The 103,919-nt window shown below is 43.7% G+C and overlaps 1 protein-coding gene and 1 pseudogene across 1 annotated transcript; both read right to left on the bottom strand.

The window, feature by feature from the left end:
- Positions 1-1,657: 1,657 nt before the first annotated feature.
- LOC124024508 lies at positions 1,658-14,675 on the bottom strand (annotated as a pseudogene).
- Positions 14,676-38,821: 24,146 nt separating this feature from the next.
- LOC124024507 (aminopeptidase N-like) lies at positions 38,822-99,145 on the bottom strand (the record flags this gene model as incomplete). Its single annotated transcript, XM_046338425.1, is given in 21 exon segments — positions 38,822-39,304; positions 40,536-40,617; positions 43,496-43,636; positions 45,752-45,919; positions 46,168-46,278; positions 46,678-46,769; positions 49,658-49,763; positions 49,878-49,919; positions 50,023-50,078; positions 50,174-50,307; positions 51,366-51,442; positions 57,396-57,571; positions 65,661-65,726; positions 68,271-68,336; positions 73,947-74,090; positions 76,490-76,603; positions 79,502-79,656; positions 80,695-80,821; positions 94,599-94,741; positions 96,284-96,426; positions 98,411-99,145. Coding segments are annotated over 21 exon segments (2,907 nt in total). The 3' UTR covers positions 38,822-39,151.
- Positions 99,146-103,919: the final 4,774 nt, after the last annotated feature.

Genomic DNA, 103,919 nt, shown 5'->3' with positions numbered 1-103,919 from the left:
CATATTCCTTATCCCATTACACTGTGTATAAGACAGTAGTTTTGGAATTGTTAGTTAGATTACTTGTTGGTTATCACTGCATTGTCGGAACTAGAAGCACAAGCATTTCGCTACACTTGCATTAACATCTGCTAACCATGTGTATGTGACAAATAAAATTTGATTTGATTTGATTTGAACTGTAGGGGGAAAGAAATGGTCTGACCTTAAACTGTAGGGGAGATAAATGGTCTGACCTTAAACTGTAGGGGAGATAAATGGTCTGACCTTAAACTGTGGTGGAGATAAATGGTCTGACTTTAAACTGAAAGGGAAAGAAATGGTCTGACCTTAAACTGTAGGGGAAAGAAATGGTCTGACCTTAAACTGAAAGGGAAAGAAATGGTCTGACCTTAAACTGAAAGGGAAATAAATGGTCTGACCTTAAACTGAAAGGGAAAGAAATGGTCTGACCTTAAACTGAAAGGGAAAGAAATGGTCTGACCTTAAACTGTAGGGGAAAGAAATGGTCTGACCTTAAACTGTAGGGGAAAGAAATGGTCTGACCTTAAACTGTAGGGGAAAGAAATGGTCTGACCTTAAACTGAAAGGGAAAGAAATGGTCTGACCTTAAACTGTTTGGGAAAGAAATGGTCTGACCTTAAACTGTAGGGGAAAGAAATGGTCTGACCTTAAACTGTAGGGGAAAGAAATGGTCTGACCTTAAACTGTAGGGGAAAGAAATGGTCTGACCTTAAACTGAAAGGGAAATAAATGGTCTGACCTTAAACTGAAAGGGAAAGAAATGGTCTGACCTTAAACTGTAGGGGAAAGAAATGGTCTGACCTTAAACTGTAGGGGAAAGAAATGGTCTGACCTTAAACTGAAAGGAAAGAAATGGTCTGACCTTAAACTGTAGGAGAAAGAAATGGTCTGACCTTAAACTGTAGGGGAAGGAAATGGTCTGACCTTAAACTGTAGGAGAAAGAAATGGTCTGACCTTAAACTGAAGGGGAAGGAAATGGTCTGACCTTAAACTGTAGGAGAAAGAATAGCCACGCACAACCAGCAGGACAATCACTGACCATTTCAACGTCAAGTCTCGACTCTGAGTAGAGATATGACCATTTCAACCCCAAAGTAAGGTTTTATAATAACTACTTATATGTGGTTTTCTGAGTCAGTCATACCTAAGATCAGAATTGATCCGGTCCGTTTTATAAATGAGGCCCCTGATCTTTACTATCTGTACTGACCTGTAGAGACCGACAGAGGGCATCACAGAGAAACAAACCAATAATGTCTCCCTCATCCTGGAGTCAGAGTATACTGAAGTTGCCCCTAGAGACGCTGATCTGGGATCAGTTTGGCAATGAGGCCCTTTATCTACTTTCCAAGGTCCCCCTGGAGATGCTGACCTGGGATCAGTTTGACAATGAGGCCCTTAATCTACTTTCCAAGAGCAGTATCCCTTTAAGGTTAGGATTTGGGTAATCTCTCGTGAACAGACTACATAGACACCTGACCAAATTATGCAACATTTTAGTTCTGGGATAACTGAAGTAAGGTTTGGGGAGGGAAACTGATCATAGATCTGTACCTAGGGGAAACTTAATCCCAGAGCAGCTAACGCAGACAAATAAGAACAAGAGCAGATTAATAAAATAAAAATATGTACCAAAACTTTTTCCCCTTCTGGTGACTGGATGAAACCGAACTCACTGACGACAAAGGCGAGTAGGTAGGTTGACATGAGGGGTGTGGGTTGGAAGCTGGTCCGAGTAACAGCCTGGCCGTTGACAGTGACATTGACTGAGGCTACAGGTGCAGAGAGTGATACAGGTTAGTGAGCGTAGCAGAGACAACACATTGGTTTCCCCAGCAACAGGAGTTCAGATCCCTACCGTGACAACACATTGGTTTCCCCAGCAACAGGAGTTCAGATCCCTACCGTGACAACATGTTGGTTTCCCCAGCAACAGGAGTTCAGATCCCTACCGTGACAACATATTGGTTTCCCCAGCAACAGGAGTTCAGATCCCTACCGTGAAAACATATTGGTTTCCCCAGCAACAGGAGATCAGATCCCTACCGTGACAACACGTTGGTTTCCCCAGCAACAGGAGTTCAGACCCCTACCGTGACAACATATTGGTTTCCCCAGCAACAGGAGTTCAGACACCTACCGTGACAACACGTTGGTTTCCCCAGCAACAGGAGTTCAGATCCCTACCGTGACAACACGTTGGTTTCCCCAGCAACAGGAGTTCAGATCCCTACCGTGACAACATGTTGGTTTCCCCAGCAACAGGAGTTCAGATCCCTACCGTGACAACACGTTGGTTTCCCCAGCAACAGGAGTTCAGACACCTACCGTGAAAACACGTTGGTTTCCCCAGCAACAGGAGTTCAGATCCCTACCGTGACAACATGATAGTTTCCCCAGCAACAGGAGTTCAGATTCCTACCGTGACAACACGTTGGTTTCCCCAGCAACAGGAGTTCAGACACCTACTGTGAAAACACGTTGGTTTCCCCAGCAACAGGGGTTCAGATCCGTACCGTGACAACATGTTAGTTTCCCCAGCAACAGGAGTTCAGATTCCTACCGTGACAACACGTTGGTTTCCCCAGCAACAGGAGTTCAGATCCCTACCGTGACAACACGTTGGTTTCCCCAGCAACAGGAGTTCAGATCCCTACCGTGAAAACACGTTGGTTTCCCCAGCAACAGGAGTTCAGATCCCTACCGTGACAACACGTTGGTTTCCCCAGCAACAGGAGTTCAGATCCCTACCGTGACAACACGTTGGTTTCCCCAGCAACAGGAGTTCAGATCCCTACCGTGACAACACGTTGGTTTCCCCAGCAACAGGAGTTCAGATCCCTACCGTGACAACACGTTGGTTTCCCCAGCAACAGGAGTTCAGATCCCTACCGTGACAACATCAACACTCTGAGGTTCTACCATAGACTTATATAAGGTTGCAGAAGTTGGTATATAATCAATCGAGTACAGCAATGGATACGGCTATAAAGGAGATTTGTATGATTTATCTCATATCAGAGTGTAGCAGCTTACTCTGAAAATGTTCCCCCAAAAAATTAAATGCTAGTTTTTTCTTCACAGTTCTTGAGAGTTTGGCAGAACTTGTTCTCTCAGGCGCGCGAGAGGTCAATTTAAGCAGATTGTAGCATTAAACTCTCTAACTATAATTTAGGAAACAGATCACAGATCACAGATCCCATCCCCCTTGGACTTAGAAGCAGCCGTCAACACACATACATAGATTCATACCATTGGCCAGAGATCAGGGTTCCATGTTTACCTAGATTCATACCATTGGCCAGAGATCAGGGTACCATGCTTACCTAGATTCATACCATTGGCCAGAGATCAGGGTACCATGTTTACCTAGATTCATACCATTGGCCAGAGATCAGGGTACCATGCTTACCTAGATTCATACCATTGGCCAGAGATCAGGGTACCATGCTTACCTAGATGCATACCATTGGCCAGAGATCAGGGTACCATGCTTACCTAGATTCATACCATTGGCCAGAGATCAGGGTACCATGTTTACCTAGATTCATACCATTGGCCAGAGATCAGGGTACCATGCTTACCTAGATTCATGCCATTGGCCAGAATCAGGATTCCATGCTTACCTAGATTCATACCATTGGCCAGAATCAGGATTCCATGCTTACCTAGATTCATGCCATTGGCCAGAGATCAGGGTACCATGCTTACCTAGATTCATGCCATTGGCCAGAATCAGGATTCCATGCTTACCTAGATTCATGCCATGGCCAGAATGATTCCATGCTTACCTAGATGCAGATTCAGGGTACCATGTTTATTGGCCAGAATCAGATTCCATTCTAGATGCCATTGGCCAGAGATCAGGATTCCATGTTTACCTAGATAATGCCATTGGCCAGAAATCAGGGTTCCATGCTTACCTAGATTCATGCCATTGGCCAGGGTTCCATGCTTACCTAGATTCATGCCATTGGCCAGAGATCAGGGTTCCATGCTTACCTAGATTCATGCCATTGGCCAGAGATCAGGGTTCCATGCTTACCTAGATTCATGCCATTGGCCAGAGCCAGGGTTCCATGCTTACCTAGATTAATGCCATTGGACAGAGATCAGGGTTCCATGCTTACCTAGATTAATGCCATTGGCCAGAGATCAGGGTTCCATGCTTACCTAGATTCATGCCATTGGCCAGAGCCAGGGTTCCATGCTTACCTAGATTCATGCCATTGGACAGAGATCAGGGTACCATGTTTACCTAGATTCATGCCATTGGCCAGAGCCAGGGTTCCATGCTTACCTAGATGCATGCAATTGGCCAGAGCCAGGGTTCCATGCTTACCTAGATGCATGCCATTGGCCAGAGATCAGGGTTCCACGCTTACCTAGATTCATGCCATTGGCCAGAAATCAGGGTTCCATGCTTACCTAGATTCATGCCATTGGCCAGGGTTCCATGTTTACCTAGATTCATGCCATTGGCCAGAGATCAGGGTTCCACGCTTACCTAGATTCATGCCCTCTTTCTCTCCTTGCTGTATCCTCCCACTAGCTCTCCCTCTTTCTGTCTTTGCTGTTTCCTCCCACGAGCTCTCCCTCTTTCTGTATTTGCTCCTACCAGGTGACGTGGCGAGAATCTGTCTCCTCACCACGCGCTCTCACTACTGGTGTCCCCCAGGGCTCTGTTCTAGGCCCTCTCCTATTCTCGCTATACACCAAGTCACTTGGCTCTGTCATAACCTCACATGGTCTCTCCTATCATTGCTATGCAGACGACACACAATTAATCTTCTCCTTTCCCCCTTCTGATGACCAGGTGGCGAATCGCATCTCTGCATGTCTGGCAGACATATCAGTGTGGATGACGGATCACCACCTCAAGCTGAACTTCGGCAAGACGGAGCTGCTCTTCCTCCCGGGAAGGACTGCCCGTTCCATGATCTCGCCATCACGGTTGACAACTCCATTGTGTCCTCCTCCCAGAGTGCTAAGAACCTTGGCGTGATCCTGGACAACACCCTGTCGTTCTCAACTAACATCAAGGCGGTGGCCCGTTCCTGTAGGTTCATGCTCTACAACATCCGCAGAGTACGACCCTGCCTCACACAGGAAGCGGCGCAGGTCCTAATCCAGGCACTTGTCATCTCCCGTCTGGATTACTGCAACTCGCTGTTGGCTGGGCTCCCTGCCTGTGCCATTAAACCCTACAACTCATCCAGAACGCCGCAGCCCGTCTAGTGTTCAACCTTCCCAAGTTCTCTCACATCACCCCGCTCCTCCGCTCTCTCCACTGGCTTCCAGTTGAAGCTCGCATCCGCTACAAGACCATGGTGCTTGCCTACGGAGCTGTGAGGGGAACGGCACCTCAGTACCTCCAGGCTCTGATCAGGCCCTACACCCAAATAAGGGCACTACGTTCATCCACCTCTGGCCTGCTCGCCTCCCTACCACTGAGGAAGTACAGTTCCCGCTCAGCCCAGTCAAAACTGTTCGCTGCTCTGGCTCCCCAATGGTGGAACAAACTCCCTCACGACGCCAGGACAGCGGAGTCAATCACCACCTTCCGGAGACACCTGAAACCCCACCTCTTTAAGGAATACCTAGGATAGGATAAAGTAATCCTTCTCACCCCCCTTAAAATATTTAGATGCACTATTGTAAAGTGGCTGTTCCACTGGATGTCATAAGGTGAATGCACCAATTTGTAAATCGCTCTGGATAAGAGCGTCTGCTAAATGACGTAAATGTAAATGTAAAATGTAAATGCCATTGGCCAGAAATCAGGGTTCCATGCTTACCTAGATTCATGCCATTGGCCAGGGTTCCATGCTTACCGAGATTCATGCCATTGGCCAGAGATCAGGGTTCCACGCTTACCTAGATTCATGCCATTGGCCAGAGATCAGGGTTCCATGCTTACCTAGATTCATGCCATTGGCCAGAGCCAGGGTTCCATGCTTACCTAGATTAATGCCATTGGACAGAGATCAGGGTTCCATGCTTACCTAGATTAATGCCATTGGCCAGAGATCAGGGTTCCATGCTTACATAGATTCATGCCATTGGCCAGAGCCAGGGTTCCATGCTTACCTAGATTCATGCCATTGGACAGAGATCAGGGTACCATGTTTACCTAGATTCATGCCATTGGCCAGAGCCAGGGTTCCATGCTTACCTAGATGCATGCAATTGGCCAGAGCCAGGGTTCCATGCTTACCTAGATGCATGCCATTGGCCAGAGATCAGGGTTCCATGTTTACCTAGATTCATGCCATTGGCCAGAGCCACTGTTCCGTGTGCGTGGAGGAGGGTCATGTGGAACACGGCCTTCATGGCAGGTTCATCAAAGCAGGGGAAGGCTTTCCTGGCGTCCACAGGCTGCATCTGAGTGGTTGCTACAACTCTACCAACACACACAGCAACTGGTATTACTATAGTACTGAAGACTAAACTGTTACAGTTTAAACATGGTGACTGTAGGTGACACACAATCATACTGCATATTGTAGCTATTATCTATTATCTATTGTCTTTTATCTATTATCTATTATTGAAATATGTTGTGCTTGTTATTACTGCTGTACCACAAGACTGTTACAGTTAGACATAGTGACTCTGAGAGCAGGGTCAATACATTCATATTGTAGCTGCTGTCAGATAAGACTCTTATCAAATCAACTTTTATTGGTCACATGGTTCAACAGATGTTATTGCGAGTTTAGCGAAATGCTTGTGCAATTTTATTAGCAATTGAAGCGGTTTGAAGTTCACATTGAAAGGTACAGATACCGTGTGTCTTAGTTCAAGGACTATAAGTCTAAAGCTCTGACATATTGAACAGCTCCCATTGTATACAACAGGAGGCTGCTGAGAGGGGATGGCTCATCATAATGTCCGAACGGAGCAAATGGAATGGCATCACACACCTGCTTGATGTATTTGTTACCGTTCCACCTATTCCGTTCCAGTCATTAGAACGAGCCTGTTCTCCCCAGTGAAGGTGCAACCAATGAATCAACACTCTGTATTACAGGGTTCAATTAATCATTGGATCAACGTCAACAAATGACTTCAAGTGATTAAAAGTCATTGACTCAAGTCCCTGTAAAGGCCAAAGTTCAGTTGAGTATGAAATATTACTTCATGTAAATGCACCTATTTCTTCCATCTTGTTCAGAGTTGATGTGTAACCTTGGTTTTTACCTGTCCATTGTGGTACAAGCAGTTCAATCAATTCCTCGACAAATTACACTGGTTCAATAAGATTAAATAACGCACTGGTTCAATAAGATTAAATAACACACTGGTTCAATAACATTAAATAATACACTGGTTCAATAACATTACATAATACACTGGTTCAATAACATTAAATAATACACTGGTTCAATAACATTACATAATACACTGGTTCAATAACATTACATAATACACTGGTTCAATAAGATTAAATAACACACTGGTTCAATAACATTAAATAATACACTGGTTCAATAACATTAAATAAAACACTGGTTCAATAACATTAAATAAAATGGCAGTGTCCAATGTACTGTAACTATTACAGTGAAAGAATACCATGCTATTGTTTGAGAAGAGTGCAGAGTTTTGAACATGAAAAGTTATTAATAAACTAATTAGGCACATTTGAAACAAACGGATCAGTATAAACCTTGCACATACACTGCTGCCATCTAGTGGCCAACATGTAAATTGCACCTGGGATGGAATAATACATTATGGCCTTTCTTTTGCATTTCAAAGATGATGGTACAAAAAATACAAAAGAACGGTTGGTTTTATCTTTGTATTATCTTCTACCAGATCTATTGTGTTATATTCTCCAACATTCCTTCCACATTTCCACAAACTTCAAAGTGTTTCCTTTCAAATGGTACCAATGATATGCTTCAGGGCCTGAGCTAAATGCAGTTACATTTGGGTATGTAATTTTAAGCAAAAATAGCAAGAAAAGGGCGGATCATTTTAAGGGCCTTTCTCAGGGACTACATCGGCAGATTTATCACCTAATCGGCTAAGGGGATTCAAACCATTGTAGCCAAATGGAGACATCTTAACCAGGTTTCTCAGGGACACATCGGCAGATTTATCACCTAATCATATGGGATTCAAACCATTGTAGCCAAATGGAGACATCTTAACAAGGGAAGCCTTAACCAGGTTTCTCAGGGACACATCGGCAGATTTATCACCTAATCGGCTAATGTAGGGATTCAAACCATTGTAGCCAAATGGAGACATAATATAATATAAATAATAATAATAATAATAATAATAAGAGACATCTTAACAAGGGAAGCCTTAACCAGGTTTCTAAGTATCATTACAGATTCAGTGCAGGCAGTGTACAAGAAGCGTTTCACTTGAATGACATCCTGGATGATAGCGGGGTGAACAGGCAGTGGTTCGGGTGGTTGATCTTAACAACTCTGACGGTTGGCAAGGTGCATGATGGGTTGAAAGAAATGTAGAACTTTCAATCAGTTCTAAAAGCACAATGTCACGACTTCTTCCGAAGTCGGTTCCTCTCCTTGTTCGGGCGGTGTTCGGCGGTCGACGTCACCGGTCTTCTAGCCATCGCCGATCCATTTTTCATCTTCCATTTGTTTTGTCTTGTTTTCACACTCACCTGGTTTCAATTCCCTAATAACATGTTGTATATTTTCCCTCATGTCCGTGTCGGGAATGGTTTATTTTGTAAGTACTTGTGCTATGTGTTACGGGTTTTGTACCCATGTGTTATGTGTTACTGGTGCACTACAGGTTTTGTACCCATATGCTATGTGTTACTGGTTTTGTACCCATGTGTTATGTGTTACTGGTTATGTACCCATGTGTTATGTGTTACTGGTTTTGTACCCATGTGTTATGTGTTACTGGTTTTGTACCCATGTGTTATGTGTTACTGGTTATGTACCCATGTGTTATGTGTCATGAACAGCAGTGTTACTGGTTTTGTACCCATGTGTTATGTGTTACTGGTGCGCTACAGGTTTTGTACCCATGTGTTATGTGTAACTGGTTTTGTACCCATGTGTTATGTGTTACTGGTTTTGTACCCATGTGTTATGTGTTACTGGTTTTGTACCCATGTGTTATGTGTTACTGGTGCTACAGGTTTTGTACCCATGTGTTATGTGTTACTGGTTTTGTACCCGTGTGTTATGTGTTACTGGTTTTGTACCCGTGTGTTATGTGTTACTGGTTTTGTACCCATGTGTTATGTGTTACTGGTTTTGTACCCATGTGCTATGTGTTACTGGTTTTGTACCCGTGTGTTATGTGTTACTGGTTTTGTACCCATGTGTTATGTGTTACTGGTTTTGTACCCATGTGTTATGTGTTACTGGTTTTGTACCCGTGTGTTATGTGTTACGGGTTTTGTACCCATGTGTTATGTGTTACTGGTTTTGTACCCATGTGTTATGTGTAACTGGTTTTGTACCCATGTGTTATATGTTACTGGTTTTGTACCCATGTGTTATGTGTTACTGGTTTTGTACCCATGTGTTATGTGTTACTGGTGCTACAGGTTTTGTACCCATGTGTTACTGGTGCTACAGGTTTTGTACCCATGTGTTATGTGTTACTGGTTATGTACCCATGTGTTATGTGTTACTGGTTTTGTACCCATGTGTTATATGTTACTGGTTTTGTACCCATGTGTTATATGTTACTGGTTTTGTACCCATGTGTTATATGTTACTGGTTTTGTACCCATGTGTTATGTGTTACTGGTTATGTACCCATGTGTTATGTGTTACTGGTTTTGTACCCATGTGTTATGTGTTACTGGTTATGTACCCATGTGTTATGTGTTACTGGTTTTGTACCCATGTGTTATGTGTTACTGGTGCTACAGGTTTTGTACCCATGTGTTATGTGTTACTGGTTATGTACCCATGTGTTATGTGTTACTGGTTATGTACCCATGTGTTATGTGTTACTGGTTTTGTACCCATGTGTTATATGTTACTGGTTATGTACCCATGTGTTATATGTTACTGGTTTTGTACCCATGTGTTATGTGTTACTGGTTATGTACCCATGTGTTATGTGTTACTGGTTTTGTACCCATGTGTTATATGTTACTGGTTATGTACCCATGTGTTATATGTTACTGGTTTTGTACCCATGTGTTATGTGTTACTGGTTATGTACCCATGTGTTATGTGTTACTGGTGCACTACAGGTTTTGTACCCATGTGTTTGTTGTTTTATATGCCGTTAGTTGTATATATTAAACTGCTCTGGCTATTCACCAAGTTCTGCTCTCCTGCGTTTGACTTCCCTGCCACCAGTTACGCACCCCTTACACACCAATGATCTCCCAAATTCATTGTTTGACTTCAGACAAATTGAATAGGTTGTTCAAACAACCCAAAGCTTTACCAATCAATAACAGCAGTTCAGATGAACAACAGAAAACATATCAGCAGTGTATTTTATGTATCATTACAGATTATGGCTGTGTCGGAGATTATGTCAATTAATAAGATGAATTGGAATGACATTCATTCTGATGGCTGTGCAAAAATATCAACCTGAAAGCCACGGCCCCAATCAGCCTCCAACTCTTCTAATAACAACCTGAAAGCCACGGCCCCAATCAGCCTCCAACTCTTCTAATAACAACCTGAAAGCCACAGCTCCAATCAGCCTCCAACTCTTCTAATAACAACCTGAAAGCCACGGCCCCAATCAGCCTCCAACTCTTCTAATAACAACCTGAAAGCCACGGCCCCAATCAGCCTCCAACTCTTCTAATAACAACCTGAAAGCCACAGCTCCAATCAGCCTCCAACTCTTCTAATAACAACCTGAAAGCCACAGCCCCAATCAGCCTCCAACTCTTCTAATAACAACCTGAAAGCCACGGCTCCAATCAGCCTCCAACTCTTCTAATAACAACCTGAAATCCACGGCTCCAATCAGCCTCCAACTCTTCTAATAACAACCTGAAAGCCTGGCCCCAATCAGCCTCCAACTCTTCTAATAACAACCTGAAAGCCACGGCCCCAATCAGCCTCCAACTCTTCTAATAACAACCTGAAAGCCACGGCCCCAATCAGCCTCCAACTCTTCTAATAACAACCTGAAAGCCACGGCTCCAATCAGCCTCCAACTCTTCTCTAATAACAACCTGAAAGCCACGGCTCCAATCAGCCTCCAACTCTTCTAATAACAACCTGAAAGCCACGGCCCCAATCAGCCTCCAACTCTTCTAATAACAACCTGAAAGCCACGGCCCCAATCAGCCTCCAACTCTTCTAATAACAACCTGAAAGCCACAGCTCCAATCAGCCTCCAACTCTTCTAATAACAACCTGAAAGCCACGGCCCCAATCAGCCTCCAACTCTTCTAATAACAACCTGAAAGCCACGGCCCCAATCAGCCTCCAACTCTTCTAATAACAACCTGAAAGCCACAGCTCCAATCAGCCTCCAACTCTTCTAATAACAACCTGAAAGCCACAGCCCCAATCAGCCTCCAACTCTTCTAATAACAACCTGAAAGCCACTGATGGCTCCAAATAACAACCTGAAAGCCACGGCTCCAATCAGCCTCCAACTCTTCTAATAACAACCTGAAAGCCACGGCCCCAATCAGCCTCCAACTCTTCTAATAACAACCTGAAAGCCACGGCCCCAATCAGCCTCCAACTCTTCTAATAACAACCTGAAAGCCACGGCTCCAATCAGCCTCCAACTCTTCTCTAATAACAACCTGAAAGCCACGGCTCCAATCAGCCTCCAACTCTTCTAATAACAACCTGAAAGCCACGGCCCCAATCAGCCTCCAACTCTTCTAATAACAACCTGAAAGCCACGGCCCCAATCAGCCTCCAACTCTTCTAATAACAACCTGAAAGCCACGGCCCCAATCAGCCTCCAACTCTTCTAATAACAACCTGAAAGCCACGGCCCCAATCAGCCTCCAACTCTTCTAATAACAACCTGAAAGCCACGGCTCCAATCAGCCTCCAACTCTTCTAATAACAACCTGAAAGCCACGGCCCCAATCAGCCTCCAACTCTTCTAATAACAACCTGAAAGCCACGGCCCCAATCAGCCTCCAACTCTTCTAATAACAACCTGAAAGCCACGGCCCCAATCAGCCTCCAACTCTTCTAATAACAACCTGAAAGCCACGGCTCCAATCAGCCTCCAACTCTTCTCTAATAACAACCTGAAAGCCACGGCTCCAATCAGCCTCCAACTCTTCTAATAACAACCTGAAAGCCACGGCCCCAATCAGCCTCCAACTCTTCTAATAACAACCTGAAAGCCACGGCCCCAATCAGCCTCCAACTCTTCTAATAACAACCTGAAAGCGACAGCTCCAATCAGCCTCCAACTCTTCTAATAACAACCTGAAAGCCACAGCTCCAATCAGCCTCCAACTCTTCTAATAACAACCTGAAAGCCACAGCCCCAATCAGCCTCCAACTCTTCTAATAACAACCTGAAAGCCACGGCTCCAATCAGCCTCCAACTCTTCTAATAACAACCTGAAATCCACGGCTCCAATCAGCCTCCAACTCTTCTAATAACAACCTGAAAGCCACGGCCCCAATCAGCCTCCAACTCTTCTAATAACAACCTGAAAGCCACGGCCCCAATCAGCCTCCAACTCTTCTAATAACAACCTGAAAGCCACGGCTCCAATCAGCCTCCAACTCTTCTCTAATAACAACCTGAAAGCCACGGCTCCAATCAGCCTCCAACTCTTCTAATAACAACCTGAAAGCCACGGCCCCAATCAGCCTCCAACTCTTCTAATAACAACCTGAAAGCCACGGCCCCAATCAGCCTCCAACTCTTCTAATAACAACCTGAAAGCCACGGCCCCAATCAGCCTCCAACTCTTCTAATAACAACCTGAAAGCCACGGCCCCAATCAGCCTCCAACTCTTCTAATAACAACCTGAAAGCCACGGCTCCAATCAGCCTCCAACTCTTCTAATAACAACCTGAAAGCCACGGCCCCAATCAGCCTCCAACTCTTCTAATAACAACCTGAAAGCCACGGCCCCAATCAGCCTCCAACTCTTCTAATAACAACCTGAAAGCCACGGCCCCAATCAGCCTCCAACTCTTCTAATAACAACCTGAAAGCCACGGCTCCAATCAGCCTCCAACTCTTCTCTAATAACAACCTGAAAGCCACGGCTCCAATCAGCCTCCAACTCTTCTAATAACAACCTGAAAGCCACGGCCCCAATCAGCCTCCAACTCTTCTAATAACAACCTGAAAGCCACGGCCCCAATCAGCCTCCAACTCTTCTAATAACAACCTGAAAGCCACGGCCCCAATCAGCCTCCAACTCTTCTAATAACAACCTGAAAGCCACGGCTCCAATCAGCCTCCAACTCTTCTAATAACAACCTGAAAGCCACGGCTCCAATCAGCCTCCAACTCTTCTAATAACAACCTGAAATCCACGGCTCCAATCAGCCTCCAACTCTTCTAATAACAACCTGAAAGCCACGGCCCCAATCAGCCTCCAACTCTTCTAATAACAACCTGAAAGCCACGGCCCCAATCAGCCTCCAACTCTTCTAATAACAACCTGAAAGCCACGGCTCCAATCAGCCTCCAACTCTTCTAATAACAACCTGAAAGCCACGGCCCCAATCAGCCTCCAACTCTTCTAATAATCTGCCGCCACTGCACTACCCTGACACTATTCAATGTGGATACGCATGAGGTGATTAACGCAATTTAGAAGCTTCATTCAGTTAAACAAATGACATTGATCTGTCAAAGATGTTATTTGATTTCAGTCAAATTTAATAGAATAGGTTTATTTATTTTACCTTTATTTAACTTAAGTCAGATTTTTACCTCGGAGATTCGATCTTGCAACCAACTGTACAGTGTTAGGCAACATCTAACACTGTTTTTAAACATGAAAATGATGATTAATGTTTTGCTTACTTTCTCACCGGGGGACTGGTCCCCTCTGTATATTCACTCCTGTAGAAGCCTCCCAGGTCATCAGCCAGTTCTCCTATAAACTCTGTGTACAGCTCATACTGTCTCCCTGCCATCAGATTACTATTCAGCTGGATCACTAAGAACTGAGTAGGAACCTCCAGCCAGTTTTTCTTTATGGTGGGAGCAGTAGCTCCATCCCGGCTAATCAGGCTGAGCAGAGTCAGGTTCAGCTTGTTAGAGTGGATGAGGATCAGATCTGTGTCCTTCTTACACTGGAACACCACAGCTGACTGTCCTGTGAAGATGAAGAGGCCAGTAGAGGCGTTGACAACCAGTCGAGGCCAGAGGGTGATGTTGTAGGAGACAGGAGACAGGGAGTCAGGCAGTCTGTAGTGTTCCCAGGGAGTGGAGGGAGTAGTGGGGGATTCACTGCCTCATGGATCTTGGCCTTCTCCTGGCTATAGACCACTGACAGGGCGATGATGGTGGCCACCACTCCAGTCCCCACGATCACACCAACTATCCCCAAAGTCTTGCTGATGAAGAACCCTTTCCCCATGTCTGTAACAGACTGATATCTGTCTATCTGAGGGTAGTGTAATGACTGACTGACAGATAGACAGAAAGGCAGAAAGAGAGAGGGGGGCCTAGATGGACCCAGAGGGGAATGTGCTTCTTATTTATGCACTCTGAGGAACTCCCACAATACGCCTGGTTAATAGTTGATCCCCCAGCCCGGGACAACCTGAGAGTTCCAATCAGCTGGGTTAATTAATAGTTGATCCCCCAGCCAACCTGAGAGTTCTAATCAATAGTCATAAAGATGTGTGGATAACAGATTGCTGACAAGCTGTTGTACTTTATCCTTCCTTCCTGTTTCTGGATGGAAGATCTTTCCCTGTATAAAGTGTTGAAATCTTTCCCTGTATAAAGTGGAAGGGGAACCGTCTCACCCTCCCTCCCTGGTGTTTCCTACGGGGCTGAAAGGGGAACCGCCCCTCCCTCCCTGGTGTTTCCTACGGGGCTGAAAGGGGAACCGCCCCTCCCTCCCTGGTGTTTCCTACAGGGCAGCAAGGTGAACCGCCCCTCCCTCCCTGGTGTTTCCTACGGGGCTGAAAGGGGAACCGCCCCTCCCTCCCTGGTGTTTCCTACAGGGCAGCAAGGGGAACTGCCCCTCCCTCCCTGGTGTTTCCTACGGGGCAGCAAGGGGAACCGCCCCTCCATCCCTGGTGTTTCCTACGGGGCTGAAAGGGGAACCACCCCTCCCTGGTGTTTCCTACAGGACAGCAAGGGGAACTGCCCCTCCCTCCCTGGTGTTTATAGAATATTCAGGATTTCATTGGATAACTGTCGATAGACGTAATATAAACCAACCATTAGTCTTGAAATCTTTGGTTGTTTAGTACACGACATGTGAATCCTTGAAGAGGTGGGTGGGGCTTAAGAGGGTGGGAACGACGCTGAATGGGTGTAGACCAAGAAGAGCTTTCCAGTAGGTGTACCAAAAATCATTCAAGAGCCATTTCCTCAAAAGTGAGTTTTCAAGTTTATCAACTTTCAAAGCAGAATTACTTTCTCATTGTTCCTCTGTAGTGTATGATATACCAGTAGTTCTGAATCTCTACTTTTATCGGATGTAAAAAACACTATTTGCTTGCTACATCAGTCCAAATCGAGCTGGTCAGTCACAATAACAACTGCAACACGTTCTAAAAAATATATATATAATTGAATGAAAAGGAGTCATTTTCTATTTTGACCGTAGTTACTGAGATATTGTCCTTTTTTTATAGAAATCCAGTGCATCCTTCTGTAAAGAAGGAAACTGTGTCAGATTTCCAATAACCAACTGAAGGTAAAGAGCAGGAACATATTGTGGAGAAACTGAAGGTAAAGAGCAGGAACATATTGGAGAGAAACTGAAGGTAAAGAGCAGGAACACATTGGGGAGAAACTGAAGGTAAAGAGCAGGAACATATTGGGGAGAAACTGAAGGTAAAGAGCAGGAACATATTGTGGAGATTGGAAACTGAAGGTAAAGAGCAGGAACATATTGTGGAGAAACTGAAGGTAAAGAGCAGGAACATATTGTGGAGAAACTGAAGGTAAAGAGCAGGAACATATTGTGGGAGAAACTGAAGGTAAAGAGCAGGAACATATTGTGGGAGAAACTGAAGGTAAAGAGCAGGAACATATTGTGGAGATTGGAAACTGAAGGTAAAGAGCAGGAACATATTGTGGAGAGAAACTGAAGGTAAAGAGCAGGAACATATTGTGGAGATTGGAAACTGAAGGTAAAGAGCAGGAAATATTGAAGGTAAAGAGCAGGAACATATTGTGGAGAGAAACTGAAGGTAAAAGAGCAGGAACATATTGGGAGAAACTGAAGGTAAAGAGCAGGAACATATTGTGGAGAGAAACTGAAGGTAAAGAGAGGAACATATTGGAAACTGAAGGTAAAGAGCAGGAACATATTGTGGAGAAACTGAAGGTAAAGAGCAGGAACATATTGGAGAGAAACTGAAGGTAAAGAGCAGGAACATATTGTGGAGAAACTGAAGGTAAAGAGCAGGAACATATTGTGGAGAAACTGAAGGTAAAGAGCAGGAACATATATTGTGGAGAAACTGAAGGTAAAGAGCAGGAACATATTGTGGAGAGAAACTGAAGGTAAAGAGCAGGAACATATTGGGAGAAACTGAAGGTAAAGAGGCAGGAACATATTGTGGGAGAAACTGAAGGTAAAGAGCAGGAACATATTGTGGAGGAGAAACTGAAGGTAAAGAGCAGGAACATATTGTGGAGATTGGAAACTGAAGGTAAAGAGCAGGAACATATTGTGGAGAGAAACTGAAGGTAAAGAGCAGGAACATATTGTGGAGAAACTGAAGGTAAAGAGCAGGAACATATTGTGGAGATTGGAAACTGAAGGTAAAGAGCAGGAACATATTGTGGAGATTGGAAACTGAAGGTAAAGAGCAGGAACATATTGGGGAGAAACTGAAGGTAAAGAGCAGGAACATATTGTGGAGATTGGAAACTGAAGGTAAAGAGCAGGAACATATTGTGGAGATTGGAAACTGAAGGTAAAGAGCAGGAACATATTGTGGAGATTGGAAACTGAAGGTAAAAGCAGGAACAGGAGGAACATATTGTGGAGATTGGAAACTGAAGGTAAAGAGCAGGAACATATTGTGGAGATTGGAAACTGAAGGTAAAGAGCAGGAACATATTGTGGAGATTGGAAACTGAAGGTAAAGAGCAGGAACATATTGAGATTGGAAACTGAAGGTAAAGAGCAGGAACATAGAGAAACTGAAGGTAAAGAGCAGGAACATATTGTGGGAGAAACTGAAGGTAAAGAGCAGGAACATATTGTGGAGATTGGAAACTGAAAGGTAAAGAGCAGGAACATATTGTGGAGAAACTGAAGGTAAAGAGCAGGAACATATTGTGGGAGAAACTGAAGGTAAAGAGCAGGAAGGTAAAGAGCAGGAACATATTGGGGAGAAACTGCAGGATTGTGGAGAAACTGAAGGTAAAGAGCAGGAACATATTGTGGAGAGAAACTGAAGGTAAAGAGCAGGAACATATTTGGAGAAACTGAAGGTAAAGAGCAGGAACATATATTGTGGAGAAACTGAAGGTAAAGAGCAGGAACATATTGTGGAGATTGGAAACTGAAGGTAAAGAGCAGGAACATATTGTGGGAGAAACTGAAGGTAAAGAGCAGGAACATATTGGGGAGAAACTGAAGGTAAAGAGCAGGAACATATTGTGGAGATTGGAAACTGAAGGTAAAGAGCAGGAACATATTGTGAGAGAAACTGAAGGTAAAGAGCAGGAACATATTGTGGAGAAACTGAAGGTAAAGAGCAGGAACATATTGGGGAGAAACTGAAGGTAAAGAGCAGGAACATATTGTGGAGAAACTGAAGGTAAAGAGCAGGAACACTGAAGGTATTGTAAAGAGAGATTGGAAACTGAAGGTAAAGAGCAGGAACATATTGTGGAGAGAAACTGAAGGTAAAGAGCAGGAACATATTGGGGAGAAACTGAAGGTAAAGAGCAGGAACATATTGTGGAGATTGGAAACTGAAGGTAAAGAGCAGGAACATATTGGGGAGAAACTGAAGGTAAAGAGCAGGAACATATTGAAACTGAAGGAGATTGGAAACTGAAGGTAAAGAGCAGGAACATATTGAAGGTAAAGAGCAGGAACATATTGTGGAGAAACTGAAGGTAAAGAGCAGGAACATATTGTGGAGAAACTGAAGGTAAAGAGCAGGAAACATTGTGGAGAAACTGAAGGTAAAGAGCAGGAACATATTGGAGAGAAACTGAAGGTAAAGAGCAGGAACATATTGTGGAGATTGGAAACTGAAGGTAAAGAGCAGGAACATATTGTGGAGATTGGAAACTGAAGGTAAAGAGCAGGAACATATTGGGGAGAAACTGAAGGTAAAGAGCAGGAACATATTGTGGAGGAAACTGAAGGTAAAGAGCAGGAACATATTGTGGAGAAACTGAAGGTAAAGAGCAGGAACATATTGTGGAGATTGGAAACTGAAGGTAAAGAGCAGGAACATATTGTGGAGAAACTGAAGGTAAAGAGCAGGAACATATTGTGGAGAGAAACTGAAGGTAAAGAGCAGGAACATATTGGGAGAGAAACTGAAGGTAAAGAGCAGGAACATATTGTGGAGAAACTGAAGGTAAAGAGCAGGAACATATTGTGGAGGAGAAACTGAAGGTGGAAAAAGAGCAGGAACATATTGTGGGAGAAACTGAAGGTAAAGAGCAGGAAATATTGTGGAGAAACTGAAGGTAAAGAGCAGGAACATATTGTGGAGAAACTGAAGGTAAAGAGCAGGAACATATTGGAGAAACTGAAGGTAAAGAGCAGGAACATATTGAGATTGGAAACTGAAGGTAAAGAGCAGGAACATATTGTGGAGATTGGAAACTGAAGGTAAAGAGCAGGAACATATTGAAGGTAAAGAGCAGGAACATATTGGAAACTGAAGGTAAAGAGCAGGAACATATTGTGGAGATTGGAAACTGAAGGTAAAGAGCAGGAACATATTGAGAAACTGAAGGTAAAGAGCAGGAACATATTGTGGAGAAACTGAAGGTAAAGAGCAGGAACATATTGTGGAGAAACTGAAGGTAAAGAGCAGGAACATATTGGGGAGATTGGAAACTGAAGGTAAAGAGCAGGAACATATTGTGGAGATTGGAAACTGAAGGTAAAGAGCAGGAACATATTGGGGAGAAACTGAAGGTAAAGAGCAGGAACATATTGGGAGAAACTGAAGGGCAGGAACATATTGAAGGTAAAGACCAGGAACATATTGGGGAGAAACTGAAGGTAAAGAGCAGGAACATATTGTGGGAGAAACTGAAGGTAAAGAGCAGGAACATATTGTGGAGAAACTGAAGGTAAAGAGCAGGAACATATTGTGGGAGAAACTGAAGGTAAAGAGCAGGAACATATTGTGGAAGGTAAAGAGCAGGAACATATTGTGGAGAAAGAAGGTAAAGAGCAGGAACATATTGGGGAGAAACTGAAGGTAAAGAGCAGGAACATATTGTGGAGATTGGAAACTGAAGGTAAAGAGCAGGAACACATTGGGGAGAAACTGAAGGTAAAGAGCAGGAACATATTGTGGGAGAAACTGAAGGTAAAGAGCAGGAACATATTGGGAGAGAAACTGAAGGTAAAGAGCAGGAACATATTGTGGAGATTGGAAACTGAAGGTAAAGAGCAGGAACATATTGAGAAACTGAAGGTAAAGAGCAGGAACATATTGGGAGAAACTGAAGGTAAAACAGGAACATATTGGAGAGAAACTGAAGGTAAAGAGCAGGAACATATTGTGGAGAGAAACTGAAGGTAAAGAGCAGGAACATATTTGAGAAACTGAAGGTAAAGAGCAGGAACATATTGAGAGAAACTGAAGGTAAAGAGCAGGAACATATTGTGGAGAGAAACTGAAGGTAAAGAGCAGGAACATATTGTGGAGAAACTGAAGGTAAAGAGCAGGAACATATTGTGGAGAAACTGAAGGTAAAGAGCAGGAACATATTGTGAGATTGGAAACTGAAGGTAAAGAGCAGGAACATATTTGGAGATTGGAAACTGAAGGTAAAGAGCAGGAACATATTGGGAGAAACTGAAGGTAAAGAGCAGGAACATATTGTGGAGAAACTGAAGGTAAAAGAGAACAGGAACATATTGTGGAGAGAAACTGAAGGTAAAGAGCAGGAACATATTGGGAGATTGGAAACTGAAGGTAAAGAGCAGGAACATATTGGGGAGAAACTGAAGGTAAAGAGCAGGAACATATTGTGGAGAAACTGAAGGTAAAGAGCAGGAACATATTGTGGAGATTGGAAACTGAAGGTAAAGAGCAGGAACATATTGTGGAGAAACTGAAGGTAAAGAGCAGGAACATATTGTGGAGATTGGAAACTGAAGGTAAAGAGCAGGAACATATTGTGGAGAAACTGAAGGTAAAGAGCAGGAACATATTGTGGAGATTGGAAACTGAAGGTAAAGAGCAGGAACACATTGGGGAGAAACTGAAGGTAAAGAGCAGGAACATATTGTGGAGATTGGAAACTGAAGGTAAAGAGCAGGAACACATTGGGGAGAAACTGAAGGTAAAGAGCAGGAACATATTGTGGAGATTGGAAACTGAAGGTAAAGAGCAGGAACATATTGTGGAGATTGGAAACTGAAGGTAACGAGCAGGAACATATTGGAGAGAAACTGAAGGTAAAGAGCAGGAACATATTGTGGAGAAACTGAAGGTAAAGAGCAGGAACATATTGTGGAGAAACTGAAGGTAAAGAGCAGGAACACATTGTGGAGATTGGAAACTGAAGGTAAAGAGCAGGAACATATTGGGAGATTGGAAACTGAAGGTAAAGAGCAGGAACATATTGTGGAGATTGGAAACTGAAGGTAAAGAGCAGGAACACATTGGGGAGAAACTGAAGGTAAAGAGCAGGAACATATTGTGGAGATTGGAAACTGAAGGTAAAGAGCAGGAAGTATTGGAAACTGAAGGTAAAGAGGAACATATTGTGGAGATTGGAAACTGAAGGTAAAGAGCAGGAACATATTGGAGAGAAACTGAAGGTAAAGAGCAGGAACATATTGTGGAGATTGGAAACTGAAGGTAAAGAGCAGGAACATATTGTGGAGAAACTGAAGGTAAAGAGCAGGAACATATTGGAGAGATTGGAAACTGAAGGTAAAGAGCAGGAACACATTGGGGAGAAACTGAAGGTAAAGAGCAGGATCATATTGTGGAGAAACTGAAGGTAAAGAGCAGGAACATATTGGAGAGATTGGAAACTGAAGGTAAAGAGCAGGAACATATTGTGGAGAAACTGAAGGTAAAGAGCAGGAACATATTGTGGAGAAACTGAAGGTAAAGAGCAGGAACATATTGTGGAGAAACTGAAGGTAAAGAGCAGGAACATATTGTGGAGAAACTGAAGGTAAAGAGCAGGAACATATTGGAGAGATTGGAAACTGAAGGTAAAGAGCAGGAACATATTGTGGAGATTGGAAACTGAAGGTAAAGAGCAGGAACGTATTGGAAACTGAAGGTAAAGAGCAGGAACATATTGTGGAGATTGGAAACTAAAAGAGAAGGTGAGAAAAGGTAAAGAGCAGGAACATATTGTGGAGAAACTGAAGGTAAAGAGCAGGAACATATTGTGGAGAAACTGAAGGTAAAGAGCAGGAACACATTGTGGAGATTGGAAACTGAAGGTAAAGAGCAGGAACATATTGGGAGATTGGAAACTGAAGGTAAAGAGCAGGAACATATTGTGGAGATTGGAAACTGAAGGTAAAGAGCAGGAACATATTGTGGAGAGAAACTAAAGAAGGAACATATTAAAAGGTAAAGACCAGGAACATATTGGGGAGAAACTGAAGGTAAAGAGCAGGAACATATTGGAGAGAAACTGAAGGTAAAGAGCAGGAACATATTGTGGAGAAACTGAAGGTAAAGAGCAGGAACATATTGTGGAGATTGGAAACTGAAGGTAAAGAGCAGGAACATATTGTGGAGAAACTGAAGGTAAAGAGCAGGAACATATTGTGGAGAAACTGAAGGTAAAGAGCAGGAACATATTGGAGAGATTGGAAACTGAAGGTAAAGAGCAGGAACATATTGTGGAGATTGGAAACTGAAGGTAAAGAGCAGGAACATATTGGGGAGAAACTGAAGGTAAAGAGCAGGAACATATTGTGGAGAAACTGAAGGTAAAGAGCAGGAACATATTGGGAGATTGGAAACTGAAGGTAAAGAGCAGGAACATATTGTGGAGATTGGAAACTGAAGGTAAAGAGCAGGAACGTATTGGAAACTGAAGGTAAAGGAGGAACATATTGGGGAGAAACTGAAGGTAAAGAGCAGGAACATATTGGAGAGAAACTGAAGGTAAAGAGCAGGAACATATTGGGGAGAAACTGAAGGTAAAGAGCAGGAACATATTGGGGAGAAACTGAAGGTAAAGAGCAGGAACATATTGTGGAGAAACTGAATTAAAGAGCAGGAACATATTGTGGAAGGAAACTGAAGGTAAAGAGCAGGAACATATTGTGGAGAAACTGAAGGTAAAGAGCAGGAACATATTGTGGAGAAACTGAAGGTAAAGAGCAGGAACATATTGAGAGAAACTGAAGGTAAAGAGCAGGAACATATTGGAGATTGGAAACTGAAGGTAAAGAGCAGGAACATATTGGGGAGAAACTGAAGGTAAAGAGCAGGAACATATTGTGGAGAAACTGAAGGTAAAGAGCAGGAACATATTGTGGAGAAACTGAAGGTAAAGAGCAGGAACATATTGTGGAGATTGGAAACTGAAGGTAAAGAGCAGGAACATATTGGAAACTGAAGGTAAAGAGCAGGAACATATTGGGGAGAAACTGAAGGTAAAGAGCAGGAACATATTGTGGAGAAACTGAAGGTAAAGAGCAGGAACATATTGTGGAGATTGGAAACTGAAGGTAAAGAGCAGGAACATATTGTGGAGAAACTGAAGGTAAAGAGCAGGAACATATTGTGGAGAAACTGAAGGTAAAGAGCAGGAACATATTGGAGAGAAACTGAAGGTAAAGAGCAGGAACATATTGTGGAGAAATAAAGAGCAGGAATGGAGAAACTGAAGGTAAAGAGCAGGAACATATTGTGGAGAAACTGAAGGTAAAGAGCAGGAACATATTGTGGAGAGAAACTGAAGGTAAAGAGCAGGAACATATTGGGAGATTGGAAACTGAAGGTAAAGAGCAGGAACATATTGGGAGATTGGAAACTGAAGGTAAAGAGCAGGAAACATTGGGGAGAAACTGAAGGTAAAGAGCAGGAACATATTGTGGAGATTGGAAACTGAAGGTAAAGAGCAGGAACATATTGGAAACTGAAGGTAAAGAGCAGGAACATATTGTGGAGAAACTGAAGGTAAAGAGCAGGAACATATTGTGGAGATTGGAAACTGAAGGTAAAGAGCAGGAACATATTGTGGAGAAACTGAAGGTAAAGAGCAGGAACATATTGTGGAGATTGGAAACTGAAGGTAAAGAGCAGGAACACATTGGGGAGAAACTGAAGGTAAAGAGCAGGAACATATTGTGGAGATTGGAAACTGAAGGTAAAGAGCAGGAACATATTGGGGAGAAACTGAAGGTAAAGAGCAGGAACATATTGTGGAGATTGGAAACTGAAGGTAAAGAGCAGGAACGTATTGGAAACTGAAGGTAAAGAGCAGGAACATATTGTGGAGATTGGAAACTGAAGGTAAAGAGCAGGAACATATTGGAGAGAAACTGAAGGTAAAGAGCAGGAACATATTGTGGAGAAACTGAAGGTAAAGAGCAGGAACATATTGTGGAGAAACTGAAGGTAAAGAGCAGGAACATATTGTGGAGATTGGAAACTGAAGGTAAAGAGCAGGAACATATTGGAGAGATTGGAAACTGAAGGTAAAGAGCAGGAACATATTGTGGAGATTGGAAACTGAAGGTAAAGAGCAGGAACATATTGGGGAGAAACTGAAGGTAAAGAGCAGGAACATATTGTGGAGATTGGAAACTGAAGGTAAAGAGAGGAACGTATTGGAAACTGAAGGTAAAGAGCAGGAACATATTGTGGAGATTGGAAACTGAAGGTAAAGAGCAGGAACATATTGGAGAGAAACTGAAGGTAAAGAGCAGGAACATATTGTGGAGATTGGAAACTGAAGGTAAAGAGCAGGAACATATTGTGGAGAAACTGAAGGTAAAGAGCAGGAACATATTGAGAGATTGGAAACTGAAGGTAAAGAGCAGGAACATATTGGGGAGAAACTGAAGGTAAAGAGCAGGAACATATTGTGGAGATTGGAAACTGAAGGTAAAGAGCAGGAACATATTGGAGAAACTGAAGGTAAAGAGCAGGAACATATTGTGGAGATTGGAAACTGAAGGTAAAGAGCAGGAACATATTGGAGAGAAACTGAAGGTAAAGAGCAGGAACATATTGTGGAGATTGGAAACTGAAGGTAAAGAGCAGGAACATATTGTGGAGAAACTGAAGGTAAAGAGCAGGAACATATTGGAGAGATTGGAAACTGAAGGTAAAGAGCAGGAACACATTGGGGAGAAACTGAAGGTAAAGAGCAGGAACATATTGTGGAGAAACTGAAGGTAAAGAGCAGGAACATATGGAGAGATTGGAAACTGAAGGTAAAGAGCAGGAACATATTGTGGAGAAACTGAAGGTAAAGAGCAGGAACATATTGTGGAGAAACTGAAGGTAAAGAGCAGGAACATATTGTGGAGAAACTGAAGGTAAAGAGCAGGAACATATTGTGGAGAAACTGAAGGTAAAGAGCAGGAACATATTGGAGAGATTGGAAACTGAAGGTAAAGAGCAGGAACATATTGTGGAGATTGGAAACTGAAGGTAAAGAGCAGGAACGTATTGGAAACTGAAGGTAAAGAGCAGGAACATATTGTGGAGATTGGAAACTGAAGGTAAAGAGCAGGAACGTATTGGAAACTGAAGGTAAAGAGCAGGAACATATTGTGGAGAAACTGAAGGTAAAGAGCAGGAACACATTGTGGAGAAACTGAAGGTAAAGAGCAGGAACACATTGGGGAGATTGGAAACTGAAGGTAAAGAGCAGGAACATATTGTGGAGATTGGAAACTGAAGGTAAGAGGAGGAACATATTGTGGAGATTGGAAACTGAAGGTAAAGAGCAGGAACATATTGGAGAGAAACTGAAGGTAAAGACCAGGAACATATTGGAGAGAAACTGAAGGTAAAGACCAGGAACATATTGGGGAGAAACTGAAGGTAAAGAGCAGGAACATATTGGGGAGAAACTGAAGGTAAAGAGCAGGAACACATTGTGGAGAAACTGAAGGTAAAGAGCAGGAACATATTGTGGAGATTGGAAACTGAAGGTAAAGAGCAGGAACATATTGTGGAGAAACTGAAGGTAAAGAGCAGGAACATATTGTGGAGAAACTGAAGGTAAAGAGCAGGAACATATTGGAGAGATTGGAAACTGAAGGTAAAGAGCAGGAACATATTGTGGAGATTGGAAACTGAAGGTAAAGAGCAGGAACACATTGGGGAGAAACTGAAGGTAAAGAGCAGGAACATATTGTGGAGAAACTGAAGGTAAAGAGCAGGAACATATTGGGGAGATTGGAAACTGAAGGTAAAGAGCAGGAACATATTGTGGAGATTGGAAACTGAAGGTAAAGAGCAGGAGTATTGGAAACTGAAGGTAAAGAGCAGGAACATATTGGGGAGAAACTGAAGGTAAAGAGCAGGAACATATTGGAGAGAAACTGAAGGTAAAGACCAGGAACATATTGGGGAGAAACTGAAGGTAAAGAGCAGGAACATATTGGGGAGAAACTGAAGGTAAAGAGCAGGAACACATTGTGGAGAAACTGAAGGTAAAGAGCAGGAACATATTGTGGAGATTGGAAACTGAAGGTAAAGAGCAGGAACATATTGTGGAGAAACTGAAGGTAAAGAGCAGGAACATATTGTGGAGAAACTGAAGGTAAAGAGCAGGAACATATTGGAGAGATTGGAAACTGAAGGTAAAGAGCAGGAACATATTGTGGAGATTGGAAACTGAAGGTAAAGAGCAGGAACACATTGGGGAGAAACTGAAGGTAAAGAGCAGGAACATATTGTGGAGAAACTGAAGGTAAAGAGCAGGAACATATTGGGGAGATTGGAAACTGAAGGTAAAGAGCAGGAACATATTGTGGAGATTGGAAACTGAAGGTAAAGAGCAGGAACGTATTGGAAACTGAAGGTAAAGAGCAGGAACATATTGGGGAGAAACTGAAGGTAAAGAGCAGGAACATATTGTGGAGAAACTGAAGGTAAAGAGCAGGAACATATTGTGGAGATTGGAAACTGAAGGTAAAGAGCAGGAACATATTGTGGAGAAACTGAAGGTAAAGAGCAGGAACATATTGTGGAGAAACTGAAGGTAAAGAGCAGGAACATATTGGAGAGAAACTGAAGGTAAAGAGCAGGAACATATTGTGGAGAAACTGAAGGTAAAGAGCAGGAACATATTGTGGAGAAACTGAAGGTAAAGAGCAGGAACATATTGTGGAGAAACTGAAGGTAAAGAGCAGGAACACATTGGAGAGAAACTGAAGGTAAAGAGCAGGAACATATTGGAGAGATTGGAAACTGAAGGTAAAGAGCAGGAACATATTGGAGAGATTGGAAACTGAAGGTAAAGAGCAGGAACACATTGGGGAGAAACTGAAGGTAAAGAGCAGGAACATATTGTGGAGATTGGAAACTGAAGGTAAAGAGCAGGAACGTATTGGAAACTGAAGGTAAAGAGCAGGAACATATTGTGGAGAAACTGAAGGTAAAGAGCAGGAACATATTGTGGAGATTGGAAACTGAAGGTAAAGAGCAGGAACATATTGTGGAGAAACTGAAGGTAAAGAGCAGGAACATATTGTGGAGATTGGAAACTGAAGGTAAAGAGCAGGAACACATTGGGGAGAAACTGAAGGTAAAGAGCAGGAACATATTGTGGAGATTGGAAACTGAAGGTAAAGAGCAGGAACACATTGGGGAGAAACTGAAGGTAAAGAGCAGGAACATATTGTGGAGATTGGAAACTGAAGGTAAAGAGCAGGAACGTATTGGAAACTGAAGGTAAAGAGCAGGAACATATTGTGGAGATTGGAAACTGAAGGTAAAGAGCAGGAACATATTGGAGAGAAACTGAAGGTAAAGAGCAGGAACATATTGTGGAGAAACTGAAGGTAAAGAGCAGGAACATATTGTGGAGAAACTGAAGGTAAAGAGCAGGAACACATTGTGGAGATTGGAAACTGAAGGTAAAGAGCAGGAACATATTGGAGAGATTGGAAACTGAAGGTAAAGAGCAGGAACATATTGTGGAGATTGGAAACTGAAGGTAAAGAGCAGGAACACATTGGGGAGAAACTGAAGGTAAAGAGCAGGAACATATTGTGGAGATTGGAAACTGAAGGTAAAGAGCAGGAACGTATTGGAAACTGAAGGTAAAGAGCGGGAACATATTGTGGAGATTGGAAACTGAAGGTAAAGAGCAGGAACATATTGGAGAGAAACTGAAGGTAAAGAGCAGGAACATATTGTGGAGATTGGAAACTGAAGGTAAAGAGCAGGAACATATTGTGGAGAAACTGAAGGTAAAGAGCAGGAACATATTGGAGAGATTGGAAACTGAAGGTAAAGAGCAGGAAACATTGGGGAGAAACTGAAGGTAAAGAGCAGGATCATATTGTGGAGAAACTGAAGGTAAAGAGCAGGAACATATTGGAGAGATTGGAAACTGAAGGTAAAGAGCAGGAACATATTGTGGAGAAACTGAAGGTAAAGAGCAGGAACATATTGTGGAGAAACTGAAGGTAAAGAGCAGGAACATATTGTGGAGAAACTGAAGGTAAAGAGCAGGAACATATTGTGGAGAAACTGAAGGTAAAGAGCAGGAACATATTGGAGAGATTGGAAACTGAAGGTAAAGAGCAGGAACATATTGTGGAGATTGGAAACTGAAGGTAAAGAGCAGGAACGTATTGGAAACTGAAGGTAAAGAGCAGGAACATATTGTGGAGATTGGAAACTGAAGGTAAAGAGCAGGAACGTATTGGAAACTGAAGGTAAAGAGCAGGAACATATTGTGGAGAAACTGAAGGTAAAGAGCAGGAACACATTGTGGAGAAACTGAAGGTAAAGAGCAGGAACACATTGGGGAGATTGGAAACTGAAGGTAAAGAGCAGGAACATATTGTGGAGATTGGAAACTGAAGGTAAAGAGGAGGAACATATTGTGGAGATTGGAAACTGAAGGTAAAGAGCAGGAACATATTGGAGAGAAACTGAAGGTAAAGACCAGGAACATATTGGAGAGAAACTGAAGGTAAAGACCAGGAACATATTGGGGAGAAACTGAAGGTAAAGAGCAGGAACATATTGGGGAGAAACTGAAGGTAAAGAGCAGGAACACATTGTGGAGAAACTGAAGGTAAAGAGCAGGAACATATTGTGGAGATTGGAAACTGAAGGTAAAGAGCAGGAACATATTGTGGAGAAACTGAAGGTAAAGAGCAGGAACATATTGTGGAGAAACTGAAGGTAAAGAGCAGGAACATATTGGAGAGATTGGAAACTGAAGGTAAAGAGCAGGAACATATTGTGGAGATTGGAAACTGAAGGTAAAGAGCAGGAACACATTGGGGAGAAACTGAAGGTAAAGAGCAGGAACATATTGTGGAGATTGGAAACTGAAGGTAAAGAGCAGGAACGTATTGGAAACTGAAGGTAAAGAGCAGGAACATATTGTGGAGATTGGAAACTGAAGGTAAAGAGCAGGAACATATTGGAGAGAAACTGAAGGTAAAGAGCAGGAACATATTGTGGAGAAACTGAAGGTAAAGAGCAGGAACATATTGTGGAGAAACTGAAGGTAAAGAGCAGGAACACATTGTGGAGATTGGAAACTGAAGGTAAAGAGCAGGAACATATTGGAGAGATTGGAAACTGAAGGTAAAGAGCAGGAACATATTGTGGAGATTGGAAACTGAAGGTAAAGAGCAGGAACACATTGGGGAGAAACTGAAGGTAAAGAGCAGGAACATATTGTGGAGATTGGAAACTGAAGGTAAAGAGCAGGAACGTATTGGAAACTGAAGGTAAAGAGCGGGGAACATATTGTGGAGATTGGAAACTGAAGGTAAAGAGCAGGAACATATTGGAGAGAAACTGAAGGTAAAGAGCAGGAACATATTGTGGAGATTGGAAACTGAAGGTAAAGAGCAGGAACATATTGTGGAGAAACTGAAGGTAAAGAGCAGGAACATATTGGAGAGATTGGAAACTGAAGGTAAAGAGCAGGAACACATTGGGGAGAAACTGAAGGTAAAGAGCAGGATCATATTGTGGAGAAACTGAAGGTAAAGAGCAGGAACATATTGGAGAGATTGGAAACTGAAGGTAAAGAGCAGGAACATATTGTGGAGAAACTGAAGGTAAAGAGCAGGAACATATTGTGGAGAAACTGAAGGTAAAGAGCAGGAACATATTGTGGAGAAACTGAAGGTAAAGAGCAGGAACATATTGTGGAGAAACTGAAGGTAAAGAGCAGGAACATATTGGAGAGATTGGAAACTGAAGGTAAAGAGCAGGAACATATTGTGGAGATTGGAAACTGAAGGTAAAGAGCAGGAAGTATTGGAAACTGAAGGTAAAGAGCAGGAACATATTGTGGAGATTGGAAACTGAAGAAACGTATTGAAACTGAAGGTAAAGAGCAGGAACATATTGTGGAGAAACTGAAGGTAAAGAGCAGGAACACATTGTGGAGAAACTGAAGGTAAAGAGCAGGAACACATTGGGGAGATTGGAAACTGAAGGTAAAGAGCAGGAACACATTGGGGAGAAACTGAAGGTAAAGAGCAGGAACATATTGTGGAGATTGGAAACTGAAGGTAAAGAGCAGGAACGTATTGGAAACTGAAGGTAAAGAGCAGGAACATATTGTGGAGATTGGAAACTGAAGGTAAAGAGCAGGAACATATTGGAGAGAAACTGAAGGTAAAGAGCAGGAACATATTGTGGAGAAACTGAAGGTAAAGAGCAGGAACATATTGTGGAGAAACTGAAGGTAAAGAGCAGGAACACATTGTGGAGATTGGAAACTGAAGGTAAAGAGCAGGAACATATTGGAGAGATTGGAAACTGAAGGTAAAGAGCAGGAACATATTGTGGAGATTGGAAACTGAAGGTAAAGAGCAGGAACACATTGGGGAGAAACTGAAGGTAAAGAGCAGGAACATATTGTGGAGATTGGAAACTGAAGGTAAAGAGCAGGAACGTATTGGAAACTGAAGGTAAAGAGCGGGAACATATTGTGGAGATTGGAAACTGAAGGTAAAGAGCAGGAACATATTGGAGAGAAACTGAAGGTAAAGAGCAGGAACATATTGTGGAGATTGGAAACTGAAGGTAAAGAGCAGGAACATATTGTGGAGAAACTGAAGGTAAAGAGCAGGAACATATTGGAGAGATTGGAAACTGAAGGTAAAGAGCAGGAACACATTGGGGAGAAACTGAAGGTAAAGAGCAGGATCATATTGTGGAGAAACTGAAGGTAAAGAGCAGGAACATATTGGAGAGATTGGAAACTGAAGGTAAAGAGCAGGAACATATTGTGGAGAAACTGAAGGTAAAGAGCAGGAACTGGAGAAACTGAAGGTAAAGAGCAGGAACATATTGTGGAGAAACTGAAGGTAAAGAGCAGGAACATATTGTGGAGAAACTGAAGGTAAAGAGCAGGAACATATTGGAGAGATTGGAAACTGAAGGTAAAGAGCAGGAACATATTGTGGAGATTGGAAACTGAAGGTAAAGAGCAGGAACGTATTGGAAACTGAAGGTAAAGAGCAGGAACATATTGTGGAGATTGGAAACTGAAGGTAAAGAGCAGGAACGTATTGGAAACTGAAGGTAAAGAGCAGGAACATATTGTGGAGAAACTGAAGGTAAAGAGCAGGAACACATTGTGGAGAAACTGAAGGTAAAGAGCAGGAACATATTGGGGAGATTGGAAACTGAAGGTAAAGAGCAGGAACATATTGTGGAGATTGGAAACTGAAGGTAAAGAGGAGGAACATATTGTGGAGATTGGAAACTGAAGGTAAAGAGCAGGAACATATTGGAGAGAAACTGAAGGTAAAGACCAGGAACATATTGGAGAGAAACTGAAGGTAAAGACCAGGAACATATTGGGGAGAAACTGAAGGTAAAGAGCAGGAACATATTGGGGAGAAACTGAAGGTAAAGAGCAGGAACACATTGTGGAGAAACTGAAGGTAAAGAGCAGGAACATATTGTGGAGATTGGAAACTGAAGGTAAAGAGCAGGAACATATTGTGGAGAAACTGAAGGTAAAGAGCAGGAACATATTGTGGAGAAACTGAAGGTAAAGAGCAGGAACATATTGGAGAGATTGGAAACTGAAGGTAAAGAGCAGGAACATATTGTGGAGATTGGAAACTGAAGGTAAAGAGCAGGAACACATTGGGGAGAAACTGAAGGTAAAGAGCAGGAACATATTGTGGAGAAACTGAAGGTAAAGAGCAGGAACATATTGGGGAGATTGGAAACTGAAGGTAAAGAGCAGGAACATATTGTGGAGATTGGAAACTGAAGGTAAAGAGCAGGAACGTATTGGAAACTGAAGGTAAAGAGCAGGAACATATTGGGGAGAAACTGAAGGTAAAGACCAGGAACATATTGGAGAGAAACTGAAGGTAAAGACCAGGAACATATTGGGGAGAAACTGAAGGTAAAGAGCAGGAACATATTGGGGAGAAACTGAAGGTAAAGAGCAGGAACACATTGTGGAGAAACTGAAGGTAAAGAGCAGGAACATATTGTGGAGATTGGAAACTGAAGGTAAAGAGCAGGAACATATTGTGGAGAAACTGAAGGTAAAGAGCAGGAACATATTGTGGAGAAACTGAAGGTAAAGAGCAGGAACATATTGGAGAGATTGGAAACTGAAGGTAAAGAGCAGGAACATATTGTGGAGATTGGAAACTGAAGGTAAAGAGCAGGAACACATTGGGGAGAAACTGAAGGTAAAGAGCAGGAACATATTGTGGAGAAACTGAAGGTAAAGAGCAGGAACATATTGGGGAGATTGGAAACTGAAGGTAAAGAGCAGGAACATATTGTGGAGATTGGAAACTGAAGGTAAAGAGCAGGAACGTATTGGAAACTGAAGGTAAAGAGCAGGAACATATTGGGGAGAAACTGAAGGTAAAGAGCAGTAACATATTGTGGAGAAACTGAAGGTAAAGAGCAGGAACATATTGTGGAGATTGGAAACTGAAGGTAAAGAGCAGGAACATATTGGGGAGAAACTGAAGGTAAAGAGCAGGAACATATTGTGGAGATTGGAAACTGAAGGTAAAGAGGAGGAACATATTGTGGAGATTGGAAACTGAAGGTAAAGAGCAGGAACATATTGGAGAGAAACTGAAGGTAAAGACCAGGAACATATTGGAGAGAAACTGAAGGTAAAGACCAGGAACATATTGGGGAGAAACTGAAGGTAAAGAGCAGGAACATATTGGAGAGAAACTGAAGGTAAAGACCAGGAACATATTGGGGAGAAACTGAAGGTAAAGAGCAGGAACATATTGGAGAGAAACTGAAGGTAAAGAGCAGGAACATATTGTGGAGAAACTGAAGGTAAAGACCGGGAACATATTGTGGAGATTGGAAACTGAAGGTAAAGACCAGGAACATATTGTGGAGAAACTGAAGGTAAAGAGCAGGAACATATTGTGGAGATTGGAAACTGAAGGTAAAGAGCAGGAACACATTGGGGAGAATCTGAAGGTAAAGAGCAGGAACATATTGTGGAGAAACTGAAGGTAAAGAGCAGGAACATATTGGAGAGATTGGAAACTGAAGGTAAAGAGCAGGAACATATTGTGGAGATTGGAAACTGAAGGTAAAGAGCAGGAACGTATTGGAAACTGAAGGTAAAGAGCAGGAACATATTGCGGAGATTGGAAACTGAAGGTAAAGAGCAGGAACGTATTGGAAACTGAAGGTAAAGAGCAGGAACATATTGTGGAGAAACTGAAGGTAAAGAGCAGGAACACATTGTGGAGAAACTGAAGGTAAAGAGCAGGAACACATTGGGGAGATTGGAAACTGAAGGTAAAGAGCAGGAACATATTGTGGAGATTGGAAACTGAAGGTAAAGAGGAGGAACATATTGTGGAGATTGGAAACTGAAGGTAAAGAGCAGGAACATATTGGAGAGAAACTGAAGGTAAAGACCAGGAACATATTGGAGAGAAACTGAAGGTAAAGACCAGGAACATATTGGGGAGAAACTGAAGGTAAAGAGCAGGAACATATTGGAGAGAAACTGAAGGTAAAGAGCAGGAACATATTGTGGAGAAACTGAAGGTAAAGAGCAGGAACATATTGTGGAGATTGGAAACTGAAGGTAAAGAGCAGGAACATATTGTGGAGAAACTGAAGGTAAAGAGCAGGAACATATTGTGGAGAAACTGAAGGTAAAGAGCAGGAACATATTGGAGAGATTGGAAACTGAAGGTAAAGAGCAGGAACATATTGTGGAGATTGGAAACTGAAGGTAAAGAGCAGGAACACATTGGGGAGAAACTGAAGGTAAAGAGCAGGAACATATTGTGGAGAAACTGAAGGTAAAGAGCAGGAACATATTGGAGAGATTGGAAACTGAAGGTAAAGAGCAGGAACATATTGTGGAGATTGGAAACTGAAGGTAAAGAGCAGGAACGTATTGGAAATGAAGGTAAAGAGCAGGATTGGGGAGAAACTGAAGGTAAAGAGCAGGAACATATTGTGGAGAAACTGAAGGTAAAGAGCAGGAACATATTGGGGAGAAACTGAAGGTAAAGAGCAGGAACATATTGTGGAGATTGGAAACTGAAGGTAAAGAGCAGGAACATATTGTGGAGATTGGAAACTGAAGGTAAAGAGCAGGAACATATTGTGGAGAAACTGAAGGTAAAGAGCAGGAACATATTGTGGAGAAACTGAAGGTAAAGAGCAGGAACATATTGTGGAGAAACTGAAGGTAAAGAGCAGGAACATATTGGGGAGAAACTGAAGGTAAAGAGCAGGAACATATTGTGGAGATTGGAAACTGAAGGTAAAGACCAGGAACACATTGGGGAGAAACTGAAGGTAAAGAGCAGGAACATATTGGGGAGAAACTGAAAGTAAAGAGCAGGAACATATTGGAGAGAAACTGAAGGTAAAGAGCAGGAACATATTGTGGAGAAACTGAAGGTAAAGAGCAGGAACATATTGTGGAGATTGGAAACTGAAGGTAAAGAGCAGGAACATATTGGGGAGAAACTGAAGGTAAAGAGCAGGAACATATTGTGGAGATTGGAAACTGAAGGTAAAGAGGAGGAACATATTGTGGAGATTGGAAACTGAAGGTAAAGAGCAGGAACATATTGTGGAGATTGGAAACTGAAGGTAAAGAGCAGGAACATATTGGAGAGAAACTGAAGGTAAAGAGCAGGAACATATTGGAGAGAAACTGAAGGTAAAGAGCAGGAACATATTGTGGAGAAACTGAAGGTAAAGAGCAGGAACATATTGTGGAGAAACTGAAGGTAAAGAGCGGGAACATATTGGAGAGATTGGAAACTGAAGGTAAAGAGCAGGAACATATTGTGGAGATTGGAAACTGAAGGTAAAGAGCAGGAACATATTGTGGAGATTGGAAACTGAAGGTAAAGAGCAGGAACATATTGTGGAGAAACTGAAGGTAAAGAGCAGGAACATATTGGGGAGAAACTGAAGGTAAAGAGCAGGAACATATTGGGGAGAAACTGAAGGTAAAGAGCAGGAACATATTGTGGAGATTGGAAACTGAAGGTAAAGAGCAGGAACACATTGGGGAGATTGGAAACTGAAGGTAAAGAGCAGGAATATATTGGGGAGAAACTGAAGGTAAAGAGCAGGAACATATTGGAGAGATTGGAAACTGAAGGTAAAGACCAGGAACATATTGTGGAGAAACTGAAGGTAAAGAGCAGGAACATATTGGGGAGAAACTGAAGGTAAAGAGCAGGAACATATTGTGGAGATTGGAAACTGAAGGTAAAGAGCAGGAACACATTGGGGAGAAACTGAGGGTAAAGACCAGGAACATATTGTGGAGATTGGAAACTGAAGGTAAAGAGCAGGAACATATTGTGGAGATTGGAAACTGAAGGTAAAGAGCAGGAACATATTGTGGAGAAACTGAAGGTAAAGAGGAGGAACATATTGTGGAGAAACTGAAGGTAAAGAGCAGGAACATATTGTGGAGATTGGAAACTGAAGGTAAAGAGCAGGAACACATTGGGGAGATTGGAAACTGAAGGTAAAGAGCAGGAACATATTGTGGAGATTGGAAACTGAAGGTAAAGAGCAGGAACACATTGGGGAGATTGGAAACTGAAGGTAAAGAGCAGGAATATATTGGAAACTGAAGGTAAAGAGCAGGAACATATTGGAAACTGAAGGTAAAGAGCAGGAACATATTGGAAACTGAAGGTAAAGAGCAGGAACATATTGGAAACTGAAGGTAAAGAGCAGGAACATATTGGGGAGAAACTGAAGGTAAAGAGCAGGAACATATTGTGGAGATTGGAAACTGAAGGTAAAGAGCAGGAACATATTGTGGAGATTGGAAACTGAAGGTAAAGAGCAGGAACATATTGTGGAGAAACTGAAGGTAAAGAGCAGGAACATATTGTGGAGAAACTGAAGGTAAAGAGCAGGAACATATTGTGGAGAAACTGAAGGTAAAGAGCAGGAACATATTGTGGAGATTGGAAACTGAAGGTAAAGACCAGGAACATATTGTGGAGAAACTGAAGGTAAAGAGCAGGAACATATTGGGGAGAAACTGAAGGTAAAGAGCAGGAACATATTGTGGAGATTGGAAACTGAAGGTAAAGAGCAGGAACACATTGGGGAGATTGGAAACTGAAGGTAAAGAGCAGGAATATATTGGGGAGAAACTGAAGGTAAAGAGCAGGAACATATTGGAGAGATTGGAAACTGAAGGTAAAGACCAGGAACATATTGTGGAGATTGGAAACTGAAGGTAAAGACCAGGAACATATTGTGGAGAAACTGAAGGTAAAGAGCAGGAACATATTGTGGAGAAACTGAAGGTAAAGAGCAGGAACACATTGGGGAGAAACTGAAGGTAAAGAGCAGGAACATATTGTGGAGAAACTGAAGGTAAAGAGCAGGAACACATTGGGGAGAAACTGAAGGTAAAGAGCAGGAACATATTGTGGAGATTGGAAACTGAAGGTAAAGAGCAGGAACATATTTTGGAGAAACTGAAGGTAAAGAGCAGGAACATATTGGGGAGAAACTGAAGGTAAAGAGCAGGAACATATTGTGGAGAAACTGAAGGTAAAGAGCAGGAACATATTGTGGAGAAACTGAAGGTAAAGAGCAGGAACATATTGTGGAGAAACTGAAGGTAAAGAGCAGGAACATATTGGGGAGATTGGAAACTGAAGGTAAAGAGCAGGAACATATTGTGGAGATTGGAAACTGAAGGTAAAGAGCAGGAACATATTGTGGAGATTGGAAACTGAAGGTAAAGAGCAGGAACACATTGGGGAGAAACTGAGGGTAAAGAGCAGGAACATATTGTGGAGATTGGAAACTGAAGGTAAAGAGCAGGAACATATTGTGGAGATTGGAAACTGAAGGTAAAGACCAGGAACATATTGTGGAGATTGGAAACTGAAGGTAAAGAGCAGGAACATATTGTGGAGATTGGAAACTGAAGGTAAAGAGCAGGAACATATTGTGGAGATTGGAAACTGAAGGTAAAGAGCAGGAACATATTGTGGAGAAACTGAAGGTAAAGAGCAGGAACATATTGTGGAGATTGGAAACTGAAGGTAAAGAGCAGGAACACATTGTGGAGAAACTGAAGGTAAAGAGCAGGAACATATTTTGGAGAAACTGAAGGTAAAGACCAGGAACATATTGTGGAGATTGGAAACTGAAGGTAAAGAGCAGGAACATATTGTGGAGATTGGAAACTGAAGGTAAAGAGCAGGAACATATTGTGGAGAAACTGAAGGTAAAGAGCAGGAACATATTGTGGAGATTGGAAACTGAAGGTAAAGAGCAGGAACACATTGGGGAGATTGGAAACTGAAGGTAAAGAGCAGGAACATATTGTGGAGATTGGAAACTGAAGGTAAAGAGCAGGAACACATTGGGGAGATTGGAAACTGAAGGTAAAGAGCAGGAATATATTGGAAACTGAAGGTAAAGAGCAGGAACATATTGGAAACTGAAGGTAAAGAGCAGGAACATATTGGAAACTGAAGGTAAAGAGCAGGAACATATTGTGGAGAAACTGAAGGTAAAGAGCAGGAACATATTGTGGAGATTGGAAACTGAAGGTAAAGAGCAGGAACATATTGTGGAGAAACTGAAGGTAAAGACCGGGAACATATTGTGGAGAAACTGAAGGTAAAGAGCAGGAACATATTGTGGAGAAACTGAAGGTAAAGAGCAGGAACATATTGTGGAGAAACTGAAGGTAAAGAGCAGGAACATATTGTGGAGATTGGAAACTGAAGGTAAAGAGCAGAAGGTAAAGAGCAGGAACACATTGGGGAGATTGGAAATTGGGGAGATTGGAAACTGAAGGTAAAGAGCAGGAACATATTGTGGAGAAACTGAAGGTAAAGAGCAGGAACATATTGTGGAGAAACTGAAGGTAAAGAGCAGGAACATATTGTGGAGAAACTGAAGGTAAAGAGCAGGAACATATTGTGGAGAAACTGAAGGTAAAGAGCAGGAACATATTGGAAACTGAAGGTAAAGAGCAGGAACATATTGTGGAGAAACTGAAGGTAAAGAGCAGGAACATATTGGGGAGAAACTGAAGGTAAAGAGCAGGAACATATTGTGGAGAAACTGAAGGTAAAGAGCAGGAACATATTGTGGAGAAACTGAAGGTAAAGAGCAGGAACATATTGTGGAGATTGGAAACTGAAGGTAAAGAGCAGGAACACATTGGGGAGATTGGAAACTGAAGGTAAAGAGCAGGAACATATTGTGGAGATTGGAAACTGAAGGTAAAGAGCAGGAACATATTGGAGAGATTGGAAACTGAAGGTAAAGAGCAGGAACATATTGTGGAGAAACTGAAGGTAAAGACCAGGAACATATTGTGGAGATTGGAAACTGAAGGTAAAGAGCAGGAACATATTGTGGAGAAACTGAAGGTAAAGAGCAGGAACATATTGGGGAGAAACTGAAGGTAAAGAGCAGGAACATATTGGAGAGAAACTGAAGGTAAAGAGCAGGAACACATTGGGGAGAAACTGAAGGTAAAGAGCAGGAACATATTGTGGAGAAACTGAAGGTAAAGAGCAGGAACATATTGTGGAGAAACTGAAGGTAAAGAGCAGGAACATATTGGGGAGAAACTGAAGGTAAAGAGCAGGAACATATTGTGGAGAAACTGAAGGTAAAGAGCAGGAACATATTGTGGAGATTGGAAACTGAAGGTAAAGAGCAGGAACATATTGTGGAGATTGGAAACTGAAGGTAAAGAGCAGGAACATATTGGGGAGAAACTGAAGGTAAAGAGCAGGAACATATTGTGGAGATTGGAAACTGAAGGTAAAGACCAGGAACATATTGTGGAGATTGGAAACTGACGATATTAACTGAGCGTTTATTGGCAGACATTAACATGAGAACATGAAAAACTGACAATTCAAAATGGATGCACATGATTAAAGTAACAACATGATTTTGGTCCATTCATCATTATACAGCACATCTCTGTCCCAAATGGCTCCCTTTTCCCTATGGAGTGCACTCTTTTTAAACAGAGCCCTATGTAGCACGCTATACAGGGAATAGGGTTCCATTTGGGACACACAGCCCCATGTTTGTGGTCTGTTTAATACAGTCTGTATATCCCTGATGGTTCAGTAAGCAGTAACAGCATTGGCCTGGTCGCACGGTGCTGTAGTGGGGGGTATTTCACGTACATTCATTGGCCAACCACTTCACAACATGCTCCTGGTTCTCCGCCACCCATTTGATGTTGGCCGTAGTCCTCTCAATAGCCTGCTCCAGAGCCAGCGTCCCCGAGCCAAACCCCACACGGGCATTGTCCTCTTTAAACTGCTTCAGCTGCAATTATAGAAACATGGTAGAAATCACAATACTGACTCAACAATGTTGTAGTTTCTAACTCATTTGAGATGGAGGAAAACAAGCTCTGCCCCCCCAACAAACAGACCATCCATCCATACATATACCTCTAGTCTAAATTATACCTTATTAAACTGTATCTGTAACCCCCCCAACAAACAGACCATCCATCCATACATATACCTCTAGTCTAAATTATACCTTATTAAACTGTATCTGTAACCACCCCCTACAAACAGACCATCCATCCATACATATACCTCTAGTCTAATTTATACCTTATTAAACTGTATCTGTAAACCCCCCCCAACAAACAGACCATCCATCCATTCATCCATTCAGCCCTGATGACTTGCTCTTTATAGATGTAGTTCCACCTAGCCCTGATGACTTACTCTGTACAGATGTAGTTCCACCTAGACTTACTCTGCATAGATGTAGTTCCACCTAGTCTTACTCTGCATATATGTAGTTCCACCTGGACTTACTCTGTATAGATGTAGTTCCACCTAGACTTACTCTGTATAGATGTAGTTCCACCTAGACTTACTCTGTGTAGATGTAGTTCCACCTAGACTTACTATGTATAGATGTAGTTCCACCTAGACGTACACTGTATAGATGTAGTTCCACCTATCCCTGATGACTTACTCTGTATAGATGTAGTTCCACCTAGACTTACTCTGTATAGATGTAGTTCCACCTAGACTTACTCTGTGTAGATGTAGTTCCACCTAGACTTACTCTGTATAGATGTAGTTCCACCTAGACGTACACTGTATAGATGTAGTTCCACCTATCCCTGATGACTTACTCTGTATAGATGTAGTTCCATCTAGACTTACTCTGTGTAGATGTAGTTCCACCTAGACTTACTCTGTATAGATGTAGTTCCACCTAGACTTACTCTGCGTAGATGTAGTTCCACACAGCCCAGGGCTGCTCAACCCTGTTCCTGGAGAGATACTGTCCTGTAGATTTTAACTCCAACCTTGTTCCTGTAGAGATACCGTCCTGTAGGTTTTAACTCCAACCCTGTTCCTGGAGAGCTACCGTAATGTAGGTTTCACCCCAGGTTTTCACCCCTTTGAAAACCTTACAGGAGGGTAGCTCTCCAGGAACAGGGTTAGGATGAAAACCTTACAGGAGGGTAAGCTCTCCAGGAACAGGGTTGGACAGCCCTGATTCAGCTCAAGGCCACAGTACCAACCTGCTTCAGCTCAAAGTCAGTAGAGAATCTCCTGGTCACTCCGTTGATGAGGTTAGAGAATGAGAAGGATCCAGCACCATATCTGCCAGGTACAGAGATGGATTATTATTATCTTAGTGAATAAACATCAGTTTCTCTGATACATGTTCACAGTTACATGATGTCCAATAGCCCCACCTAGACTTACTCTGTACAGATGTAGTTCCACCTAGACTTACTCTGTACAGATGTAGTTCCACCTAGACTTACTCTGCATAGATGTAGTTCCACCTAGACTTACTCTGTACAGATGTAGTTCCACCTAGACTTACTCTGCATAGATGTAGTTCCACCTAGACTTACTCTGTACAGATGTAGTTCCACCTAGACTTACTCTGCATAGATGTAGTTCGACCTAGACTTACTCTGCATAGATGTAGTTCCACCTAGACTTACTCTGCATAGATGTAGTTCCACCTAGACTTACTCTGCATAGATGTAGTTCCACCTAGACTTACTCTGCATAGATGTAGTTCCACCTAGACTTACTCTGCATAGATGTAGTTCCACCTAGACTTACTCTGTACAGATGTAGTTCCACCTAGACTTACTCTGCATAGATGTAGTTCGACCTAGACTTACTCTGTACAGATGTAGTTCCACCTAGACTTACTCTGCATAGATGTAGTTCCACCTAGACTTACTCTGTACAGATGTAGTTCCACCTAGACTTACTCTGCATAGATGTAGTTCCACCTAGACTTACTCTGTACAGATGTAGTTCCACCTAGACTTACTCTGCATAGATGTAGTTCCACCTAGACTTACTCTGTATAGATGTAGTTCCACCTAGACTTACTCTGCATAGATGTAGTTCCACCTAGACTTACTCTGCATAGATGTAGTTCCACCTAGACTTACTCTGCATATATGTAGTTCTACCTAGACTTACTCTGTATAGATATAGCCCCACCTAGACTTACTCTGCATAGATGTAGTTCCACCTAGACTTACTCTGTATAGATATAGCCCCACCTAGACTTACTCTGTACAGATGTTGTTCCACCTAGACTTACTCTGCATAGATGTAGTTCCACCTAGACTTACTCTGTATAGATGTAGTTCCACCTAGACTTACTCTGCATAGATGTAGTTCCACCTAGCCCTGATGACTTCCTCTGCATAGATGTAATTCCATCTAGACTTACTCTGTATAGATGTAGTTCCACCTAGACTTACTCTGTACAGATGTAGTTCCACCTAGCCCTGATGACTTACTCTGTATAGATGTAGTTCCACCTAGCCCTGATGACTTCCTCTGCATAGATGTAGTTCCATCTAGACTTGCTCTGTATAGATTTAGTTCCACCTAGACTTACTCTGTACAGATGTAGTTCCACCTAGCCCTGATGACTTACTCTGTATAGATGTAGTTCCACCTAGACTTACTCTGTATAGATGTAGTTCCACCTAGCCCTGATGACTTACTCTGTATAGATGTAGTTCCACCTAGACTTACTCTGTATAGATGTAGTTTCGCCTAGATTTACTCTGTGTAGATGTAGTTCCACCAAGTCCTTCTGTAGCTCAGTTGGTAGAGCATGGCGCTTGTAACGACAGGGTAGTGGGTTCGATTCGACCCATACGTAGAATGTATGCACACATGACTGTAAGTCGCTTTGGATAAAAGCGTCTGCTAAATGGCATATATTATTATTATTATATTATTATTATATTATTATATATTACTTACTCTGTATAGATGTAGTTCCACCTAGACTTACTCTGTATAGATGTAGTTCCACCTAGCCCTGATGACTTACTCTGTATAGATGTAGTTCCACCTAGCCCTGATGACTTACTCTGCATAGATGTAGTTCCACCTAGCCCTGATGACTTACTCTGTATAGATGTAGTTCCACCTAGCCCTGATGACTTACTCTGTATAGATGTAGTTCCACCTAGCCCTGATGACTTACTCTGTATATATGTAGTTCCACCTAGCCCTGATGACTTACTCTGTATAGATATAGTTCCACCTAGCCCTGATGACTTACTCTGTATAGATGTAGTTCCACCTAGCCCTGATGACTTACTCTGCATAGATTTAGTTCCACCTAGTCCTGATGACTTACTCTGTATAGATGTAGTTCCACCTAGACTTACTCTGTACAGATGTAGTTCCACCTAGCCCTGATGACTTACTCTGTATAGATGTAGTTCCACCTAGCCCTGATGACTTCCTCTGTGTAGATGTAGTTCCACCTAGACTTACTCTGTATAGATGTAGTTCCACCTAGACTTACTCTGTATAGATGTAGTTCCACCTAGACTTACTCTGTATAGATGTAGTTCCACCTAGACTTACTCTGTATAGATGTAGTTCCACCTAGACTTACTCTGTATAGATGTAGTTCCACCTATAATTACACTGTATAGATGTAGTTCCACCTAGACTTACTCTGCATAGATTTAGTTCCACCTAGTCCTAATGACTTTCTCTGTATAGATGTAGTTCCACCTAGACTTACTCTGTATAGATGTAGTTCCACCTATAATTACACTGTATAGATGTAGTTCCACCTAGACTTACTCTGCATAGATTTAGTTCCACCTAGTCCTGATGACTTTCTCTGTATAGATGTAGTTCCACCTAGACTTACTCTGTACAGATGTAGTTCCACCTAGCCCTGATGACTTCCTCTGCATAGATGTAGTTCCATCTAGACTTACTCTGTACAGATGTAGTTCCACCTAGCCCTGATGACTTACTCTGTATAGATGTAGTTTACATTTACATTTACATTTAAGTCATTTAGCAGACGCTCTTATCCAGAGCGACTTACAGTTCCACCTAGACTTACTCTGTATAGATGTAGTTCCACCTAGCCCTGATGACTTACTCTGCATAGATGCAGTTCCACCTAGCCCTGATGACTTACTCTGTATAGATGTAGTTCCACCTAGCCCTGATGACTTACTCTGTATAGATGTAGTTCCACCTAGCCCTGATGAAGTCCCAGGCCAGGGGCATCCCCACCACGTTACCAGCGATGTAGTTGATGGTGGAGGTGCAGTCCTGCTTTCGGATCTTAGCTGGATCCAGGGAATAATCCAGATACCTGTTTCAACACAAAACAGGAATTTGTGAATCATCTCGAGTGGGATTCTGATGAATCGATAAGTCTGATTTTTTACCTAATGGTGTTGCTCTAAACATGCACAAACACAGCCTTTTAAAAGCGCAGGGCTTGTGATTTTATTTTTACTTTTAGAGGAATAATTGTTCTCATGCAGGAATGATATACAGTACCTTCAGAAAGTATTCACACTCCTTGACTTTTTACAAATGTTGTTGTGTTACAGGCTGAATTTAAAGTCAATTACATTTAGATTGTTTTGCCACTGGCCCACACACAATATCCCATAATATCAAAGAGGAATTATGTTTTTCAAACCAGGTGTGGAAAGCTCTACACACAGCTGTAATCGCTCTTGGAGACCCATAAAGACTCACAGCAGTAATCGCTCTTAGATATTTACCCATAAAGACACACAGCTGTAATCGCTATTAGATATTTACCCATAAAGACACACAGCTGTAATCGCTCTTAGATATTTACCCATAAAGACACACAGCTGTAATCGCTCTTAGATATTTACCCATAAAGACACACAGCTGTAATCGCTCTTAGATATTTACCCATAAAGACACACAGCTGTAATCGCTCTTAGATATTTATCCATAAAGACACACAGCTGTAATCGCTCTTAGACATTTACCCGTAAAGACACACAGCTGTAATCGCTCTTAGACATTTACCCATAAAGACACACAGCTGTAATCACTCTTAGAGATTTACCCATAAAGACACACAGCTGTAATCGCTCTTAGATATTTACCCGTAAAGACACACAGCTGTAATCGCTCTTAGAGACCCATAAAGACACACAGCTGTAATCGCTCTTAGACATTTACCCGTAAAGACACACAGCTGTAATCGCTGCCAAAGATGATTCTAACATGCATTGACTCAGGGGTGTGAATTCTTATGTAAATGTCATTGTGGGGTATTGTGTGTAGATGGGTGAGAAACAAATCAATCTTTAATTCATTTTGAATTCTGTCTGTAACAACAACATGTGGACGAAGGGGTATGAATACTCTCTGGAGGCACATGAGGAGAAAGAGGAAATCTCTACCTATCTATTGATGTAAATATATCCCCCGTCTCATTCCCAATCTGTCCACTAGATAGCAGTAGGAGATCAAATGACTTGTCTTAGCCACTTGAAACCAGTTGCATCTGTTTTGGGTAGTGAGTGAGTCACTGCGCCAAAATGACTGCCATCTTAAAATGACCCTTTCGAGTTACAGAGTGAACCATCTCCAAATAACACTTAGACAGGTGAGGACACGTGTCTTTTCCTGTTGTAAACCAGTGAGACGGATCAACACGTGGAGGATGAATACACAATGATGTGGACGGAGAAGGGAAAGCATTGCTTTACAGTGACCATTAGGTATGAATACACAATGATGTGGACGGAGAAGGGAAAGCATTGCTTTACAGTGACCATTAGGTATGAATACACAATGATGTGGACGGAGAAGGGAAAGCATTGCTTTACAGTGACCATTAGTCTTTTCCTGTTGTAAACCAGTGAGACGGATCAACACGTGGAGGATGAATACACGATGATGTGGACGGAGAAGGGAAAGCATTGTTTTACAGTGACCATTAGGTATGAAGTGGTTCTGAGTGTTAGCTCCTGCTGAGGATTCTGTACCTACCTGTTCAGCAGGGACCTTAGTACAGACCAGGGAGGACCTCAGCTTGGCAGCCTCTGTACCTACCTGTTCAGCAGGGACCTTAGTACAGACCAGGGAGGACCTCAGCTTGGCAGCCTCTGTACCTACCTGTTCAGCAGGGACCTTAGTACAGACCAGGGAGGACCTCAGCTTGGCAGCCTCTGTACCTACTTGTTCAGCAGGGGACCTTAGTACAGACCAGGGAGGACCTCAGCTTGGCAGCCTCTGTACCTACCTGTTCAGCAGGGACCTTAGTACAGACCAGGGAGGACCTCAGCTTGGCAGCCTCTGTACCTACCTGTTCAGCAGGGACCTTAGTACAGACCAGGGAGGACCTCAGCTTGGCAGCCTCTGTACCTACCTGTTCAGCAGGGACCTTAGTACAGACCAGGGAGGACCTCAGCTTGGCAGCCTCTGTACCTACCTGTTCAGCAGCCATGGGACCTTAGTACAGGCCAGGGAGGACCTCAGCTTGGCAGCCTCTGTGGCTACTGTGGCGTTCTTGAACATCTGCCAGGCGAAGTCCCATTCCGCCACCCCTCCTGCTGCGATAGCGTTACAGTACACTGTTGTCTTCAGGTTGGGGTGAATCCTGTCCATAAAGAGTTGCATAAACACAAAATCAGCATCATTGAAGAGAAGGAAAACAATCACGTTAATTCTAAACATCCTTAGGGTTTCTGGTATACTTTTCCCATAATTACCAGTTGGAGGAGTCCCAGTTTTCCTACTTATTCCTTCCTGATTCCAGGAATCCTTCAGCTGGGATTTCTGGTAAACCTGGGAATTTTGGGAAAGACCCAGGATATGGAAACCCAAATAATTGTGCTTCGTACTCACGGGTTGTGGTCTGGGTTCAGCATCCACTCTCTGAACCAATCGCTGGTGAGAACCCTGCAGCGCTCCACTCCCATACGACACGCAAAAGATATGGCGTTGATCTGGTTGTATCTGAGAGATAGGAGAGACAAGAGGGACAGGGCTGTGGAACGGCCTACAACACATGATGGTAATATTGATCTGGTTGTATCTGAGAGGTAGGAGAGACAAGAGGGACAGGGCTGTGGAACGGCCTACAACACATTATGGTAATATTGATCTGGTTGTATCTGAGAGGTAGGAGAGACAAGAGGGACAGGGCTGTGGAACGGCCTACAACACATGATGGTAATATCTAAGGGTTCATCCCAAATAGCCCCCTATTCCCTATGTAGTGCACTCCTTTTGAAAACAGACCGATAATGTGTATTTACTGTTGTAAGAGAAGCGACAGAAAGATATATTTACAAATACAATTATGTATCTTAATTAGTTTAAAATAACATTTAATTTGAAAAGCAGAGTTGTTACTGGTCGTTGTGTCCAGTGGGGACTCTGGTCCAATCAACTGTTATGGTCCTGAAGTACTCAAACAGGGGGGTGATCTGCATCTTCAGGTAACCCTGGGAGACAAACAGTATGAACCAATCAGCCCTGTTGTTTCAGGTAACCCTGGGAGACAAACAGTATGAACCTATCAGACCTGTTGTTTCAGCTAAGCCTGGGAGAAGTACAGTATGAACCAATCAGCCCTGTTGTTTCAGGTAACCCTGGGAGACAAACAGTATGAACCTATCAGACCTGTTGTTTCAGCTAAGCCTGGGAGAAGTACAGTATGAACCAATCAGACCTGTTGTTTCTGCTAAGCCTGAGAGAAGTACAGTATGAACCAATCAGACCTGTTGTTTCTGCTAAGCCTGGGAGAAGTACAGTATGAACCAATCAGACATGTTGTTTCTGCTAAGCCTGGGAGAAGTACAGTATGAACCAATCAGACCTGTTGTTTCAGCTAAGCCTGGGAAAAGTACAGTATGAACCAGTATGAATCAGCCCTGTAGATCTTTGTTATGTCCTCTATGTAGATCTTTGTTATGTCCTCTATGTAGATCTTTGTTATGTCCTCTATGTTGATCTCTGTTATGTCCTCTATGTAGATCTTTGTTATGTCCTCTATGTAGATCTCTGTTATGTCCTCTATGTTGATCTTTGTTATGTCCTCTATGTTGATCTCTGTTATGTCCTCTATGTAGATCTTTGTTATGTCCTCTATGTTGATCTGTGTTATGTCCTCTATGTAGATCTTTGTTATGTCCTCTATGTCCTCTATGTAGATCTTTGTTATTTCCTCTATGTAGATCTCTGTTATGTCCTCTATGTTGATCTTTGTTATGTCCTCTATGTTGATCTCTGTTATGTCCTCTATGTAGATCTTTGTTATGTCCTCTATGTTGATCTCTGTTATGTCCTCTATGTAGATCTTTGTTATGTCCTCTATGTTGATCTTTGTTATGTCCTCTATGTTGATCTCTGTTATGTCCTCTATGTAGATCTTTGTTATGTCCTCTATGTTGATCTCTGTTATGTCCTCTATGTAGATCTTTGTTATGTCCTCTATGTTGATCTCTGTTATGTCCTCTATGTAGATCTTTGTTATGTCCTCTATGTTGATCTTTGTTATGTCCTCTATGTTGATCTCTGTTATGTCCTCTATGTAGATCTTTGTTATTTCCTCTATGTAGATCTTTGTTATGTCCTCTATGTCCTCTATGTAGATCTTTGTTATGTCCTCTATGTAGATCTTTGTTATGTCCTCTATGTAGATCTTTGTTATGTCCTCTATGTTGATCTCTGTTATGTCCTCTATGTCCTCTATGTTGATCTCTGTTATGTCCTCTATGTTGATCTCTGTTATGTCCTCTATGTAGATCTTTGTTATGTCCTCTATGTTGATCTTTGTTATGTCCTCTATGTTGATCTCTGTTATGTCCTCTATGTAGATCTCTGTTATGTCCTCTATGTTGATCTCTGTTATGTCCTCTATGTAGATCTTTGTTATTTCCTCTATGTAGATCTTTGTTATGTCCTCTATGTCCTCTATGTAGATCTTTGTTATGTCCTCTATGTAGATCTTTGTTATGTCCTCTATGTAGATCTTTGTTATGTCCTCTATGTTGATCTCTGTTATGTCCTCTATGTCCTCTATGTTGATCTCTGTTATGTCCTCTATGTTGATCTCTGTTATGTCCTCTATGTTGATCTTTGTTATGTCCTCTATGTCCTCTATGTTGATCTCTGTTATGTCCTCTATGTTGATCTCTGTTATGTCCTCTATGTTGATCTTTGTTATGTCCTCTATGTTGATCTTTGTTATGTCCTCTATGTTGCTCTTTGTTATGTCCTCTATGTTGATCTTTGTTATGTCCTCTATGTTGATCTTTGTTATGTCCTCTATGTCCTCTATGTAGATCTCTGTTATGTCCTCTATGTAGATCTTTGTTATGTCCTCTATGTTGATCTTTGTTATGTCCTCTATGTTGATCTTTGTTATGTCCTCTATGTCCTCTATGTAGATCTTTGTTATTTCCTCTATGTATATCTTTGTTATGTCCTCTATGTTGATCTTTGTTATGTCCTCTATGTCCTCTATGTAGATCTTTGTTATGTCCTCTATGTAGATTTATGTTATGTCCTCTATGTAGATCTTTGTTATGTCCTCTATGTTGATCTTTGTTATGTCCTCTATGTTGATCTTTGTTATGTCCTCTATGTCCTCTATGTAGATCTTTGTTATGTCCTCTATGTAGATCTCTGTTATGTCCTCTATGTAGATCTTTGTTATGTCCTCTATGTTGATCTCTGTTATGTCCTCTATGTTGATCTTTGTTACGTCCTCTATGTTGATCTTTGTTATGTCCTCTATGTCCTCTATGTAGATCTTTGTTATGTCCTCTATGTAGATCTCTGTTATGTCCTCTATGTAGATCTTTGTTATGTCCTCTATGTTGATCTCTGTTATGTCCTCTATGTTGATCTCTGTTATGTCCTCTATGTAGATCTCTGTTATGTCCTCTGTGTGTTGTTGTTGTTGTCATTTTCTCATGCACTACAACCATAGTCAATAATAGCAGTGTTTCACAATTGTCATCAGCCTCCAGTATTCCAGAGAACATACTGATCTGATTATATTGTGGTTGTATTCGCCTGTGAGACAAATAATGTCATGTTGTAAGCTGTTCTGTCCTTTTCTTACGTACGAAAACTATGTTCAGTGATACTAGAGCTTCATGTCCGTCACTAGAGGCCAATATTTCAGACTAAATCATATTATTACTATAGTATATTGTATATTTAGGGTAGCAGAATTACAGTAACCTTTTAAAACATTCCTGGGTTTTGCAGGGAATCTGTAATCCTTCCAACAGGATTTCTGGAAAACCATGAGAATTTGGGGGGACGACAGATCTTTTGCAAATGTAAATGAATGATATATTATATTATAGTGAGAACCCACCTGTAGCACCCCGTATGCCTGTCCACGGTCGAACATGAGGATATAGTAGTTGAGATTCCTGAGAGCTGACTCCCAGGGGATGTAGTCTCTCTCCTGAGACAGGTACCTGGTAATATATAATATAAGAACTGACTCCCAGGGGACGGAGTCTCTCCCCTGAGACAGGTACCTGGTAATATAATATAATCATCTGTATAGTAGAATATATTACTCTAGTTACCTGGTGGTCCTCAGAGCTAATGTCGTGTTGATCACCTTGGCCCTGGAAACACACAACAATATGACACCACAACCGCATCAGCTTCCAGCTTCCACACAGTTCACCAGGTAATACAGTAGGTGGGGGGGGTAAGAAAGAGCTTTACCTGGCCAGATTAAAGGCATCGTCCACTATTTGAGCTCTGTTAATTAAAGGAATGACCTGCACACAGAAGTTCTGATGTTACATTGCGTCATATGGAATCGTACTCTGATAGGTAATATCCACATAAGATTGGTTTACTAACGTATACTGACCGTGTGGTCTGTGGTGAGCTGGTTGAGGAGTCGTTCCCAGTTGTCCATGTCGTAGTTAACCCTGTAATAGCCAGACACATTGAGGTTGGCCAGAACCCACTCAGATCCTGCTGTTGTCATGGGGGGGTGTCTGTCTGTTGGAGCAATTCAACACACTGGTCACAGAAAGGAAACATTCTGACAGATTTTACAAAATTCACTGGTTTTCCAGAATATCCTGGTTAGAGGATTCCCTGACTTCCCACTAATTCCCAAGGAATTCCATGAAAACTCCACGATTTATGGAAAACAGGGACTTTTTGGGGAAGTTACCATAACAACCTTGGTCCCAAGTTAGGATTCAACACAGAACTTCCTGTTATGATGAACAATAACATGACCTGGCCATGTCCATTAGTCCAGGGACATCTCCACTGATACCTATGGGCCTGTCCATTAGTCCAGGGACATCTCCACTGATACCTATGGGCCTGTCCATTAGTCCAGGGACATCTCCACTGATAGTCATGAGCCAGTTCATTAGTCCAGGGACATCTCCACTGATACCTATGGGCCTGTCCATTAGTCCAGGGACATCTCCACTGATACCTATGGGCCTGTCCATTAGTCCAGGGACATCTCCACTGATAGTCATGAGCCAGTTCATTAGTCCAGGGACATCTCCACTGATACCTATGGGCCTGTCCATTAGTCCAGGGACATCTCCACTGATAGTCATGAGCCAGTCCATTAGTCATTAGTCCAGGGACATCTCCACTGATACCCATGGACCTGTTCATTAGTCCAGGGACATCTCCACTGATACCCATGGACCTGTCCATTAGTCCAGGGACATCTCCACTGATACCCATGGACCTGTTCATTAGTCCAGGGACATCTCCACTGATACCTATGGGCCTGTCCATTAGTCCAGGGACATCTCCACTGATACCCATGGACCTGTACATTAGTCCAGGGACATCTCCACTGATACTTATGGGCCTGTCCATTAGTCATTAGTCCAGGGACATCTCCACTGATACCCATGGACCTGTTTATTAGTCCAGGGACATCTCCACTGATACCCATGGACCTGTTCATTAGTCCAGGGACATCACCACTGATACCCATGGACCTGTTCATTAGTCCAGGGACATCTCCACTTATACCCATGCAGGACTTCATTTGACACAAACACTGGCATTAGAAATACCTGTTTCCTGAAGAAGCCAGTGTTGCTCTCTCTCAACTCCTCCCTTCATCCATTTGATGGGGACCAACCAGGTGTAACTAAAAAGACATGGGAACAGGATGGTCAGGTGACTAAATTAAAGATGATTTGGGGTTTTATCATCATGTCCTTATTGTTGAATGATCATGACCCAAACTGAACGAACCCCCCTCCTTAACACCAGACTATACTAACCCCTCCTTATCCCCAGTCTAAACTAACCCCTCCTTAACCCCAGGCTGTACTAACCCCAGGCTGTACTAACCCCTCCTTAACCCCAGGCTGTACTAACCCTTCCTTAACCCCAGGCTGTACTAACCCCTCCTTAACCCAGGCTGCACTAACCCCTCCTTAACCCCAGGCTGTACTAACCCCTCCTTAACCCCAGGCTGTACTAACCCCTCCTTAACCCCAGGCTGTACTAACCCCAGGCTGTACTAACCCCTCCTTAACCCCAGGCTGTACTAACCCCTCCTTAACCCCAGGCTGTACTAACCCCTCCTTAACCCCAGGCTGTACTAACCCCTCCTTAACCCCAGGCTGTACTAACCCCTCCTTAACCCCAGACTGTACTAACCCCTCCTTAACCCCAGGCTGTACTAACCCCTCCTTATCCCCAGGCTGTACTAACCCCAGGCTGTACTAACCCCTCCTTATCCCCAGGCTGTACTAACCCCAGGCTGTACTAACCCCAGGCTGTACTAACCCCTCCTTAACCCCAGGCTGTACTAACCCCTCCTTATCCCAAGGCTGTACTAACCCCAGGCTGTACTAACCCCAGGCTGTACTAACCCCTCCTTAACCCCAGGCTGTACTAACCCCAGGTTGTACTAACCCCTCCTTAACCCCAGGCTGTACTAACCCCTCCTTATCCCCAGGCTGTACTAACCCCAGGTAGTACTAACCCCAGGCTGTACTAACCCCTCCTTAACACCAGGCTGTACTAACCCCTCCTTCACCCCAGGCTGTACTAACCCCTCCTTATCCCCAGGCTGTACTAGCCCCTCCTTAACCCCAGGCTGTACTAACCCCTCCTTAACCCCAGACTGTACTAACCCCTCCTTAACACCAGGCTGTACTAACCCCAGGCTGTACTAACCCCATGCTGTACTAACCCCTCCTTAACCCCAGGCTGTACTAACCCCTCCTTAACACCAGGCTGTACTAACCCCTCCTTAACCCCAGGCTGTACTAACCCCTCCTTAACCCAGGCTGTACTAACCCCTCCTTAACCCCAGACTATACTAACCCCAGGCTGTACTAACCCCTCCTTAACCCCAGGCTGTACTAACCCCTCCTTAACCCCAGGCTGTACTAACCCCAGGCTGTACTAACCCCTCCTTAACCCCAGGCTGTACTAACCCCAGGCTGTACTAACCCCTCCTTAACACCAAGCTGTACTAACCCCAGGCTGTACTAACCCCAGGCTGTACTAACCCCAGGCTGTACTAACCCCTCCTTAACACCAGGCTGTACTAACCCCTCCTTAACCCCAGACTGTACTAACCCCAGGCTGTACTAACCCCTCCTTAACACCAGGCTGTACTAACCCCAGGCTGTACTAACCCCTCCTTAACCCCAGGCTGTACTAACCCCAGGCTGTACTAACCCCTCCTTAACCCCAGGCTGTACTAACCCCTCCTTAACACCAGGCTGTACTAACCCCTCCTTAACCCCAGGCTGTACTAACCCCTCCTTAACCCCAGGCTGTACTAACCCCTCCTTAACCCCAGACTGTACTAACCCCTCCTTAACCCCAGACTGTACTAACCCCTCCTTAACCCCAGGCTGTACTACAACCCTCCTTAACCCCAGGCTGTACTAACCCCAGGCTGTACTAACCCCTCCTTAACACCAGACTGTACTACAGTCTTGCTACAGGGGGTTAACTAACTGCCTTGCTGCAGGGGGTTAACTAACTGCCTTGCTGCAGGGGGTTAACTAACTGCCTTGCTGCAGGGGGTTAATTAACTGCCTTGCTGCAAGGGGTTAACTAACTGCCTTGCTGCAGGGGGTTAATTAACTGCCTTGCTGCAGGGGTTAACTAACTGCCTTGCTGCAGGGGGTTAACTAACTGCCTTGCTGCAGGGGGTTAATTAACTGCCTTGCTGCAGGGGGTTAACTAACTGCCTTGCTGCAGGGGGTTAACTAACTGCCTTGCTGCAGGGGGTTGGTTAACTGCCTTGCTGCAGGGGGTTAACTAACTGCCTTGCTTCAGGGGGTGAACTAACTGCCTTGCTGCAGGGGTGAACTAACTGCCTTGCTGCAGGGGGTTAACTAACTGCCTTGCTGCAGGGGGTTAACTGCCTTGCTGCAGGGGGTTAACTAACTGCCTTTCTGCAGGGAGTTAATTAACTGCCTTGCTGCAGGGGGTTAACTGCCTTGCTGCAGGGGGTTAACTAACTGCCTTTCTGCAGGGAGTTAATTAACTGCCTTGCTGCAGGGGGTTAACTAACTCCCTTGCTGCAGGTGGTTGGTTAACTGCCTTGCTGTTGGGGTTTAGCTGGCTTGGTGTTGGGGGTTATTTGCCTTGCTGTTAGGGGTTAACTGCCTTGCTGTTGGGGTTTAGCTGGCTTGGTGTTGGGGGTTATTTGCCTTGCTGTTGGGGGTTATTTGTCTTGCTGCAGGGGGTTAACTGCCTTGCTGTTGGGGTTTAACTGAACTTCCGGCGCCGACAGAAATGGCCGCTTCGCTTCGCGTTTCTAGGAAACTATGCAGTTTTTTGTTTTTTTACGTGTTTTTTCTTACATTAGTACCCCAGGTCATCTTAGGTTTCATTACATACAGTCGAGAAGAACTACTGAATATAAGAGCAGCGTCAACTCACCATCAGTACGACCAAGAATATGACTTTCGCGAAGCGGATCCTGTGTTCCCGTAGCAACGATTAAAACATTCCCAAACCTGAAACCGTGGATTGATGGCAGCATTCGCGTGAAACTGAAAGCGCAAACAACTGCTTTTAATCAGGGTAAGGTGACCGGTAACATGACCGAATACAAACAGTGTAGCTATTCCCACCGCAAGGCAATCAAACAAGCTAAGCATCAGTATAGAGACAAAGTAGAATCTCAATTCAATGGCTCAGACACAAGAGGTATGTGGCAGGGTCTACAGTCAATCGCGGATTACAAAAAGAAAACCAGCCCCGTCAAGGACAAGGATGTCTTGCTCCCAGGCAGACTAAATAACTGTTTTGCCCGCTTTGAGGACAATGCAGTGCCACTGACACGGCCTGCAACGAAAACATGCGGTCTCTCCTTCACTGCAGCCGAGGTGAGTAAAACATTTAAACGTGTTAACCCTCTCAAGGCTGCAGGCCCAGACGGCATCCCCAGCCGTGCCCTCAGAGCATGCGTAGACCAGCTGGCTGGTGTGTTTACGGACATATTCAACCAATCCCTATCCCAGTCTGCTGTTCCCACATGCTTCAAGAGGGCCACCATTGTTCCTGTTCCCAAGAAAGCTAAGGTAACTGAGCTAAACGACTACCGCCCTGTAGCACTCACTTCCGTCATCATGAAGTGCTTTGAGAGACTAGTCAAGGACCAGATCACCTCCACCCTATCTGACACCCTTGACCCACTCCAATTTGCTTACCACCCAAATAGGTCCACAGACGATGCAATCTCAACCACACTGCACACTGCCCTAACCCATCTGGACAAGAGGAATACCTATGTGAGAATGCTGTTCATCGACTACAGCTCGGCATTTAACACCATAGTACCCTCCAAGCTCGTCATCAAGCTCGAGACCCTGGGTCTCGACCCCGCTCTGTGCAACTGGGTACTGGACTTCCTGACGGGCCGCCCCAGGTGGTGAGGGTAGGCAACAACATCTCCACCCCGCTGATCCTCAACACTGGGGCCCCACAAGGGTTGGTTCCGAGCCCTCTCCTGTACTCCCTGTTCACCCACGACTGCGTGGCCACGCACGCCTCCAACTCAATCATCAAGTTTGCGGACGACACAACAGTGGTAGGCTTGATTACCAACAATGACGAGACGGCCTACAGGGATGAGGTGAGGGCCCTTGGAGTGTGGTGTCAGGAAAATAACCTCACACTCAACGTCAACAAAACTAAGGAGATGATTGTGGACTTCAGGAAACAGCAGAGGGAACACCCCCCTATCCACATCGATGGAACAGTAGTGGAGAGGGTAGCAAGTTTTAAGTTCCTCGGCATACACATCACAGACAAACTGAATTGGTCCACCCACACAGACAGCATCGTGAAGAAGGCGCAGCAGTGCCTCTTCAACCTCAGGAGGCTGAAGAAATTTGGCTTGTCACCAAAAGCACTCACAAACTTCTACAGATGCACAATGGAGAGCATCCTGGCGGGCTGTATCACCGCCTGGTACGGCAACTGCTCCGCCCACAACCGTAAGGCTCTCCAGAGGGTAGTGAGGTCTGCACAACGCATCACCGGGGGCAAACTACCTGCCCTCCAGGACACCTACACCACCCGATGTTACAGGAAGGCCATAAAGATCATCAAGGACAACAACCACCCGAGCCACTGCCTGTTCACCCCACTATCATCCAGAAGGCGAGGTCAGTACAGGTGCATCAAAGCTGGGACCGAGAGACTGAAAAACAGCTTCTATCTCAAGGCCATCAGACTGTTAAACAGCCACCACTAACATTGAGTGGCTGCTGCCAACACACTGACTCAACTCCAGCCACTTTAATAATGGGAATTGATGGGAAATTATGTAAAATATATCACTAGCCACTTTAAACAATGCTACCTAATATAATGTTTACATACCCTACATTATTCATCTCATATGTATACGTACATACTGTACTCTATATCATCTACTGCATCTTTATGTAATACATGTATCACTAGCCACTTTAACTATGCCACTTTGTTTACATACTCATCTTATATGTATATACTGTACTCGATACCATCTACTGTATCTTGCCTATGCCGCTCTGTACCATTACTCATTCATATATCCTTATGTACATATTCTTTATCCCCTTACACTTGTGTGTGTATAAGACAGTAGTTTTGGAATTGTTAGTTAGATTACTTGTTGGTTATCACTGCATTGTTGGAACTAGAAGCACAAGCATTTCGCTACACTCGCATTAACATCTGCTAACCATGTGTATGTGACAAATAAAATTTGATTTGATTTGATTTGTTGTTGGGGGTTAACTGCCTTGTTGGGGGTTAACTAATTGCCTTGTTGTTGGGGGTTAACTAATTGCCTTGTTGTTGGGGGTTAACCAATTGCCTTGTTGTTGGGGGTTAACAAACTGCCTTGCTGCTGGGGGTTATTTGCCTTGTCGTTGGGGGTTAACTGCCTTGTTGTTCAGGGTTAACTGCCTTGTAGTTGGGAATTAACTGCCTTGTTGTTCAGGGTTAACTGCCTTGTAGTTGGGGGGTTAACTGCCTTGTAGTTGGGGGTTAACTGCCTTGTCGTTGGGGGTTAACTGCCTTGTCGTTGGGGGTTAACTGCCTTGTAGTTGGGGGTTAACTGCCTTGTCGTTGGGGGTTAACTGCCTTGTTGTTCAGGGTTAACTGCCTTGTCGTTGGGGGTTAACTGCCTTGCTGCTGGGGGTTATTTGCCTTGTCGTTGGGGGTTAACTGCCTTGTCGTTGGGGGTTAACTGCCTTGTCGTTGGGGGTTAACTGCCTTGCTGCTGGGGGTTATTTGCCTTGTCGTTGGGGGTTAACTGCCTTGTCGTTGGGGGTTAACTGCCTTGTCATTGGGGGTTAACTGCCTTGTCGTTGGGGGTTAACTGCCTTGTCGTTGGGGGTTAACTGCCTTGTCTTTGGGGGTTAACTGCCTTGTCGTTGGGGGTTAACTGCCTTGTTGTTGAGGGTTAACTGCCTTGTTGTTAGGGGTTAACTGGGCAGAACGGCTCAGGGATTACAAACAGCAACCTTTCAGTCACTGGCCCAACGCCCCTTAACCTCTATGCTACCTGCCACCCCTTGTCTATGGTAAAGCAGCATCACAGAAATGAGCTCAAGAAGAATATTTACTTGTATGGAGAGGGTCTGTCCACTACAGAGTCAGGGTCCAGGAGGAAGTGCTTCTGGGTAATGTGTCCCGTGGCCGTATCTATGGTAACCACTGGGAAGCCCATCTGAAGGATCCAGCGGTTCATGATGTCATGCACTGTGTGAGGTAGACTCATCCCTGGAGTGCTGAGGACTGCCTGTCAGAGGATGGAACACATAACAACACCTTAATGATAGAGAGTACAACGGCACCATCTCTAGGGTCGTTCAGAACAGATTTAATGATAGAGAGTACAACGGCACCATCTCTAGGGTCGTTCAGAACAGATTTAATGATAGAGAGTACAACGACACCATCTCTAGGGTCGTTCAGAACAGATTTAATGATAGAGAGTACAACGGCACCATCTCTAGGGTCGTTCAGAACAGATTTAATGATAGAGAGTACAACGGCACCATCTCTAGGGTCGTTCAGAACAGATTTAATGATAGAGAGTACAACGGCACCATCTCTAGGGTCGTTCAGAACAGATTTAATGATAGAGAGTACAACGGCACCATCTCTAGGGTCGTTCAGAACAGATTTAATGATAGAGAGTACAACGGCACCATCTCTAGGGTCGTTCAGAACAGATTTAATGATAGAGAGTACAACGGCACCATCTCTAGGGTCGTTCAGAACAGATTTAATGATAGAGAGTACAACGGCACCATCTCTAGGGTCGTTCAGAACAGATTTAATGATAGAGAGTACAACGGCACCATCTCTAGGGTCGTTCAGAACAGATTTAATGATAGAGAGTACAACGGCACCATCTCTAGGGTCGTTCAGAACAGATTTAATGATAGAGAGTACAACGGCACCATCTCTAGGGTCGTTCAGAACAGATTTAATGATAGAGAGTACAACGGCACCATCTCTAGGGTCGTTCAGAACAGATTTAATGATAGAGAGTACAACGGCACCATCTCTAGGGTGGGTTCAGAACAGATTTAATGATAGAGAGTACAACGGCACCATCTCTAGGGTCGTTCAGAACAGATTTAATGATAGAGAGTACAACGGCACCATCTCTAGGGTGGGTTCAGAACAGATTTAATGATAGAGAGTACAACGGCACCATCTCTAGGGTCGTTCAGAACAGATTTAATGATAGAGAGTACAACGGCACCATCTCTAGGGTCGTTCAGAACAGATTTAATGATAGAGAGTACAACGGCACCATCTCTAGGGTCGTTCAGAACAGATTTAATGATAGAGAGTACAACGGCACCATCTCTAGGGTCGTTCAGAACAGATTTAATGATAGAGAGTACAACGGCACCATCTCTAGGGTCGTTCAGAACAGATTTAATGATAGAGAGTACAACGGCACCATCTCTAGGGTCGTTCAGAACAGATTTAATGATAGAGAGTACAACGGCACCATCTCTAGGGTCGTTCAGAACAGATTTAATGATAGAGAGTACAACGGCACCATCTCTAGGGTGGGTTCAGAACAGATTTAATGATAGAGAGTACAACGGCACCATCTCTAGGGTCGTTCAGAACAGATTTAATGATAGAGAGTACAACGGCACCATCTCTAGGGTGGGTTCAGAACAGATTTAATGATAGAGAGTACAACGGCACCATCTCTAGGGTCGTTCAGAACAGATTTAATGATAGAGAGTACAACGGCACCATCTCTAGGGTGGGTTCAGAACAGATTTAATGATAGAGAGTACAACGGCACCATCTCTAGGGTCGTTCAGAACAGATTTAATGATAGAGAGTACAACGGCACCATCTCTAGGGTCGTTCAGAACAGATTTAATGATAGAGAGTACAACGGCACCATCTCTAGGGTCGTTCAGAACAGATTTAATGATAGAGAGTACAACGGCACCATCTCTAGGGTCGTTCAGAACAGATTTAATGATAGAGAGTACAACGGCACCATCTCTAGGGTCGTTCAGAACAGATTTAATGATAGAGAGTACAACGGCACCATCTCTAGGGTCGTTCAGAACAGATTTAATGATAGAGAGTACAACGGCACCATCTCTAGGGTCGTTCAGAACAGATTTAATGATAGAGAGTACAACGGCACCATCTCTAGGGTCGTTCAGAACAGATTTAATGATAGAGAGTACAACGGCACCATCTCTAGGGTCGTTCAGAACAGATTTAATGATAGAGAGTACAACGGCACCATCTCTAGGGTGGGTTCAGAACAGATTTAATGATAGAGAGTACAACGGCACCATCTCTAGGGTCGTTCAGAACAGATTTCAACCACAGGGGGTTTTCCACACACAATACCCAATTATATTTAATACTCATTTTAGTAGAAAGCTAATTGTAGATTGAAAATGAGATAATAGAGAGACAGATCATAGAGATAGTATACAGATCATAGAGATAGTATACAGATCATAGAGATAGTATACAGATCACAGAGAGAGTAGACAGATCATAGAGATAGTAGACAGATCATAGAGATAGTAGACAGATCATAGAGATAGTATACAGATCATAGAGAGAGTAGACAGATCATAGAGATAGTAGACAGATCATAGAGATAGTATACAGATCATAGAGAGAGTATAGAGGTCTATTTATCATACTGTATCCATGGTGAAGATGATCCCAGAGAGGAGAGAGGGAGATCATAGAGATAGTAGACAGATCATAGAGATAGTAGACAGATCATAGAGATAGTATACAGATCATAGAGATAGTAGACAGATCATAGAGATAGTAGACAGGTCATAGAGATAGTAGACAGGTCATAGAGATAGTATACAGATCATAGAGATAGTAGACAGATCATAGAGATAGTAGACAGGTCATAGAGATAGTAGACAGATCATAGAGATAGTAGACAGATCATAGAGATAGTATACAGATCATAGAGATAGTAGACAGATCATAGAGATAGTAGACAGGTCATAGAGATAGTAGACAGATCATAGAGATAGTAGACAGGTCATAGAGATAGTAGACAGATCATAGAGATAGTAGACAGATCATAGAGATAGTATACAGATCATAGAGATAGTAGACAGATCATAGAGATAGTAGACAGGTCATAGAGATAGTAGACAGATCATAGAGATAGTATACAGATCATAGAGATAGTATACAGATCATAGAGAGAGTAGACAGATCATAGAGATAGTATACAGATCATAGAGATAGTATACAGATCATAGAGAGAGTATAGAGGTCTATTTATCATACTGTATTCATGGTGAAGATGATCCCAGAGAGGAGAGAGGGAGACCATAGAGATAGTAGACAGATCATAGAGATAGTAGACAGATCATAGAGATAGTAGACAGATCATAGAGATAGTAGACAGATCATAGAGATAGTATACAGATCATAGAGAGAGTATAGAGGTCTATTTATCATACTGTATCCATGGTGAAGATGATCCCAGAGAGGAGAGAGGGAGATCATAGAGATAGTAGACAGATCATAGAGATAGTAGACAGATCATAGAGATAGTATACAGATCATAGAGATAGTAGACAGATCATAGAGATAGTAGACAGGTCATAGAGATAGTAGACAGGTCATAGAGATAGTATACAGATCATAGAGATAGTAGACAGATCATAGAGATAGTAGACAGGTCATAGAGATAGTAGACAGATCATAGAGATAGTAGACAGATCATAGAGATAGTATACAGATCATAGAGATAGTAGACAGATCATAGAGATAGTAGACAGGTCATAGAGATAGTAGACAGATCATAGAGATAGTATACAGATCATAGAGATAGTATAGAGGTCTATTTATCATACTGTATTCATGGTGAAGATGATCCCAGAGAGGAGAGAGGGAGACCATAGAGATAGTAGACAGATCATAGAGATAGTAGACAGATCATAGAGATAGTATACAGATCATAGAGATAGTATACATTACATTACATTTACATTTAAGTCATTTAGCAGACGCTCTTATCCAGAGCGACTTACAAATTGGTGCATTCACCTTATGACATCCAGTGGAACAGCCACTTTACAATAGTGCATCTACATATTTTAAGGGGGGGTGAGAAGGATTACTTTATCCTATCCTAGGTATTCCTTAAAGAGGTGGGGTTTCAGGTGTTTCCGGAAGGTGGTGATTGATTCCGCTGTCCTGGCGTCGTGAGGGAGTTTGTTCCACCATTGGGGAGCCAGAGCAGCGAACAGTTTTGACTGGGCTGAGCGGGAACTGTACTTCCTCAGTGGTAGGGAGGCGAGCAGGCCAGAGGTGGATGAACGCAGTGCCCTTATTTGGGTGTAGGGCCTGATCAGAGCCTGGAGGTACTGAGGTGCCGTTCCCCTCACAGCTCCGTAGGCAAGCACCATGGTCTTGTAGCGGATGCGAGCTTCAACTGGAAGCCAGTGGAGAGAGTGGAGGAGCGGGGTGACGTGAGAGAACTTGGGAAGGTTGAACACCAGACGGGCTGCGGCGTTCTGGATGAGTTGTAGGGGTTTAATGGCACAGGCAGGGAGCCCAGCCAACAGCGAGTTGCAGTAATCCAGACGGGAGATGACAAGTGCCTGGATTAGGACCTGTGCCGCTTCCTGTGTGAGGCAGGGTCGTACTCTGCGGATGTTGTAGAGCATGAACCTACAGGAACGGGCCACCGCCTTGATGTTAGTTGAGAACGACAGGGTGTTGTCCAGGATCACGCCAAGGTTCTTAGCGCTCTGGGAGGAGGACACAATGGAGTTGTCAACCGTGATGGCGAGATCATGGAACGGGCAGTCCTTCCCCGGGAGGAAGAGCAGCTCCGTCTTGCCGAAGTTCAGCTTGAGGTGGTGATCCGTCATCCACACTGATATGTCTGCCAGACATGCAGAGATGCGATTCGCCACCTGGTCATCAGAAGGGGGAAAGGAGAAGATTAATTGTGTGTCGTCTGCATAGCAATGATAGGAGAGACCATGTGAGGTTATGACAGAGCCAAGTGACTTGGTGTATAGCGAGAATAGGAGAGGGCCTAGAACAGAGCCCTGGGGGACACCAGTGGTGAGAGCGCATGGTGAGGAGACAGATTCTCGCCACGCCACCTGGTAGGAGCGACCTGTCAGGTAGGACGCAATCCAAGCGTGGGCCACGCCGGAGATGCCCAACTCGGAGAGGGTGGAGAGGAGGATCTGATGGTTCACAGTATCGAAGGCAGCCGATAGGTCTAGAAGGATGAGAGCAGAGGAGAGAGAGTTAGCTTTAGCGGTGCGGAGCGCCTCCGTGATACAGAGAAGAGCAGTCTCAGTTGAATGACTAGTCTTGAAACCTGACTGATTTGGATCAAGAAGGTCATTCTGAGAGAGATAGCGGGAGAGCTGACCAAGGACGGCACGTTCAAGAGTTTTGGAGAGAAAAGAAAGAAGGGATACTGGTCTGTAGTTGTTGACATCGGAGGGATCGAGTGTAGGTTTTTTCAGAAGGGGTGCAACTCTCGCTCTCTTGAAGACGGAAGGGACGTAGCCAGCGGTCAGGGATAAGTTGATGAGCGAGGTGAGGTAAGGGAGAAGGTCTCCGGAAATGGTCTGGAGAAGAGAGGAGGGGATAGGGTCAAGCGGGCAGGTTGTTGGGCGGCCGGCTGTCACAAGACGCGAGATTTCATCTGGAGAGAGAGGGGAGAAAGAGGTCAGAGCACAGGGTAGGGCACTGTGAGCAGAACCAGCGGTGTCGTTTGACTTAGCAAACGAGGATCGGATGTCGTCGACCTTCTTTTCAAAATGGTTGACGAAGTCATCTGCAGAGAGGGAGGAGGGGGGGGGGGAGGAGGATTCAGGAGGGGGAGAAGGTGGCAAAGAGCTTCCTAGGGTTAGAGGCAGATACTTGGAATTTAGAGTGGTAGAAAGTGGCTTTAGCAGCAGAGACAGAGGAGGAAAATGTAGAGAGGAGGGAGTGAAAGGATGCCAGGTCCGCAGGGAGGCGAGTTTTCCTCCATTTCCGCTCGGCTGCCCGGAGCCCTGTTCTGTGAGCTCGCAATGAGTCGTCAAGCCACGGAGCGGGAGGGGAGGACCGAGCCGGCCTGGAAGATAGGGGACATAGAGAGTCAAAGGATGCAGAAAGGGAGGAGAGGAGGGTTGAGGAGGCAGAATCAGGAGATAGGTTGGAGAAGGTTTGAGCAGAGGGAAGAGATGATAGGATGGAAGACGAGAGAGTAGCGGGGGAGAGAGAGCGAAGGTTGGGACGGCGCGATACCATCCGAGTAGGGGCAGTGTGGGAAGTGTTGGATGAGAGCGAGAGGGAAAAGGATACAAGGTAGTGGTCGGAGACTTGGAGGGGAGTTGCAATGAGGTTAGTGGAAAAACAGCATCTAGTAAAGATGAGGTCGAGCGTATTGCCTGCCTTGTGAGTAGGGGGGGAAGGTGAGAGGGTGAGGTCAAAAGAGGAGAGGAGTGGAAAGAAGGAGGCAGAGAGGAATGAGTCAAAGGTAGACGTGGGGAGGTTAAAGTCGCCCAGAACTGTGAGAGGTGAGCCATCCTCAGGAAAGGAGCTTATCAAGGCATCAAGCTCATTGATGAACTCTCCGAGGGGACCTGGAGGGCGATAAATGATAAGGATGTTAAGCTTGAAAGGGCTGGTAACTGTGACAGCATGAAATTCAAAGGAGGCGATAGACAGATGGGTAAGGGGAGAAAGAGAGAATGACCACTTGGGAGAGATAAGGATCCCGATGCCACCACCCCGCTGACCAGAAGCTCTCGGGGTGTGCGAGAACACGTGGGCGGACGAAGAGAGAGCAGTAGGAGTAGCAGTGTTATCTGTGGTGATCCATGTTTCTGTCAGTGCCAAGAAGTCGAGGGACTGGAGGGAGGCATAGGCTGAGATGAACTCTGCCTTGTTGGCTGCAGATCGGCAGTTCCAGAGGCTACCGGAGACCTGGAACTCCACGTGGGTCGTGCGCGCTGGGATCACCAGATTAGGGTGGCAGCGGCCACGCGGTGTGGAGCGTTTGTATGGTCTGTGCAGAGAGGAGAGAACAGGGATAGACAGACACATAGTTGACAGGCTACAGAAGAGGCTACGCTAATGCAAGGAGATTGGAATGACAAGTGGACTACACGTCTCAAATGTTCAGAAAGTTAAGCTTACGTAGCAAGAATCTTATTGACTAAAATGATTAAAATGATACAGTACTGCTGAAGTAGGCTAGCTGGCAGTGGCTGCGTTGTTGACTTTGTAGGCTAGCTGGCAGTGGCTGCGTTGTTGACACTACACTAATCAAGTTGTTCCGTTGAGTGTAATAGTTTCTACAGTGCTGCTATTCGGGGGCTAGCTGGCTAGCTAGCAGTGTTGATTACGTTACGTTGCGTTAAAAGAACGACAACAATTATCTTTGATACACAGACGGCTATGTAGCTAGCTATGTAGCTAGCTACGATCAAACAAATCAAACCGTTGTGCTGTAATGAAATGAAATGAAAAATGTGATACTACCTGTGGAGCGAAGCGGAATGCGACCGGGTTGTTGAGTGCGGAAGTTCTATTCAGTAGACGTTGGCTAGCTGTTGGCTAGCTAGCAGTGTCTCCTACGTTAAGGACGACAAATAGCTGGCTAGCTAACCTCAGTAAATTAAGATAATCACTCTAAGACTACACGCTCTAAACTACACAATTATCTTGGATACGAAGACAGCAAAGACAACTATGTAGCTAGCTAACACTACACTAATCAAGTCGTTCAGTTGAGTGTAATAGTTTCTACAGTGCTGCTATTCGGTAGACGGTGGACGTATGCTAGCTGGCTAGCTGCTGGGCAGATAGCAGTGTAGACTACGTTAGGACGACGAAATACAAGTTGCAATAGAAGTGCTGACTGTTTCACTATGTTGTCCTCTTTCTTTTCCTTTTCTTCTGTCCTTCTTTTGTCCTTATTTTGTCTTCCTTTCTTCTGTTAACTAGATATTTTTTGTTGTTATTCTTTGTAAGCTAGCTAGCTTCTTCCAGGAGAGTCCCTAGCAACTGCTTAGCAACAAGTAAACAATTCTGCTAGCAATTCAGCTAGCTAAGATAACTGTACAATTTTATGAAAAATAGTTAATTTTTCAAAAGCCTGTCTTTTTGGTTTGTTCCTTGTTTTGTTCTATTGAGTCTTGCAGTTTTCTCTTGATTGTATACAGATCATAGAGATAGTATACAGATCATAGAGATAGTAGACAGATCATAGAGATAGTATACAGATCATAGAGATAGTAGACAGGTCATAGAGATAGTAGACAGATCATAGAGAGTATCGAGGTCTATTTATCATACTGTATAAATGGTAGAATAGGACTTACTTTCTGAAGATGATCCCAGAGATCTGAATACACTGTGTTGTTGAAGGCAAACTCATTCAGGTATGACTGAGAGAGAGAGGAGAGAGAGAGGGGTGAGAGGGGTAAAGAGGCAGAAGGAGGGAAAGAGAGAGGTGGGAGAGAGAGGCAGGGGGAGAGAGAGAGAGAGGAGAGAGAGAGGGGGAGAGGGGTAAAGAGGCAGAGGGAGGGAAAGAGAGAGGTGGGAGAGAGAGAGGCAGGGAGAGAGAGAGGCAGGGGGAGAGAGGCAGGGGGAGAGAGAGAGAGAGAGTGAGAGTGAGCGAGAGAGAGAGAGAGAGAGAGAGAGAGAGAGAGAGAGAGAGAGAGAGAGAGAGAGAGAGAGAGAGAGAGAGAGAGAGAGAGAGAGAGGCAGGGAGAGAGAGAGGCAGGGAGAGAGAGGCAGGGGGAGAGAGAGAGGAGAGAGAGAGGGGGAGAGGGGGAAAGAGGCAGAGGGAGGGAAAGAGAGAGGTGGGAGAGAGATAGGCAGGGGGAGAGAGAGAGAGGAGAGAGAGAGGGGGGAGAGGGGTAAAGAGGCAGAGGGAGGGAAAGAGAGAGGTGGGAGAGAGACAATAATAATAATAATATATGCCATTTAGCAGACGCTTTTATCCAAAGCGACTTACAGTCATGTGTGCATACATTCTACGTATGGGTGGTCCCGGGGATCGAACCCACTACCCTGGCGTTACAAGCGCCATGCTCTACCAACTGAGCTACAGAATATAGGCAGGGGGAGAGAGAGACAGGAGAGAGAGGAGAGAGAGAGGGGTGAGAGGGGGAAGAGGCAGCGGGAGGGAAAAGAGAGGTGGGAGAGAGAGAGGCAGGGGGAGAGAGAGAGAGAGAGAGAGAGGGGGAGAGAGAGAGGAGAGAGAGAGGGGTGAGAGGGGTAAAGAGGCAGAGGGAGGGAAAGAGAGAGGTGGGAGAGAGATAGGCAGGGGGAGAGAGAGGCAGGGGGAGAGAGAGAGGAGAGAGAGAGGCAGGGAGAGAGAGGCAGGGAGAGAGAGAGTGAGCGAGAGAGGAGAGAGAGAGAGGCAGGGAGAGAGAGAGGCAGGGGGAGAGAGAGGCAGGGACAGAGAGAGGCAGGGGGAGAGAGAGAGGCAGGGAGAGAGAGAGGCAGGGAGAGAGAGAGGCAGGGGAGAGAGAGGCAGGGGGAGAGAGGCAGGGAGAGAGAGAGGGGGAGAGAGGCAGGGAGAGAGAGAGGCAGGGAGAGAGAGAGGCAGGGGGAGAGAGAGAGAGGAGAGGAGAGAGAGAGAGAGAGAGAGAGAGAGAGAGAGAGAGAGAGAGAGAGAGAGAGAGAGAGAGAGAGAGAGAGAGAGAGAGAGAGAGAGAGAGAGAGAGAGAGAGAGAGAGAGAGAGAGAGAGAGAGAGAGAGAGAGAGAGAGAGAGAGAGAGAGAGAGAGAGAGAGAGAGAGAGAGAGAGAGAGAGAGAGAGAGAGAGAGAGAGGAGAGAGAGAGAGGAGAGAGAGAGAGGCAGGGAGAGAGAGGCAGGGGAGAGAGGAGAGAGAGAGAGAGAGAGAGAGAGAGAGAGAGAGAGAGAGAGAGAGAGAGAGAGAGAGAGAGAGAGAGAGAGAGAGAGAGAGAGAGAGAGAGAGAGAGAGAGAGAGAGAGAGAGAGAGAGAGAGAGAGAGAGAGAGAGAGAGGCAGGGAGAGAGAGAGGCAGGGAGAGAGAGAGGCAGGGAGAGAGAGAGGAAGGGAGAGAGAGGCAGGGAGAGAGAGAGGCAGGGGGAGAGAGGCAGGGGGAGAGAGAGAGGCAGAGAGAGAGAGGCAGGGGGAGAGAGGCAGGGGGAGAGAGAGTCAGGGAGAGAGAGGCAGGGAGAGAGAGAGGCAGGGGGAGAGAGAGGCAGGGAGAGAGAGAGGCAGGGAGAGAGAGAGGCAGGGGGAGAGAGAGGCAGGGAGAGAGAGAGGCAGGGGGAGAGAGGCAGGGGGAGAGAGAGGCAGGGAGAGAGAGAGGCAGGGGGAGAGAGGCAGGGGGAGAGAGAGGCAGGGAGAGAGAGAGGCAGGGGGAGAGAGGGGCAGAGAGAGAGAGAGAGAGGCAGGGGGAGAGAGGCAGGGGGAGAGAGAGGCAGGGAGAGAGAGGCAGAGAGAGAGAGAGAGAGAGAGAGAGAGAGAGAGAGAGGCAGGGGGAGAGAGAGAGAAGTGGTGGAAGTTTCATGATGTCGGTTGATATTAACCAGTCCTCTATACTTACAGTTAGTCATCTGGTTAATATACTCACAGTGAGTCCTCTGGTTAATATACTGTAACGATACTAACAGTCAGTCCTCTGGTTAATATACTGTAACTACACTAACAGTCAGTCCTCTGGTTAATATACTGTAACTATACTAACAGTCAGTCCTCTGGTTAATATACTGTAACGATACTAACAGTCAGTCCTCTGGTTAATATACTGTAACTACACTCACAGCTAGTCCTCTGGTTAATATACTGTAACTATACTCACAGCTAGTCCTCTGGTTAATATACTGTAACTATACTCACAGTGAGTCCTCTGGTTAATATACTGTAACTATACTCACAGTGAGTCCTCTGGTTAATATACTGTAACTACACTCACAGTGAGTGCTCTGGTTAATATACTGTGACTATACTCACACTAAGTCCTCTGGCGAAGACCGGCTCTGTCAGGAACTCAGAAAGCATCCTCAGAACTGCAGCACCCTGGGTGGAAGAGATCATAGGATTTGAGAAAGAGAAAAACAGTCACATTGGAGTTTAAGGTTTTTTTCAACTACACTAGAGAGAAGGTGTAACCATGGATCTCCCTACTACACCAGAGAGAGAAGGTGTAACCATGGAGCTCTCTACTACACCAGAGAGAGAAGGTGTAACCATGGATCTCCCTACTACACCAGAGAGAGAAGGTGTAACCATGGAGCTCCCAACTACACCAGAGAGAGAAGGTGTAACCATGTATCTCCCTACTACACCAGAGAGAGAAGGTGTAACCATGGAGCTCTCTACTACACTAGAGAGAAGGTGTAACCATGGAGCTCTCTACTACACTAGAGAGAAGGTGTAACCATGGAGCTCTCTACTACACTAGAGAGAAGGTGTAACCATGGAGCTCTCTACTACACTAGAGAGAAGGTGTAACCATGGAGCTCTCTACTACACTAGAGAGAGAAGGTGTAACCATGGATCTCCCTACTACACTAAAGAGAGAAGGTGTAACCATGGAGCCCTCTACTACACTAGAGAGAAGGTGTAACCATGGAGCTCCCTACTACACTAGAGAGAGAAGGTGTAACCATGGAGCTCTCTACTACACTAGAGAGAAGGTGTAACCATGGATCTCCCTACTACACCAGAGAGAGAAGGTGTAACCATGGAGCTCTCTACTACACCAGAGAGAGAAGGTGTAACCATGGATCTCCCTACTACACCAGAGAGAGAAGGTGTAACCATGGATCTCCCTACTACACCAGAGAGAGAAGGTGTAACCATGGATCTCCCTACTACACCAGAGAGAGAAGGTGTAACCATGGAGCTCTCTACTACACTAGAGAGAAGGTGTAACCATGGATCTCCCTACTACACCAGAGAGAGAAGGTGTAACCATGGAGCTCTCTACTACACCAGAGAGAGAAGGTGTAACCATGGATCTCCCTACTACACCAGAGAGAGAAGGTGTAACCATGGATCTCCCTACTACACCAGAGAGAGAAGGTGTAACCATGGATCTCCCTACTACACCAGAGAGAGAAGGTGTAACCATGGAGCTCTCTACTACACTAGAGAGAAGGTGTAACCATGGATCTCCCTACTACACCAGAGAGAGAAGGTGTAACCATGGAGCTCTCTACTACACCAGAGAGAGAAGGTGTAACCATGGATCTCCCTACTACACCAGAGAGAGAAGGTGTAACCATGGATCTCCCTACTACACCAGAGAGAGAAGGTGTAACCATGGATCTCCCTACTACACCAGAGAGAGAAGGTGTAACCATGGAGCTCTCTACTACACTAGAGAGAAGGTGTAACCATGGATCTCCCTACTACACCAGAGAGAGAAGGTGTAACCATGGAGCTCTCTACTACACTAGAGAGAAGGTGTAACCATGTATCTCCCTACTACACTAGAGAGAGAAGGTGTAACCATGGAGCTCTCTACTACACTAGAGAGAAGGTGTAACCATGGATCTCCCTACTACACTAGAGAGAGAAGGTGTAACCATGGAGCTCTCTACTACACCAGAGAGAGAAGGTGTAACCATGGAGCTCTCTACTACACCAGAGAGAGAAGGTGTAACCATGGATCTCCCAACTACACCAGAGAGAAGGTGTAACCATGGATCTCTCTACTACACCAGAGAGAAGGTGTAACCATGGATCTCCCTACTACACTAGAGAGAAGGTGTAACCATGGAGCCCTCTACTACACTAGAGAGAAGGTGTAACCATGGATCTCCCTACTACACCAGAGAGAGAATGTGTAACCATGGATCTCCCAACTACACCAGAGAGAGAAGGTGTAACCATGGAGCCCTCTACTACACTAGAGAGAAGGTGTAACCATGGATCTCCCTACTACACTAGAGAGAAGGTGTAACCATGGATCTCCCTACTACACCAGAGAGAGAAGGTGTAACCATGGATCTCCCTACTACACCAGAGAGAGAAGGTGTAACCATGGAGCTCTCTACTACACTAGAGAGAAGGTGTAACCATGGATCTCCCTACTACACCAGAGAGAGAAGGTGTAACCATGGATCTCCCTACTACACCAGAGAGAGAAGGTGTAACCATGTATCTCCCTACTACACTAGAGAGAAGGTGTAACCATGGATCTCCCTACTACACTAGAGAGAGAAGGTGTAACCATGGATCTCCCTACTACACTAGAGAGGTGTAACCATGGATCTCCCTACTACACCAGAGAGAGAAGGTGTAACCATGGATCTCCCTACTACACTAGAGAGGTGTAACCATGGATCTCCCTACTACACTAGAGAGAAGGTGTAACCATGGATCTCCCTACTACACCAGAGAGAGAAGGTGTAACCATGGATCTCTCTACTACACCAGAGAGAGAAGGTGTAACCATGGATCTATCTACTACACTAGAGAGGTGTAACCATGGATCTCCCTACTACACTAGAGAGAAGGTGTAACCATGGATCTCCCTACTACACCAGAGAGAGAAGGTGTAACCATGGATCTCCCTACTACACCAGAGAGAGAAGGTGTAACCATGGATCTCCCTACTACACCAGAGAGAGAAGGTGTAACCATGGATCTCCCTACTACACCAGAGAGAGGTGTAACCATGGATCTCCCTACTACACCAGAGAGAGAATGTGTAACCATGGATCTCTCTACTACACCAGAGAGAGAAGGTGTAACCATGGATCTCTCTACTACACTAGAGAGGTGTAACCATGGATCTCCCTACTACACTAGAGAGAAGGTGTAACCATGGATCTCCCTACTACACCAGAGAGAGAGAAGGTGTAACCATGGATCTCCCTACTACACCAGAGAGAGAAGGTGTAACCATGGATCTCCCTACTACACTAGAGAGGTGTAACCATGGATCTCCCTACTACACTAGAGAGAAGGTGTAACCATGGAGCTCCCTACTACACTAGAGAGAAGGTGTAACCATGGATCTCCCTACTACACCAGAGAGAGAAGGTGTAACCATGGAGCCCTCTACTACACTAGAGAGAGAAGGTGTAACCATGGATCTCCCTACTACACCAGAGAGAGAAGGTGTAACCATGGATCTCCCTACTACACTAGAGAGGTGTAACCATGGATCTCCCTACTACACTAGAGAAGGTGTAACCATGGAGCTCCCTACTACACTAGAGAGAAGGTGTAACCATGGATCTCCCTACTACACCAGAGAGAGAAGGTGTAACCATGGATCTCCCTACTACACCAGAGAGAGAAGGTGTAACCATGGAGCCCTCTACTACACTAGAGAGAGAAGGTGTAACCATGTATCTCCCTACTACACTAGAGAGAGAAGGTGTAACCATGGAGCTCTCTACTACACCAGAGAGAGAAGGTGTAACCATGGTATCTCCCAGCTTGTGTTTTACAGTGAGATACTCAAGCTTGTGTTTTTAACCATGTATCTCCCAGCTTGTGTTTTACAGTGAGATACTCATCTCCCAGCTTGTGTTTTACAGTGAGATACTCATCTCCCAGCTTGTGTTTTACAGTGAGATACTCATCTCCCAGCTTGTGTTTTACAGTGAGATACTCATCTCCCAGCTTGTGTTTTACAGTGAGATACTCATCTCCCAGCTTGTGTTTTACAGTGAGATACTCATCTCCCAGCTTGTGTTTTACAGTGAGATACTCATCTCCCAGCTTGTGTTTTACAGTGAGATACTCATCTCCCAGCTTGTGTTTTACAGTGAGATACTCATCTCCCAGCTTGTGTTTTACAGTGAGATACTCATCTCCCAGCTTGTGTTTTACAGTGAGATACTCATCTCCCAGCTTGTGTTTTACAGTGAGATACTCATCTCCCAGCTTGTGTTTTACAGTGAGATACTCATCTCCCAGCTTGTGTTTTACAGTGAGATACTCATCTCCCAGCTTGTGTTTTACAGTGAGATACTCATCTCCCAGCTTGTGTTTTACAGTGAGATACTCATCTCCCAGCTTGTGTTTTACAGTGAGATACTCATCTCCCAGTTTGTGTTTTACAGTGAGATACTCATCTCCCAGCTTGTGTTTTACAGTGAGATACTCATCTCCCAGCTTGTGTTTTACAGTGAGATACTCATCTCCCAGCTTGTGTTTTACAGTGAGATACTCATCTCCCAGCTTGTGTTTTACAGTGAGATACTCATCTCCCAGCTTGTGTTTTACAGTGAGATACTCATCTCCCAGCTTGTGTTTTACAGTGAGATACTCATCTCCCAGCTTGTGTTTTACAGTGAGATACTCATCTCCCAGCTTGTGTTTTACAGTGAGATACTCATCTCCCAGCTTGTGTTTTACAGTGAGATACTCATCTCCCAGCTTGTGTTTTACAGTGAGATACTCTGAGTCTCTGTTGTATATGTGGTCTAGAACAGAGAAAAACCTTGCAGTAGGTGATGGTGTTGAACATCTTGTTAATTGTGTTAGCGCGTTCTCAACAAACACTCTATTCTACCTGGTCCACAGATTTAATTTAATCTGAACCACCCTTTAACTGGAACAGGACATGGGAAAAATGTGATTTTGGCATCCCGTAATCCGAACCATCAACATATACATTTTAAGTTTGTTCACAGAATGTATTTAACACCAAGGAAATATGGTACGAGGAAATTGTCCCCGACTGTTCACTGTGTCCCCTGAATCAGGTCGGCACATTCCTCCATATGATGTGGGAGTGTCTTGAAGAATAATGGGAGTGTCTTGAAGAATAATGGGAGTGTCTTGAAGAATAATGGGAGTGTCTTGAAGAATAATGGGAGTGTCTTGAAGAATAATGGGAGTGTCTTGAAGAATAATGGGAGTGTCTTGAAGAATAATGGGAGTGTCTTGAAGAATAATGGGAGTGTCTTGAAGAATAATGGGAGTGTCTTGAAGAATAATGGGAGTGTCTTGAAGAATAATGGGAGTGTCTTGAAGAATAATGGGAGTGTCTTGAAGAATAATGGGAGTGTCTTGAAGAATAATTACAGCTAAAGCCCAACAGATACAGATATTTATTACAACTTTTATTATGTTCTTTGATTCCAGGCCCACGGGGAAGGTGTGTGGGGGGTGGGGGGGTCTGGTCACTGTGGGGGAGGGAGGGGGCGATTGGAGGGAATCTACTGGTTGAATCAGGGGATGGATGGGTTGAAGGGGCACTGATTCGTTTCTGGGTGGGATGGGAAGGGGTGGGAGGCATGCTTTCTTCGGGTCTTTAAACGTTGAGAACCATGGAGAACTTTGCTGTAGGAGATGGTCTAGAACATGGAGAACCATGGAGAACCTTGCTGTAGGAGATGGCCTAAAACATGGAGAACCTTGCTGTGAACCTTGCTGTAGAAGATGGTCCAGAACATGGAGAACCATAGAGAACCTTGTTGTAGGAGATGGTCTAGAACATGGAGAACAATAGAGAACATTGCTGTAGGAGATGGTCTAGAACATAGAGAACCTTGCTGTAGGAGATGTTCTCGGACATAGAGAACCTTGCTGTAGGAGATGGTCTACAACATAGAAAACCTTGCTGTAGGAGATGTTCTCGAACATAGAGAACCTTGCTGTAGGAGATGGTCTACAACATAGAGAACCTTGCTGTAGGAGATGTTCTAGAACATAGAGAACCTTGCTGTAGGAGATGGTGTTGAACATCTCACTGATCTCGTCAGGCTGGTTGACTTCCTCCTCTTTCCGGGACAGAGGATGAGATGAGGCCAGGGCGTCCACAGCAAACACCTTGTGGACATCATTCAGGATGGTCTGCTCTTTCTAGGGAGAGAGAGGGAGAGTGGTCAGTCTTACTGTACTCTATATGATCAGATTAATCCTCCTGAATTAGTGATCAGTCTTACTGTACTCTATATGATCAGATTAATCCTCCTGAATTAGTGGTCAGTCTTACTGTACTCTATATGATCAGATTAATCCTCCTGAAAGGGTGATCAGTCTTACTGTACTCTATGTGATCAGATTAATCCTCCTGAAAGAGTGATCAGTCTTACTGTACTCTATATGATCAGATTAATCCTCCTGAAAGAGTGATCAGTCTTACTGTACTCTATATGATCAGATTAATCTGTTTTACTGTACTCTATATGATCAGATTAATCCTCCTGAAAGAGTGATCAGTCTTACTGTACTCTATATGATCAGATTAATCCTCCTGAAAGAGTGATCAGTCTTACTGTACTCTATATGATCAGATTAATCTGTTTTACTGTACTCTATATGATCAGATTAATCCTCCTGAAAGAGTGATCAGTCTTACTGTACTCTATATGATCAGATTAATCCTCCTGAAAGGGTGATCAGTCTTACTGTACTCTATATGATCAGATTAATCCTCCTGTGAGGGTGATCAGTCTTACTGTACTCTATATGATCAGATTAATCCTCCTGTGAGGGTGATCAGTCTTACTGTACTCTATATGATCAGATTAATCCTCCTGAAAGAGTGATCAGTCTTACTGTACTCTATATGATCAGATTAATCCTCCTGAAAGAGTGATCAGTCTTACTGTACTCTATATGATCAGATTAATCCTCCTGAAAGGGTGGTCAGTCTTACTGTACTCTATATGATCAGATTAATCCTCCTGAAAGAGTGATCAGTCTTACTGTACTCTATATGATCAGATTAATCCTCCTGAAAGGGTGGTCAGTCTTACTGTACTCTATATGATCAGATTAATCCTCCTGAATTAGTGATCAGTCTTACTGTACTCTATATGATCAGATTAATCCTCCTGTAAGAGTGATCAGTCTTACTGTACTCTATATGATCAGATTAATCCTCCTGAATTAGTGATCAGTCTTACTGTACTCTATATGATCAGATTAATCCTCCTGAAAGGGTGATCAGTCTTACTGTACTCTATATGATCAGATTAATCCTCCTGAAAGAGTGATCAGTCTTACTGTACTCTATATGATCAGATTAATCCTCCTGAAAGAGTGATCAGTCTTACTGTACTCTATATGATCAGATTAATCCTCCTGTAAGAGTGATCATTCTTACTGTACTCTATATGATCAGATTAATCCTCCTGTGAGGGTGATCAGTCTTACTGTACTCTATATGATCAGATTAATCCTCCTGAAAGAGTGATCAGTCTTACTGTACTCTATATGATCAGATTAATCCTCCTGAAAGAGTGATCAGTCTTACTGTACTCTATATGATCAGATTAATCCTCCTGAAAGAGTGATCAGTCTTACTGTACTCTATATGATCAGATTAATCCTCCTGTAAGAGTGATCATTCTTACTGTACTCTATATGATCAGATTAATCCTCCTGTGAGGGTGATCAGTCTTACTGTACTCTATATGATCAGATTAATCCTCCTGAAAGAGTGATCAGTCTTACTGTACTCTATATGATCAGATTAATCCTCCTGTGGGGGTGATCAGTCTTACTGTACTCTATATGATCAGATTAATCCTCCTGAAAGAGTGATCAGTCTTACTGTACTATATATGATCAGATTAATCCTCCTGAAAGAGTGATCAGTCTTACTGTACTCTATATGATCAGATTAATCCTCCTGTAAGAGTGATCATTCTTACTGTACTCTATATGATCAGATTAATCCTCCTGTGAGGGTGATCAGTCTTACTGTACTCTATATGATCAGATTAATCCTCCTGAAAGAGTGATCAGTCTTACTGTACTCTATATGATCAGATTAATCCTCCTGTGGGGGTGATCAGTCTTACTGTACTCTATATGATCAGATTAATCCTCCTGAAAGAGTGATCAGTCTTACTGTACTCTATATGATCAGATTAATCCTCCTGAAAGAGTGATCAGTCTTACTGTACTCTATATGATCAGATTAATCCTCCTGTGAGGGTGATCAGTCTTACTGTACTCTATATGATCAGATTAATCCTCCTGAATTAGTGATCAGTCTTACTGTACTCTATATGATCAGATTAATCCTCCTGAAAGGGTGATCAGTCTTACTGTACTCTATATGATCAGATTAATCCTCCTGAAAGAGTGATCAGTCTTACTGTACTCTATATGATCAGATTAATCCTCCTGTGAGGGTGATCAGTCTTACTGTACTCTATATGATCAGATTAATCCTCCTGTGAGGGAGATCAGTCTTACTGTACTCTATATGATCAGATTAATCCTCCTGTGAGGGTGATCAGTCTTACGATGTTCCACGTGGGTTCAGCGTAGTCAGCTCCTAGATACTCCACGTAGCTGGCAAAGCCCTCGTTCAGCCACAGGTCATTCCACCATCTCAGAGTCACCAGGTTCCCAAACCACTGTGGACACAGGATCATGTCACACTTCGGGAACAATCACATCCAAAATGGCCGTCTGTTCCCTATGAAGCAGTGCATTACCTTTCGCCAGCTCTGACCAATATTAATAATTAGGTGGGTTAAGTACGTATTAATACAAAGGTATGAATTGAAAACATGTTTTTCGTATTTCATTATAAATTCACCACCTGCTGTATTCGCTGCTTGTGACTAAAACATTTGATACCCCAACTCACCTTGAGACACCCTAGGAGAATGTGATCAAGGCCAAGATCTGCCATAATCAACGGTGATCCTGGGGCAATTAGGATTAAGTGGCTTGTTTAAGGGCACATCAACAGATTTTTCACCTTGTAAACTTGGGGATTTGAACTAGAGACCTTTCGGTTACTGGCCCAACACTCTAACCGCTAGGCTACCTGCCGGTTACTAGCCAAACACTCTAACCACTAGGCTACCTGCCAGTTACTAGCCCAACACTCTAACCGTTAGGCTATCTGCCGGTTACTAGTCCAACGCTCTAACCACAAGAATACCTGCCGGTTACTAGCCCAACGCTTTAACCACTAAGCTACCTACCGGTTACTAGCCCAACACTCTAACCGCTAGGCTACCTGCCGGTTACTAGCCAAACACTCTAACCACTAGGCTACCTGCTGGTTACTAGTCCAACACTCTAACCGCTAGGCTACCTACCGGTTACTAGTCCAACGTTCTAACCACTAGGCTACCTGCTGGTTACTAGCCCAACGTTCTAACCGCTAGGCTACCTGCCGGTTACTAGTCCAACGCTCTAACAACTAGGCTACCTGCCGGTTACTAGCCCAACGCTTTAACCACTAGGCTACCTGCCGGTTACTAGCCCAACGCTCTAACCGCTAGGCTACCTGCCGGTGATTAGCCCAACACTCTAACCGCTAGGCTACCTGTCGGTTACTAGCCCAACACTCTAACCGCTAGGCTACCTGCCGGTTACTAGCCCAACACTCTAACCACTAGGCTACCTGTCGGTTACTAGTCCAACGCTCTAACAACTAGGCTACCTGCCGGTTACTAGCCCAACACTCTAACCACTAGGCTACCTGCCGGTTACTAGTCCAATGCTCTAACCACAAGGCTACCTGCCAGTTACTAGCCCAACACTCTAACTGCTATGCTACCTGCCGGTTACTAGCCCAACGCTTTAAACACTAGGCTACCTGCTGGTTTCTAGCCCAACGCTCTAACCGCTCTGCCTTACTATTATTCGACCATGCTGGTCATTTATGAACATTTGAACATCTTGGCCATGTTCTGTTATAATCTCCACCCGGCACAGCCAGAAGAGGACGGGCCACCCCACATATGCTCTCTCTTTCTTTCTCTCTCTCGGAGGACCTAAGCCCTAGGACCGTGCCCCAGGACTACCTGACATGATGACTCCTTGCTGTCCCCGGTCCACCTGACTGTGCTGCTGCTCCAGTTTCAACTGTTCTGCCTTGTTATTATTCGACCATGCTGGTCATTTATGAACATTTGAACATCTTGGCCATGTTCTGTTATAATCTCCACCCGGCACAGCCAGAAGAGGACTGGCCACCCCACATAGCCTGGTTCCTCTCTAGGTTTCTTCCTAGGTTTTGGCCTTTCTAGGGAGTTTTTCCTAGCCACCGTGCTTCTACACCTGCATTGCTTGCTGTTTGGGGTTTTAGGCTGGGTTTCTGTACAGCACTTTGAGATATCAGCTGATGTACGAAGGGCTATATGAATAAATTTGATTTGATTTGATTTATGCTACCTGCCGGTTACTAGCCCAACGCTCTAACCACTAGGCTACCTGCCAGTTACTAGTCCAACGCTCTAACCACAAGGCTACCTGCCAGTTACTAGCACAACACTCTAACCGCTAGGCTACCTGCCGGTAACTAGCCCAACACTAACCACTAGGCTACCTGCCGGTTACTAGCCCAACACTCTAACCACTAGGCTACCTGCCGGTTATTAGCCCAACACTCTAACCTCTATGCTACCTGCCGGTTACTAGCCCAAAACTCTAACCAAACATTTTTATATCTAAACCAAGATAGACCTTAGCCCGTCGTTTCAAATGGGAAGCAATTAGTCATAGTGGGCAGAACAAGCAAGGAGGTGGGCAGAGCCAAGCAGGAGCTAGCGAGATCCTATTAGCGCGTTCTAGCATGTATGCGCATATTTCCATTAGGGAACGCCTTCTCTGTGAAGTGAGTGTGCAATAACTCCATTTGCACTCCTTCTAAACAACACCATTTTTTAAAGCTTTGGCAAAGATTAAAGTCTGCTAAACTTAGTCCACTCTGTTAGTAACATAATCTAGTTTTGGGAACAAAATTATTATTTTTTTAAATGTAAATTGTGTCTGGCCAAAATCCATCTCGTTCCATCTTCTCCCGGCAACTGGCAACTGGGCTTCCTCTCATTACCTGGCGCTCATGTTGTGGACCTTAGTCATCCTCTCGAGCAATGTTTCTCCTTGCAGGATGTGATGTCATAGGTTGGACAGGAAGTACAGTAATGTCATAGGTTGGACAGGAAGTATAGTGATGTCATAGGTTGGACACTAGGTACATTAATGTCATAGGTCGGACAGGCAGTACAGTGATGTCATTGGTTTGACAAGAAGTACAGGGATGTCATAGGTTGGACAGGAAGTACAGGGATGTCATAGGTTGGACAGGAAGTACAGTAATGTCATAGGTTGGACAGGAAGTACAGTAATGTCATAGGTTGGACAGGAAGTACAGGGATGTCATAGGTTGGACAGGAAGTACAGGGATGTCATAGGTTGGACAGGAAGTACAGGGATGTCATAGGTTGGACAGGAAGTACAGGGATGTCATAGGTTGGACAGGAAGTACAGTGATGACATAGAGAACACACTACCATATGAGCCAGTTCGTGAGCCACCACAGTCAAGACTCTCTCTTTGTTTCCAACAGAGGAGATGGCTGGATCGTACAGGAGGGCTGTCTCTCTGTAGGTGATCAGACCCCAGTTCTCCATGGCTCCAGCATTGAAGTCAGGGAGAGCTATCTGGTCTACAGGGGAAAAGACAATAAAGGAGGCCTAAATGGTACCCTATTCCCTTTATAGTGCACTACTCTTGACCAGAGCCTTAGTGCACTTTATAGGAAATAGGGAGCCATTTGGAACGTAACCAACAATCTGTTGGGAGACTTAGTTTCACAGAGTATAATACATTTACATTACATTTAAGTCATTTAGCAGACGCTCTTATCCAGAGCGACTTAATATAAGTGTAGGCCTACATGTGTACACATGCACTCATGGAGCTGAGGTCTGAATGCTAAGCTAACTTACCTGACAGGTCTGAATGCTAAGCTAACTAACCTGACAGGTCTGAATGCTAAGCTAACTTACCTGACAGGTCTGAATGCTAAGCTAACTTACCTGACAGGTCTGAATGCTAAGCTAACTTACCTGACAGGTCTGCATGCAAAGCAAAGCTAACTTACCTGACAGGTCTGAATGCTAAGCTAACTTACCTGACAGGTCTGAATGCTAAGCTAACTTACCTGACAGGTCTGCATGCTAAGCTAACTTACCTGACAGGTCTGCATGCTAAGCTAACTTACCTGACAGGTCTGCATGCTAAGCTAACTTACCTGACAGGTCTGAATGCTAAGCTAACTTACCTGACAGGTCGGAATACAACGCTGACTTACCTGACAGGTCTGCATGCTAAGCTAACTTACCTGACAGGTCGGAATGCTAAGCTAACTTACCTGACAGGCCTGAATACAACGCTAACTTACCTGACAGGTCTGAATACAACGCTAACTTACCTGACAGGTCTGAATACAACGCTAACTTACCTGACAGGTCTGAATGCTAAGCTAACTTACCTGACAGGTCGGAATGCTAAGCTAATTTACCTGACAGGTCTGAATGCTAAGCTAACTTACCTGACAGGTCGGAATGCTAAGCTAACTTACCTGACAGGTCTGAATGCTAAGCTAACTTACCTGACAGGTCTGAATGCTAAGCTAACTTACCTGACAGGTCTGAATGCTAAGCTAACTTACCTGACAGGTCTGAATGCTAAGCTAACTTACCTGACTTGGACAGTGGGTAGCTGGCATTGTAGTATCGTTCAAAAAACTTGAGCATTGGTCCTGTAACATTGAGAGCATAGTTTCCGTGTCCCTCAGCTATAGCTTTCCTCCGAGCCCAGATACGGACCTGCAAACAATTAGTATCAACTATCAATCATGACTACAGTCTAACCACAGCAGTATCAGTCATCACTACAGTTTAACCACAGCAGCATCAGTCATCACTACAGTCTAACCACAGCAGTATCAGTCATCACTACAGTCTAACCACAGCAGCATCAGTCATCACTACATTCTAACCACAGCACTCAGTCATCACTACAGTTTAACCACAGCAGCATCAGTCATCACTACAGTCTAACCACAGCAGCATCAGTCATCACTACAGTTTAACCACAGCAGCATCAGTCATCACTACAGTCTAACCACAGCACTCAGTCATCACTACAGTCTAACCACAGCAGCATCAGTCATCACTACAGCATTTAACCACAGCAGCATCAGTCAGCACTCAGTCATCACTACAGTCTAACCTAACCAGCAGTATCAGTCATCACTACAGTCTAACCACAGCACTCAGTCATCACTACAGTCTAACCACAGCAGCATCAGTCATCACTACAGTCTAACCACAGCACTCAGTCATCACTACAGTCTAACCACAGCAGCATCAGTCATCACTACAGTTTAACCACAGCACTCAGTCATCACTACAGTCTAACCACAGCACTCAGTCATCACTACAGTCTAACCACAGCAGCATCAGTCATCACTACAGTTTAACCACAGCAGTATCAGTCATCACTACAGTCTAACCACAGCAGTATCAGTCATCACTACAGTCTAACCACAGCAGCATCAGTCATCACTACAGTCTAACCACAGCAGTATCAGTCATCACTACAGTCTAACCTAACCGCAGCAGTATCAGTCATCACTACAGTCTAACCACAGCAGCATCATCAGTCATCACTACAGTCTAACCACAGCAGCATCAGTCATCACTACAGTCTAACCACAGCAGTATCAGTCATCACTACAGTCTCAACCACAGCAGCATCAGTCATCACTACAGTTTAACCACAGCATCAGTCATCACTACAGTCTAACCACAGCAGCATCAGTCATCACTACAGTCTAACCACAGCAGTATCAGTCATCACTACAGTCTAACCACAGCACTCAGTCATCACTACAGTTTAACCACAGCAGCATCAGTCATCACTACAGTCTAACCACAGCAGTATCAGTCATCACTACAGTTTAACCACAGCAGCATCAGTCATCACTACAGTCTAACCACAGCAGTATCAGTCATCACTACAGTCTAACCACAGCAGTATCAGTCATCACTACAGTCTAACCACAGCAGCATCAGTCATCACTACAGTCTAACCACAGCACTCAGTCATCACTACAGTCTAACCACAGCAGCATCAGTCATCACTACAGTCTAACCACAGCAGCATCAGTCATCACTACAGTCTAACCACAGCAGCATCAGTCATCACTACAGTCTAACCACAGCAGCATCAGTCATCACTACAGTTTAACCACAGCAGTATCAGTCATCACTACAGTCTAACCACAGCAGCATCAGTCATCACTACAGTCTAACCACAGCACTCAGTCATCACTACAGTCTAACCACAGCAGTATCAGTCATCACTACAGTTTAACCACAGCAGCATCAGTCATCACTACAGTCTAACCACAGCAGTATCAGTCATCACTACAGTCTAACCACAGCAGTATCAGTCATCACTACAGTTTAACCACAGCAGTATCAGTCATCACTACAGTCTAACCACAGCAGTATCAGTCATCACTACAGTCTAACCACAGCAGCATCAGTCATCACTACAGTCTAACCACAGCAGTAGCAGTCATCACTACAGTCTAACCACAGCAGTATCAGTCATCACTACAGTCTAACCACAGCAGTATCAGTCATCACTACAGTTTAACCACAGCAGTATCAGTCATCACTACAGTTTAACCACAGCAGTATCAGTCATCACTACAGTCTAACCACAGCAGTATCAGTCATCACTACAGTTTAACCACAGCAGTATCAGTCATCACTACAGTCTAACCACAGCACTCAGTCATCACTACAGTTTAACCACAGCAGCATCAGTCATCACTACAGTCTAACCACAGCAGCATCAGTCATCACTACAGTTTAACCACAGCAGTATCAGTCATGAATCTGAATGAGAGGAAACTGTAGCACCCTATTACCTACAGTTGAAGTCGGAAGTTTACATACACTTAGGTTGGAGTCATTAAAACTCGTTTTTCAACCACTCCACAAATAAATTGTTAACAAACTATAGTTTTGACAAGTCGGTTAGGACATCTACTTTGTGCCTGACACAAGTCATATTTCCAACAATTGTTTACAGACATATTATTTCACTGTATCACAATTCCCTTGGGTCAGTTTATATACACTAAGTTGAATGTGCCTTTAAACAACTTGGAAAATTCCAAGAAATTGACATAATTTGAGTCAATTGGAGGTGTACCTGTGAATGTATTTCAAGGCCTACCTTCAAACTCAGTGCCTCTTTGTTTGACATCATGGGAAAATCAAAAGAAATCAGCTAAGACCTCAGAAAATAAATTGTAGACCTCCACAAGTCTGGTTCATCCTTGGGAGCAATTTCCAAATGCCTGAAGGTACCACGTTCATCTGTACAAACAATAGTACGCAAGTATAAACACCATGGGACCAAGCAGCCGTCCTACCGCTCAGGAAGGAGACACATTCTGTCTCCTAGAGATGAACGTACTTTGGTGTGAAAAGTGTAAATCAATCCCAGAACAACAGCAAAGGACCTTGTGAAGATTCTGGAGGAAGCAGGTACAAAAGTATCTATATCCACAGTAAAACGAGTCCAGAAAAGAAAAGCCAGACTACGGTTTGCAACTGCACATGGGGACAAAGATCGTACTTTTTGAAGAAATGTCCTCTGGTCTGATGAAACAAAAATAGAACTGTTTGGCCATAATGATCATCGTCATGTTTGGAGGAAAGAGGGGGAGGCTTGCGAGCCGAAGAACACCATCCCAACCATGAAACACAGGGGTGGCATCATCATGTTGTGGGATGCTTTGCTGCTGGAGGGACTGGTGCACTTCACAAAATAGATGGCATCATGAGGCGGGGAAAAGTATGTGGATATATTGAAGCAAAATCTCAAGACATCAGTCAGGAAGTTAAAGCTTGGTCACAAATGGGTCTTCCAAATTAACAATGACCCCAAACATACTTCCAAAGTTGTGACAAAATGGCTTAAGGACAACAAAGTCAAGGCATTGGAGCGGCCATCACAAATCCCTGACCTCAATCCTATAGAACATTTGTGGTCAGAACTGAAAAAGTGTGTGCGATCAAGGAGCCCTACAAACCTGACTCAGTTACACTAGCTCTGTCAGGAGGAATGGGCCAAAATTCACCCAACTTAATGTGGGAAGCTTGTGGAAGGCTACCCGAAACGTTTGACCCAAGCTAAACAACTATAAGGCAATGCTACCAAATACTAATTGAGTGTATGTGAACTTCTGACCCACTGGGAATGTGATGAAAGATATAAAAGCTGAAATAAATCATTCTCTCTACTATTATTCTAACATGTCACATTCTTAAAATAAAGTGGTGATCCTAACTGACCTAAGACAGGGAATGTTTACTAGGATTAAATGTCAGGAATTGTGAAAAACTTTAAATGTATTTGGCTAAGGTGTATGTAAACTTCTGACTTCAACTGTATATAGTGCACTGATATGGACCAAATTCCTATGTGGTGTACTATATAGGGAATAACCAGAGTGATATGTGGTGTACTATATAGGGAATAACCGGAGTGATATGTGGTGTACTTTATAGGGAATAACCGGAGTCCTCTGTGGTGTACTATATAGGGAATAACCGGAGTGATATGTGGTGTACTATATAGGGAATAACCAGAGTCCTCTGTGGTGTACTTTATAGGGAATAACCAGAGTCCTCTGTGGTGTACTATATAAGGAATAACCAGAGTGATATGTGGTGTACTATATAGGGAATAACCAGAGTCCTCTTTGGTGTACTTTATAGGGAATAACCAGAGTCCTCTGCGGTGTACTATATAGGGAATAACCAGAGTGATATGTGGTGTACTATATAGGGAATAACCAGAGTGATATGTGGTGTACTATATAGGGAATAACCAGAGTCCTCTGTGGTGTACTATATAGGGAATAACCGGAGTGATATGTGGTGTACTTTATAGGGAATAACCAGAGTGATATGTGGTGTACTATATAGGGAATAACCAGAGTCCTCTGTGGTGTACTATATAGGGAATAACCAGAGTCCTCTGTGGTGTACTATACAGGGAATAACCAGAGTCCTCTGTGGTGTACTTTATAGGGAATAACTGGAGTGATATGTGGTGTACTTTATAGGGAATAACCAGAGTCCTCTGTGGTGTACTATATAGGGAATAACCAGAGTCCTCTGTGGTGTACTATATAGGGAATAACCAGAGTGATATGTGGTGTACTTTATAGGGAATAACCAGAGTCCTCTGTGGTGTACTATATAGGGAATAACCAGAGTGATATGTGGTGTACTTTATAGGGAATAACTGGAGTGATATGTGGTGTACTATATAGGGAATAACCAGAGTCCTCTGTGGTGTACTATACAGGGAATAACCAGAGTCCTCTGTGGTGTACTATATAGGGAATAACCAGAGTGATATGTGGTGTACTATATAGGGAATAACCAGAGTGATATGTGGTGTACTTTATAGGGAATAACCAGAGTCCTCTGTGGTGTACTATACAGGGAATAACCAGAGTGATATGTGGTGTACTATATAGGGAATAACCAGAGTGATATGTGGTGTACTATATAGGGAATAACCAGAGTGATATGTGGTGTACTATATAGGGAATAACCAGAGTCCTCTGTGGTGTACTATACAGGGAATAACCAGAGTCCTCTGTGGTGTACTATATAGGGAATAACCAGAGTGATATGTGGTGTACTATATAGGGAATAACCAGAGTGATATGTGGTGTACTATATAGGGAATAACCAGAGTGATATGTGGTGTACTATATAGGGAATAACCAGAGTGATATGTGGTGTACTTTATAGGGAATAACCAGAGTGATATGTGGTGTACTATATAGGGAATAACCAGAGTGATATGTGGTGTACTATATAGGGAATAACCAGAGTGATATGTTGTGTCCTATATAGGGAATAACCAGAGTGATATGTGGTGTACTATATAGGGAATAACCAGAGTCCTCTGTGGTGTACTTTATAGGGAATAACCAGAGTCCTCTGTGGTGTACTTTATAGGGAATAACCAAAGTCCTCTGTGGTGTACTATATAGGGAATACCCAGAGTGATATGTGGTGTACTATATAGGGAATAACCAGAGTCCTCTGTGGTGTACTATATAGGGAATAACCAGAGTCCTTTGTGGTGTACTATATAGGGAATAACCAAAGTCATCTGTGGTGTACTATATAGGGAATAACCAGAGTCCTCTGAGGTGTACTTTATAGGGAATAACCAGAGCGATATGTTGTGTACTATATAGGGAATAACCAGAGTGATATGTGGTGTACTATATAGGGAATAACCAGAGTCCTCTGTGGTGTACTATATAGGGAATAACCAGAGTCCTCTGTGGTGTACTATATAGGGAATAACCAGAGTGATATGTGGTGTACTTTATAGGGAATAACTGGAATGATATGTGGTGTACTATATAGGGAATAACCAGAGTCCTCTGTGGTGTACTATACAGGGAATAACCAGAGTCCTCTGTGGTGTACTATATAGGGAATAACCAGAGTGATATGTGGTGTACTTTATAGGGAATAACTGGAGTGATATGTGGTGTACTATATAGGGAATAACCAGAGTCCTCTGTGGTGTACTATACAGGGAATAACCAGAGTCCTCTGTGGTGTACTATATAGGGAATAACCAGAGTGATATGTGGTGTACTATATAGGGAATAACCAGAGTGATATGTGGTGTACTTTATAGGGAATAACCAGAGTCCTCTGTGGTGTACTATACAGGGAATAACCAGAGTGATATGTGGTGTACTTTATAGGGAATAACCAGAGTGATATGTGGTGTACTATATAGGGAATAACCAGAGTGATATGTGGTGTACTATATAGGGAATAACCAGAGTGATATGTTGTGTCCTATATAGGGAATAACCAGAGTGATATGTGGTGTACTATATAGGGAATAACCAGAGTCCTCTGTGGTGTACTTTATAGGGAATAACCAGAGTCCTCTGTGGTGTACTTTATAGGGAATAACCAAAGTCCTCTGTGGTGTACTATATAGGGAATACCCAGAGTGATATGTGGTGTACTATATAGGGAATAACCAGAGTCCTCTGTGGTGTACTATATAGGGAATAACCAGAGTCCTTTGTGGTGTACTATATAGGGAATAACCAAAGTCATCTGTGGTGTACTATATAGGGAATAACCAGAGTCCTCTGAGGTGTACTTTATAGGGAATAACCAGAGTGATATGTTGTGTACTATATAGGGAATAACCAGAGTGATATGTGGTGTACTATATAGGGAATAACCAGAGTCCTCTGTGGTGTACTATATAGGGAATAACCAGAGTCCTCTGTGGTGTACTATATAGGGAATAACCAGAGTGATATGTGGTGTACTTTATAGGGAATAACCAGAGTCCTCTGTGGTGTACTATATAGGAAATAACCAGAGTGATATGTGGTGTACTTTATAGGGAATAACTGGAGTGATATGTGGTGTACTATATAGGGAATAACCAGAGTCCTCTGTGGTGTACTATACAGGGAATAACCAGAGTCCTCTGTGGTGTACTATATAGGGAATAACCAGAGTGATATGTGGTGTACTATATAGGGAATAACCAGAGTGATATGTGGTGTACTTTATAGGGAATAACCAGAGTCCTCTGTGGTGTACTATACAGGGAATAACCAGAGTCCTCTGTGGTGTACTATATAGGGAATAACCAGAGTGATATGTGGTGTACTATATAGGGAATAACCAGAGTGATATGTGGTGTACTATATAGGGAATAACCAGAGTGATATGTGGTGTACTATATAGAGAATAACCAGAGTGATATGTGGTGTACTATATAGGGAATAACCAGAGTGATATGTGGTGTACTATATAGGGAATAACCAGAGTCCTCTGTGGTGTACTATACAGGGAATAACCAGAGTCCTCTGTGGTGTACTATATAGGGAATAACCAGAGTGATATGTGGTGTACTATATAGGGAATAACCAGAGTGATATGTGGTGTACTATATAGGGAATAACCAGAGTGATATGTGGTGTACTATATAGGGAATAACCAGAGTGATATGTGGTGTACTATATAGGGAATAACCAGAGTGATATGTGGTGTACTATATAGGGAATAACCAGAGTCCTCTGTGGTGTACTATATAGGGAATAACCAGAGTCCTCTGTGGTGTACTATATAGGGAATAACCAGAGTGATATGTGGTGTACTTTATAGGGAATAACCAGAGTCCTCTGTGGTGTACTATATAGGAAATAACCAGAGTGATATGTGGTGTACTTTATAGGGAATAACTGGAGTGATATGTGGTGTACTATATAGGGAATAACCAGAGTCCTCTGTGGTGTACTATACAGGGAATAACCAGAGTCCTCTGTGGTGTACTATATAGGGAATAACCAGAGTGATATGTGGTGTACTTTATAGGGAATAACCAGAGTCCTCTGTGGTGTACTATATAGGAAATAACCAGAGTGATATGTGGTGTACTTTATAGGAATAACTGGAGTGATATGTGGTGTACTATATAGGGAATAACCAGAGTCCTCTGTGGTGTACTATACAGGGAATAACCAGAGTCCTCTGTGGTGTACTATATAGGGAATAACCAGAGTGATATGTGGTGTACTATATAGGGAATAACCAGAGTGATATGTGGTGTACTTTATAGGGAATAACCAGAGTCCTCTGTGGTGTACTATACAGGAATAACCAGAGTCCTCTGTGGTGTACTATATAGGGAATAACCAGAGTGATATGTGGTGTACTATATAGGGAATAACCAGAGTGATATGTGGTGTACTATATAGGGAATAACCAGAGTGATATGTGGTGTACTATATAGAGAATAACCAGAGTGATATGTGGTGTACTATATAGGGAATAACCAGAGTGATATGTGGTGTACTATATAGGGAATAACCAGAGTCCTCTGTGGTGTACTATACAGGGAATAACCAGAGTCCTCTGTGGTGTACTATATAGGGAATAACCAGAGTGATATGTGGTGTACTATATAGGGAATAACCAGAGTGATATGTGGTGTACTATATAGGGAATAACCAGAGTGATATGTGGTGTACTATATAGGGAATAACCAGAGTGATATGTGGTGTACTATATAGGGAATAACCAGAGTGATATGTTGTGTACTATATAGGGAATAACCAGAGTGATATGTGGTGTACTATATAGGGAATAACCAGAGTCCTCTGTGGTGTACTTTATAGGGAATAACCAGAGTCCTCTGTGGTGTACTTTATAGGGAATAACCAAAGTCATCTGTGGTGTACTATATAGGGAATAACCAGAGTGATATGTGGTGTACTATATAGAGAATAACCAGAGTGATATGTGGTGTACTATATAGGGAATAACCAGAGTGATATGTGGTGTACTATATAGGGAATAACCAGAGTCCTCTGTGGTGTACTATACAGGGAATAACCAGAGTCCTCTGTGGTGTACTATATAGGGAATAACCAGAGTGATATGTGGTGTACTATATAGGGAATAACCAGAGTGATATGTGGTGTACTATATAGGGAATAACCAGAGTGATATGTGGTGTACTATATAGGGAATAACCAGAGTGATATGTGGTGTACTATATAGGGAATAACCAGAGTGATATGTGGTGTACTATATAGGGAATAACCAGAGTCCTCTGTGGTGTACTATATAGGGAATAACCAGAGTGATATGTGGTGTACTTTATAGGGAATAACCAGAGTCCTCTGTGGTGTACTATATAGGGAATAACCAGAGTGATATGTGGTGTACTATATAGGGAATAACCAGAGTGATATGTGGTGTACTATATAGGGAATAACCAGAGTGATATGTGGTGTACTATATAGGGAATAACCAGAGTCCTCTGTGGTGTACTATATAGGGAATAACCAGAGTGATATGTGGTGTACTATATAGGGAATAACCAGAGTCCTCTGTGGTGTACTATATAGGGAATAACCAGAGTGATATGTGGTGTACTTTATAGGGAATAACCAGAGTCCTCTGTGGTGTACTATATAGGAAATAACCAGAGTGATATGTGGTGTACTTTATAGGGAATAACTGGAGTGATATGTGGTGTACTATATAGGGAATAACCAGAGTCCTCTGTGGTGTACTATACAGGGAATAACCAGAGTCCTCTGTGGTGTACTATATAGGGAATAACCAGAGTGATATGTGGTGTACTTTATAGGGAATAACCAGAGTCCTCTGTGGTGTACTATATAGGAAATAACCAGAGTGATATGTGGTGTACTTTATAGGGAATAACTGGAGTGATATGTGGTGTACTATATAGGGAATAACCAGAGTCCTCTGTGGTGTACTATACAGGGAATAACCAGAGTCCTCTGTGGTGTACTATATAGGGAATAACCAGAGTGATATGTGGTGTACTATATAGGGAATAACCAGAGTGATATGTGGTGTACTTTATAGGGAATAACCAGAGTCCTCTGTGGTGTACTATACAGGGAATAACCAGAGTCCTCTGTGGTGTACTATATAGGGAATAACCAGAGTGATATGTGGTGTACTATATAGGGAATAACCAGAGTGATATGTGGTGTACTATATAGGGAATAACCAGAGTGATATGTGGTGTACTATATAGAGAATAACCAGAGTGATATGTGGTGTACTATATAGGGAATAACCAGAGTGATATGTGGTGTACTATATAGGGAATAACCAGAGTCCTCTGTGGTGTACTATACAGGGAATAACCAGAGTCCTCTGTGGTGTACTATATAGGGAATAACCAGAGTGATATGTGGTGTACTATATAGGGAATAACCAGAGTGATATGTGGTGTACTATATAGGGAATAACCAGAGTGATATGTGGTGTACTATATAGGGAATAACCAGAGTGATATGTGGTGTACTATATAGGGAATAACCAGAGTGATATGTTGTGTACTATATAGGGAATAACCAGAGTGATATGTGGTGTACTATATAGGGAATAACCAGAGTCCTCTGTGGTGTACTTTATAGGGAATAACCAGAGTCCTCTGTGGTGTACTTTATAGGGAATAACCAAAGTCATCTGTGGTGTACTATATAGGGAATACCCAGAGTGATATGTGGTGTACTATATAGGGAATAACCAGAGTCCTCTGTGGTGTACTATATAGGGAATAACCAGAGTCCTTTGTGGTGTACTATATAGGGAATAACCAAAGTCATCTGTGGTGTACTATATAGGGAATAACCAGAGTCCTCTGAGGTGTACTTTATAGGGAATAACCAGAGTGATATGTTGTGTACTATATAGGGAATAACCAGAGTGATATGTGGTGTACTATATAGGGAATAACCAGAGTCCTCTGTGGTGTACTATATAGGGAATAACCAGAGTCCTCTGTGGTGTACTATATAGGGAATAACCAGAGTGATATGTGGTGTACTTTATAGGGAATAACCAGAGTCCTCTGTGGTGTACTATATAGGAAATAACCAGAGTGATATGTGGTGTACTTTATAGGGAATAACTGGAGTGATATGTGGTGTACTATATAGGGAATAACCAGAGTCCTCTGTGGTGTACTATACAGGGAATAACCAGAGTCCTCTGTGGTGTACTATATAGGGAATAACCAGAGTGATATGTGGTGTACTTTATAGGGAATAACTGGAGTGATATGTGGTGTACTATATAGGGAATAACCAGAGTCCTCTGTGGTGTACTATACAGGGAATAACCAGAGTCCTCTGTGGTGTACTATATAGGGAATAACCAGAGTGATATGTGGTGTACTATATAGGGAATAACCAGAGTGATATGTGGTGTACTATATAGGGAATAACCAGAGTGATATGTGGTGTACTATATAGGGAATAACCAGAGTGATATGTGGTGTACTATATAGGGAATAACCAGAGTGATATGTGGTGTACTATATAGGGAATAACCAGAGTCCTCTGTGGTGTACTATATAGGGAATAACCAGAGTGATATGTGGTGTACTTTATAGGGAATAACCAGAGTCCTCTGTGGTGTACTATATAGGGAATAACCAGAGTGATATGTGGTGTACTATATAGGGAATAACCAGAGTGATATGTGGTGTACTATATAGGGAATAACCAGAGTGATATGTGGTGTACTATATAGGGAATAACCAGAGTCCTCTGTGGTGTACTATATAGGGAATAACCAGAGTGATATGTGGTGTACTATATAGGGAATAACCAGAGTCCTCTGTGGTGTACTATATAGGGAATAACCAGAGTGATATGTGGTGTACTTTATAGGGAATAACCAGAGTCCTCTGTGGTGTACTATATAGGAAATAACCAGAGTGATATGTGGTGTACTTTATAGGGAATAACTGGAGTGATATGTGGTGTACTATATAGGGAATAACCAGAGTCCTCTGTGGTGTACTATACAGGGAATAACCAGAGTCCTCTGTGGTGTACTATATAGGGAATAACCAGAGTGATATGTGGTGTACTTTATAGGGAATAACCAGAGTCCTCTGTGGTGTACTATATAGGAAATAACCAGAGTGATATGTGGTGTACTTTATAGGGAATAACTGGAGTGATATGTGGTGTACTATATAGGGAATAACCAGAGTCCTCTGTGGTGTACTATACAGGGAATAACCAGAGTCCTCTGTGGTGTACTATATAGGGAATAACCAGAGTGATATGTGGTGTACTATATAGGGAATAACCAGAGTGATATGTGGTGTACTTTATAGGGAATAACCAGAGTCCTCTGTGGTGTACTATACAGGGAATAACCAGAGTCCTCTGTGGTGTACTATATAGGGAATAACCAGAGTGATATGTGGTGTACTATATAGGGAATAACCAGAGTGATATGTGGTGTACTATATAGGGAATAACCAGAGTGATATGTGGTGTACTATATAGAGAATAACCAGAGTGATATGTGGTGTACTATATAGGGAATAACCAGAGTGATATGTGGTGTACTATATAGGGAATAACCAGAGTCCTCTGTGGTGTACTATACAGGGAATAACCAGAGTCCTCTGTGGTGTACTATATAGGGAATAACCAGAGTGATATGTGGTGTACTATATAGGGAATAACCAGAGTGATATGTGGTGTACTATATAGGGAATAACCAGAGTGATATGTGGTGTACTATATAGGGAATAACCAGAGTGATATGTTGTGTACTATATAGGGAATAACCAGAGTGATATGTGGTGTACTATATAGGGAATAACCAGAGTCCTCTGTGGTGTACTTTATAGGGAATAACCAGAGTCCTCTGTGGTGTACTTTATAGGGAATAACCAAAGTCATCTGTGGTGTACTATATAGGGAATACCCAGAGTGATATGTGGTGTACTATATAGGGAATAACCAGAGTCCTCTGTGGTGTACTATATAGGGAATAACCAGAGTCCTTTGTGGTGTACTATATAGGGAATAACCAAAGTCATCTGTGGTGTACTATATAGGGAATAACCAGAGTCCTCTGAGGTGTACTTTATAGGGAATAACCAGAGTGATATGTTGTGTACTATATAGGGAATAACCAGAGTGATATGTGGTGTACTATATAGGGAATAACCAGAGTCCTCTGTGGTGTACTATATAGGGAATAACCAGAGTCCTCTGTGGTGTACTATATAGGGAATAACCAGAGTGATATGTGGTGTACTTTATAGGGAATAACCAGAGTCCTCTGTGGTGTACTATATAGGAAATAACCAGAGTGATATGTGGTGTACTTTATAGGGAATAACTGGAGTGATATGTGGTGTACTATATAGGGAATAACCAGAGTCCTCTGTGGTGTACTATACAGGGAATAACCAGAGTCCTCTGTGGTGTACTATATAGGGAATAACCAGAGTGATATGTGGTGTACTTTATAGGGAATAACTGGAGTGATATGTGGTGTACTATATAGGGAATAACCAGAGTCCTCTGTGGTGTACTATACAGGGAATAACCAGAGTCCTCTGTGGTGTACTATATAGGGAATAACCAGAGTGATATGTGGTGTACTATATAGGGAATAACCAGAGTGATATGTGGTGTACTTTATAGGGAATAACCAGAGTCCTCTGTGGTGTACTATACAGGGAATAACCAGAGTCCTCTGTGGTGTACTATATAGGGAATAACCAGAGTGATATGTGGTGTACTATATAGGGAATAACCAGAGTGATATGTGGTGTACTATATAGGGAATAACCAGAGTGATATGTGGTGTACTATATAGAGAATAACCAGAGTGATATGTGGTGTACTATATAGGGAATAACCAGAGTGATATGTGGTGTACTATATAGGGAATAACCAGAGTCCTCTGTGGTGTACTATATAGGGAATAACCAGAGTGATATGTGGTGTACTATATAGGGAATAACCAGAGTCCTCTGTGGTGTACTATATAGGGAATAACCAGAGTGATATGTGGTGTACTTTATAGGGAATAACCAGAGTGATATGTGGTGTACTATATAGGGAATAACCAGAGTGATATGTGGTGTACTATATAGGGAATAACCAGGGCACTCTGTGGTGGATTGAATTACCAAAACATTGTTGTTCTCTATCGATCCAGTGATATGATCGAAGTCACTGACGATAAATGCCAGGAGGTATGTTGACATTCTTTTAGTGGGCTCAAATCTGGTGATGGTGACTTCAGTGCTGTCTATGGTGCTGTTGACGGTCTCTAAAACATTGGAGAGAGAGAAGAGAAGGAAGGAAAAGAGAGGGGTGAGAGAAGAGCAGTGACAGATAGAGAGAAAAAGAGAGACAGAGGGAGAGACGAGAAGAGCAACGAGAGAGACAGAGAAAGAGAGAGGGAGAGAGAGAGAGAGAGAGAGAGAGAGAGAGTGAGAGAGAGAGAGAGAGAGAGAGAGAGAGAGAGAGAGAGAGAGAGAGAGAGAGAGAGAGAGAGAGAGAGAGAGAGTGGGAGAGAGAGAGAGAGGGGGAGAAAGAGAGAGAGAGAGGGAGATAGAGAGAGAGAGAGAGAGAGAGAGAGAGAGACAGAGAGAGAGAGAGAGAGACAGAGAGAGAGAGAGAGAGAGAGAGAGAGAGAGAGAGAGAGAGAGAGACAGAGAGAGAGAGAGAGAGAGAGGAGAGAGAGAGAGAGAGAGAGAGAGAGAGAGAGAGAGAGAGAGAGAGAGAGAGAGAGAGAGAGAGAGAGAGAGAGAGAGAGCAGAGAGAGAGAGAGAGGAGAGCAGAGAGAGTGAGTGAGGGAGAGATAAAGAGAGGGAGAGAGGGAAGAGCAGAGACATTGAAAGAGTGAAAGAGAGAGGGAGAGACAGAGAAAGAGGGAGAGAGGGAGTGAGAGAGGGAGAGATAAAGAGAGAGAGAGAGAGAGAGAGAGAGAGAGAGAGAGAGAGAGAGAGAGAGAGAGAGAGAGAGAGAGAGAGAGGAGAGCAGAGAGGAGAGCAGAGAGAGTGAGTGAGGGAGAGATAAAGAGAGGGAGAGAGGGAAGAGCAGAGACATTGAAAGAGTGAAAGAGAGAGGGAGAGACAGAGAAAGAGGGAGAGAGGGAGTGAGAGAGGGAGAGATAAAGAGAGAGAGAGAGAGAGAGAGAGAGAGAGAGAGAGAGAGAGAGAGAGAGAGAGAGAGAGAGAGAGAGAGAGAGAGAGAGAGAGAGGAGAGCAGATAGAGGGTGAGGGAGAGAGGCAGAGGGAGAAAGAGAGAGAGAGAAAGGGAGAGTGTTATGTTACCAGACATGAACCATTAACAGCATTCTGTAGTTGATTTTCTCATTACATGTTGTCAAGCGTACTCATTCTTTCTGAGATGTATTCAACTCCCCAGTCCATGTATAGTAGGGCTGTACATATCAATAACAAGGCTTCAGCCATGTTCTCCACCCTTCTGCCAAAGCTTGCACTTCCACTCCAGGACTGAAAAGCTTTGAGATTGAAATAAGCATTGGCTGGAGGTATTTCCACCATTGTCTGGAGGTATTTCCACCATTGGCTGGAGATATTCCCACCATTGGCTGGAGGTATTTCCACCATTGTCTGGAGGTATTCCCACCATTGGCTGGAGGTATTCCCACCATTGGCTGGAGGTATTCCCACCATTGGCTGGAGGTATTCCCACCATTGGCTGGAGGTATTCCCACCATTGGCTGGAGGTATTTCCACCATTGTTAAATCCATGACAGGAAGCGTATCAGTGAACACTTTTGGGAAAGGGTGGAGAATGGTGAGGTAGCCCAAAGAGGGTAGTGTATAGGCTGTGAACTAACCAACGTCCCGGCCGTTGGACAGAGCTACAGTTCCTCGTTGGTGGATGAGTGTTATGTGGAAGACGGCCTTCATGACAGGTTCATCAAAACAGGGGAAGGCTTTCCTGGCGAACGTAGCCTGCATCTGAGACGTGGCTACAACTCTGGAAACAGATCAGATTCAATATCATGTTACAGGATGAAAAGAACTGTTCAGGCTACTGAGAGGATTCATACAAACCAGGAGTCTACTGTATGTATCAAATCAAATGTATTTATATAGCCCGTCTTACATCAGCTGATATCTCAAAGTGCTGTATTTAGTATCATCAAGGGGTCTACTGTATCTAGTATCAGAGAGGAAGGACCAGGGGTCTACTGTATGTATCAAATCAAATGTATTTATATAGACCTTCGTACATCAGCTGATATCTCAAAGTGCTGTACAGAAACCCAGCCTAAAACCCCAAACAGCAAGCAATGCAGGTGTAGAAGCACGGTGGCTAGGAAAAACTTCCTAGAAAGGCCAAAACCTAGGAAGAAACCTAGAGAGGAACCAGGCTATGAGGGGTGGCCAGTCCTCTTCTGGCTGTGCCGGGAGGAGATTATAACAGAACATGGCCAAGATTTTCAAATGTTCATAAATGACCAGCAGGGTCAAATAATAATAATCACAGTAGTTGTCGAGGGTGCAGCAAGTCAGCACCTCAGGAGTAAATGTCAGTTGGCTTTTCATAGCCGAACATTAAGAGTATTTCTACCGCTCCTGCTGTCTCTAGAGAGTTAAAAACAGCAGGTCTGGGACAGGTAGCACGTCCGGTGAACAGGTCAGGATTCCATAGCCACAGGCAGAACAGTTGAAACTGGAGCAGCAGCACGGCCAGGTGAACTGGGGAAAGCAAGGAGTCATCACCTGGTCATGCTGCTGCTGCAGTTTCAACTGTTCTGCCTGCTACCTGTCCCAGACCTGCTGTTTGTAGTCTGGAGTCTGGGGGGATCAGATTAGTATCAGAGAAGTAGGGCTGAGAGGATTCATACCATCCAGGGGTCTACTGTATCTAGTATCATCCAGGGGTCTACTGTATCTAGTATCATCCAGGGGTCTACTGTATCTAGTATCATCCAGGGGTCTACTGTATCTAGTATCATCCAGGGGTCTACTGTATCTAGTAGCATCCAGGGGTCTACTGTATCTAGTAGCATCCAGGGGTCTACTGTATCTAGTATCATCCAGGGGTCTACTGTATCTAGTATCATCCAGGGGTCTACTGTATCTAGTATCATCCAGGGGTCTACTGTGTCTAGTAGCATCCAGGGGTCTACTGTATCTAGTATCATCCAGGGGTCTACTGTATCTAGTATCATCCAGGGGTCTACTGTATCTAGTATCATCCAGGGGTCTACTGTATCTAGTAGCATCCAGGGGTCTACTGTATCTAGTATCAGAGAGGAAGGACCAGGGGTCTACTGTATCTAGTATCATCCAGGGGTCTACTGTATCTAGTATCATCCAGGGGTCTACTGTATCTAGTATCATCCAGGGGTCTACTGTATCTAGTAGCATCCAGGGGTCTACTGTATCTAGTATCATCCAGGGGTCTACTGTATCCAGTATCATCCAGGGGTCTACTGTATCTAGTATCATCCAGGGGTCTACTGTATCTAGTATCATCCAGGGGTCTACTGTATCTAGTAGCATCCAGGGGTCTACTGTATCTAGTAGCATCCAGGGGTCTACTGTATCTAGTATCATCCAGGGGTCTACTGTGTCTAGTAGCATCCAGGGGTCTACTGTATCTAGTATCAGAGAGGAAGGACCAGGGGTCTACTGTGTCTAGTATCATCCAGGGGTCTACTGTATCTAGTATCATCCAGGGGTCTACTGTATCTAGTATCAGACAGGAAGGACCAGGGGTCTACTGTATCTAGTATCATCCAGGGGTCTACTGTATCCAGTATCAGAGAGGAAGGACCAGGGGTCTACTGTATCCAGTATCAGAGAGGAAGGACCAGGGGTCTACTGTATCCAGTATCAGAGAGGAAGGACCAGGGGTCTACTGTATCTAGTATCATCCAGGGGTCTACTGTATCCAGTATCAGAGAGGAAGGACCAGGGGTCTACTGTATCTAGTATCAGTTGGTACTTACTTTTTACCACCATCTTCTGTATATTCACTCCTATAGAATCCTTTCAGGTCATCAGCCAGCTCTCCCTGGAAGTCTGTGGAAAGTCTATAGGACTTCCCAGCAGTTAGCTTCCCATTCAGCTGAATGACCAGGTACTCCGTCTTCACCTGCAGCCAGCTAGTCTTTACGGTGGGAGCAGTCGCTCCATCCAGGCCAGTCAGTCTAGCATGGTGGCCGTTGAGCAGAGTCAAGTTCAGCTTGTTACAGTGGATGATGATCAGATCTGTGTCCTTCTTACACTGGAACACCACAGCTGACTGTCCTGTGAAGATGTAGAGGCCAGTAGAGGCATTGACAACCAGTCGAGGCCAGAGGGTGATGTTGTAGGAGACAGGAGACAGGGAGTCAGGCAGTCTGTAGTGTTCCCAGGGGTCTTTAGGAGTGGAGAGGGTGGAGGAGGTGGTTGGAGAGGCAGTGGTCAACATGGCCACACCATCCACAGGTTTATTCTGGTTCTTGGTCTTTTCTTTATCGTAGACTGCTGCCAGGGCTATGATGATGACCACTGCTACAGCCCCCATCAGAAGACCTGCTAGCCCCATGTTCTTACTGATGTAGAAGCCTTTAGCCATGGATGATGCCTTGCTGGAGGTGGTAACAGGGAGATGGCAGGGCAACCTGTGGTCTCCGGGACTCGGCTAGGCTCTGTCTTTTCACTCCTCTGTCAAAGGATCAACAATTAGCCTGTCTGTGGACCTGTGGTGTTAGTTTAGAGAGACAGAGAGAGAGAGAGAGAGAGAGAGAGAGAGAGAGAGAGAGAGAGAGAGAGAGAGAGAGAGAGAGAGAGAGAGAGAGAGAGAGAGAGAGAGAGAGAGAGAGAGAGAGAGGGAGAGAGAGAGAGAGAGAGAGAGACAGGGAGAGAGAGAGAGAGAGAAAGTGAACTATTAAAGACTACCAGAACCCACTGGATTCTCCAATTACATTAAATGAACTACAGGACAAAATACAAAGTCTCCAACTCAACAACGGCCTGTGGAGTTGATGGTATCCTAAATGAAATGATAAAACATACAGATCACAAATTCCACATCCAAACTGTTTAACATCATCCTCAGCTCTGGCCTCTTCCCTAATATTTGGAAGTAAGGCTGATCACCCCAATCCACAAAAGTGGAGACAAACTTGACCCCATTAACTACTGTGGGATATGCGTCAACAGCAACCTTGGGAAAATCCTCTGCGTAATCATTAACAGCAGACTCATACATTTCTTCAGCGAAAAAGTGAAAACAATGAGCAAATGTAAAATTGCTTTTTACGAAGTTACCGTATGACAGACCACGTATTCACCCTGCACACCCTAATTAACAAACAAATTCAAACATAGGCAAAGACTTATCATGCTTTGTTGATTTCAATAAAGCTTTTGACTCAATTTGGAATAAGGTCCTGCCATACAATTTGATGGAAAGTGTTGTTGGGGGAACAACATTATAAAATGAACGTACACAACAACAAGTGTTTGGTTAAAATTGGCAAAAAAACACATTTCTTCCCACAGGGCCGTGGGGTGAGACAGGGATGCAGCTTGAGCCCCACCCTCTTCAACAAATATATCAATGAATTGGCGTGGGCACTAGAAAAGTCGGCAGCACCCGGCCTCACCCTACTAGAATCTCAAGTCAATTGTCTACTGTTTGCTGATGATCTGGTGCTTCTGTCCCCAACCAAGGAGGGCCTACAGCAGCACCTAGATCTTCTGCACAGATTCTGTCAGACCTGGGCCCTGACAGTAAATCACAGTAAGATAACAAATAATTGTGTTCCAGAAAAGGTACAGTCGCCAAGACCACAAATACAAATTCCATCTAGACAACATTGCCCTAGAGCACACAAAAAAACGATATATACCTTGGCCTAAACATCAGCACCACGGGTAACTTCCAAAAAGCTGTGAGCGATCTGAGACACAAAGCAAGAAGGGTCTTCTATGCCATCAAAAGGAACATTAAATGTGACATACCAATTAGGATCTGGCTAAAAATAATTGAATGAGTTAAATAACTGTCCTTTATGAGGTGTGGGGTCTGGGGTCCGCTCACCAACCAAGAATTCACTAAATGTGACAAACACCAAATTGAGAGACTGCATGCAGAATTCTACAAAAATATCCTGTATTATAAATGTACAACGTAAAACATCAAATAATGCAGAGCAGAATTAGGCAGATACCAGCTATCAAAATCTGTAAAAAAGCTGTTAATTCTACAACCACCTAAAAGGAAACGATTCCCAAACTTCCGTAACAAAGCCACCACCTACAGAGAGATGAACCTGGAGAAGAGTCCCCTAAGCAAGCTGGTCCTGGGGCTCAGTTCACAAACACAAACAGACCCCACAGAGCCCCAGGACAGCAACACAATAAGACCCAACCAAATCATGAGAAAACAAAAAGATCATTACTTGACACATTACAAAGAATTTACAAAACAAAAGGAGAAAACAAGAATGCCATTTGACCCTAAACAGAGTACACCGTGATAGAATACCTGACTATCTCAGATTACACAGACCCATAAACACTGGCATTTGAAATGTCTATATTCTTTTGGAACTTTAGTGAGTATAATGTTCACTGATAATTTGTTATTGTTTATTTCACTTTTTGTTTATCTATTTCACTTGCTTTGGCAGTGTTAACATATGATTCCCATGCTAATAAAGCCCCTTCAATTGAAATTGAATTGAGAGAGATCACACCAATCAATAAAAATGTAGACAAATTTGACTTAAATAATTTGAGGAATTTGCATGAACAGCAACTTGGGGAAAATTCTCTGCAGTATCATAAATAGCAGACTACATAATTGTCTTAATGAACACAACGTCCTACGCAGACGCCAGATTGGATTTGTAGAAACCGATGGTACAACAGACCACATTTCCACCCTCCACACTAACTGATCCAGATTGGATTTGTAGAAACCGATGGTACAGCAGACCACATTTCCACCCTCCACACTAACTGATCCAGATTGGATTTGTAGAAACCGATGGTACAACAGACCACATTTCCACCCTCCACACTAACTGACAAACAAACCAAAACAAAGGCACAATCTACACGTGATCTGTACATTTACATTTACATTTAAGTCATTTAGCAGACGCTCTTATCCAGAGCGACTTAGACTTTGAATACTTTGACTTTGAAGAATTTGATTCAATTTGGCACAAGGCTCTTTTTATAAACTAACAGAAAGTGGTATTGGAGGGAAAACATATGTTATTAAATCAATGTACACTAAAAACAAATGTGTGGTTCAAATTGGCAACAAGCAAACAGACTTCTTCCCTCAGGGAAGTGGAGTGAAACAGGGCTGCGCAATATGTCCAACACTATTTAAGATCGACATTTTGAGGCGGCAGGGTAGCCTAGTGATTATAGTGTTGGGCCAGTAACCAAAAGGTTGCTAGATCAAATCCCCGAGCTGACAAAGTAAAAATCTGTCGTTCTGCCCCTGAAAAAGGCAGTTAACTGTTCCTAGGCCGTCATTGAAAATAATAATTTGATCTTAACTGACTTGCCTAGTTAAATAAAGGTTAAACATAAAATAAAAATTGTGAAACAGAAGACTGTCACCTGGTATCACCCTACACAACCCTGAAATCAAGTGTCCGTTGTAGACAGATGACCTGGTGCTGCTGTCTCCCACTAAGGAGGGTCTGTCAGACCTGGGCTCTGAACGTTAATCTAAAAATATAAAAAAGTTCCAGAAATCAGGATTAGAAAAATAAATTATATTTGGACACAGTTCTATTAGAACACACAAACTACACGTATGTAGGACTAAATATCAGCAACACAGGTAGCTTTCACATGGCTGTGAACGAGCTGAGAGAAAGCAAGAAGAGCATAATTTGTCTGTCTGCATGGAGAGTCTCCTCAATGAATGGGGAACAGCTGCATTTTCCTATTCAGGAAAACAAGAGCAAAGAGAGAGAGTGGGAGGAGCGTCACAGAGTGGGAGGGGCGTCAGAGTGGGAGGGGCGTCACAGAGTGGGAGGGGCGTCACAGAGTGGGAGGATCGTCACAGAGTGGGAGGATCGTCACAGAGTGGGAGGATCGTCACAGAGTGGGAGGATCTTCACAGAGTGGGAGGATCTTCAGAGTGGGAGGGGCGTCACAGAGTGGGAGGGGCGTCACAGAGTGGGAGGTGTGTCACAGAGTGGGAGGGGCATCACAGAGTGGGAGGGGCATCACAGAGTGGGAGGATCTTCACAGAGTGGGGGGCGTCACATAACGAATTTACCAAATGGGACAAACATCCAATCGAAATACTCCATGCAGAGTTTTGCAAGACTGAATTGCATGTGCAAAGAAAAACTCAACATTACTCATGTAGAGCAGAACTGGGCCCTCCTCATTCAAATATAAAAAAAGAGACATTAATTTGTAGAACCATCTAAAAACAAGTGACCCCAAAACATCCATCACACAGCTCTACAATGTCAAGAGATGAAACCAGAGAAGAGTCCCCTCAGCCAGTTGGTTCTGAGGCTCAGTTCACAAACCCAAACCAACCCCATAGAGCCTCAGGACAGAACTCAGCCAGTCAGGACAGAACTCAGCCAGTTCTGAGGCTCAGTTCACAAACCCAAACCAACCCCATAGAGCAAAATGAAAAATATATAATTTTGGAAAGACACCACAAAAAATCGAAGTAAACTTCAATGCTATTTGTCTCTAAACAGACGGTACATGGTGTCAGGCTATCTCACCACTGTGACTGATAGAAAACAATGACTAGGTACAGACTCAGTGAGCACAGTCTGGCTATAGAGACCGGTCATCACAGGCAAACCTGGCTGCCCAGAGAGGACAGTCTGGCTGCTCAGAGAGGACAGTCTGGCTGCCCAGAGAGGACAGTCTGGCTATAGAGACCAGTCGTTACAGACAAACCTGGCTGCCCAGAGAGGACAGTCTGGATATAGAGACCGGTCGTCACAGACAAACCTGGCTGCCCAGAGAGGAGAGTCTGGCTATAGAGACCGGTCATCACAGACAAACCTGGCTACCCAGAGAGGACAGTCTGGATATAGAGACCGGTCGTCACAGACAAACCTGGCTGCCCAGAGAGGAGAGTCTGGCTATAGAGACCGGTCATCACAGACAAACCTGGCTGCCCAGAGAGAACAGTCTGGCTGCCCAGAGAGGACAGTCTGGATATAGAGAGCGGTCGTCACAGACAAACCTGGCTGCCCAGAGTGGACAGGCTGGCTGTAGAGACCGGTCGTCACAGACAAACCTGGCTGCCCAGAGAGGACAGTCTGGCTATAGAGACCAGTCGTCACAGACAAACCTGGCTGCCCAGAGAGGACAGTCTGGCTGCCCAGAGAGGACAATCTGGCTGCCCAGAGAGGACAGTCTGGCTGCCCAGATAGGACAGTCTGGCTATAGAGACCAGTCGTCACAGACAAACCTGGCTGCTCAGTGAGGACAGTCTGGCTATAGAGACCGGTCGTCACA

Source organism: Oncorhynchus gorbuscha, unplaced genomic scaffold (genome assembly GCF_021184085.1).
Source record: "Oncorhynchus gorbuscha isolate QuinsamMale2020 ecotype Even-year unplaced genomic scaffold, OgorEven_v1.0 Un_scaffold_1897, whole genome shotgun sequence".
Lineage (NCBI taxonomy): Eukaryota > Metazoa > Chordata > Actinopteri > Salmoniformes > Salmonidae > Oncorhynchus > Oncorhynchus gorbuscha.
This window is presented reverse-complemented; position numbering and strand designations above follow the sequence as displayed.